The 120,945-nt window shown below is 39.3% G+C and overlaps 3 protein-coding genes and 2 long non-coding RNA genes across 15 annotated transcripts; 1 reads left to right on the plus strand and 4 right to left on the minus strand.

The window, feature by feature from the left end:
* The first annotated feature begins 205 nt into the window (after positions 1 to 205).
* Positions 206 to 77,228, plus strand: CSTF3 (cleavage stimulation factor subunit 3). Its single transcript, XM_048853467.2, has 21 exons — positions 206 to 514; positions 14,849 to 14,950; positions 15,080 to 15,175; positions 56,990 to 57,022; positions 57,515 to 57,612; positions 59,447 to 59,513; positions 59,610 to 59,644; positions 59,753 to 59,879; positions 61,289 to 61,366; positions 61,575 to 61,737; positions 62,319 to 62,428; positions 62,828 to 62,944; positions 63,298 to 63,372; positions 64,867 to 65,010; positions 65,099 to 65,201; positions 67,677 to 67,746; positions 68,879 to 69,074; positions 74,216 to 74,369; positions 74,831 to 74,925; positions 75,085 to 75,145; positions 76,542 to 77,228. The coding sequence occupies exons 1-21, from the start codon at positions 485 to 487 to the stop codon at positions 76,742 to 76,744; spliced, it is 2,157 nt and encodes a 718-aa protein (XP_048709424.1). The 5' UTR covers positions 206 to 484; the 3' UTR covers positions 76,745 to 77,228.
* Positions 46,984 to 48,811, minus strand: LOC125638142 (uncharacterized). Its single transcript, XR_007357163.2, has 3 exons — positions 48,714 to 48,811; positions 47,822 to 47,881; positions 46,984 to 47,166 (listed from the first exon to the last, which is right to left on the minus strand). It is a non-coding gene; the product is annotated as an uncharacterized LOC125638142 (long non-coding RNA).
* LOC142072513 (uncharacterized) lies at positions 70,559 to 79,225 on the minus strand. Its single transcript, XR_012668911.1, has 2 exons — positions 78,380 to 79,225; positions 70,559 to 73,784 (listed from the first exon to the last, which is right to left on the minus strand). It is a non-coding gene; the product is annotated as an uncharacterized LOC142072513 (long non-coding RNA).
* A 1,251-nt stretch (positions 79,226 to 80,476) lies between these two features.
* On the minus strand, positions 80,477 to 100,287 carry TCP11L1 (t-complex 11 like 1). 11 transcript variants are annotated; one of them, XM_048853476.2, is made up of 13 exons: positions 99,977 to 100,287; positions 99,123 to 99,194; positions 97,505 to 97,662; positions 96,586 to 96,702; positions 95,321 to 95,485; positions 90,884 to 91,016; positions 89,580 to 89,700; positions 88,766 to 88,986; positions 87,449 to 87,585; positions 86,784 to 86,977; positions 83,770 to 83,951; positions 83,004 to 83,176; positions 80,477 to 82,474 (listed from the first exon to the last, which is right to left on the minus strand). In XM_048853476.2, the coding sequence occupies exons 5-13, from the start codon at positions 95,472 to 95,474 to the stop codon at positions 82,254 to 82,256; spliced, it is 1,536 nt and encodes a 511-aa protein (XP_048709433.1). In that variant the 5' UTR covers positions 95,475 to 95,485; positions 96,586 to 96,702; positions 97,505 to 97,662; positions 99,123 to 99,194; positions 99,977 to 100,287; the 3' UTR covers positions 80,477 to 82,253. The 11 variants fall into 11 exon arrangements, with proteins under 11 accessions (XP_048709433.1, XP_048709437.1, XP_048709429.1 ...); XM_048853480.2 differs by having other exon boundaries at positions 96,586 to 96,614; positions 99,123 to 99,197; XM_048853472.2 differs by having other exon boundaries at positions 99,123 to 99,197.
* A 4,295-nt stretch (positions 100,288 to 104,582) lies between these two features.
* DEPDC7 (DEP domain containing 7) lies at positions 104,583 to 118,759 on the minus strand. The gene is made up of 9 exons (XM_048853468.2): positions 118,615 to 118,759; positions 115,467 to 115,860; positions 111,895 to 112,019; positions 110,680 to 110,869; positions 108,424 to 108,638; positions 105,676 to 105,818; positions 105,343 to 105,468; positions 105,155 to 105,233; positions 104,583 to 104,902 (listed from the first exon to the last, which is right to left on the minus strand). The coding sequence occupies exons 1-9, from the start codon at positions 118,685 to 118,687 to the stop codon at positions 104,688 to 104,690; spliced, it is 1,560 nt and encodes a 519-aa protein (XP_048709425.2). The 5' UTR covers positions 118,688 to 118,759; the 3' UTR covers positions 104,583 to 104,687.
* Positions 118,760 to 120,945: the final 2,186 nt, after the last annotated feature.

The raw sequence follows: 120,945 nt of genomic DNA on the forward strand, positions 1-120,945 counted from the left end.
CAGTTAGCGCGGGGAAGCGGAGGCTGACGCTACAGTGCACGAGCGCACCACGACCAGCTCGGGAGAGTACCAACTGCTTCCTTCGGCCCACCCACGGGAGCCTCCTTTTGCTTCTGTACACGCACCAATCACTTCCGCCTCGCTGCGGCGTGCTGAGGTCAGAGGGTGTGCGTGACACGCTCTTCCCTGCGTCTCCTCCTTTTCCGCTCGTCTCCGCGCAGCGCGGCGCCCCTCTCTACAATCTTCGCGCATACGCTCTGCTCCTTCGGCCTCCCAGCAGCCCCCGCGCGGTGCCGTTCCTCTCCCCGTGAAAGCCGATCGGGGGCGGCTGGGCGGCCATTTTGTTCCTGGCCCCTGGGTTGCTGGACTCGGCGGCGGCGGCCGTGTGGCTGGCGGGACCCGGGGAGCCGCCGCAGCGCTGGTCGCTTTTTAAAGGGTTTTAATCTGTTTTGGGGGCCGCTGCTCGGCCCTGTTTTAACCCGCCATGTCCGGAGAGGGAGCCGCTGGCGACCAGGTGAGCGGGAGCTACGAGGCCGGTCGCCTAGGGGCAGCGGCCTGGGGTGGGCAGCGCGGTACGGGGGTGGCGGTGGCGAAGGGGGTACCCGCCCCCGTGTAGGCCTTGGGTGAGTAGCTTGGCCGGGCCTTCTCTGTGGCTGGGGGAGGGGGCGGCCGAGTTGCAGGGGTCCGCTGGGCGTGTGCACGGGAGCAGGTGGGAGGAGTGGCTCTGGGAAGCGGGGAGCACAGGCGGTTTTTTCGCTCTTTAGACTTAGGGCTCCCCCGACCAACTGCAGGTCCTTACTGTAGGATGGTGGCACAATCGAAAAATGGGCCCGTTCTCGCCTTACCCCAACACATATTGTACGAAATCTTAGATTTCCATATTTAACCAAATACAGTCGGGAAACGCCTTGCATGCGACTCACGGTGGGTGCTGGCCTTTTAGACTAGTTAAACCGAAGAAACTTTTTAAAATTCGCTTTTGCCATCCATGTTGGCAAGCACGTTTTCTTTCGAGTCAACTTGGACAATAGGAAGTGTAATTTGTTTCAGTTTCTAGATGCCATGAACTACTAGTAATAACTCGGTTTCAGTCTCCAGAGGATAGTTGAAACCCAATTAAGCTGTTTAGAAACGAATATTTTATTTGCCTTTGTAAAATAAATTTAAACTTTGGGCTTATACTAAGAGATTGTGCCCTTTTAAACAAACTCTAGTGACTTTTCTAAATTTTAGAAGAGTAATGTACTATAAAATCTTTTTAAACAACTCATTTGAATGCATCCGATGAAGTGAGCTATAGCTCACGAAAGCTTGTGCTCAAATAAATTTGTTAGTCTCTAAGGTGCCACAAGTACTCCTTTTATTTTTACATTTAACAATGAAAATATTAAAACGTACTTGTTCGACAGAGGTTGTCTTTCCCCTGAACAGATTTGTAATGGAGGGAATCTCTTCCCCGTTGTTTTTGTACAGCAAATACCTCATTTTAATTACGTTTACATCAACTTCATTGTGTGTTTAATATGCTGTTGTGGGAAATAACTTTTCATTAACTTGTTTTTGTTTATTTTATAGGCAGATACAATCTGGTATTGTACATCATCCCCCTTAGAACTGGTGTTACTATGAAATGCTTTCTTCACTTTCCAGCTTTCTTTCCTTCCGTCCTTCCGGTATTGAAGAGCCTGCTCTGCCAGTCAGAGCTATATTTTAAATCCATACTCACTTTGCGGGAAAACCCAAAGTTTCTGAAGCAGGGAGGAGTGATGGAAACAAGCTCAGAGGAGATGGAGACCACATATATAGAGTACTTAAACAAGTTGATGATTCTGCTCTTCCCTTCTTAGTGAACTTTATTTTTTAATGGAGGTGTGAGTTAAGAGAAGTTTACCTGCAAATCAGCACTATCACCCCCACTTCTCGCCCAGGCTTTAGTAGTGGGGGAAGTGAGTGCCTAGGTTATAGGGAGACACTTCAAAGGAACACCGGTTCTGGGGAGGGGAAATGGGGACCTCATTATCTATTTTAAAGCTCTCAAATCTTGTCTGCCTGTAAAGTAAAATAAATTTAAAACAAGCTAAATTAAAATAGACTTCACAAAAGTATATAGCAAAATTGATCTAATACATATTCAAAATTCAGTGCTTTTCCCATTGAAACCAATACGGAAAGTTACTTACTCACAGTTACGCTGTTTACTTCTTGGCAGCCATTTTCCTTGTAAAGTTCACTGCAACAGGAATTCTGATGTTCCCATACTTGTCTACTTTTGATGTAAAATTGCAGCAGTCAAAAAAGCTGCCAGTGTTGGGAATCATTAAGAAAGGAGTCGATAATAAGACAGAAAATATCATATTGCCTCTGTCTAAATCCATGGTACGCCCACATCTTGAATACTGTGAAGATGTGGTCACCCCATCTCAAAAAAGATATATTGGAATTGGACAAGGTTCAGAAAAGGGGGGGGAAATGGTTTGAGGTATGGAACAGCTTCTGTATGAGGCAAGATTAAGAAGATTGGAACTTTTCAGCTTGGAAAAGAGACGACTAAGGGGGGATATAATAGAGGGCTATAAAATCATAACTGGTATGGAGAAAGTAAATAAGGAAGCATTATTTACTCATAACACAATAATTGTGGGTCACCAAATGAAATTAATAGGCAGCAGGTTTTAAACAAACAAAATGAAGTATTTCTTCACACAATGCGTAGCCAACCTGTGGAACTTTTTGCCAGAGGATGTTGTGAAGGCCAACACTATAACAGGGTTCAAAAAAGAACTCCATCAATGGCTATTAGCCAGGATGGGCAAGGATAGCCTCTGTTTGCCAGAAGCTGGGAATGGGTGATGGGGGATGCATCACTGGATGATTACCTGTTCTGTTCATTCCCTCTGAAGTACCTGACATTGGCCACTGTCGGAAGACAAGATACTGGGCTAGATGGATCTTTGATCTGACCCAATATGGCTGTTCTTATGTTCTAAATATTTTATAATATGCAACATTACATAGGAAAATCTTAGTGTTTCTCTTTAAACATTTAATGGAATTGTACTGATTTGGGCATTTTAAAGTTGTTTAATGAAGCGTTACCTCTTGGAAATAACTTTTAGTGTAGTTTCATGGAAATTTCAACAAGGCAAAATTACTGGGCAGTGACTTAATTGTATACCTCTTTCATCGCTGCAAAGACTATTAGAAAGCCATTTATGAAAAATTAAAAATAATGTTCTGTCCACAGTAAGGGTAAAACCATTCTAAAAGTAAGCTTCCTGGTATAATTATTCTTGTGTAGCCATCTGTTTGAGGATTTCCACAGTCAAAGAACTGTCAGGACTTGTTGGATGTGCAGCATGAGAGTGGAAGGTAGTGGTGAGGTTATCAATTTTAGTAATGTTTACATGTGAGTAAATCTTGTATAAAGGGGAAAATACTTCAGTTTAGTAGTACAGAAATGTAGGGGAAGATGTCCATGAGCTACCTACCACTGGTAAAGCTGCTGTTAGCAAGATTAATTTGTGTGATGGTAAAAATGCTAGATCCCACTGGACTGTTGTCAGCATTAGATCTCCCACCAGTTCTATCACTGGTATTATCATTTAATTACTTTTTAAATTACCTAGTGTAGACAAGGCTTTGCTATTTCCGATGAGAGTTAAGGGTGCTGAGCACCTCAGAGATCAGGCCTTTAAGCCTATGCAGTTTGAGAGTTCTGTATAGCCTGTCTAAAGCATGTAATTTCACAAGGTTTTGCAGCGTGCATGGTTTATATTAAAGGTTGCTAATATTTTCCTCACTGCTCTAACTCAGCTTCTTACTGATCCCATGATCCTTAAACTGTATCCATGCTGGTGAACCCATTTATTTCAATGGGGCTCTGTGCAGACACAGGGTTTTGACTGTGTGGATCTAATCTGAGGATCAGGGCACAGCTTCTTCAATGTACTGGGTACAATTTCCAGTAATCTAAGAGATTTAGACATCCAAATCTCTTTAGTGCTTTTGAAAATTTTAACCACAAATTAAGTATCTGTAACAGAATTTTACTAGGATGCAAGTGTAATTGGATTCTGTTTTGTTTCCTGGATCAAAGTAAAATGTCTTTGATTTCCATTTCAATGATAACAGAATACATTTTAATATTAAAAGGTTTTCAAGGTAAAAATGAAACCACAGAGAATAACATGATTAAATAAATCCTGCAACTCACTCCCCTCCTCCACTACACTGGAACTACTTTTACCAAGGTATTTCACAACCTCTTTCTGGCCAAATCTCTAGGCCTCTGTATTACATTCTCATTCTCCTTGACCTCTTTGGTTCTGCTGATACAGTAACATGTCCTTTTTGAACTCCCTTGGCTTCAGCGATACTGTCCTTGCCTTGTTTTCTACTGTCCTTGCCTTACCTCTCTTATTTCTTCAGTGACTGTTGTCAGGGTGCTCCCTCCTTTCTCAGTCCTGGATGTCTCACTGCCAATTTAAACTTAGTGAGCTCAATATCCTCTGCTGCACCTAGTTTCCACTGAGTGCAACAAAGGAGGTGTGACAACTCTTTGATTAGGGGGATATCTAGATGCCAGGTTGCCTCCCTCCAGGTTGCCACCTCAAGATAGCTTAGAGCTGTTTTAAGTACTATTTTAAGCTATGCCCTAGCTTTAGATGCCTCTGAAGGCCAACTACCAGCTGGGGATTGCTGAAGTGCATGCAGGTCTGCTTCTACTTGTTTCCCTGTACTGATGGCTGGGCAGGAGATGGTACAGCTGGCTACAGTACTGGAATCCCCAACTATCCGTCCAGGTCCATATACAGCTGAGAGGGTCTGCAGCGGGTCCAAGGACTGAATACAGCATTGTCTACCAGAGAGTTCCTTGGTTTTTTTTCCCCACAAAGCTCACCCTAATCTGTGCATTCTTTTGTCAGCCTCTGTGTCACTCAGGCTACTCAGCTGTAGGTCATCTCTGAATTCTTCCTGCACCTTGCCCCACACATCCAGCCTCTGTCTAAATTCTGTTGCTTTTTTTCTCCACATCCCTCTGATATGACCCTTCCTCTTTATCCGGACATCAGAAACTCTCATCCAGGTACTCAATGTCTCCTCTTTTGATTACTGCAACTCTAATCTGCCTGACACATAATTTTCCTCCATTTCATACAAAATGCATTGTATCCCCAAGGTCATATTTGCCTGAAAACCTGATAATGTCACCCGTATTGTTCTCTCCTTGATCTTTACATTAACTCCCCATTTTCCCCTCACTTTTTGTGACCTTCAAACCACTGCATATCTGTTCTTCTGTGCTTGTCATCTTTTGCCTTCTAGCTGTGCCTCTTATCTGCTTTGTCAATAGTGCTAACCTCGGAAAATCCATTTGTCCACTTTTCCCACAAATATCTATTTTGTCCACACTGCCTTTACATAAGCAACACTAATTTAATTGCTAATCTAATCTGTAAAGCAACAACCCAAGAGTGGATTATTTTGATAATGATTTAAATCCCGAAGCCAGAAACACTGATTTATATATTTGATTTTAGTCTTGTTTTGTATTTGTATTTTTTAGTTCTTTTCTTAAAGAGAGGTTGATTCTCATTGGTTGGTAACCATTAAAACATGTTTTTCAACTAACTATGGCCTTTAAATACACTTGGTGCTTTATCCCCCCCGTTTAGCAAATACTATGTCTGCACACATTAAGCAGTTATGTAGCATAACATATATTTATTTTGATGCTTATTTTTTTATTTTTTTTATTGTTAGAAAATGGTGACTAACACATTGATTTTTATTTTATTTTGCCAGTGATGTGTCAAACTGTATTTGGATGGAAATTGGAATTCAATTAAAAAATTGAACAAAAAACGGCATTTTAAATTTTTTTAGTTAAATAAAACAACCTTAGAAGTGCTAGAGATGCATAAGAAGAAAGTGTATCAAAATGTGTTGCATTTAAAACTAACTGATTACTTAAACAGGAACTATCATTAGTAGTTAGTGAAGTGAATTGATTTTCTGGTTACCAAGATTTTAGAAATAGTAGATCGCATCCTCTTTAGTCATAGATATGAAGAGGAAAACAAGTTTTTCTGTTTTTCAACTCCCAGTCTGTTTCTTAATTTTTAACTAAACTAGATGAATAAATTGAAAATATGCCTTCATCTGAATAAGAGGCAACTACTGTCAAAAACTGTTTAGCACTTCAACAAACCCTGGTTCCAGATGCTTAGCCACTCACTTCCACTGGTTCAGTGGTTTGACTTTACTTAAAACTTTGGCAGCAAATATGTATGGCTTGAATATTAATTGAATTTAAATTATTTTAACAGATTATAATAAGTTTAGGCCTTAGGATAGAACATAAGAACAGCCATACTGGGTCAGACCAAAGATCCATCTAGCCCAGTATCCTGTCTTCTGACAGTGGCCAATGCCAGGTGCCCCAGAGGGAATGAACAGAACAGGTAATCATCAAGTGATCCATCCCCTGTTGCTCATTCCCAGCTTCTGGCAAACAAAGGCTAGGGACATCATCTCTGCCCATCCCGGCTAATAGCCATTGATGGACTATCCTCCATAAACTTATCTAGTTCTTTTTTTTGTTTTTTAATGCTGTTATAGTCTTGGCCTTCACAACATCCTCTGGCAAGGAGTTCCACGGGTTGACTCTGTGTTGTGTGAAAAAAATACTTCCTTTGTTTTAAATGTGCTGCCTATTCATTTCATTTGGTGACTCCTAGTTTGTGTGTTATGAAAAGGAGTAAATAACACTTCCTTATTTACTTTCTCCACACCAGTCTTGATTTTATAGCCCTCTGTCACAGGGGTGGCCAACCTGAGCCTGAGAAGGAGCCAGAATTTACCAATGTACATTGTCAAAGAGCCACAGAAATATGTCAGCAGCCCTGCATCAACTCCTCCCCCTCCCCCTGCCTGCTCCCAGCGCCTCCCACCCACCAGCAGCCCCACTGATCAGCTTCTCCCCCTCCCCACACCTCCTGATCAGCTGTTTCATGGTGTGCAGAAGGCTCTTGGGGGGAGAGGGAGGAGTGAGGTCATGGCAGGCTCAAGGGAGGGGGTGGGAAGGGCTGGAGTGGGGGCAGGGCCTGTGGCAGAGCCAGGGGTTGAGCAGTGAGCATCCCCCAGCACATTGGAAACTTGGCACCAAAAGCTCCAGCCCTGCAGTTGGTGCCTATACAAGGAGCCGCATATTAACTTCTGAAGAGCTGCATGTGCCTCTGGAGCCACAGGTTGGCCTCCCCTGCTCTGTCGAATCCCCCCCTTAGTCGTCTCTTTTCCAAGATGAAAAGTCCCAATCTTATTAATCTCTCCTCATACAAAAGCCATTCTATACCCCTAATCCTTTTTCTTGCCCTTTCTGAACCTTTTCCAATTCCAATGTATCTTTTTTGCGATGGGGCGACCACATCTGCGTCATCTGCAGTATTCAAGATGTGGGCGTACCTTGAGTGGTAATAGCTAATTTAGATCCCATCATTTTATATGTATAGTTGAGGTTATGGTTTTCAGTGTGCATTACTTTGCATTTATCAACATTGAATTTCATTTGCCATTTTGTTACCCAGTCACCTATTTTCGTGAGATCTGTTTGTAGCTCTTTGCAATCTCCTTGGGACTTGAGAAGTTTTGTACCATCTTCAAATTTTGCCACCTCACTGTTTTACCCCTTTTCCAGATCATTTATGAATATGTTGAATAGGACTGGTCCTAGTACAGACCCCTGCGGGACACCACTATTTACCTCTCTCCTTTCTGAAAACTGACCATTTATTTCTACCTCTTGTTTCCTATCTTTTAAGCAGTTACAGATCCATGAGAGGACCTTCCCTCTTATCCCATGACAGCTTACTTTGCTTAAGAGCCTTTGGTGAGGGACCTTGTCAGTGGCTTTCTGAAAATCTAAATACACTGTATTCACTGGATCCCCCTTGTCCGCGTGCTTGCTGACCCCCCTCAAAGAATTCTAGTAGACTGGTGAGGCATGATTTCCCTTTACAAAAACCATGTTGATTTTTCCCCCAACAAATTGTTCATCTGTGTCTGACAATTTTGTTCTTTACTATAGTTTCAACCAGTTTGGCTGGTACTTAACAGCTTATAATTGTCGTGATCACTTCTGGGGCCCCTTTTAAAAATTGGCATCACATTAGCTATTTTCCAGTCATTTTGCACAGAAGCTGATTTAAATGATAGGTTACAAACTACAGTTAGTAGTTCTGCAATTTCACATTTGAGTTCCTTCAGAACTCTTGGGTGAATACCATCTGGTCCGAGTGACTTATTACTGTTTAGTTCATCAGTGTGTTCCAAAACCTCCTCTAACAACTTCTCAATCTGGGACAGTTCTCAGATTTGTCACCTACAAAGCATGGCTCAGGTTTGGGAATCTCACTCAGATCCTCAGCCATGATGACTGGTGCAAATAATTCATGTTGTTTTTCTGCTATGACCTTGTCGTCCTTGAGTGCTCCTTTAGCATCTTGATCATCCAGTGGCCCCACTGGTTGTTTAGCAGGCTTCCTGCTTCTGATGTACTTACAAATTTTTTTTGTTATTACTTTCTGAGTCTTTGTCTAGGTTGTTCTTCAAATTCATTTTTGGCCTTCCTAATTATGTTTTTACACTTCTCTTGCCAGAGTTTATGCTCCTTTCTATTTTTCTCATTAGGATTTAACTTCCACTTTTTAGAGGATGCCTTTGTATGTCTCACTGCTTCTTTTACTTTGTTTAGTCATGGTGGCACTCTTTTGGTTCTCTTACTATTTTTTTTTTAATTTGGGGTATGCATTTAAGTTGAGCCACTATTATGGTGTCTTTTAAAATTTTCCATGCATCTTGTAGGGATTTCACTTTTGGCACTGTACCTTTTAATTTCTGTTAACTAACGTCCTCATTTTTGGTGTGATAATTTCAAATTTTTATTTTAAAATTTTTAAAGGTTTATTTTTAAAAAGTTAAATTCATTTAACTTAAATAAAAAAATGGTTTTTATCCATCCTGGTCTGCCTTCACTTCATTCATTTGCCTCCTTGCGACCCTCTTCTGCTGTGACACCTGGGAGCAATTAGCTTACTTATGATGGCTAAATTCATCGGCAGTTGGGTATATCTGATATTAAGGAAGGGTTTTTTCAATTTAAATATTACCAAGTTGTACAGTAGTTAGCCTACATAAGTGATTCCTATTGTGTGATTTTTAGTACTGTTACACTCCTACTGCTGCCCCCTTCCTCCTTTTGTTTCACACTTCTATTGTTTTTGTAAACTCTTTGGGGACGGAGTTTCTCCTTGTGTATTTGTACAGCCTAGCCCATTGGAGCCCAAAGAGGAAGAATGGCCTTAGGGTTAAGACCCTGATTGACTTGAGGATCTGGGTTCTGTTCCCAGGTCAGCCACAAACTCTGTGAGCCTGGGCAAGTCATTTGTTTGCTTCATGGTTACTTCCCCATTTTGAGAATGAATGTGAGATGCTCAGATACAATGGCATTAAGAACCATAAAAAAGCTTATTAAGAAATCATGATTGTGACCTTTCAGCTCCACTGAAATGCAGAGATTTTTCTGCTACTTTTTTTTTTAAGAATTAGATCTCTTTCACATATACAGTCAGGGTTATACCTTAGCTGAGTTATTTTGGATACAAAAGTCAGTGGACAGAGCCCAAGTAAATGTACTACAGCAGGGATTAATCTACTTCATTTATATTGTCTCTTCTGTTTCCAGATTCTATATGCAGTGTTAAATAAAATCTTATTTAGTTTAAGTGCAACTTTAAAAATGTGTGGCAGCAGTTAAATTACAGAGAGCTGTCTAGTCTTGAGTGATGTAGCATGGGAAGTGAAATTTAACTTTGCAGTGTTGAGTGATCAGAAGGAAGAGCAGGTAGAAGTGTAGAGGTATTTAGAAGGTAAACCTCAAAGGGGAAGATACTTAGGATGGCACAAAGGGCTTGTTAACACTTACATATAAAGTGGGGGTCTTGGTTACAGTATGGCAAAACCATGGATTATTGAAGTTTTTGGCCTGCTTATGCAGACAGTTATTTCCAATCCCTGTAATCAATTTTCTGCTTGGCTTATATTTATCAATAAGCCCTAGATGTACTGGGAAGAAATTACGGAGAAAAAGTGGTCCAAATGCTGAGATCTGTGGAATAGCCGCACAAGGGGGGGATGAGGTGTAAGCTTCATTTGCTTTTTCACAATTAAGTTTCTTCAAGCTTTCAAAAAAGTAGAGTCCAAATAAACTTGTACAGTTAGAGGTTGGACTAGATGGTCAGCTTAACTGCATCGTTCATGTGTGTGGATTTTTCACATCCCTGAGCGACATAGCTGGGCTGACTTAAGTAACTACTGCGAATAAGGCACTCAAAAAAGTTAAGTGGTTTTTAAAAAGCTCAAATCCGCTGTTGTGAATGATTGTTTAAACTGATGTCCTGCCCATGTGAACCAGTTTAACCATATTTAAACCACATGAACAGGAGGAGGTTTTAAACTGCCAGACACCTTTCAGTAAATGCAATTTGAGCTCAAATATGAATGAGGTTGTTTGGGTTTTGATTCTGTTATGCACTTTTGAGTCTACTATGCTGTGGGATCAGGAAATTGAGGGTCAAACTGTTGAGTGCTCTTGATGGCAATCTAGTAATGGATATGAATGAATTTTTCCTTGAAATGACTTGCCAAAGAAAATTCAAAATAAAGTTTAGCCCTGAAATATGGCTTGTTTTTTCCCCACATTAACCAGACTCAGTGGAGCATTTGACCCATTTCGAGGTGAACTCAATTTTGAATTAACATGTTAGATCATCTTTTGAACAGGTCCTTATGAACTTCAAATTGAGTAACCTGAAAACTAAAATTAGTTGTAGGTACAACTGTTTCTATCTGTGTTTGGCTTTGCAGGATTTTCCTATTTTAAAAAAAAAATTCACCTTCACACAAATAAAAGGAGAAACTGATTAACTGAAGCTCTTACTGCAAGCAGTTATGTTTATGGTTAACTTTTCACACTTCAGTAATTCCATTTTTTAACTGGAATTACTTGTGCGTAAAGTTAAACGTGTAACTGATTGTGGCGTAGGGGCGTCATTGACTATACAGGAGAAAATGACTGTACACAATTACACTGAAGTGGGCTGCTCTTACCCAAGAATGCCTTTCCTGGGAACTGGTTACTCAGCTTGCCTCTCAGGGTAGGTGGTGGTGTCTTATTTCCAACTTTTAGGTCAAACAGCATCAAACTGAGCTCCGGCAGAATCCATGCACTGATAATGGGGAAAGCTTCTCTGCTTGAGGGAAGGATTGATTTTTTTTTTTTTGGTACCACTTGTACTTCCAGTTTCCACTCTGTTACAGTATCAAATAGGAAATAGATTTCAAATTAAGAGCGCTCCTTCAGTCAAAATATATTTAGAAATGTTACTGGCAAAGCTGAGAATTAGTTTCAGGTCTGAATAGGAAATAATAGAAGAATTTTTACCTTTAAAATATAACTTAATTTAAAAATTGTAGAGTGGGCAGGGACTTACATATTTGCAGTTAGTAGAGACCAATTTGCCCCCTTTGTTGCCTTCTGTAGCAAAATAGGGAACTACAGTACAGTAGCTACTGCTCTGAGTGAATGTTTGCCATTTTGAGGTCAAATTGACTTGACTTTTTTTTAAAGGGTTAAAACGTCAGGAGCACAATGAAGCGTGTCATTTTTCTTACCCCCAAATTTCAGTGATCCTGCACCATGCTATTTGAGTTACATAAGTCTACTGGGTCATTGTTAGGATTTGCTACTGTGGCACAGCCCATCCTCCAACCTAAAAAGGACCCTGTTTCTCTACAGACAGGTTTATAGAGACTAAATCCTCATAAAATAGCACATTTTTGTGCTTGTATAGCACAGTCAGACTAACAAATTTTACTTTGTTTAAATTAATAATAGTGTGATCTAAGCAAACAGTACTTGCCAGGAGCAAATTGTATTCCTATCATGTTGTTTCATAACTTCACTAAGGCAAAAAACAGGTGTCTGTGGCCTAAGCTTTGGTGAAGTTTGTGACTTCATTGTAAATTCCAAATACAAGAAACAAACTTTGTGTATATTTTCTCAGAAGGAGTCCATTTGGAAGTGCTGTAAAACTGAACTTTAAATTTAAAAGCACAAAGCAAGCTAATTAAGTGGTGACTTAAATAGAAACTTTATGATTCCCAGTAAATACGCAGCACTGTAAGTCAGAACTCTGAAAGAGTAGGGATGTGACAAATTAGATTTATAAACACCTCCTGTTTTCCATCACCTGTAGTCAAATAATTTTTAAAAACTATCTACTAAAATGGTTTTGCTTCATGACACTAACCATTTTAGGTATGTTTTAGTTCTGTTTTGGGCTCTTATGGTGATTGTGTCCCAGAATGAATTGCTGTGAATTTGGAGCAGGTTAATGTTGGGGAAGACTCACATTAAAGATCTGTATGTAGAGATGGCAGCACTATCTACCACTGACTTCTATCTTCTCTACTGTCCCTTCTTCCTGGTGTCAGTATGTCTTCCCTGACATTTTCTTTGTTTTTGGTACTCCATAGAGTTTTAATGAAAATCAAATTTTGCTCATATAGTAAAAGAATTTCAGACGTTATATATCGTTAATATGTAAGTGGCATTATGAAACTTGGTAGCACTGAATGAATAAAAACACTTTAAAATGCATCTTTTTGAAGCTATCATGTGGTCGTAGGAACCTTAATATATGTTTGAAATGCACAGTACAAAAAAACAAACAAACAAAAAAAATGAAACTAAAAAGCTACGGTTCCTGCACTGGCATTAACTCAGCCTTGTTGCACATATAAAGTGTGTTGTTTTTTTGGATTTCTAATTAAAACAATTTTTTTGAGAATTTTGTATTTCCTTGAGGCTTTTAAAATCTCATGCAAATTATCCTAGCAGTAGTTCTTGTTCCTTTCCAGGCCTCAGAATATGGTCTTCCAAGGGGGTCCATTATTTCACTGGATTTATATTCTTGGAATAATGAGACTTCAGTGGGGTAATGCACTCCTAAGAGGGTGTGCTTTCTAAAGCACACTAACATGTTGTGCATTAATTGGTTCATGCAGACCCTGCTGGTGTGCTTTATGGTAGTGCTGTTGAAACAATTCTAACATTAAAATGCACTAAAAAATCTTTGGTGCACACCAGCAGGGTCCACACAGACCAATCAGTGTGGTAGAGTGTCGTGTGCCTTAGAAACCACACTTCCATAGAACACATTTCCCATGATGTAGACAAGCTCTGTGACGGGGATGGAAATTGGCTGACTTACACTAAAACAACATTTAGTGTTCAATGTATTGTCAGTATTTGTGCTTCTTAGCTGCTTTGTCATCATCTGCTTTTGTAAGTTTGAATGATGGTATGAAGTGCTGATAGCTGCTGCTCTTCCGTAACCAAGTGTTATGTGTGCTACCTATTTTCTTTTCATTGTAATCCTAGGTTGTGCAGGTCTGTATTTTTTTTAAACCATCTAATGCCAAGTAAACTTCAGAATGGAAATCCCCATTTGTTCTTTCAAGTTTTTCTAGCGCTATTGTCTAGTGCCACAACTCTTAGCAAGCTAATGGTTGTCAAGTATTTAAATATACTAGTATTGTGTACTTGAGGCTGTAAAACATGTCGTTACACTTAAATTTTGAAAAAAAATAACAGAATACCAAGTTTTTAGTAATAGTTATGGTTGAAAAACAGTTTATCATAACCCCTTTTTTCCCACAGACATAACTTACTGAAACATCCAGTGCTTAGGCTGAAAGTTTCCTTATTTTGTTTCTGACTGAAATTGAACTGTTTTTGGAAAATGTGAGCAAATCACTTCACCTGTTTTGTGTTACTGAAAAGTGGTGCTGGTGAGAATCTTACCTACTGTTAAAAGAAATAACTTCTAAACACACTTGTTTGAACAAAGCAGCCTCAAAATCAGCTGAATTTGTAGTTTAACATAACAGTGGTCCTCACAGAAGTTGGTTTGTTTAATGGCTTTGACTTAACATAGGTATGACAATTTGAAAGTTTGGTACTGAACTTGCTAAGAGGAAAATTGCAGGATGTGCAGTATGACCATGTATTTTTTGCAAGGTTAATTTAATTAACTATTTTTTGGCACTTAAGTTGTATTGTAAAAATAATTAAACTTCAAATTCATGTTCTTTTGCATTTTAAGAACCATAATAAATCAGTTAAATAGAATTACAAATACAGAACATATTTTAGCAAGCTTATGGACTTAGGCTATGTCTACATTGCCACTTTTGTCACTCAGGAGTGTGAAAAAACACCCTTCTGAAGGACAAAAGTTTTTAACAACGAAAAGCGCAGGTGTGGACAGTGCATTGTTGACAGGAGCTGTGCTCCTGGCGATGAAGCTACCGCCCCTCTTTGAAGGTGGTACTCTTAGGGATAGAGTGGCTACACAGCACACCTTACAATGACACGGGTGCAGCAGCACAGCTGTACCGTTGTAAGGTGCGCAGTGTAGACATAGCCTTACACTATCATATTATTTATTTAACTTATTTCTTCTTGTTTGGGCAGTGAGCCATCAAATTTTGAAGTTTGCCATTGGGAAGTTGGGAAATACATTTTAATGTTTCTGTAGGAAAACTTGCTTTTCATTAAAATAATCATTTTACTTCAGTTGTTTCAGTGTAACAGCGGAGATCAGAAATTCCAAGATGTGAAATGCTGTATTTTCAAAAGACATTAAACTTATGCTGTAGGTAGTATTGGACTCTTCAGACTCTTACAGGCACTTATGCTCCTACTTTGTTTTTTTTTTTTCCCTAGGCTGCTGAATATGTTCCAGAAAAAGTGAAGAAGGCTGAAAAGAAATTAGAAGAGAATCCATATGACCTTGACGCTTGGAGCATTCTCATTCGAGAGGCACAGGTTTAGTGACATAGGATTACATTTCCTTATCTATGGGTCCACTCACGCTATGTGGTTCTGGAAGTCAATATAAACATTTACATAAATCATAATATTGTAAATGCTGTTTGTTGGTTTTCAATTTTTTAGAATCAACCTATAGACAAAGCACGGAAGACCTATGAACGCCTTGTTGCCCAGTTCCCCAGTTCTGGCAGATTCTGGAAACTGTACATTGAAGCAGAGGTTAATATTTTAACATTCTTTCTTATATAACACTTAATAGGAATTTACGTTTACATTCTATGATAAACATAACTGAAGTTAGGCACATAAATCCAGGTAAAGGAGGATTTTAAAGATATCTTGCCTTTATTTTGTAAAATAGGTGCAAAAGAGCAATTAAAATGAATTCTCGAGTATTTGGGTCTTTTTATGAGCTGATGATTGTTGCATTATGGAATTGCAACAACATTAAAACCGTTTCAATGGTGTTGGAGTGCTTTAGCCTTTTATTTACTTGTCGTGTCAATTTATTGCCTCCTGTGTCATTTATTTAGAGCTCATTTTTTTGCTCATATGTACAAACTGATTTGAATTACTTTCTGTGAATGTTTGAATCTTTAATATTTTTGCTTCCTAGGATATTTTGAGTGTCTCTGAAATAGTCTTTTCCAGGGAGGGTGTGGGAAGGAAGATTATTTCTGATGTGAAATGTCTTGAAAATGCATAGTTTATGCATAAATATTGACTAAACTATCAAAAGTCCAACTAACTTACATAACTATTTTTATATGTATAAATAGTAGCTGTTTTTTGTTCCACTTGGCTAAGCCCAAAGATCAATCCAAACAGTCTTTATTTCATGCCATGCCATGAAATTATTTGTATGGGTATTTTGATTATATTTTTTTTAACTTTCTGTAGGTAATTGATAGTTTATCCTGATACACATGATTTTCACTGGCATTCTTAAGCTATAAATTTTGATAAATATAGACAAGTCTTTTATTAAACTCCTCTAATGCAGGGAATTGCTGTTCCTCAGGTGATAAATGAGCTAGTTTAACCTCAGAACAAATAAATGTCTGCAGATTGGTGAGTAGGAATCTGAGTGGCAAACCACATCGCTTAATCCTTACTATTTCATATAAATTGTGTCCAGATTAGCTACGACACTAGATAAACGTTTTAAAGGTAATGCAATAAAACTAATGAGTCCGTTGTAACTGAAAATCTTGCATACTGTACTTGAATTACTGCTTATACTTACGTGTAAAATATGTAACATAAATTCCAATATTCACTCTGTTTACATATCCTATAATTGGCACTGTTTCAATCATATGTAGAAGTTAGTGAGGTATCAGCTGATAGGACATGTGTGGGTGTGTGTACTCTAATACATTCATGTGTGGGTATCTCCTATCCAGTCTTAAGGTTAGATCTTGCAACTAAGTCCATCCTCTGCAACCATGCAGATCTAAGTTGCAGGATCAAGACCATAGCCTCAGGACTTCATCATCAGAACTCTCTCTCTGGGATCATTAGTGCCTATTTAGCACTGTTATCATTCACTGGAGATGCCCCTGGCTTAAGAGATGAATGAGACCTGATCTGTGCTGCTTTTTGGGTCACCAGGAGCCATTCTTGTATTAAAGCAAGAAGCCTCAAGCCACTTCTGTATTGGATCTTCTGCAGAAGTGGCCTGACAGAAATACTCTTGCCATTTATTTAATGCCGTACCTTTTAACTAGTGAACACGTTAGTAGTGTATATATAAGCACAAATACTATTGTAGCGTAAACAATTTAGGATACAGCTACCTCTCTGGTGATATTTCAGTAACATACTATATAATAACTTGGGAGGGAATGAGTCTGCATTGAGTTAACTATAGCTATGAATATAGAGGGTTTAATTACTCTTGACCTGTAGGATAAATGGAGGATAGAATTAAGTCTTTCAAAAAGATGAAGAAAAACAAATGTGGTTTAGTATTTTGACAGAGGTGTCTTGAGCATGTTACATTTTAAGCTTGATTTCTCTTAAATCAAAGTTAATTTTTTTAAACCAAAATTTTGATTTTAAATTTGAACCTATTCTCTTCTCGTAACTTTCTCTGCACTAACCTATATAGTTAGTGATATAAGTGAAAAACCTGCATTGTTCATTTCTACCTGAACAATTCTATCTGCTAATGTGTAGACTTCAGTGTAATAAGTTAATTTGCTTCTTTTTCTTTTCCCTTCTGACTTCATTGACAAGAATCAACATACAAATTGGATTACTTGGCAATACTGCCAAAATGTTGCTTTAAACTGCATCATGTATGCTATGAACAGACAGCTTCAAAAAGTAACTGCAAAATTATACATGTTTCTAACAATGTAGTTGAACCTAAATTAACACTGACACAAACTCATTTTAAAGGTGACCTGAGATAGGGGCTAGAAGAATTGATTTGTGGATTCTTTTCTTGTTGCTTTATATTGTACAAAGAAAACCCTGAAAGGGTTTATCTGAAACCCTTTCTGCTTTGTTTATTGCTTTAGACATATCAGACATATCAAATTTAGTCTTCTTACCTTGTTGGAGGCTTTTCTTGAATGATCCAGAAATGTGAATAGGGAATTTCACAGCCCTGACCAGAAGCGGGTGGGCATGTTGAAACTTCATCAAGAGGAGTTCTTAATGAGCTGCATTCCCATGGTATTTTAAATCCTAAACCTACTAATTGTTCAGTCATCCATAACCTGCATTTTTTCTGGAAGACCAGACCTGAATTTCTAATGTGAAAACACAAACAGATTTTTTTCATCTCAAATTAAAACACGGTTTTCATTGTTATCTTTTATACATCACAGAGAAGCAAAGAGGGTAACAAATAATTTTCTCTTGCTTTCTCACTTTTAGCAGTAGTGAAAGTCTTTCTCTTAAGAGTTTGACAGAATGATATAGGAAAAAACTTAGGAACCAAATATTTAAGTGTTGTGTATTGCATAGGGAAATAAGTTAGTGTGAAGATTATACCCTCTGGGACCTGTTAGCGTTAGTGTGGAATAGCTATATTCAGCTATTTTCTTTATGAAAATTCAGCTGTCTTAAATATTAAGAATTTTTAAAGCTCCCGTTAGCTGATTTCAGGAATTGACCTTTTTTACGTCACTTTTTATACCTTTGAGTAGAAAGCAATTCAAATTAGTCTTCAGCATTGATATTTTAGTGTGATAGACAAATGTGAGACTGTGTGATTGACAAATCCTTTTCTCCCCTACTTCATTTTTCTCTGTCTTGTAATTTTTGGAGAGAGCTATAAATCCTACTAAAATATTTACCTTTATTAACTTCAATATTACATGTTTTTGCAGTGCTGTCCTGTCATTTTGTGTTCAAGTGTGTTCTCTGGTGGACTATAGTAGCATATTATATGAAGCAGTTTTCATCACTTACCTATGGTAACATTTATTGCCAGAAAATTTGAAAATAAATGTGCTGCAGTAAATTGGATACTTCACAATACCATTTTTTGGTATGTTGAACGCTGCTGTGGGCTTTTATGAAAACTACTGACTTTGTAGTGTGTGAATGAATCTGAACATAGGTTTGGACTTAATCTGAGTTGAGTACACTTCCTCTCTGATTCCCTTCACTGATGGGAGACAAAACTACTACTACACAAAAATATAAACCTTTAGCAGTGAAAACAGCCTGCTTTTCACCTTGGTTCCTATTTCTGCAGTGACTTCAAGAAACGGTTGGGTGTGGGACTGAAGGGGAGGGGCAGTTATTAGCAATAGAAGAAATAACTCCATCTGCAAAAACAGTTTATCAGGCGGTGGTGTTGAACCACTTACGGTCTGTGACCATACGGTTTTGTTTAGGGGTTTTATGTAGGCTATCCTCTACAACCTGTTTTGTAGCAAGTTGAGAAAAAGGCACTTGCTAATATATACTGTATCTTTTTTTGAAAATTATTTATATGGCACAGTAATAGCCACTGTAGTGATGAGAAATTTATCTTTTTCCAGTTGCTTAATATTAAAATAGTTGGTTATCCCCCTTGATGCCTTTTTTGGCAAAAAGGCCACTCCCACCAACCTGCTTGCATAAATCCACAAAAATGCCTCTGTTTACAGTTTTAAGGGAGCACGTTACAAGTCTCAAACATCCACATATGCTATACATCCTAAATTAATAGTTCAGTGATCTGGATTCTATTTCTGCCCAGCTGACTTGGTGTGCCATCTTGGGTAAGTTATTTAAACTCTTTCCTGCCAGTAAAGTGGGGATACCTACCTCACAGGGTTGTTGTGAGGCTTGTTTATAGAACAATGAGGTGCTATAGATGTGCAAAATATGTATGTTCTGATGAAGTACACCATGTGGGCCCATGAAACCTAATGCATAATATATATCCATGATCTCTGATTTTGATCCAGACGGCTAGATGACCCACTTATTTGTAGATCGTTATTTTTAGAATTAGTTTAATTATCTTTTTGAGACACTTGAAGAATTTACATGGTTGGCAGTATCATAAATGTTTGAACAGTACAGCAGTGAACACTTGTATGAAACGTGTAGTTACCTTTTAATTTTCAGAAATTTCCCTGCATTCCTAGTTTCCCATGGAAAAATGGATCTGCAGAAAATCCTTTTAATCAATTCGTTAGAAATAACCTATACTTACAATATTTTAGAGAAGTAGTATTACTCTCATTCTAATTCTGACACTTGAAATGGTATCTTTGAAAGATTTTAGGATCCTGTGCTATAGTCCTTGGATGCTCTGGGCAAGTTTACACCATGCTAACTTCATTCTTTCATGGGTTTATTTCAGTATCTCCTTGTTCATTCTTTCTGCTGTTGGGAGAGGTCAAAAAGTTTGCTATAACAAGATATTTAAAAATCACAACCACAATACAGTTCCGACAAACACGTAAAAAAACCCAGAAACTAATAAATGCAAAGCTAGTCCATGTGCTTGTAAGGTATTTCAGCTGTTCATGTATTTTCACTGTTATAAATTTCTCAAGTTTGAATTGCGTGTAATTGCTTGCACTAAAGAAAAAAAAAACTTTTTATAAATAGAATAGAAATATTTGTAATTTTAATATGAACATAGTTTATTTTAAATGTAGTTTAATAGCAAGAGATGTGGTACAAGAACTCTTTTTATGGGAAGATGGGAGAAGGAAGAGGGCTTGAACTATATAACAAAAGGCTAGGATTGACGCCTTTTGCATTTCCACATAAACATATACATGAGTATCTTTAACTCGTGTAATTTAGTTTGGTGTGAACACTAGTCAGAATGTATCATTTCAATATATTTGTACATTTAAAAAATGTAACTTTAATAAAATCATTTAGAAAAATGATTGGTTTTGTTTAAAATGTTTTTTCTGCTTGACAGTATTTTCTTACTCCTAATACTTTGATTTGGGGCTGGAGAGGGAAATTGTGAATACAAACTTTCAAAATCAGTGACCTGTTTGGAAAATTGAACTAATTTCTGTCAGGATGAAGCTGATGTGACCTAAAGTCAAAGTAGACTTCTCCACTACTGATATTCCTTTATTGGCAACACCTTACCTGAATTAGACATAACTACTGTTTGCTAAATTTATGTAAACACTCTTATAGTAATTGAAAAACATACCCATATAAAACTTGCTGCTCCAGTTACCTAAGCATTTTTCTTGGTCAACTTTTGTTGCTGAGAGAGTATGTTGTACAGAGTTTCTGCCCATCCTAAACGTTGGAAACTTCTGTCCTAAGCTTTTAATCTTTACAACTGTACTACTTGTGATCTTTCCTTATTCTTACGGACTTGTTCCTTTCTTGTTAATAAATGTTGTTCTATGTCTGTGTGATTATTGTAGACTTGTACTAGAAATCAAATGCAATTTGTCAGTCTCCTGTCCCTTCTGCCCAATATGTAAATATAAGGGTGTGCAATTTACAAAGTGAACAGAACATGTTTTTAGTTGTGAAGTATCAGAAATACTTTTCCACACAACCATAACTGATAAAATGTTTCTGACTTAAAATAGATACACAATATTGAAGTGGAAGACTATGTATTTATCTGCCTTCCATAAATATCAATTACTACATAACTGTTCATTGAACAAATTTTAATAATGAAAAAGGGGATAGACAATATTTCTAATATTAATGGTGAAAGGACAAGATATGATCAAAGAATATCACTATGGCTTTCTTTTGTAGTATGTTGTCATTTTCGCATGAAGAAATGGGTTATTCGCTCTTCTCTTAACCGTATTCTTTCCACTTGGTGTGGCAGTGGAAATGTTCACTTCATAAGGGTTGGCTAGCTGAACACTGTTCCTAAAGATATCTACATTCTAGATCAATTAGAACCGAACATACTACAGTAGAAATGTTACACCTGCATTAGCTTCATCTTTCTATTCTGATTTTAATAGGAAAAACATAAGCATTTAGCTTTCCTCACTGAGTACAATTTCCAAAAGCTTCTAAGACCCCCTTACAGAATTTATGTAGACAGTAAAAAGAAAAGGAGGACTTGTGGCACCTTAGAGACTAACAAATTTATTTGAGCATAAGCTTCCGTGAGCTACAGCTCACTTCATTGGATGCATCGAGCTGTAGCTCACAAAAGCTTATGCTCAAATAAATTTTGTTAGTCTCTAAGGTGCCACAAGTCCTCCTTTTCTTTTTGCAGATACAGACTAACACTGCTGCTACTCTGAAACCTGTCATTGTGTAGACAGTGAAAAGTTTAGCCATTATACTACTTTCTTGATACATCAATGTGCTAATACTACTTCTGACTTTTCTGTAGTTAGGACAAGTTAAGCCTCTTTCTGCTCCCATTTGCAACAGACTTTCAGTATAGTATAGAACTTTCTCTGCCCTGCAGTGTTTATGGGTGGGTCTGTTGACTTGAACCTGGACCAAAGGGACCACTATAGCCAGCTTTCTTCTTATTTTGTCTTTGCCCTCATTTTTGAACCTCACTCCAGTTATCAGCTGGTCAAATCTCTCTCTACTCCTTGGACTACTTCCAAAAACTTACTGTATATCATTACTATTTCTTTGCACACCTGTCGTGCTAAAAATATGTAGGTAATAGCCCCATTACATACTAGAATAGTGCAAGTTTTCTTATATCTCAAATCCTTGCGGACTGTGAATTACCTGTTGAAGGGAACACAGTGGCCTCTCTCTGCCAGTAACTTATGACCAGTCATGTGATTTACTGTATTCAGTTATGGCATTAATTGTAGGATATGACTATGCTTGTTTAAAATTGAACATCAGAATCTTTTCCCTAGCTCCAGTAAGCTTTGCCAATCTTTGTGCCACATGATGTCCCGTGTCCAGTGACCGCCAGCTTGTAAAAAGTTTGCGGTGATGTATCAGCTAGTTGATAATAAAACATTTGTTATACTATTATGAGATTAAAAACATAATGTTTGTCAGACTTCCTTTATATATATATATATATATATATATATATATATAGGCAACTCCTACATGAGAAGAAATGGCAACGTATGTGTGCAGTGAATGTGTACATATTTATATACAAAAAGCAAGCAAACATCTTTATATGTATCAACATAGTTTGTGTTTATGAAAGCTGATTATATTTTGCAAATTTCTTGCAAAATTCAGTGATCTTATCTCAATCTATTTGTAAATATTTACATTATGGTAATTGGATTGGGGCTTATAGTGCTTTTGTTTGTCTCTGATCAAATTAGCTAACTTTTGTAAGTATGGACACACTTTGAGTGCAATATGGCTGCTTGTGCCATCAGAAATTTGGTCAAGTGTATTGTCAACAAACTTATATTTGAGCACCTGCAAGCCATCTGCATTAGGCTGACAGTTTTTTATTGTGAATAATCCCAAACTGATCCTCTGAATAAATTACACATCTTAAGTGTTAAGTGTCGTGACTTGTTGAACATCTGCATTTTTTTGCTTCCCATTTGATGTAGATTCTAAGTAGCTTAAATAAGCAGTATCTCTTCACACAATGAGCTTCCTAATTTGGTGCAATTCAGTCTCTCATCAGTTCCCTCATATCTCCTATTAGTCCATGAGATGGAAAACAGGAGAATTTTAATGTGGAAATCTAGTTTATTAGAGGAACACATTTTGCTTCACTTAAAGAAAATTCCATTCATTGGTGTGGGGAGTAACTTCAGTTACAAAATGCTGGTAAATAAGGTTCTCACCTAAACCCTTAATTGTACAAAATTCATAGTAAAAGACAGTCTGAGACTTTTGACACCAGTTCATCTGTTGTAGTAATATTTTTATATATATTAAGATACATTTAAGGTACATTAGTGTGAAGGGTTAGTTTGTTAGGTTTAAGTGAGAAGCTTCATGTTGCTAACTGGTTTTGTAGTTCGTCTGTTTACTCACACTTTTATGTTTTGGACAACTTTACTCAGGTCTCTCTTCTAGAAGTACAGGATTTCAAACTCATGAAGTTCTGTCACTCTCTTCTTATTACTGTACAAAATCAACAGTTCTGTAGAATGAGACTGGGTCACTAATGGTTCCTAAAAATTGTTGGAGGATGTGTATAAGGATGTAATCCTGCCAGTACATAAATGTGTGCTTATCTTTATGCAGATGAGTAATCTCATTGAGCTCAATAGGACTACTTACATGCATAAAGTTAAGCATGTGCTTAAGTATTTGTAGGATTGGGCCCTTACTTGCTTGAAAGGGATGCTTTCAGTGACTCTCAAAATAAAATTTAGATTTTTCTTTACTACTCTTTGGTTTGGAGGAAAATAACTTTTCCCTGTTTTACCAAAGGCAAGGCACAAACACAGCTTCCTTTCTGTTTCTCCCATCTCCTTGCACATCTTCCCCTTACTTTCCTCCAAAACCAACAGACTTGTTGTAAATAAGCATTACATGGGTAGTATCTGCCAGAGTCAGTGGAGTGCACGGAATGAATTATCCTCAGCTGAGAGAGTTAGGTTTCTCCTATACAGTTGTCGACAGACTCTAGAGCAGCAGTGAAAAACGTGATTTACTTTCTTCTACACAAGGAACATGGAAGTTTTTGAGCGAACTAAATTTAAAGATGATTTGGAAAAAGTAGGGTTATGCCTTACTTAAATTTTTATTTTTCAAAAACAATTTTGCTTAATTTTTGAATAGAAAAATTAGATCTTGCCCACAGTGTCCATTTTGGAATGCACAGTGGGTGCCTGGAAAGCATATGTTTGTCAGATAAATTGTGCAAGTGAAATCTACAAGAGGAAGTAGCTTTTATTCAGGCATCTTAACTTCTGTAAATTTTGTAAATACCTATTTAACTCAAACTACTTCTAGAATAGTTATTTGCTGTTAAAGATTCAGCATCCCTGTCCTTTCAGTTAAGGGCTGTGATAGCTATTTAAGACATAGTTGAGCAAAAACACAGTGAAGAATTGACATTTCTAATACTTCTACGGTAAACAGGGTCCTCCCTATATTTCCTGAGTAGAGGGGGGTGGGGGGTGGGGATTAAGGTTGTCTTTATACCTAAAGAAGCCAATAGGAGTTGAACTTTTTTTCCCATTTTTTGTACATAATACCCAAAGTTTAGTTCAGTTTCTGGTTAAGTGGTGTGTGTGTGCATATGCTGTGGGTATGTATGGTTAAAAAATTAAAACCTTCCATTGGCCCCTACCCTGCAAAAAGAACTGCTACCTCTGTGGAGTCTTAAGGAATCTTTTTGGATTTCTGTGTTGGTAAATCCATTTACTGGATATGGAGACATATATGGATTTAAATGGACAAAATAAAAGTTTAATCCTGATTATTCTGATAACTCATCTAGATTTTTTTTTTGTTACTCTTAGTTGGATCTTACAAATGATTTGAAACAAAAAAAAATGTGAAAATATACCATGATAGGCTTTTTAGTCCCAACATTTGGAAAAGGTTTTTATGAGAACTTTCAACCAAACCTGTAACCTTAAACCTTAGATTAGTTCCATTTGTGTGTTTTTCTGGAGTGGGGGCTGGACCAAATACATCTAATCATGGCCTCTCTGGGATAAAACTTGTATATGCACTACACCATCCAGGTGGTTTTACATGTAATAAGCTTATAAAAAATTTGAGACACATTTTACATTCCTTTTTCTTTTATACACCCCAGTGGCTAAAATTAATAGTCTACTAACATGATATACAACTCAAGAGCATGTAGGGAAACGACTGAATACAAAACAAGGAATGACTGAACTAGATTGTCCTACTCTGTCATCCAGACTGCATTCTTGTAAAATGTGAATTTTCATATTTTACATGGTCACAGGCAGAGTTTGAAAAACATAAGCAACCTATGAACAGCTTTTGTTGATTTGGAGGGATGGGTCCTAGTGTACTTGAAGAGCAACACCCTCATGTTGCCTAGCCCCTACCATTAGCTGCTGAGAAAGGGGAAGGTGCCAGGATTCCTAGCCAAGGTGTAGTCCCTGGACTGTACCACAGGATTGTGAGTTTAGAGCCAGTGTTGGCACCTGAGACGCATGCCATATATTAGGATTTTGGGGGGCTGAGAAATATCAGGACTAACTTCATTTTCATTTAAAAAATAGTTCCTTGCCCTTTTCCTTTAGCAACAGATCTTCAAATCTAAACGTAGAGCCAGCACTGAAAGTTTATTTGCTGATTTTTTTTCTGTCTTCCACCCCTGTAAAGATCATGGGTTATTCAGTGTTTCCCTTTCACCACCTTACAGTTGTTCTAGCCTGGCCTTCCGTTATGGGTTTGTCAGACCCACAGGTCAATTCAGGGTTTTTCTAAGGAGCAGAAGGGGTACTGTCTAGTGGCTACTACTGTTGCTACAACTATTGCAAGTTACCTCCTTGCTGGGTGCCTCTATTATATCTGCCTTCTCTGCTGACCAGACAGTGTGATCTTTGATCACAAGAAGGTGTAAGTAAATAGCATAAAGCTACCTGGGATAGAAGACCAAATATGGGACTAAGACCACAGAACTCCTGTGTTGTGATCCTGGTTCTGAGTTTGGTTTCCTTTGTGCCTTCTATCAAGTTATTTAACTTTTCCATCTTCGCTTCTGTCTGTAAAATGGGACTGCATTATAGAGACGTGACAGAATAGTTAATGCTAGTAAATTAGTATAAGATACTAAAATTAACTGGAATGGGCACACAACGTTTAGTGAGGGATGACTTGTCCTGTTCCTTGTAAAAGTCTTGTAAACATTTGCAGCTATGCATAGTCACCAGCATAGGCACCTGGGATCCACTTCTTCAGAGAAGATTATTTTGGTGGCCCACACCAAAATACAGATGGCTGTTTGTTTGATTTAGGCAAACATACAAAAACTTATTCCTACTAATTTTTTCACTAAAATAACATAGAAACTAGCCAGATTGTAGAAGGAAGATGGTAGTAATTTTAAAATTACACGTTTAAAGTTGCATTTTTGTATGGGCATAGTATACAACTTTCCACGTGTTCTAGTCACATAACAGCATAAATGTGCTTCTTGGAATTGAGTAGGTAAGGAAAAACTGTTTTCCCATTTCTGTAACTGCATTTGTAAAAAGGTGATGCCTGCAGGTTTAAAGTCTTGTGCAAACACCTATTACAAGATCACTGATTCTTGGCAGATGTTTTGTGAAAAAGCAGAATTGGAGAAATCTGTAATAAGTGTCTTCGGAAAGCATGAATGCAACTGCTCTAACTCTGGAGTTCATGTTTCTCCCAGATTGATTTGATAAGTGGAGATTTTGCAGTTAAATCGTGTTGGAAGGCAACTTCTCTTACCAGTTCTGCTTTTGGGCAAAGAGTATCCTTCTCTGAGCACCAACGAAAAAGGCATCTATCAGTAGAGGCTACATTTTTTAACTTCATTTTTTTTCTCTGAATTTCCCTGTATGTTTTTAGTTGTTAATGTAGTGCCAAGGCTTGAAATTAAAACTCTCTGCCCCAATCCCAAGATTCAAATGTTACAGTTCTTCCACCAACTAACTTCCACTAACATGGTTCTGTTTAACATACTGCTCATTTATATCTATGCAACTTCATAGATGCTGGTGAGAGTGGTATTAGTGAGGGCAGAAGTAGGCCTATTACATATATAGGAAGATACATATTTAGCAGTATAAACAGCAGTCTAAAATACGTGCAATATGGCCCATTAACTGTTTCATAGCACATTTTGGAATTAAATTTGCCTTTACAATCGTAAGTTAGTTCTACTATACAGTCACCAGTAACCTTTCATACTGTCTGAAAGAAGCATCTGTAATTCTTAAATGATAAATTGGCAGTTCTCTTTAATATGGCATGGGGATCTTGGGATATAAAAAGTCCAACGGTTTCATTGACTCTTCTGAAGAAACCAGGTAACTAACGTCTTTTTGTTCTGTTTGCACAGTGCCGAGCACAATGGGGTTCTGGTCCATGACTAGAGCTCCTAGGTGCTAGGATAATTAAAATAAATGGATTTCTATCCAATTGAAAGTGTTGTGCACTCCTAGTAGCTTCTTAATATGGTTTAAAACTGAGCGCTACCATGAATGAATATGTATAGAGACAATTACTGTACTGATGCGTTTTCTAAGTGGGAGTTCCACATACAACTTCCCTGCTCCTGGATGTATGTTGATTGCTTTTCCTGAATTTTACATAGGTGATTCAGTAACATAATTGTTTTAAAAATGGGCAAAATACTTTTTACAAGTCTGTATACTTTGAGAATATTGACAGCTTTACATATTCCAAAAGGGAAAAGTGTTCCGAACAGATTAGATTGACAGATTTTACATTGAGGTGTAGTTTTAGGCCAGGAGTGGGAAATCCAGAACATCACTTAGCCTCTGTCTTCCCTGATAAATATTTTAGCCTTATTATGACAATTATTGGGAGACTGTTTTAAAGAACATACATTAATATTATAGTCCAAAACAGAAAAGTTTGTGTGAGCTGGCCTTTAACTGATGGGAATCTAGAGTCGAGTGTTCAGTTATTTAGGAATCTATAGGTACAAATAGTGCCTAGTGGGATTTTGAAAAGTGCTTAAGCAGGTTAGATCCTCAGCTTCTATGTTAGGCACCTAAGCAGATTAGGGGTTTTTGAAAAATCTCACTAAGTACCTAGATCTTTAAATGTCCAAGTACCTTTGAAAATAATAGTTTTGCTGAACATTGGACAATGTCAGAAGACTTTTAAGAAGGAAAAAAATTAATCATATGCTGAAAGGGGCACTACCCTATTTCTTTGAGTCAGCTTCAGAATTCAGCCTGATAATATTAAGTCTGGAGTATATGGATGGATGGAGTGGGTAGACTGAAAAGAACTGAAAATATTCCTGAATGTCTACAAGAAGAGCAGTTGTTATCAATGGAAAACAATCATTAAGTTAATATAGGGATACAACTACATAGAATGTGCTACTTACATTAAAATGTAAAACTTCATTTATGTTTTCTGCCATAAAATGTGTCTGAACACAGGATTTGACCCTAGAAGGCCATAAATTAGAATTAATGTTATGTCAATATGCCACTTTTTTTTTCAAGTCTGATATAGCACACTCGCTGATTAAAGATGAGACATCTTTACAATTCTAAATATAGTGCCTAAAATTTTTATTCTGCACAAATATTTTTGCTGTAGTGTTGGTAGATCCAGGTAAGTGAATCTTCAATAACAACCCAATCCCTCTCCTCTTTCTTTCCTGTGCTGAGGAAAGCACAGAAGACTACAGTGCATATAAGAGAGATCTCATTGTTTGTTTGAAAATAGCTTTTTGATTAACATCCGGTCATGTACTACATACTAATTCAGTGTTTTTTACGGATGTTCTTTGACTTCTACACTTAAACGGTAGTGTTTCATGTGTGTTTGGAGAAATTTTAGACTTTCCTACTTTTCCCACTTAGAAATTAATTTGTCTGCCTTTGCTCTTATGTAGATGAGATGTCATCTCTTCCTGTTGATGGCTATTGCTCTGATCAATTAAACAGTGGTCATGAATCTACCAATTACTGTTCTCTTATACAGTTAATGGTTGAGTGGAAGGTCAATCTACCTGCTGTGGTTCACTGGTCGGTCTGTGACTGCTGTAGTGCTTTGCTGTAACACTTTCTCATTGCTCTTGGAAAAGCCTGTTTGTATTGATTCACTGGGTAAGAATCTTGCTTGAGCCATAAAAAAAATAATCTGATTACTTGGCTTCATAATTAGGTCATTTATACTTCCATCTTCGCCCATATGGCTGGAGATGCTAGAAATACAAGCTTATCAAGACCCAATTTTCTGTGGTGGTTAAGCCTCTGCGTCAGTGCTATCCACTTCAGTGCAGGTCCTATCAGAGTCCTTCATAGTGATGCTTCACCATATAATGGCCAGACCTGGAAGCTGGGTGTGTTGAGAACATTTTGTGAGTGACTGTGATGGTGCTTAATGCTGTTTTAGGCTTGGAGGCACCATTTCTCTCAAAGGGCAGGCTAAGTTCTGATCTATTTGCTGTATCCTTTCAGCTAGTCTGCCCTTACTGTTGACTTGGATGTTATGAGTTTGAACACTTTGGACACTGATAGCTCAGACTCATGTTCTAGCTGCAGTTTGATCCTTTTTGTTTCATCAAAATGTTTCAGTTGTGCGCTGATGGATGTACCACATCTTCTGGCAAAGTGAGCTATTGAGCTAATGCAAGAACCTCTTTGGAGATTAAGCGGCTTGGATGTCCCGTGATCAGTGCATTGATCTAACACCTGCTGTGATAAACCTACCATCTGTCTTACCTTAGGAACCAGAACCTACTAAATGGGACAATAAGGGATGATTACACCACAGTGTTACCTAGAGGAGCCTGGCCTCGGACACACCCTACGTCTGTAGGGAAATGGCACCCTTGACAACTCAGATTGAGGAGCTTAAATATTTTTTTTAGATACTGTGCATTAGATGCCAGCAAAATTTCAGCATTGAGATTATTTAAACCTTGTGACGTTCCTTTACGTGGATAGTAATGTCAGACCACCTCATCTTCAGCTGCCTGCTAAAAATCTGTATAATACTATTGCAGTCTCCAAAATAGGTGGTATACAAGTGCTTTGCAGATCAAGAGATGCTTATGGCTTCTTCCATCCTCCTCACAGTTTGCCTATGGCTTTTGTAACAGTTTGCACAGTTAAGTGGTCGTGGAGCACAATTACAAGCATTGCAGTGTTATAGCTGGGAAGATATGCGTCTTTGAATCTAGATGTTCATGAGTGCAATAAATCCCACATGGGCAAATAGTTTAAGCTTCAGAAGGTGGTTCACCCATTTGTGCCTCAAAGAATGAATATGTGGACTTCCAAAATATTCATAGATTTAGTTTTAGAAATGTCTAGCAGTAGGTATGAGTATTACACGATGTGACAGTGGAAAAATATCCAGTAGGCACACATGGCATTAAATTTGTCCTTTCAACCAAGAGGTATAGCAATAGTAGCTGGAGGACCTTCTGTGACACCATTACTCCCTTTGGAGATAACGTGGAGGCCAGTCTCAAGAACATGGTACAGTTTGTTTCCTTCGGTCAATCTTACTTTTCCTCTTCTGAGAAAACAGCGGACAACAAGTGGCTTTAGGCTATAACCAATACAACAAGTATCCCCCAACAGCGTACTGATTTTGGCAAGGACTGAGTCTTTGTACTTGTAAAACATCTCCCACCCTTCGGGTGCTCAGCAATATGCCTTAACTTCAAAGCAGCAAAAAATTAATTTTTTTTCTCTTAAATTTCTGGATCAAATAATTAACCTGCTTCTGTATGATCTCCCTGTCAGAGGAAGATATGGGCTTTCTTCCTTCTGAGTCCCCTAATTTCATACACATGGGTCCTCAGGATTGTCAAGCAGAGTCACAATACTTTGTTTTTAAAAAAAAAAAAAAAAACCACCAAACCACAAATCCCAACAAATTGAGTCCACAGCCTCACTCCTGCAGGAATGCAGCAAATGGGCATTCTAGTAAACATAATTTTAAAATAAAACCCAACATCAAACTCCTATTACTGTGTGTCTCTGATAACTGAACAGAACTACCAATTCAGTTTTGCCTTTTGGACTGGTTGTGTGATTAGCAGTTAGAGCAGGATACTGACTGAAAATGGGAATTTGTGTTTTCCACTGCAAGATAATAGCTTAAGAATAGTATTTCTTGAAGGAATCTGAGGATTTGCCCATGTCACCAATGGGTGCTGGAATCACTGGAGCTCTTTAATATAATTAACTGACTGTTTGTCTCCTACTGAGACAATTGGAATGAGACCTTACGAACATGTCTTACCTCAGTGCCTTCTCTCTATTCCCCACAAGTCAATGAAATTGTGAACCTTGTAAGAAGAATTTGCCAAATTAAACAAGTTTCAATAAAGAACAAACTATAGATATTGGGACTAATAGCCACAGCTAGTCATTGAACCCATAGCTTATCTCCATGAGGCAATCTCAGTAGACTGAGGTTTATGTGGGTCACAGGCCACGCATGTATTCAGTTCCCTCTTCATGAAACATTTGGTAGACCTCTAGGAGCAATCTGCAATATGGCGAGCCCTTCCAAACCTATGCCATTTAAATTCTTGTAACCATATATTGATCCACTGGAAAAGGAGGGATGTTTCACAGTCAAGTCACTTAGTTTCTGCAGACCCCGATATCTCCACCTAAGTTTACTGGAAATGAAGAATGTGTACACTTCAAACTTTGAGACCTAGGTTATTTAGCTGATGTGGTATTACAACTTAATAAAAGATGGTTCTGGTTATCAATGAACATATGCTCCTTTATCATTCTGTAAGAATAAAAGTATACATCAAGCACAAAAGTACAAAATAAATGATACACACGCCTACCGAAGGTGACAGAATTATATCTACACAGTCAAACATCCTGCCAAAATATTTCTCTCAGCCTATGCCCATTCCAGGAATATATTTTTAATAGCTTAGTGTTAGGGCTTGTCTATGTGAGAAAGTTGTACCTGTTTAAGGTGTGAATTAAAACCAATTTAAACTGGTACAACCCCCTGAGTGAACATTGTCAGTTAAACTGAAATATCTGGTTTAGACTTGAGCTAAAGAGATATACGACATTTAAACTGAAGTAAAGTGTCCACTCAGGCATTTGTGCCAGTTTAAATTCACACCTTAACTTAAACAGGTACAACTTTCTCACATAGATAAGACTTCAGAGGGTGTTTGGGATCTTACCTTGAGAAGACTAAAACTCAGTCTAATTCTTTAGTATTGTGTACGTGGCCCTGCAATTCAGGACAGTGATGTGAATTGCAGTGCACACAAGCATGCTATGCTGTAACTGCCCTGTGTGGAGCCTGTGAATGTGTACAAAAAGATATCTAGTTTGCATTAACTCTACAGTTTATACCCTCATAGTCTGAACTGTAGAGCTTTGTAGGGGTAGGATCTGTTGTTTCTGTAGAGACTGGTTCAGTAGAATTTATTTGGAGTCTGTGCTTTCTCATCACTGTTTAAACTTATTACTGTTCAGTTATCTTGATTTTTTTTAAATATAACAAATATGGATTTTCTTCATTGTTGCTATAATAAAACTTTTGCCACCTTGATTGAGTGTAGACTTGCTGTGTTTTTGGTCTTCAGTTCTGTATTCTGTAGACCTGTATTGTTTAGAATAGAGAGTAACTTTGAAATCTTTTAAGGGATAGTAGACTGCAACGTCAAACTGGAAAACAGTCTCAGTGGAAATGTCACTTAAGTAGCTTTCATTAATAAAGCTCTAAGGCATGACTTATAAGAACACAGCCTATATATATGTGTGTGTGTATATATATAAAATATATTATTTCTCTTGTTTGTTACATATAATAGCTAAACAAATAAATACAGACCTAAATCAGCAACTAAGAAAATAGATTTGGATGTGAAAACAACTTCAAAAACTTCATAAAATAAGTTGTATGATCCTCATGAAGCTTGGGTTTTTAGTTTAATAGTTTTATACTCCAGAAACAGCAATAAAATATGTAGTGCAAAAGATAATTAACCCAAGTACTTCAGCTTATTCTTTTCATTCTTTTTTCCCTTGCCTCTTTATAAAATAGATGTTTGATGGGAGGAAAAAACTTTTTAAGAAGCAATTTTAGGGGAAATATTGTCTTTAGTATATTTTCTCTACAAAAAATTGTAAAAGATCATAACTTTCATGAATGCTTACCAGTACATCCAGTCCTATTTTGAGAAGTGACTTCATGTCATGTAGGTATGACTAATTACAGTTGTGACGTGTAGTAAAAACAGTGGATAGAAAACTGGATGCACTAGAGTTGCACTTAACTTGTCCCACCACTTCCAATGAATAGGCCAAAGTGTAAATGCAAAATAAACCTCGTCATGCATCCTAGAAAATAATTCCAACCCAAACTTGTTGAAAACTTAGGCAGTTTCTCTCTCCTTCCTCCTCTTAAACTCTTAAGTTTCAATATATATTGGATAAATGGAACAAATCATAGATACGTAATCCACTGAATATAGGCTTTATGCCAGTAGACTTATAGTTTCCAGGTGTTTCTCCATTAAAACATTAGGTTGTTAGTTCTGAAACAAGGGTGTATAACCCAGCAAGGTTTGTAAACTATTATTGTGGGATGCCAGTTTCTCCTGTAACTTCTATCCACCCCTTCTCATTCATATACAATATAGAATAAGAATGGTGCCTTTGGCCTGTGCCTTGGGACAAGTAACCTGTTTGAGAGCTAAAAGTCTTACCATGGGACTGATAGTGCATTAAAAAACAAATGCAGGATACTGCTTCCTGGATCCAGATCAGCTTTTGTTCTACCAGCTTGTATTCACTTTAAGTGCATTAATACTAATATTGATTATGTATTCCCACACATTAAAGTCTGGTTAAATACTAGTTTTAATACAAGTGTAATTGAATTGATGATTTTGAAGACTTTTTATGGTAAACAATATCCTTATTGTAGATACTTTGGGACACTTATGTCATCATTAATTGAATCTCTAAGTGGTTTAGCTAGTTTAGGCCCAAAATTTAGGCTCTTGGGCACTGAGAATGGATGGTTCTGCAACAACTATTAAAATTATGAATTTAAATTCAACATTTCTACTTTTTTTATTTAAAAAAACTGCTTTTTTACAATAGCTCTTTTGGATAATTTGTTTTAAAAATTAATCTAATGTAAATAAAATCTTGGGAAATAGGAACCAACTGTCTTGTGATCTGGTTCTCCAACCTTTTATGCATGAGTTATTTTACTGACATAAGTAACCTTATTAAAGCCAATGATACTCTTTACTTGAGTAAACTTTTACACGTTTCCAGGATTGAAACTTTACAGAAAAATATTAAAAAAAAAAATGGGCATTTAAAAGTACAGGAAGGTTTGTCAAAATATAAATGGTGTTGACAACTTTTTAAAATACTGATTATGTAACTTTTCCATATATTAAATGGACTGTGTGTGGATGTTTGTAAAGATAAAAGCTGCATTTCCTTACTTTAATTTTCTAATACTTATACAAATAAGTACATGCATCAGTGATTGAATTATTTTTTAGTTTTGTGAAACATCTGTGGTTTTTTAGGTTTTGTTTACAAAAATAAAAATAATCCCTCAACCTAAATTTTGGACTAAACTACTTTACAGTGCCCCTTCATTTTCCCTTTTCATGTCTGTCAATTTGAGCCTAATAAACTGTTACTCCCTCTTCCTAATGATAAGTACTGTTGTGCTCAAGTTATTAGTTTGAAAGTAACTCGTGGAGTCTATTCTCCAGCTATACATTGTGACATGTAATATAAGCATTAGTGGTATGGTACTGTGCTACTATCTGTGTTGTCAAACCATGCAAACTTCTTTTCTAGCTTGAAAAGAAGAGAACAAGCTTATTTAAAAAAAAAATAGATTACATTTACCATAATAGCCTTATTGCTTCTGACCATGTCTTTCTACTTTTTCTTCTGCTTAATTGATACTAGTATGACTTGTTCTAATTCTCAACATGGGCTGCCCTTTAAGGTTCAGTTTAACCTCCCTACACATCAGGTGGTTGTGTGTAAACAGTTGTAAATATCTTTGTCTTCCTTTTTTTTTTTCTTCCTGCTTTCAGTGGAGGAAGCAGTTCTGGACTTGAATATCCTGTAATTGAATTGTGAAGGTTTTTTCATATTTTAAATCCACCCTGAGTAGCTGCCCTATTTACAATTGCAGTGTAAATACTATTCCAGTAAATTCCAGGACAGAACTTCCGAAAGTCATGAATTCAGCCTTATGAAAGGCTTATCCAAAGTCCAGTGAAGTCAACGGAAAGACTTCTGTTGTCTTTCATGGCTTTGGATTAGACCCTGAGTATCCAACCTGCAGTATGGGAGGTGACTGATTATTGAGAAGACACTCAGCAGCAAAATTCAAAAATGATGAAAATTCGTCTGAAACCATTAATTCTCTGTTGGATGCTAGTTTTGTATTCCATAATTAACTCTACCTGTTTTTCTGTGTTTCTGAAAGACTGCAGGTGTAGAAAATTAGGTTTTCTTATGTAATTTTCAACTTCTTGAGATTAAACATGACTGTCCAATCACTAATATTGGGAAAACTTTCTGGTTAGTGTGGTGGACATCACTGGAGAAGTTCTTGGTTTTCTGATTGGCCCTTGATGGAGTTGGCTTTAGGATTCCAGAGGATACATGTGCAGAAAAAAATCACTTCATATCAGCTGAGGCTTTCTCTGTATTTACGTTGCCCCGTCACTGTAGTATCTGAACACGTCACAATCATCAACTTGTTCTCACAGCAGTCTGTGAGGTGGATTACTGTCCCTATTTCATAAATGGTTAACTGAGACAAAGAGATTAAGTGACATGCTCAGGGTTCCACAGGAAGCCCATGGCCGAGCTGGGAACCAAAGCCAGATCTGCATCCCACTGCTTTAACCACAAGGCCATCCTTTCTATAATGCAGCTCAGTATTCTTGAGTTCTGCTTTAGTTACTGTACTTTCCATGTAGTGCAGTACTACTTTTGTCATCCATGAACTTATGAGTGCAACATTATACAGTGTGTAATGAGTTAAGGCACTATCTGTATGTAAGCCCCATTCTCTAATAAGAGAAAATAATAACTCCTTGAGTTAGTCTTGGAATTCCAGATTGTGATTCCTCTTTTCCTTTTATCTGACGTCTCGCTTTTTGCTTCAAGTATTAGTGTAGCAGACCAATTTTGATGGTCAATTTTAGGAGATTGATCTTTTTAGTTGCGTTCCATCCCAGTGTTAGGAGCTGTTTGTCTTGTCTTTGGAGTATTCCTGCAGTAAACTAGAGAGGTGGTAGTTATTTGCTGTACAATGCCATCCTCCAAATGTCTCCTAAGCATTCCTTTCTTTTTGCACCATTCTTGTTTCACATTGGCTTATATGCAGTAAATGAATCTTTAAGGAACAAACCGTGGCATATTAGTAAAAGACTGTTGGTCCAATCAAGCACTTGCATACTGTGTGAAGTCAAGGAGGCTTCCTCGTTTCCACTATAGTGAGGGTGAAGAATTGTCTGGCACAACTACATCTTGGGTTGTGGTGGTTTCCTCAGTCTGGTCTGCTTGTGGCCCTTTACCAGTTAAGCCATTGCTCACTGTGGTGGCCTTTCTTTTCTTAGTGAGAAGACAGCCCTGTTGAAGTATGTGTCAGCATGTGAGGGGGTGAATGCATAGTCTTCAGATAAATTTGACACACTCTCTTTGAGATATGACAGTACTTCATAGCTCTGTCCTACCATTCATGTGTGTGGACCATTCTCCTTCCTGATTAGCTACGGTCAGCTGGGAGATGTTAAGCCCATTGTTGATGGAAGTAATTTAGTGCTTTTCTGGGTTATTTCCTGCTCTTAAATGAGTTTTGATTCAAATGTCACTTTAAAAGAAGTAAGATCTTAATTTGGTCAGATGCCAGTTGGTCTCTAACCATGCCTTTTCCTATAATCTTCCTGGTGATTCTTTGTTCTGTGTTCATTTAATCATTCAACTGTATCTTCAAACTTTTGTAACATTTGGTAACCTCATTCAACAAATATTTGTCTAGTACTAGATTAGATCTGTAAAATACCATGCAATCCTTATTTCTCAAGGCACATAGTCTGCTTATTTGGGCTTTTCTATTGATGATAATATTTGAAAGGGATACTATATGGGACTGTAGCCACAGAAGGAAAGTAGAGTGGAAAAATCCATAAGACTAAGAAAACTAAACAAGAGTATGATTTACTTACATGTAATATAATGGAAATGTACTGGAAAGGACTTCGGTAGGTCATCTTGTCCTGTCCCCTGCTCTGAGGCAAGACTGAATACCATCTAGACCATCCCTGACAGGTGGCTGTTACCTGTTCTTAAAAATCTCCAATAATTCTATATCTCCCTAGGTAATTTTGTTCCAGTGCTTAACTACCCTAACAGGAAGTTTTTCCTAATGTCTAACATAAATCTCCCTTACTGCAGTTTAAGCCCATTACTTCTTGTCCTGTCCTTAATGTTTAAGGAGAATGGTTTATCACCCTCCTCTTTAACAACTATTTAAATACATGACAACTGTTATTTGTCCCCTCAGTCTTCTCTTCCCCAGACTAAACACAATTTTTTTTCAAATTTTCTTCATAGGTCATATTTCCTAGACCTTTATTAAAATTTGGACTTCTCCAGTTTGTCCACATCTTTCTCGAAGTATAATGCCCAGAACTGGATACAGTACTCCAGCTGAGGCCTTATCAGTGCTGAGTAGAATGGAAGAATTACTTTTCGTGTCTTCCTTACAACATTCCTGCTTAATACAGCCCAGAATGAGGTTCTCTCCCCCCCCCCCTTTTTTTTTGCGCTATGGTATTACATTGACTCTTACTCATTTTTTGATCCTGTATAACTCCCAAATCCTTTTCTGCTGTACTCCTTCCTAGGCAGGCATTTCCCATATTGTATCTGTGCCATGCATTATTCCTTCCTAAGTGTAATACTTTGCATTTCTCCTCATTGAATTTTATCCTGCTTATTTCTGACTTTTTCTCCAGTTTGTCAAGAACATATTAAATACTATTTTTGTCCTCCAAAGCAGTTACAATCCCTCCCCGCTTGCTATCATTCACAAACTTTGTACGTGTACTCTGTCATCCAAAAAGAAAAGGAGTACTTATGGCACTTTAGAGACTAACCAAGTATTAACCACAAGTACTCCTTTTCTTTTTGCGAATACAGACTAACACGGCTGTTACTCTGAAATCTGTCATCCAAATAACTTAAGAAGATATTGACTAGGACCAGACCAAGGACAGATCCCTGTGGGACCCCACTCCATATGCCTTTCCAGCTTGATTGTAACCATTGATAACTACTCTAAGTATCCTATTTCAACCAGTTGTACACCCATCTTGTATTAGGTTTGTATAGGCTATACTTCTCTAATTTGTATTCTTGATATACTGTATGGGTACAAATAATTGGATCTGAAAAGATGCACTCTAGTGACATTATTAATTTTTTAAAAAGAGATCAGCTTAATCTTAACTAGATCTGCGAAGAATTGGTATTATAAACCATTATACCCCTTTGTGTTCTTTAATTCAAAAGCAAACTAGAGGATTTTTCAGTGTGCAGTCAAATCAAGGAATATATATGCAAAACCAACATAAAATACTATGGTGTGAAACTAATCTATATAATGACACTGAATTAGAGTAATTGGCACTTGGTTCTTCACCTTTCTTCCAGATATTGCTGCATAAGGTGTGTACACTTGATAGTATGTTACCTGTTGCACTAATCTGGCCCCTGCATTAGTTAGGCCCAATGAAATCAGTACAGTGTATCATCTTATTTTTTAATTTCCTTTTATGCCACAACCTTAAAATTAACTTAAAATAATATTTAGTGGTCTGACCAACGTGTAAAAGATCTTCGATCTTTAATTCATCCCATTGTACCTGGGCATGTTGAGGGAATGATTTTGCATTCCATATGTGCTATATTGATTTTTTTATTTCAATGGTAGTGTAACTTGAATCACATCCTTCTATTGACAAGTGAGCCACTACAGTGTTAGTTATGGTCGTAAAGGCATTGTGAATGTGTGTGTGAGAGAGATGCCTCCTTACAGCTGCAAAGAATACCAGTAAGTCTGTTTAATTGAATTATACTTAATATCTATGAATACTTTCATAGACCTGTAACAACTCCCATGTGTGTTTAATACTTTATAAACTATTACAATGACAGTGAAAAAGACTGAGAAATAGGGAGTGTGAAATGGGAACTACAGTAAATAGAATGAAGACCTGAAAAGTGAGCAGAGAAATGGGTGGTGGGGGGGGGAACTGTTGCAAATGGAAGCAAGCCAGTCTGTTGTAGTGAGTGTGTAATGTTTATATTCTTTGCTGTTGACCTGGAGGTGTCATATGGGTAAGCAATATAAGCTGTTGAGAAAGCTGAAAGAAAAGTTGAGGCTGGATGCGTAACATAAGTCATCTGGGATGTTGAAGACTTTTCTACCATTTTATGCAAGAGATGCTTACAGCTGAAATTAAGGAAGATTTCAAACACAAGAGGACTGAATCTGAGTAGAGAGAAGTGGAAGGTAGAAGAAAAGATTGTGTTCATAAAATGGGTTATTCCATGTGAATACATCCGGGGAGAGTGTATTATCTTGCATTATATTTGACAATGGACAAATAGAGCAAACTAGTGGTCCAAGTTGAAATGTGTAGTAACTGCACTGATCTGAAAAAGTCTTGAACGTTGTGAATCAATGAGTGGAAGATCACCATGATCAGGGTATTTGTATGGAAAAAAGAGGGATTTGATCACATAAAATAGGGATAAGGAGAACAGAGCAGTACATTGCTTCAAGAGTTTGGAAGAATGGTTGCAAAGTGTCATCCACATTAATATTGATCCAAGCAGTAAGCAGGGCAGAAGTGTCCTACAAAAGTTCAATGACTTGGGGAGCAAAACAGAGATGATTAGGTTAACTATGCTGAAGAGTGGGCAAGGCCTAGAAAACGAGAAACAGATTGTTGGATTAAAGGCTGTTGCTTGGAAAGAAGTTTGGTTTAATGAAATAGAAATTCCATGTATTGAGAGAAAGAGCTGTTACAAATAGAAAATTTTCACTTGTGTGCATGGGGAATCCGCCTCCTGGACTCAAGACTGGACAGGCTTTTGAAGACTTCTTTTAAAATGTGACAAGTGAAGTAGTAGGTACAGCTCATGTCATAAAGAACGTAGCGCAAAAAAAAAAAAAGCGGAGAAGACAAATTTTCCTAAAAAGACTATATGAACAGACTAAATGTAAAGAAATGGACAAAAGACAACAGAGAAGATAATCTTCAAAGGAAAGAAAAGTAACTGGACTAATGCAAGAAGCATGATAGACAGATAATCACCTACAAATATTAGTTGTTAAAAAAAGATTTGGTTCTGCTGACAAACAGGGGTGAGAATAAAGAAACATGTAGAGTAGATGGAACAAGGAAGTTGATAAGAAAAGAATTCTGATGGGGCCTATTGCCTCTAATCATGGTCAATGCAAAGAAAGATGTGACTTAATTATATTAGGGCTACCAGTACGTAAGACTGAACTAATGGGTTTGGGTTTTTTTTCGAGAAAGGGCTAACAACTTGTGGATTTCTGAATACCAATTTTACCCATGTAGTAAAAGAAACTTACTTGCAATAAACTGAGGAACTATTAAGAGAAGTGAAAGAGGAGGACAGAGACCCCAACTCCACTTTATATTTGACTATTTTATTTTGGGGTAAGAGGTCAACTAGTGTTCTGTTTGAAAAAGAGTAACTTGAAAAGGGTGAGAAAACTGAAAGGTGTTTAGCTGTCATATTTTTCAAACAAACTCTTGTATGTGAGCCTGCATCTGCCATTCTTACTCATATCAAGCATTCTTACTCATATCAAGCAGTATCTAACTTTGCAAGAAATATCATTTGGCTATACTGGGACTATTTTGTATTTAGGTACTGGTGAGGGAAGTAGAGATGTGCACTGGCCTAAAAGTGTGGGCTGCCTTTAAATTGGTATGTGATACTTACCTGAGATCAGAAATACATTTCTCTTCAAAATATGCACTCAGGGATGGGAGGAGGAAGAAAGGAGCTGGCCATGCTGGTGAAATAAAAAGAACAAGCAACAACTGATGTTGATGATTGGAGGAGGAAGTAGATATATAGAATTCTTCAAAAAAGGAGTGAGGAATCAAATATAAACTAGAAAGGGAGAAGAATGAACCTGAGAAACTGACGGATAATGAAAAGACAAAAGTTGAAAGAAAAAAATAAAAAGCCAACATAAATAGTGGGTAGGAGGAGAGAGTTTTCAGAGAGAAATAAATTTTTTAAGGGTAAGTTAATTAGTAATAGCAACCCACTGCCATTTCCTGTTGGTTATTTTGTTTTCTAAAATCCAGAATAGAAAATCTTTTTGTTTTTAAATTAGCTTTTCTCCATAAAGACTTAGCTTGTGTCTTGTAGACTGAGGTCACTGAACTGTATGCTAGCTTCTAAGACTATCACTCTAAAGAGTGGGCCTCTTTCTGTGAAGTGCTGAGCACCCTTAATTTTCATTCAACTTCCTCAGAAATTGGGGCTTAAAACTGCAAGCTGCTGAATGCCTTCAAACTACAACTGTGTTGTCTGAAGTCTATAGTAGAATGTGGACTGCTAAGGTGGTGACCAAGATATACACCATAGTGTGGGTGGTTAAATTCTTCCAAGAAAGCTCAACAATGAATCAGTCCTTAAGGCTTTCCTGCACTTTAAAATTAATTTGGATTAAGGTAGGCTGTGAATTTGAAGAGCAGTAACTGTTCCTGAATAACTCCTGAATAATAATCGTGAATAGCAGTTGTGGACATCCTTGTTTTGGAATGTGTTGATTTCTGTTTAAATAATCCACATTCAAAGTGGATTAAGATAAATGGGAACAATGGACTCTTGCTTCTGAAGAGCTATTTGGGATTAACCCAATGTGCAGAAAAGCCCTTCGTATTCAAAAGCATATTCTTAGCTGCTAGGGGAAGGAAATTTGTTTCAGTGAAGGTTGTTATGCCCTTCTCTCTCCCCCCGCCCTCCTTTAGGGGATGTAATTAGGAAGGTTAGCAGCCCAGGTTTCAGCTAAAGTTTGATGATTAGGGTATACCCAGATTCTGTGTGTTAGTGTTTCTCTGTCATATTTGAATGCAGACTTGATTTATATAGTTCAGGAGTTTGCATTTTAATATATGACCTTGAATTAATTCCTCCCATCTTACACTGGAGATTTAGTTAAAGCAGCATATTAGATCAAATCAGTAGATTGTCTGAGCAGAAAGAGAAACTTGTCTGCAAATTGGTTTTCGTTTATTCAGATTTTGTTGCCATTCAAATCTATGTTGCCCTACATAGGCCTTTCTTAGAAGGATTTAACTTAGCTTCCAGTGAAGCATAATATATTCAGTTTCCAACTAAGGGTTCTGATGATTAGTGTTGGATGGTGGAGACACCAATATGAAAGTCTCTCTCTCTTATTAGTCTGCTGCTTTGGCTTTACGGAAAAAGATGTATGAAGTTCATTAATCTAGATTGTGGAAACAAAGATCTCAGACAAGAAAGGGCTACTACATGCTGCCATCCGATTTGATTGTCCCCTCAGGGGGAGGGGAGTGCTGAGGCTGTAGAGGGCTGCAGGTTTCCAAGAATCCATGAGAAAAGCAAAAGACATCCTTGCATATACCAGGCCATTCCTGGAAAGGCCCTGCCCCTCTGTATTGCTATTCTTTTCCCACCTTCCCTTGGCAGGTTGGCTCCCTAAAGAGAAATGCTTCCTTTTATGTCAATCTCTCTTTCCTCCTAGAGGAATGCTTTTCTGCTACTCCAAGAAGCAGTAACTAATGAGCAAATTTCCACTGAGTTCTTTAAGTTCTCTGAAGACCAGTAGATTTCCTTTTGTCACCAGGAAGGCTGGGGTGGGGGTACTAAGTGCCATTTTCTCCTTTTCATAACATACAACAGAAGATAACATGAGGCGCATAGTTTGGAAGTAAAAAGTTGCTAATTTCGCTAAATACTCTTCAATTTCTTTATTGCTATATTTATGTGTATAGTAATTGGGTAAATTGACTATACAGAAATATAATCCTTTTATAGTTCATTTGAAACAACTTTCTCAATTCTTTGGAGAATGTTCAGAGAGAATGTGTTCATATTTAATTTCTCTTATAAATAGTTTTTATTGTGAACATGTACAAAGTGACCATTCACATTAGATTGAGAAAAATCTTCTAAATGTGGCAAAGCAAGGTCTTTCATTCATTTCAAAACCTCCATCTTACACTTTCCTTCAGGAAAATAAACTATAAAACTTAAAGGATAATTATGAGAAGAGTGACTATAGAATGGCATTTTCTTACTCAGCAGCCCAGCTTTCAATGTAGATGCAGTCTCACAGCTGCTGCTGTCTTGCATGACAAAAACCAAATTGTTCTTTTACCACTGCAGAGCCAATACAGCTAAAGAGCAAGGGGACTGATTGTGTTTTGTTCTGGTAATAGCTAAAAAGAACACAGCTTGGCTTTCAGGTGCTGATGTGATACTACAGTGCTGGATGCTTTAGAACTAAGTACATGTAATAGTAGAAATAATCCTAAATTGAACTTCCAGCACTAACAGAAGAAACTCCTTTTTACATGTAAGATGAACTAATTTGATCTGGACTCAGAAAGGGACAAGAACTTTAAAACCCAACAAAGCCATTTTAGAGTCACTTTCAGAGCAGGACTTCACTTCAAAACAAAACAATGGAAATAAAGAAGGGAAAATTTACACTAACACGATGAGACTTGTAAATATAATTTTTATTGTAATTTTAAGGAAAATATTTCTTTGATCCACTTAAAAGGGGTTTTTCTTTGTCAATCTTTACTCTTTCCTTTATCTGTTTTTTTCCACCTCTCATTTGTTAAATATTAGCTCTTAATTATCCTTCAGTATGTCTGACTGTGAAATTTCGGGTAATGGGGGGGGACAAAACTCCAACTAATATTTTGTAGTGATTTACGGTTTGATTTGCATGTAGAACTGCTGCAGAATTTGAATCTGTCATTTCAGTCTTCCATGAGTGCATTACACAAGTCCTGGTAAAAGAGCACTGCCTGCCTTTGGCTTCTAAGGCTGTAGTTAGTGTCCTGGTATTATACAGAAATTAAGGAACCTGCATTTCAAATCACTTAGTCCCTGAAAAATCTGGCACATTTGGAATCTATAAAAGTCCTTCTTAATACAACAAATTAGTTGAGAAGGTAAACATTCAAAAATCAAGAAAGCGGTTAGAGCCATCATAATCCAGCCCTCTTTTATATAGATATTTTTGATACTGTATTAGACATTTATGTTCTGTTGCCACTATAGAGCCTTTCATCTCTACATCACTTATTTGAACAGACCCTAGGTTGGTAACGACAAAGTTGTTAATGGCTGGTGGGTGTCTGGCCCACATGAAATGGGTTAGGTCATCTCAGGTGCTCAGTGAGATACTAGAATTGGCACTAGGTGGCATGTTGGCAGTCTGAGCAGACAGGAAAAAGACTGAATGTGCATAAAGAACAAACTAACATGTTACTTTACAAATGATCCCCCAGGTCAGGGATGAAGCTTACTGGTGGTCAGTGTAGGGAAGCTTATCCGTTCAGAAATGCTGGATTGGCTCTGGAGAACTGATTATCTTATTTTACCCACCAGACAGGTACAGCATAAGAAATGGCTGTACCTGCTTGTGGGTAAAATGAGAACATCAGTTCTCCAGAGCCAGTCCAGCATTTTCACAAACATAACATTCAACAAAGCCAAATATTAGTAAATATGCTATTACTACTATAATTTGTACTATTGTAGGACCTAGATATCCCAGTTAGGAAATGGGACCCTGTTGTGCTAGGCCAGCGGTTCTCAAACGTGAGGAACCCGAGGACCCCTATTTTGACTTAAATTTTTTCATGAACTCCCAAGCCCCTGCTCAGCCCCAGGCCCTGCCCGCCCTTCACCTCTTCCCCCAAAGCCCCACACCATCCCACCTCTTCCAGCCCCCCCTCCAATCCTGCCCCTCCTCTTTCCTCCCCTGAGCATGCCCCATCCTCACTCCTCCCCCACCCACCCAATGCTTCCTGCAGGCTGGGGAACAGCTGTTCAATGGCATGCAGGAGGTGCTGGGAGGAAGGGGGAGGAGTTGAGTTGATCAGTGGGGCTAGCAGACCCCCTGAAGTACCCTCGTGGATCTCCAGGGGTCCACGGACCCCAGTTTGAGAAATGCTATGCTAGGCAATATACAGTTAGGCACTAAAAAGACAATTCCTGCCCCAAAGAGCTTAGCTTTTCTCAATGAAAAATGCATGAGTTAGATGAGACCGAAAAATGTATTGAATATGTGGATGAATTCAGTGTCGCCAGGTTATTTTCTTTTGGGAATGGTAACTTTAAATCTTCTGATTTTTGTGTATTTAAATTCTCACCTATAAATTGCATGAATGTTGAGTTTTAACATGGAACTCTAATTGTTCTTGAATAAAGAAAAATTGTGACCTGCAATTACTGCTCATTCAAATAAATACTTAGTTGAAATATTCTTGTGTGTACCACATATAGAATCACATACTGAAACGTGTTGGTATGTGGTATAGTTAAAAAAAAAAAAAAAAAAAAGTGGAAGGCATTTTGTATGCAGTATGTTTTGCAGTAACTTCATTGTGCAGGAACAACATTTCTTCAGACATATTAGACATCTGTCACTGTGAACTTAGTCGATAGCAAATTTTACTTCAGGATAGTATTGCTGCTGTGGCACTATACAATATTTAAATTAGCCATTAGGAAACGAGCTGGTCCCTATATCTTTCAAGATTCTCCCCTCACCCTTATGTTAATTGGGGTACTCTTTTAGAGTGATGGGATGGTTTGTGGCCACTGGAAGACAAGGTCTGTTTGGGACTACCCCCCGCCCCCCTTTTCCATATCCACTCTGCCATTTCATCCCATAAAGCATCATGGCCCAGGAGACACCCAGCAGCGGCGCAAGCTGAGTGGGGCGGATGGTGGTGTGGGGACCAAATTTTTTTGACATGGATGTCAGAACAACCACATGCAGGGACGTGAGCTAAAGAAAGTGGAGTTGGGAGAATAAGACTTTCTGCTTGGGAAAATTTGGGGCTACCTTATACAGCAATCATGGAAGGAACAGGGGGCTAGAGAAATAGGAGAGGTCTCATAGTGGAGAGGCAGTAAGGAGGAGTTGTCATGAGTAGGGAAGAGGTGACCGGGTTGAGGAAGTTTCTTCCTTAAGGGTCAGATGCTGTACTCTTAGGCTTTGTCTACACTACACACCTTTTAGCGCCACAGCTGTGCTGCTACAGCCGTGCTGCTAAAAGGCACGCAGTGTAGCCACTGTTTGTCGGCAGGAGAGAGCTCTTCCACCGAGAAAAAACTTCCAACCCCAAAGAGCAGGGGTAGCTTTGTCAGCAGGAGAGCGCTCCTGCTGACAAACCGCTGTTTGCACTGGCGCTTTTCATTGGCCAAACCCTTGTTTGGGGATGTGTGTTTTTTTCACACCCCTGAACGACAAAAGTTTTGTCGTTCAGTTTCAAGTGTAGACAAACCTTACTGTCCTATTGTGTGGAAAATGGAACACTGAAAACCTGTTTTAAAAACAATCAAAATCCTTCATGCTTCTGTTCAGAATTGTTGACTGTTGCTAAGTCTTGAGATTTAATTCTAGAGGTAACATAATGTAAGAACTTATCCTGTGCATACTATAAATAACCTCTTTTAGAAGCCAATTAAAATCCATACACTACAGCATCGTAATATATGGGCTAAATTTTGCCATTGATTTTGTAGTAGGAGTTGCGCAAACACATATGAGGGCAAAATTTGTCCCTGTCGTAAAATGATTACTATGAGCTTCTTGTTCTTATAGTATAATACGTTTATTTTGTAACAATTCAGCTGGACAATAAGAATTACTTATGATTGGGTGTATGAAATACAGAGCTGAAATGAATCTTCTATTATAATGGATGATCTGATCACAGAAGTAAGAGCCAGGAACTCCTCTTTCTATTATTTATTATTACAGAAGCACTCCGGTGCACCAGTCAGATTGGGGTTCTGTAGTTCTGAAAACTGTAGAAATACAAAGTGACATTCCCTGTCCTGAAGAGTTTATGATCTGAATTAAGACGAGACACAACAATTGAAGGTAACGAAGGGAGGACAAGGATAAAATTTATGAACACGCATGGTAACAAAGCTGGGATTAGCTTAATTTGCAGGGTTTGTTTTTTTTAAGGATAAAAATAAAGGAAATATTATATCAGTAGTTCCTAAAATTCCAACCCTAACTTTATCATTGTCGATTCCTGTGTCCATGGTCAAATCACCTAAGTTCTTTACCTCTATTTCCCTATCAGTAAAATAGAGGTAATATGTAGTTCATAAAAGTGATGTGAGAATTAATTTTGTGAATATTTGAAAAGTGTTAAATATTAATATCCAAATATAATCTTACTTTAATAGTTTCATATAACCCACGGCATCACAGCTGCAGTAGAGGAACAGATCTCAGATTTTTAAATTTAATTTCAAACTAACCTGAGTATTATCTTGATAAAATAAGATAGTCTGCAGTGTCAGCTGCATCCAAGAACGCTTACTGTTTAAATGTTAAGGGTCAAAGTTAGAGGTGAGAGAAACTGCAATTTAAAATCTTCTGCCCTGCCTCCTTCCCAACAACTGTTGCATCAAATTAGTCTCCTATTAGAATCAGACCCCTTCTTACCCATCCCTTTGTATTTTGGTCCACTGAAGAATCTGAGAATTCAAAATAGTCTGACTTGTCCTGAGGAGTAAGAAAACAGACTGCTATTAAGAAAAGCATGAAAAAGGATGTAAGCACGTGCAAGTGAAAGTAGACTCTTCTTACTTTAATTCTTTAGGCTCTTCAGCATGTAACTTACACACCAATTCAGTCCTTTATATGGTAGCTGTGGGTATAAGTGGATTTCAGAGTTTGCCTACACATCACCTCCTAAATCTGTCTCTGAGAATTATAAATATTAGGTGTCCTTGCACATCAATCCTTGTTCAGCAAGATGGTGCCTAGATGCAAATGTCTCAAATAGTTTGGCAGTAGCTTAATTTTATGTATTTTTAAAAGATTTCTTACGTTAGCCTGGACATGAAAATAGACTCAGAACCCACTAATAGTTAATACATCCAAAGGGCCTGCTTTTTATCTCTCTGCTTTGTAAATCAGAAGTAACTCCGATGAAATTCAGTGTAGTTACACTGGTGTAATGTAGATGTGAGGTTAGAATCAGGTACTAAAAGTCTAGTTGATTTATTTTTTTTTAATTTACTATTCCTACTGAGGAAAAATCATAAGTTTTTGGTATACTCTAAAAATACTTTTTCTTCTGAATGAATTTTATCACAGTTTTAGTCGTGTTTGTCATTCTCAGTAGCACCCAGATTTAAAAAAAAAATAAATCTTGCAATACAAATAAATATTGGAGCAGTTGGATTCTCATGCTGTAAACTTGTAAACCACTGCTGCTTGAAGCAAAATGAGCTGTCTCTATCTTAAAAATATTTATAGAAGTAGAAAGCATTTTAAAGAAAGGGTTTTAGATTTGTATTGTCTGGTCCAAAATGTGACAAACTTGTCTTACCTTTATGTTGATTGTTTTTAGACTTCATGAGCATGTAAATTTTTTCACACAATAAGTTAGATCTGGATTCTCTCCTGCACCCAGTCTCCTCGAAGTATAGCCTGCGGGAAGCAATCAGAGAGTTGGTTTTGACTCCCTGACCTTGAGGTTGGTTTTATGTCATCCCTAGCTTGACAACGTTTAGGACAGCCTACATCATGCTCTAGACTGTGCCTGCTTGGGATAGCTCGAGTGAGGTGTGCTCAGGCTATATCCTGTTCTACAATCTTGACATAGCCCTGAAGCCAAGAACTGTAAGTGGGGTGTGGAACAGGCTATGGCATCTATAGTACCTGTGGCGATTGCACCATATTAGGGAAGCTCCAGGACAGATGTTGTGGCCATTCCCCCTCTATACCTTTCCAGTGGCACAAAGCAAGCTGACTGAGGCAGAAGGGGGCAGTATCTAGTGCCTGTTATGCTTTTTATAGTCAGATACAGCAATCCAGTATTAATGGTCTAATAAACTGATGACCAGTGTAATGGGGGCTGGTATTTTTTTTCCTAAGGAAAGAATTCAGTTGCAGCATCTCAATTACTTATTAAAAACAGAGTTGAGGTTTTTTTAAAAAGGGGAGTTGAAAGCCTGATCCCACTGAAATCAATGCCAAAACTCACATTGGCTTCAGTGGGGGTAGGATTCATCCAAGGACTGATTTTTTTTTTCACCATATAATCTGCATGTGTCTGAAATATGCAGGAGTAGCTTTTTTCTAAAATTGTCAGCTCTGCCGCTGTCTTCGCATTGCACTGAACTCTGAATGTTAGTCAGTCATAGGGGCAGCCTTCCTGTGACCAGCTGTAACTCATGTAGTGGAGAGCTCCCTTGGTCCTTCATACAGCAGTAACACATGCATAACAGAATAAATTTGCACTATCTAACTTTGTATTGCCTTTATCTTTTCAAAAATATTTTTAAAAGGGTGTTCAGATACTTTGGATCAAAAATTGGGCCTTTGGATTTTATTGGTCTGCTTTTGGCTGTTACCAAGCAACAGGTATAATGCCCCATAACCTGCATTAATAAGCTAGCAAAGTACAGTTGCTGAGATCAGCCCTAGGCCCACCCTCTTCATACTGAATGTAGGAGTCATGTGAATAGGGGGTTGCAGGTTGAGGCCCTTGCCTTGATCATGGCAGATACGTATGTAGACTGCCCGCACTGTTCCTTCAACTATGCCTGGTTATTCTGGTTAACAATATAAGTCACAGCTGCCCTGCAAAACAGTCTTTCCATGGTTCGCCACAGGTGGCAGAATCCAGCTGACCAGCATCTGTCTTGAACTCCCCTTGCTGCCTGTATTGTTTTGCGCATGCAGAAAATCAGGCTAGTCCTGCACTGGTGTCTATTTATGATTAGTCAGTGACCAAAGGGTGAACTATGTTAGGAATAGTTTATTTTTTTAATATACATTTCAATTTTTAGATCCCTTGTGGGATTTAGAAAAAAAAATGCTTTGGGCCCCCTTTCATGTGGGGAACAGGGCCAAAACTTTATTCATATGCTCAGCTCTAAGAATTGCCTTATTTCTGCTGATCTTGATGAAGATTCTACATTAATAAGTAGAAGTAAATAGAACCAAGGCCCCTGGGCTTCTCCTGCATTAGAAACAAGAGTCAAAAATCACTGTTAGCCCAATGGAAGAGGACAAGGGACATGAACCTGTAAGACCTCCTTGGAGATGCGGAGAGCTCGCACTGCCAATTGTCTTTAATGAGAGTTGAGGGCACTCTTCACTTCCTAGAGATGAGCAGCACTTTGTAAGATTAGACCCAAATCATAAAGATGTCCTTTTCAAGCTTCCAAGACCTTACAAACAATGGAGAATTTTAAAGCTATTGACAGTTATGCCCCTTCATCCTCAATTAAAAAAATAGGAGGGAATCAAACCCTTCATGAAAGTTTGCATCCCATGAGAGACTTTTTTGTTAAAATAATTGTAAGGTGTCATCTTAAACATTTTTAAGAGAAGTTATGCAAACATCATAATGTTCCAATTATATTAAGAAGCAGTGAGAAGTGGAAGTAGATAGGTACTCCATACCTGGAGGTATGCAAAGCTGATACCTCTTATCACAGTGTCCCGGGACAGCAGGGATGCTCTACTTTAAAATTTTCGTTTGTTAAATATTAAATTGCCTGTCAGAGCAGGAAATGCCTTCTTCTGGGGCCAGCTGCTTTTTTATTACATAGTTATTGCATGCATCATAATGCACAATCCTTTATAGAGGTGTAGAAAGGGAGATGTACTGTATATGCTGTGCTCTTTGTGTGTAAAAAACATACTCTTGTGGAACGGTAGGGTTTAATTTTCCACTAATGGGGATTTTGTGGAGTTATTTATGACTGCAAAGTGATTGTAAATACTCCTGTTCTAATGTTTACATTCACTACATAGGTATAAATGACTGCATAGGGTTCAAGGCAGTGTAGAATCAGGCCCACAGGCTTTTCTTTCTTAGATTTCCTCTGTAATATTTCTTTCATGTTTTGAATTCTCAGAGTTTAAATGACTCTTTGTTCCTGAATTTATTTCCAAATATTCAGGAATGAAGGGGCTGGAAATCAGGTCACTGGGGAATGTGGGAAGCCATCAAAGGAACAGGAATATTGCGAGACAGTATCTGTGTTAGGGTCCCTATACCAACGTGGAGGAGGAAGTATTTTAGTCCAACTTCTGCCCCTTGTCCCACTTGCAAAAGAAATTATTCCCTGCAAATGAGTGGGAAAACAAAGGCAAAGTTACCTTCTGGGTAAAGGCTGTCCCTGAAGTACTACTGGTCACTAAATATGTATAAAAATATGAATGGAACTTTTCCAAGGCTAGGGAGAATAAATGGAAACTAGGGCTCTGCTTAGAGGAGGATTCAGCAAGAGGGAGTGATTCAGATGAATTGCAAGAGGCTGCAAGGGTAAATAGAACCTCTGATGCAGCTGTTAAAAGTTTAGAACCCAAAATAATATTTCCTTCAATACTTGATCCAAAATCCATGTTTCCCTGTTTCTGGAAGCTAAAGGAATGGGCGGTAGCAGAATGTATAAATAGGAATGTTTATTTGAGGCCTTCTGCAAAGCTAGAAGGCGCTCCTTCTACAAGCTCTTTTAAAACCTATCTTCCTAGTGTTTTAAAATAATAATGAAAGTACATCTACATTGTACATCTACATGGGCTAAAACAGTACCATCTACATTGTACATCTACAAAGTACATCTACATGGGCTAAAACAGACCTTGCTCACTGTGTCCTCATGGATTCCTACCTCCTCATGGAGAATGAGAAAAGGCCAAGAGCTTTTATCCTGTGGCTCCATAGCTAAAGGGTAAAAATTTTGAAAGCACTGAAAAAACAAGAGCAATAGGATTTACCGTGCAAACTGTTTCTTTTTTCGTTAGTTTTTAAATATTCCAGCACTTTTCTCTCCTGTTACAAAATAAAAGAATGCAAATAGGATCTTTGAAAATTTTCCATTAAAGTATGAACTTATTCCATAATGTTTAATGGCTATAAATAAACAAGAGCCGTGAAGAATATATTACAAATCAAATGAGAGAGAAAGTCTGAAATATGCACTGCTATATGAGAAAGCGTTAATTAAATGAGGATATAATGATATATACATTTCATAAACCTAGATAGGCAGTGGCCTTAAAACGTCAAAGAGAATCAAGATGCTGGCTATGGCTACGCCTGAAATTCAGGAGCAGAGTACTTTACTCTTATAGCTTTTCAAGCTAAATAATTTCCATTCCTTTTGGTTTAAGGATCCTTTTTTTACTGCAAGCATATTTTTTCTAGCACAGATGGAACTTACATTTGCAGACTTTCTCCCTTCTACTTTTAGGAGTGACTGCTAATACCTTAGCATATTTATGCAAATTTAGCCCATTTGTACCTGTGTGGTTAGGTCTTCTAGTCTGTGAGCCTGAACATAGCTCAACCTACCCTGTAAATGCAGCCTTAAAATCTATTTTAATTATCCTACCACATGCTCATCAGCGTCATGAGAGGCAACACATATACTTAAAGCTGTCAGTAAAACTATATTTGCTATCCTTTATTTGTGAGCCTTCTACTTGGGTGTGTGTTTCACTGTCTTTTGGGCAGTTATTGGATGAAATAGAGTGTTATGAGACAAGTATTAAGAGTGAAATGTAAGGTCATGAGATCCATGATCAATGGGTATCTTGTAGAAAGGAAGTTCCAGAGCTGTGGGGCAGATACTGAGAAAGGCAGGTCTCCTTGCAAATCTCAGTTTCAGTAGAGTCAGCTCCAGCATCCCTGCTGCTGGTACGGTCAGGTCAAGGAAGGAGAGGCAGTACTACGATAGATGGGTTTCTGCACACTGAAATCCTGAAAATTCAAGACCTTAAGTTGGATCCAGTATTAAGCAGGGAGCAGGTGCCATGTTGAGACTGCAAAGGTGATGTGCTGTCATTGACCTGTGGCAAAATCAGGAGTAGGATATAGGGTTTATTGATCTCCTTAATATCTCTTGTTTGTTTATAGCCTTTAAAAATTAAGAAAGCAGTTCACACTTTAAGGTAAAATTGGTAAAGAAATATTACTGTTGAAATGTGTTTGTTAATATTGAAGCAACCGATTTGTTTTTTGTGTCTTTGACAAGGTGCGCATGATTCACAGGAAGTTTGCTGGAGTTGGTAACTCCTGTTAAAATAGTTTGTTTTGTTCATGGGATATGGGCAAGCTTTTGGAGTTGGCTTTAATAAAATGTTTACTTGGGTATTAGTGGATCAGTTCCACGTGTTTCTGTAAATGTTTAAATACACATGGAAATATATTGGGGCCCACCGGATGAATTCTGGAAATGGCTAATGTCCCTTCTCCTCCTTTCTTTTACGGGGAAGGTTCCTTCATAGCATTAATCCTAGAAAGATGACACTATTACTTATTAGTCATGTTTCCCTCAGTTTAATTATAGAGTTTATCTGCATATCTAATCAGACTTAGGTCCAGGGCTAAGGGCAGGCTTTCATTTCCTTTCGTAAGATATTATAATACTGTTTGTCAGTTACTGTTCATTAGCAGTCAGCTTTGTGGAATTGTGATTCTGTCCCTTGGATTTTATGGTACAGTTGCCCTTTTTCACCACAAATAAGTCAAAGATGCTGGTTAATGTATTTAGTGCTCCATCCTGCATGTGGAGATGTTTGTATAAATTAAAGGGAAAGGGCTCTCTCATCCGTCTCCTAGTTCTATGTTCCTCCTGGGATTTGTGAGATTTGTCTTTGAATGTCAGAGAAATGGTACAAACTTGGCTGATTGGCTTGGAAAATCATCCATGATTCAGAAAAAAGCTAGAGGCTGTCTTTTGTATAAATTGTCTGGTAAGCCAGGGGAAAGAGAAATATAATACTCAGTCCTGGAAGTGGTAAAAATATGGACTAGAGGCCCTCAATCTCCTAAGAAGACAAAGTACGCATTCCAGCTAGATACTTAAGGACATAAACTGAACATTCAGAAATGCATGCAGTGTGTTCCTGCAAATAAAGCTGGAAGACAGAAATGACAACTAGATATTTAACCATTTAAACAAAAGCAAAGTCACATATTCATACATTATCCCAGTTAGTTTGATAAGACTATAAAGCTAACCAGAGGCTGCAGTTCTTGGGATGGCTTCTGTAATGGGAGGGAATCTTAGCATCAAGCTGAACTTTTATATGAAGACGTTGGGATGACTTACACGCACAACTTTGTTCATTAGCCTTATGAACTTCCAGTCACAGAACTATGTGGGAACAAATGGGCTAAAAATTAGATGAGATCTTTGTCTTTTGATTTTATATTTGTAGTAATTATGGGCTAATTGTGTACAGCATAAATATAGGGCTGTAATAAACTTGAGAGGATCTGTTTGTCACAGACTGTAAGGCTGCAGTACAGTTAAGCTATAAGCAGGTCTATGAGACTTCAACTATGTATTTATTCCAGAGCCGTCAGTTATTTATAATACATACATCAACTTTTTCAAAATCCCACTAGAGGTTACAGATGGTCTCCATGTTACTAGTGAAAAGCAACTGGTGTTTCTCTGACTTCTTGGTAAAATTCTTTTCTCTCTCTCTCTTTCTTTGGGTCAGGGAACATGGTCTTTATATGTTTGGCCAGTACCTAGGAAAATAGGGCCCTGATCCTGATTGGGGCCTTTAGGAACTGCAGAAGTAATATATTTTTTCCTCCTCTGTTGTGGTTTACTTCATAAACATTGACCAGGAACATTTGTTTCCTGGCCAGTGGAATAGATGGTCCAAGGTGACACCAAAGGCTGTTAACCCAGCTGATCATTAGCAGCCTCACGTAGAGTTCACTATTATTGCTGTGCTCTGTGAAATATAAATATTTATGGGTTGAAAGCTGAACTCTGTTGGTTTGGGCTTACAGTTTTGGGAGTTTACAGTCATTTCCTCGTATTGTAAGACTGGTTCCGTAACTGATAGGAAAGCAGAATTTTGTTCTAAACTATAAAGCAAATTCCTTATTTCACATAAAACTAGTTGGCAAATTTAGCTGTTTTCCTGTTTGTGAACATTCACAAACTGATCCTTAATTTTTCTAATATATTTATTATTTGTAAATATTTGCTGAATAATGCAACCAACCAAACAAGTTTGAGCCTTTTGGTTGTTTGCAAACTGTTTACTATGACTAAGATACCGTGACTTCTGCAGCGGATGGTGCAGCTGGCTCAGGGGTTGCCTGCAGAAGTTTGGGTGTGTGGGAGGGCAGACGGTTGAACTGCGGGGCGGCACTGATCTTGGTGGGGGGGGCTTCCTGGCTTCCACCAGCATGTTCCTGCAGCTCCTAGACAGAGGAGCCAGGTGGCTCTGCGCACTGTCTGTGCCTGCAGGCGGCAGCCCCACCCCCCAGCTCCCATTGGCTGTGGTTGCCAGCCAATGGGAGCTGCAGAGCCGGTGCTTGTGGTGGGAGCAGCGCACAGAGCCCCCAGGCCCTCCACCTAGGAGCTGCAGAGACATGCTGGTTGGAGCTGGGTAGGGAGCCTGCCTGCCCCACCAACCCGTCCCCGCCCCCGCCCCCCCCCCCCACTAGCGGAGGGGTCCTGGGCCACACTCCACCCCCTCCTCCCCCCCAGCATCAGCGGGGGTCCCAGATCACGCACCACACCTGCCCCCCCACCCCGCCCCAGCCGGACCACCTCCTCCAGCACCCGTGGTGCCCCCAGACCACCCCCATAGAGAAACGCTGGCCCAAGTTTTAGTTAGGGGTATAAAGTAAAACTCATGGTCGGGTCACAGGCCATGATTTTTTGTTTACTGCCCGTGACCTGTCCATGAGTTTTACTACAAATACCCGTGACTAAAAAGTTGCCTTAACTAAGATTACTCAGAAATCAGGTTCAGTTAATGAACGATTGGTCACATAAATCCCTGAATATTTCTGCTTTCTAATTGGATGACTGAAACTTTTAACAGGAAAATAACATTCTTCTGGTATGAGTTGGGATGAATAATCGCTCTTGCTGAAATTTGTAGAAGTTGCTAACATACTTCCAAATGATAAATAATATGACTCCACAAATATGAGAGCTGAATTTACTGGGTTTACTCAAGAATACTTTGTTATTCAGCCAACTCTTTTTTGAACATTTCAGGAGGTTTATTTTAACACAAACACTTTTCAGCATGATGTAATGATGTTTGCCAGCAATACGTTAAAGAACATAATTCAAATGTTATAGTGGATTGATAAATGAAATGACCCATTTAGCTCAATATTCAAACTAGGGTGGTTCAGATGGGGTGCCCAGAATCTGGATGATCAGATGGGCACAGAGGTAACTAGTATCTGTTTTTGTGCAGTTAAGTCCACAATTTAGCACCTTAAAGTAAGTGTCCAACTTAGAAAATTTGACTTCCAATACAGAATATAAGTAAGAATGCTCATTAAGGCCGAAATTCTGGTCCTGTTGGAAGTCAATGAAGTAAACCTCCATTTGACTGCAATAGAACTAAGACTTGGCCCTAAAAACAGAAATAGCCAAGAAAAATAGAGGCTTCTTGTACAATGAATAATAATTTTGCAGAGTTACGTTGTGTTGAAATATAGGGAGGCAATGTGGCCTAGTGGCTAGAGCAGTGGACTAGAACTCATTATTACTCTAAACACAGACAAACCATTTCACCATTGCGTATACAAAATTTACTTTTAAAAATAGGATTTTTCCAATTTATTTATTCTTTTCTGCTTCCCTACAGATTAAAGCAAAAAATTATGACAAAGTAGAAAAGGTGAGTCCAATAATAAATTCTATACTTTATGTAATTTTTAAGATTTTGGTTTTTAAAACAAAAAATTCTTAGGACCTTACATATGAAATATATATATTTATAAGGAGACCAGGTATCATCTCATAAGGCTGGGGTAGTAGATTGGAAAGAACTGCAGCTTGCATTGAATATTTTATCTGAGTTATTCTTTTTTTATCCAATTTATCCAAGGATACCTTAGAAGTATGATCACTAAAGTGGGTTTTATTGCTGTCAACACACTGTAAACAGTGGGGTCAGCAGAACAATTGTCCTGCATTTTATACCTCGCCAGTTCTCACTACCTAACATGAAGATAATCTTATCAAATCAGTGGGTATTTTAGGTATTCTTTCCAATACATTTCAGCTCAGAATAACAGAGAAGGTTTTAATTGAGGCGCTCAAAGAAATAATATAAAAATGTAATTTCTGTTCTTGGATTCTTGATCATGTTTTCTCCATATATTAACAGTTGTTTCAAAGATGCCTTATGAAAGTGCTACACATAGATTTATGGAAGTGTTACCTTTCGTATGTACGTGAAACCAAGGGAAAGCTACCCAGTTACAAGTAAGTAAAAATGGTTTGTTCCAAATTCTTTAGTTTTGATGGTGGTTCTCTTTTCCTTTACGAGGCATTGAACAGGGGTTTTGTCTTGACAAACCTGGCTCTGATCATAATGGGTCTATAAGATATCGCCTGCTCTCTGTTCCAGAAACATTTTCTCTTGATTCTTTCTGGAAGGCAGTTGCCATACTCATGCTCCATATAAAATAGCAGATAAAGTTGCTTCCTTGAGACAACCAGAGAAGTTAGAGAAGTAAATTGTCCTGTCCATTTGCCTGTTAATGAGGGATTGTTCCCTATCATACATTATCTTTTGCCTAGTCTAATCTAATTTTAAACTTTCTGGTCAATGGGGGCAAATAATAAAAGCCTTCTGTAGACCAGGATTGATGGTCAAGTAATACAGCTCAAGTGTTAGCTTTAATCAAGATACAATATTCGAGGTGGGAACAGTTGAAGAACTCTAGTTTAGACAAGGCCTGGGAAGACTATTCTAGAACTTAATACATCATGGTGTTGGGAAGAATTTTTGGATGTTCATTTTAAACTTTTCTTTCCTTAATTTCATCCCATTTCTCCTGCTTATACTCCTGCGTACTGCACTAAATTCCTCTCCATCCGAAGGCCTGGCCTACACTTACAAGTTAGATCGACATAGCGGTAGCACTTAGAGGCATGAAAAATTCACACCCCCAAGCACCGAAATTAAGCTGATTTAACCCCTGATGTAGATGTGGCTAGATTACTGCGGAATACTTCTGTCGACTCTGCTACGGCTGCTTGGAGAGGTGGATTAGTGATAGCAATGGGAAAACTCCTTCTGATGCCGCGAGAAACGTCTACGCTATGGTGCTACAGCAGCATAGCTGCAGTGGCATAGCCGTGCTGCTGTAGCCCTTGTAGACATGGCCTTAATGTTTACACTTTAAGAAGCTGTAGGTTGTTGTCATGTTCTCTCCACAGTCATCACTTAGCGAAGATATACATACTCATTACTACTGCTGTTAAAAATGGTAAATAAATTTGATGAAGAAAATCAGAATTTTTAATTTAAAATTATCAATTAAAAATATGAAAAATCACATTTTGGGGGGGTATTTCTTCTCCCCTTTCCTTTGTCTTATATTCCCTAACCCTTTTTTCAGTGGCAAAATGTGTGGAGAAGGGGGTGAAAAGGCAGGTGGGAAGATGGAAAAAGGGAGAGTGAAAACAAAATTACAGTTTTTGGCAGAGACCAGGGGCGGCAAGAGGTTGATGGTGGAAAGATTTTTAAAAAAATTTCCATGAAATCTTTTGATTATTAAAAAGAAGTAATTTTTATGGAGGGAGGGGAAGAAGAGCATTTCAAAGTAAAAACCAGGTCCATTCAATTTTTTTAATTGTAAACCACTCCTTTTAATTCTTAACTGCTTTTTGTTGTTTTTCTCAGGGATTCCTAATCTCTTTCCGGTATTGCCACTAAGTAAATCAGTCAGCAAGGAATATTTATAGAGCAACTGGCCTTATCTCCTCTATTCCTGGTGCACATGGCATATGTGAGCTCCACTCATCTAAGAAGAGAGAGCCCCAGGCACACGAGAGCATTACGTACTGCCATCAGTGCACTAGGCCAGCTACAGTTTTCCTTTTAACTTCCTTGCTTGTGGTAATTGTCTGAATACAGAATGCCAGGAATTTAAGGAAACCAAACACCTATTTTACAGCACTAGTCTTTTTTACTTAAATATATATTTAGAATTGGTTGCTAAAAGAGTTTTTAAAATAAATACTATTCATTAAAATTGATAAAACCTAGTCCCAGCTCTGAATGTTTTCAATATTGTGGCATTTTTTTCAGAGAAAAAATGGCTCAGGCATATGACTTTGCTCTGGATAAAATCGGCATGGAAATCATGTCATACCAGGTATGTTTTGTTATCTAACTAGTTATTTCTGATTACTGTACTAAGTGCTTCTTAATTTAATTTTTTCTGGTTTTTTTTTTTTTTTTTTTTACGTAGATCTGGGTGGATTACATCAATTTTTTGAAAGGCGTGTAAGTACTTTTAAGTATATTTTAAAAGTTAATTCATGTAATTATAATGTTTTATATAAGTTACAGTGTTTTAATTACTGACATGTTAGTGTCTCACTTCACTATTAGAGAGGCAGTTGGATCTTATGCAGAAAACCAGAGGATAACTGCTGTTCGTAGGGTTTACCAGCGAGGTTGTGTGAACCCAATGATCAACATTGAACAACTCTGGAGAGATTATAACAAATATGAAGAGGTAACTGAGAAAATAAAATTGTTTGTGATTTTAGGTTTGTTTAGAAAATCCTGTCTTAAAAACGACTAAAAGTTGGTTGCAGAATTGTGTCCACCCTATATATGTGTGCAAACAGATAAAAGGTAGTCCAATGCATGTTTTGTATGTACAATGGTGAGCTCTTTGTGCATCCATGCGAGAATTTTACAGGGTGATAATTTGTTTCTTTGTATTTCTTCACTTACAGACTATTTGTTCGGATAAACTTTGAGAATTTTTCCCTTTTCATATAGTTTGTTGTGATGTTTTAAGTTACATAGTGTCATGCGTTTTCCGTCTGCTGTATTGGAGAGTTTTAGTAGCAATTTTTTATTTTTAATATTGATGTCCATTGTGAAGAGTCAAGAAAAACGTGAGCCTTTTGAATATCTAAGTGTGCTGGTTTTTAGGGTCTTATTTGATCTGTACTCAGTAGATGCCATATCCCCACAGAGTTCCCTTAAGGCCTGAATTCAGTAGGAGTTTATGGCATTCAACAAATTGCAGGAGAGAGTAAAATTTGCAGGATCTAGTCCAGTTCATGCCCTTAGTCCGATGTGTAAGGCATTTGAAGTAGCAAATACCAAGGGAGTTTCATTCCATTTAAATGAACAGCACGATGAGTTTAAAGAATATGATTATCTTTCTCAGAAATTTAAAATTAATAATTTTTTTAAGGGGCATGATTATAACTTGTCCTATGTGCCCACCTTGGGGAATAAGTGTGTACAAAGCCTACTCACCTACTTCAGTACCCTGATTGCCAATCTGTATTAATGGGACAGAGCAGATTTTGTGGAGCTGTTATTACTCTTAACCCCTCATAGATGAGCAAGGAGGGATGGGAGTGGCCAGTGCCTTGGCTCTGACCTCTGCAATGTGCTGGACAACAGAGCTGAGCTTCACTTGATAAAGGACAAGGGGTAATGAGGGAAGGAATTGTGACTGACTGTGGACTGATCATTGCTTCGGGCAAGACAAAATTTCAGTCTTATGTCCCATAATTTGTATGTAAAGTTTATTCTTATGTTTTAGAAGTCTTAAGTCTCTGAATCCTTCCTGCACAGTCAAACATCACTTAGGGCATAGTGTTAGAAGTAAAAAAATCAAAAATATTTTGTGATATAAATGACTAAAAAGTTTTGGGAGCAAAAAGAAATAGCCAAACACAGATTGTTCACGTCATCGCATTTGTTCCCTAACTTGGCCGCTTATCATACATTTATTTGGAGATATTTGTTGTTTTCTGATGTCCATACCTTTTAAAAGACTTCTGTTGAACATTCTTAAATTGTTTTACAGGGCCCTTCCTCTCTCTGAAATAAAATCCAGTAGTTTGTATGTTTTTGTAAAATAGTGTATTTTCAATTGCTGTTTATTTTTCTCCCTAGGGAATCAATATTCACCTAGCTAAAAAAATGATTGAAGATCGGAGTAGAGATTATATGAATGCTAGACGTGTGGCCAAGGTACAGACTCCTGTTCACTTCATTTTTACATTGTTTAATTCCATAAAAGCCAGAAAACATTAAGCCTAGTTAAGATTTTAAGCTACTTGTTTGGTAGGCTGATAGACTTGATATTTTCACAGGACAAAAATGCTAAGCATACCTGTAAGCAGTCACTTTCATGATGTCTATTTCTCTCTACAACTTAAAACATTATCTACCTCTTCAGGAATATGAGACTGTTATGAAAGGTCTGGATCGCAATGCTCCCTCCGTCCCCCCACAGAATACTCCCCAAGAGGCTCAGCAGGTTGACATGTGGAAGAAATATATCCAGTGGGAAAAGAGTAATCCACTGCGCACAGAAGACCAAACTCTCATAACAAAAAGAGGTAACATGATTAAATATCAGAATCAGACATAGATACTCTGCAACATGATTTGAATCATTGTTGAGAATTGGGAGTGACCTTCAGCTGCAGAAGTAAAGTGTTCTTAACATTGTCAATGTTAAGGTGCTATGTCTAAAGTTGGTCAAATCATTTTTTTTCTTCATTAATCCCAATTCTGGCTCTACATACAAATAACACTGTCAGTACTTCAAGCTGCCTTAACTCCCTTCAAAGGCCAGGCTGCAAATGCCCTATAGCAGGCCTGGAAAATCTGCAAATATAGGCTATTTCAGACCATGATGGGAGGTCACAGGCCCATATGCAGAAGACTTTTCCAGTCACCCCCTCTGTTATACTGAGGGGATCTTGCATCAGTATGTCCACTGACTACAACTGGGTAGTGTCCCGAAGAGAGGCAGGCTGTCCTCAAGCCACGTTGTGTATTAGTAGGATCTAATGTATTATCTGATACTTCTGTGTTTGGTACATTTGTAATTTAGTTAACCAGTGTAAGTTACTAATATAGAGTCATACAAATTCTTTTGCTAGGAATATTTATCACTTTGACTTTTTCCCCCTAGTTATGTTTGCTTATGAGCAGTGCCTGTTGGTCCTCGGGCATCATCCAGATATCTGGTACGAGGCTGCACAGTATCTTGAGCAATCCAGTAAGCTGCTAGCTGAGAAAGGGGTAAGGGAATGGATACGGCCAAAGGGGAAAACACATTTTTAGCATTTCAAACTGTGTGTAGATTTTAGAATTCTGAATAGTATTCCATAATATCAAAAATTAAAAATAATTGCACTTAAGAGACTTTGAGTTATGAAATGCAATTATAATGTTGGCATTAAATATTTTAAGTAGTTTAAATGTTAGATTTTTATGGTTGATACATATATTAGCATTCTAATGCTGACCCTTCAAACGCTTATGTACATGAGCGAATGGAGTCAATACTCCATTTGAATTCAGTAGGACTACTCGCATAAATAAAATCCATGTGCACAAGTGCCTGCCAGATCAGATCTTGATTTTGTCTTCAGTGTCATGAGTATTAAATAATGTTGTTACAATGTTTGTTTATCATAGGACATGAACAATGCTAAACTGTTCAGTGATGAGGCTGCTAATATTTATGAAAGAGCGATCAGCACTTTACTAAAGAAGAACATGCTTCTGTACTTTGCATATGCAGACTATGAAGAGGTAAGCGTAAAGATTTCAGTATTGACTCAAACTCCAGTGGGACAAGATGTCTTTTCTCCAAAATCTCATCTGCTTGAAAAGTACTGTATAAACAGAATATTAATTCTGCCAAACTTCTCAGCCTACATTGATACTTTGTAGGCTAAAGTAATATAATGGAAAAATATTTCTATATTATTAATTCCAAAAATATGTTAGAAATATTCAGCTTTCTATTTAATTATTTAATTATTATTATTTTTCAAACAAGTAGGTAGAGGCAGACAGTGGCAGAGAGAGACTTCCAGGAACTTCAGCTTCTCTAGTATTATGAAGCATGTTAGCAATTTTTTTATTTTATTTTATTTCCTCAGAGTCGAATGAAGTATGAGAAGGTGCACAGCATATATAACCGGCTCTTGGCTATTGAAGATATTGATCCTACTTTGGTAAGATGATTCTATACTATTCAGTTTTAGTTTTTACACATTTCCAGTCATATTGATCTCAGTACACCCAAAGAATGGGTAGCGTTCTCATCAGTTAATAGCTCAAGTGGATGACTAGTGGACTAAGTATTAGGTTGAGAATACGTAGACTCTTGGAAACCACAGTTTCAAATTCCAGCAGGGTTAACAACTCTGCCCTTTAGTCTTCCAAGGTAGATAAATTAGGTACCATGCACTTTACTCTCTGTGTCCTTAAAAACCTACAGCAAGCCATATCCATTCGAATGGACTTTGAAGATCCCTTGACATGCTCCATAAGAATAGGCATTTGCTTTGTTGACTTGACCAAAATTTCATTTCCTCTTGCCATAACTGCGTGCTTTGCACCCATTGATTGCCACACTCTATCCCAGTGGATGATGCAACGCAGTGGTGCTTTATGTTTAAGTTTATGAAGCACTTTGGGATGAAGTACACTGCATAAATACCCAAGATTAGTACTACGCTGACACTTTGAGGAAAAAAAGAAAGTTGTATTATTACTATTTGTATTACAAGAGTGCCCATTGTACTAGCATTGTACGAACACATAGTGAGGTAGAGTTCCTGTCCTGAAGAGCTTATATTATGAATAGACAAGACAGGGTGGGAAGGGAACAGAGGCGCAGAGAGGTAATGTGATAAGTCCAAGGTCATACAGCAGGGCAGTGGCAGAGTCAGAAATCTGGTCTCCTAACTCCAGTCCAGGTCTCTGTTTACTAGATCGCAATGCAGCTTCAAGTACAAGTGAATCTCTGTGAAACTCCCAGAGCCTGATTCTCTCTCTTTCTCTCTCTCACTCACCAGTTTTTCAGTTGAATCAATGCTGTTACTCCTAATTTAACCCAGAATAAGTGAAAGGAGACTCAAGTCCATAGAGAATACACACCACAGATCAGTTAATTAATTACCATATGCTTGCTATTTGCATGACCATACATCAAAATTACAAGTCTAATAGGACAGAATGAATAGTATTTCAGATCCCGTTACCCACTAGTAAATTTTTGAACAGACTTTTAGCATACATCTTCAGTTATGGGTCTTATGGCCTCCTGTATGTGCTCTGTTATCCCTGTAAGATACTTGCCATTTTTAGAAACAGCAAATGACTTATGTATAATTGTAATTCTCTGAAGGCAATAGCCTATGTAAATTCATACCCACCTAACCACCTCTCCTGCCTCAAGAATTTTAATATTGATTATCCTTGTAATTTTATACAGGCCTCGTGTCAAAAATAAATAGGTCGATTAAAGCTATGGTGCAGTATATATTCCATGATGCTGTCTCATAGTTGCTACCTTGTCTGAACGTGTTGTTTCTATTATGAATTATTATATTTTGTGACTGGAGCGGATTCTAGATATGCCCAAAGGATCTTTTTCATATCTTAATACTTTTATATTTTGCATACCATCTTGTGTGTTGAACAAATCATCATGTATATTTCAGGTATATATACAGTATATGAAATTTGCAAGGCGGGCAGAAGGCATCAAATCTGGAAGAATGATATTTAAGAAAGCGAGAGAGGATGCCCGGACTCGCCATCATGTCTATGTTACGGCAGCTTTGATGGAGTATTACTGTAGTAAGGTAAACTCAGACATATTCTTTGGGATTAATGAAGTGTTAATAGTTGTGCTGCTTTTTGAATCTAATAGCGCTATTTTAACATTTGCAGGACAAGTCAGTGGCCTTCAAGATTTTTGAGTTGGGACTGAAGAAATATGGAGACATTCCAGAATATGTACTGGCATACATTGACTATTTGTCTCACCTTAATGGTAAGCTTTGGGAACTGGGAGGGCTACTAATGAAACATTAACCTTCACTATCGGAGTTTGGCTTCAGTCCAAGTTGTTTGCATACTGGTTTGAATTCTTTCCTACGGGGCAATAATCTTCTTCACAAAAGCTCTGTGATTTTGTGCCATTTTCTGCACAGTGAAGATCCAGAAATGAAGTGACACTGAGATCCCATTTTGTCTCATCACTATACAGAGTGGGCTTTCCAAGTCCTTAAGTACTTTGCACTGTGGCAGTTTCATTGCATCTGTAGTTGACAATGGAAAACATATTAGGAAAATCTAACTCCTTGGGCACAAAGATTCATAGGGGGTTAAAAAGTCTGTCTGCAGACTCAACAACAGTGATGGATTGATCCTTTCCTGTTGTGACTGCGGAATTCTGACCTTTCACAAGTACAAATAAAATTCATTCCCCAACAGTTGATGGGAAAAGCAAAATTCAAATTAGTATTGTGAATTAACTGACAACTTAGAATTGGTGTTTCCTTGGCAGGGGGCTATGGCTGTCAAAGGCCATTGATAGGAGGGGCATACAGTGCTCCAAGGATACAAAGCCATACACGTGCAAGGGGAGAGGGCGTGTATGCAGTGTCAGTGTACCTGTTGTGGGGCTAGCAGCAGGGCAATGCCACTGCAGGACTCATTAGTGTGGGAGTTAATGGAATAGACAAGAAACTGGAGCTGTCTGAAGCAAAGGTGTGGGGTTGCAGGGGAGGCTGTGTGTGTAGCTGCTGTGGTGTTTCACAGATTCAGAGAAGAGTAGGGAGAGTGGCTTGTCCTAACTCCCTAGTCTCCTTCCCTGCCCAGCCATGCTTTCTAAAGATTCATCAGATCCCCAAACCGCTGAGCTCACATGGAGGGGCTTCCACAGCGGTGGGTGATGTTACTTATCCATCCACACATACTGGCCCATTTGGGCCTATGCTTGCACCACTTTCCTTTCCCTACACTGGCATTTAAATGATACAATGTAACCCTTAGTTATTATCTAATAGCTCAATTAGCACGCTTCATTTATTTTATCTCTTTAAGAGAGATTTTGAAGAGGGGGCATACTTGAAACAAAGGGATGTTTGTACAAAAATCCAGTTCCCTAACATCCCTCTGAGAAAATGGGTATTTGTGTAAATTCTCATAAGAGCAGATGTAGAGAGGGGAAAAAACAAAGGCTTTGTGACATCACATACCAGTGAACAGAGTTGGCTGGCTGAGCCTGCTCACTTAGAGATTTTTCTGAACAAAGGTAATATTAGTGCTAAAGAGCTTCACACTAAATATTTTTGAAAATAGCTCCCCCTTTTTTGTTGTTGTGACTATCTGGCTGGCATAGGGGGATTTTAGGGAAATCAGATGAATAGATAAGAATTTACTCTGCACCATTACACACAGTATCAGCTGGAACTTCACCAGCCGGACAGGATAGCATCACAGCAATAGGTGGTGGTGGGTGTCACAGTTACTGGACTATCTGCACCCCGACCCCTTGCTGGTCTCAAAGTGCACCCCGTCAGCTGTCAGGCCTTGAGTCTTTACCTCTTTCGGGGTGGAATCCCACTCTTGGCCCAGGGTCTGGGCTACAGTGCTCTGCAATCAATCATGCTTATTCCAGCAAGACCACGTGGGTTCAGTACCTGAAGTTTCTTCCCTTCAGGAGTCTGTGGCCAGTGGTGCAAACAGTGATCAGACAACCTTTTTTAAACCAAAGTATTGTTTGATTTTAACAGTAGAAATAAAGCATAGCATAAGAGAAAAAGGATTCTAAAACAGTAGGTCTATATGCATCTCTTTCTTACCTAGAGGCATGCCATCTCTACAGAGACTCTAGCCAGGCCTGAACCTCTTGGTCTGGGTGTCAGTCGTTTTCCCCGTTTGATGGGGTGTCCTTTTAAAACTAGTTTAGTTTTTTGTTCTCCTGAGTTCAGACTTGGACCTTGCTGCCCACAACCAGTTTGGGTAACTCTGCAGGCAGTCAGAGAGAGACCATCAAAGCAAAGGGCTCCTGCATTGTACCTTGCTGGGCAGATGGATGGTTATCTCAAGCCATTGTCCTGTTTCCTGCTTGTTTTTCCAACAGCCTGGTATTAAACTAAGCCAACATATTCAGACCGTGAAAAACCCAATAACCAGGTCACAATACACTATTCATATGTTACAGAACAATTCCATTTCCACCACAGTAAGTACCTATAAAATATTGAGAGGTCCATGCAGGAGACTTTTGCATTTCCTGATACCACCGCAATAGGATTGACTTGCATATTGATACAGCTGTAGCTGTGTATTTAGGTTTATTGAATCCTATTTATTGAAAATAAAATAAAGTCAGAGTATCATATCATTGGAACGAGCTTTTATTTTTCACTTTAAAGACAAATTTCTCTGAGTAGAAGCAGATTTGGAACTGGATTTAATGTTTATACTTTTTAATTGTTATATATTTTTATTTTTTTAGAGGACAATAATACAAGAGTTTTGTTTGAACGTGTTTTAACATCAGGAAGCCTCCCACCTGAGAAATCTGGGTAAGTTTGTCAAATTATTTTGTTTTTCTATCCTTGAAAACCCTCCTTTAAAGCTTAGACGTCACAAACTAACTAGAAGAATTGCTGCAGGTGTACTCTCCCTCATAATCCCACCTAAAGGAAAGGGCATAGAATTCACCCCTTGGACTACAGAAGCTGCTCAGCACAGCATTGGTGACGACATAGGACAAAAACCTCCTGCACTGTAAATATACAACACTTTCTTTAGCCAGTGGTACTGCTGATCACAATATTGTTCCCTGCCATTTTGGGAAAGGAAGGGAAAAACTGTGGGGAATAATGCAAGCCCATGAGAGAAGGTGAGATGGGAACTGGACTTTCCAAGGAGTACAAAAAGCAGAGAAATAACTACAGTGCAAAAGGATCGTAGATGAGCTTGCAGCCCTTTCCCATCTGGTCCCTAACCCTGTCAGCCATGCTCCCACCATCTCCTCTATTAAACACAGTTCTTCCAACAAGACTACAAACCCTGGTGCTCCCCACAGGGAAATGTCCACAAGCGTTACATTACAAGACCTATGCATCATAGTCAAATGTTCCACTGCTCTGCTCATTCATGCCCCAGTTTGTTGCTTCCGATCCTCTGAGAAAGAAGAATTTTTATCCACATTTCAAAGAAGGTATAGAGTTTAGAAGCCAAATTCTCCTCAAAGGTGGGTTGTGAAGCTCAAATGAAAGTTGAATTAAGCCCAGATATACGTGCTCAGATCCCTTCTTACCAAGCTGTGTGGGATTTTCTACAAAGAAATTGGGATTTACCATTGTGCAGAACACGGGGCATTGGTTGCTCGCTCTCTCTTTCTCTTGCTGCCCTCCACACTACTGCTGTGGTGTTGATTGTATATAGTTTGTAAAATGCTATAAGGTCTATTGGAGAGAAAGGTGTCATAAAAATGAGAGAGATTATTAGGAGCATAGTATTAGTGTTACCTATTATGCATGCACATAAAATAGATACTTGAAGAAATAATTTCTTCAAATGGTAATGTCCATGCTTCCAAATCCCTTTTATTGACATTTGTCATCTTGTGTATCTTTACAAGTAGGAGGGATTCAGCATAGCTTTCCCCACAAACAATCATTCATTCCCTTTATCTTTTTCCTTTCGCAGAGAAATCTGGGCCCGGTTTTTAGCTTTTGAAAGTAACATTGGTGATCTAGCTAGTATACTTAAAGTGGAAAAACGGAGGTTTACAGCCTTCAAAGAAGAATACGAGGGTAAAGAAACAGCTCTGCTGGTAGATAGGTACAAGTTCATGGATTTGTACCCTTGCTCTGCAAGTGAACTTAAAGCTCTTGGTTACAAGGTAGGTAGCTAAGAAAATTTAATTTTGCGATTAGTTCTTTTGAGATCTGGTGCAATCCTGTAACACTGTCTCACCTCATCTTAAAGTTTTCCTTGACAGACAAGAAAAAATAAAAACGGGAACATTTTTTATTAGGGTTTTACTCTTCTAATTTTTTAGCCTGATCCTGCCCCCAGTGGAAGTTTTGTCACTGAGTTTCAAATAAAGCAAGATTGGGCTGTTATTTCCATAGACTCCTTTTAATTTTTAGTTGTTTTAGCTGGGCCCAGATCTGATCTAGAATGGAGTTAAAAGCATCGGGGTCTAATTTATCCCTGATTTAACTCCAAGTTAAACCAGGAATTAATGTAGTTCACAGTCTTTTTGTTCAGTCCTTCACCTGCAAAGTTATTGGGTGGCAAAGTGAAAACTTCAAGAGGTCCCAGGCTGCTGGCTCTTTGAGTACCAGGCATTAACTATTGGGGGGAGAGAACACGACTAACAGATACAACTCTGCCTAAATTAATATTTCAGTTTTTGCCTCCCATCAATGAAAAGTTGGTGCAGTAATGCCTTTGCCCTGTAGTACCCAAATCCTCAATGCAGGCTTAATTCTGAGCTCCTTACTCAAGCAAAATTCCTGCTGAAGTCAATGGGCATTTAAAAGCAGGCATTCCTCTGCTAAAAAACTTAGAAACGACAACTATCGGAGCAATGAGCCCAATTGCTGTTCAGTCAGTAGCAAAACTCCCATTGACTTTGATGGACTGAACATGATATTAAGCAGGAGGGCTGAGAAAATCTGCCTGTCCTAGGTGGATTTGACACTTCCTTTATTTAATAACAACCATACTTCTGTTAGTGCTGAGAGCCTCAGGCATGTCAGTCACGATTTAATAGAATGTGTTAAGTGCTTATATCTGATCTGTGATACTGGCAGTTCTCACGTCTGTTAAGCTCTAGGAATGTTTTAACCACTAGTTTAGTTTTTTCTGGGTGTATTTTTTTTCTGATGTTTTAATTTTTTGCGATATGTAAAGTTTTGGGAAAACAATAATTGAGGGATAAGACTAGAAGGTTTTTGTGTTCAATGTGAAATAGGTAAACAAGTGTGAGAGCAATAAGAGCTTGTCTGCTGGAAAGGTTGTTTTGTTTCCCACTTCTGCTAAGAGGAAGGACACTGGAATCAGATCTCTCAGAAAGGGTGCTTCAGAGTCACTTGTTGTTTTCCAAAATTGTTTATAAAGAACCTGATCATGCGAGCCTGCTTCATGTGAGTACTCCTTATGAGAACTAGCTTATTGGCTTCAATCAAACTGCTCACATATGGAGGACTGGGCCTAAACAAACATTGATTACAAATAATCATGGTTGGTGGAAGCAGGGCTAGTGTTCAGGCTTTGAGTTTGTGGACTCATACTTTAAAAACAAAATTTAAAAAACCCCACACATTATTAAAACATAAAATGTTTATAAATACACACAATATATGACACAACCACATGTTTTAGATGGTGCAAGTAGCAATGCCTTTAATTAAGGTTGCTTAAAATTTTCCATTCTAGGATACTGTTTTCAGTATTCTATAATTTTGCTAAATTTCTGCTGTGCTGAAATTTCCAATGCTGGGTGCAGGCCTCATGCTGACTTTGGTTTTTGTTTTTTTGGTGAAGTTTCAGCTAAAATGGTTCAGCTCTTTCCACAAATGAGATGTTTAGGAAAGACCGAAATAAAGGTAACGGTGATGGAGTAGCATTGTATATCAATGATGAGGTAGAATGTAAAGAAATAAGAAGCAATGGAATGGATAAGACAGAGTCCGTCTGGGCAAAAATCACATTGATGAAGAAAACTATTAGAACCTCCCCTGTGATAGTGCTTGGGGTGTGCTATAGACCGCCGGGATCTAATTTGGATATGGATAGAGCCCTTTTTAATGTTTTTAATAAAGTAAATACTAATGGAAACTGCATGATCATGGGAGACTTTAACGTCCCAGATATAGACTGGAGGACGAGTGCTAGTAATAATAACAGGGCTCAGATTTTCCTAGATGTGATAGCTGATGGATTCCTTCATCAAGTAGTTGCTGAACTGACTAGAGGGGATGCTATTTTAGATTTGGTTTTGGTGAGTAGTGAGGACCTCATAGAAGAAATGGTTGTAGGGGATAATCTTGGTTCAAGTGATCATGAGCTAATTCAGTTCAAACTGAACAGAAGAAGGATTAACAAAAATAAATCTGCAACTAGGGTTTTTGATTTCAAAAGGGCTGACTTTCAAAAATTAAGAAAATTAGTTAGGGAAGTGGATTGGACTGAAGAATTTATGGATCTAAAGGTAGAGGAGGCCTGGGATTACTTTTAATCAAAGCTGCAGAAGCTATCGGAAGCCTGCATCCCAAGAAAGAGGAAAAAAATTCATAAGCAGGAGTTGTAGACCAAGCTGGATGAGCAAGCATCTCAGAGAGGTGATTAAGAAAAAGTAGAAAGCATACAGGGAGTGGAAGATGGGAGAGATCAGCAAGGAAAGCTACCTTATTGAGGTCAGAACATGTAGGGATGAAGTGAGACAGGCTAAATGTCAAGTAGAGTTGGACCTTGCAAAGGGAATTAAAACCAACAGTAAGAGGTTCTATAGCCATATAAATAAGAAGAAAACAAAGAAAGAAGAAGTGGGACTGCTAAACACTGAGGATGGAGTGAGGTTAAGGATAATCTAGGCATGGCCCAATATCTAAACAAATACTTTGCCTCGGGTTTTAATAAGGCTAAAGAGGATCTTAAGGATAATGGTAGCGTGACAAATGGGAATGGAGGTAGATGCGAAACTCAAACAGCTTAATGGGACAAAATGGGGGGCCCAGATAATCTTCATCCAAGAATATTAAGGGAATTGGCACCCGAAATTGCAAGCCCATTAGCAAGAATTTTTAATGAATCTCTAAACTCAGCAATTCTCCAATCATGCGGTACAACCCCTAACACAGTTCCTATTTTTAAGAAAGGTAAAAAAAAGTGATCTGGGTAACTACAGACCTGTTAGTTTGACATCTATATAGTATGCAAGGTCTTGGAAAAAATTTTGAAGGAGAAAGTAGTTAAGGATATTGAAGTCAATGGTAAATGGGACAAAATAGAACACGGTTTTACAAAAATGGGATCGTGCCAAACCAACCTGATCTCCTTCTTTGAGAAAGTAACAGATTTTTTAGACAAAGGAAACGCAGTGGATCTAATTTACCTAGATTTCAGTAAGGCATTTGATACCGTGCCACATGGGGAATTATTAGTTAAATTGGAAAAGATGGGGATCAATATGAAAATTGAAAGGTGGATAAGGAATTGGTTAAAGGGGAGACTACAACGGGTCCTACTGAAAGGTGAACTGTCAGGCTGGAGGGAGGTTACCAGTGGAGTTCCTCAAGGATCGGTTTTGGGACCAATCTTATTTAATCTTTTTATTACTGACCTCGGCACAAAAAGTGGGAGTGTGCTAATAAAGTTTGCGGATGATACAAAGCTGGGGTCCAATTTAGAGAAGGACCGGGATATCAGACAGGAGGATCTGGATGACTTTGTAAACTGAGGTAATAGTAATAGGATGAAATTTAATAGTGAGAAGTGTAAGGTTAGGCATTTAGGGATTAATAACAAGAATTTTAGTTGTAAGCTGGGGCCGCATCAATTAGAAGTAACGGAGGAGGAGAAGGACCTTGGAGTATTGGTTGATCATAGGATGACTATAAGCTGCCAATGTGATATGGCCATGAAAAAAGCTAATGTGGTCTTGGGATGCATCAGGAGAGGTATTTCCAGTAGAGATAAGGAGGTGTTAGTACCGTTATACAAGGCACTAGTGAGACCTCACCTGGAATACTGTGCGCAGTTCTGGTCTCCCATGTTTAAGAATGAATTCAAACCGGAACGGGTACAGAGGGGGGCTACTAGGATGATCCGAGGAATGGAAAACTTGTCTTATGAAAGCAGACTCAAGGAGCCTGGCTTGTTTAGCCTAACTAAAAGAAGGTTGAGGGGAGATATGATTGCTCTCTCTAAATATATCAGAAGGATAAATACCGGAGAGGGAGAGGAATTATTTAAGCTCAGTACCAATGTAGACACAAGAACAAATGGATATAAACTGGCCATCAGAAAGTTTAGACTTGAAATTAGACGAAGATTTCTAACCATCAGAGGAGTAAAGTTTTGGAATAGCCTTCCAAGGGAAGCAGTGGGGGCAAAAGATCTATCTGGCTTTAAGATTAAACTCGATAAGTTTATGGAGGAGATGGTATGAGGGGATAACATGATTTTGGTAATTAATTGATCTTTAAATATTCAAGGTAAATAGGCCTAATGGCCTGTGCTGGGATGGGATCTGAGTTACCCAGGAAAGAATTTTCTGTAGTATCTGGCTGGTGAATCTTGCCCATATGCTCAGGGTTCAGCTGATCGCCATATCTGGGGTCGGGAAGGAATTTTCCTCCAGCGCAGATTGGAAGAGGCTCTGGAGGTTTTTCGCCTTCCTCTGTAGCATGGGGCACGGGTCACTTGCTGGAGGATTCTCTGCTCCTTGAAGTCTTTAAACCATGATTTGAGGACTTCAATAGCTCAGACAAAGGTGAGAGGTTTTTCGCAGGAGTGGTGGGTGAGATTCTGCGGCCTGCGTTGTGCAGAAGGTCAGACTAGATGATCATAATGGTCCCTTCTGACCTTAGTATCTATGAATCTGAGAGAGAAAATGTTTTGCAGATGCAAGATGAACCATTATAAGTCAGGTTTAAACATATATAAAAGTGTGTCCACACAGTGATTATCAGTTTAACTGTTTTTAAACCCATTTAAGTTAAGCTGGTACAACTTATATTTAGACAAGCCCTAAGTCATTGTACAGTGCCTAGAACAATGGAGCCTGATCTCAGCTGGGGCCTCAAGGCACAACTATAATACATATAAGTCATAGTCTAAATATAGGATCCAGGAACCTCCGAAGGCACCCAAGTTTGAATAGATTGAACAAATGTCTTCAGAAAGCATTAGAAAAAGTGTAGCTGAGATTGTCATTCTATCATTAATTCCTACTATGATATTGTTTTGTGTAAATTAAAACATGACATTACTAAATTCCCTGGTTCAGTGCTCTCTAATTTCTGTTTTCAGGATGTCTCACGTGCCAAGTTAGCAACCATAATTCCAGACCCTGTGGTGGCTCCTTCTATTGTGCCTGTTCTAAAAGATGAAGTGGACAGAAAACCTGAATACCCAAAACCAGACACACAGCAGATGATTCCATTTCAGCCAAGACATTTAGCACGTAAGTCGAGAGTTTAGTCATGTTAAGGTTGGAGACTTCGTTCAGGGGCCTGTTACTGTCCCCCTAACTCACATCAAGCCATCCCATTGAATTTAATGGGGATACTCATGAAGGCTCCTGTTCAGAAAAGCACCGACTTAATTTTAGGCATCTGCTTAAATCCCATTGGGACTTCAAAAGAATTTACGCACATCTAAAGTTAAGTTGGTTCTTAAGTGCTTTGCTGGATTGGGATAGGCATAAGTCTTTGCTGAACAGAGGCCAGACTAAGGTAAGCATGAGAAAGGGTAGCAGAAGCCTCAGGGCTAACATGCTGTAGGTTGTTTTATAGGATTCAGATAGCTGAAGACAATGACAAAATGTACTTCTGCCAATTATTCATTTGTGTCAGATAGAAGAGCTCTAAAGCTTGAATTACTCTGCCATTCACATTTGATTTATACTGTTCTTTTCCTCAATAGCTCCAGGTTTGCATCCTGTGCCAGGTGGTGTATTTCCAGTCCCACCAGCTGCTGTAGTTTTAATGAAACTCCTCCCACCACCTGTGTGTTTTCAGGTTTGTTTCAATAATTAAATATTCCACAGGCTTCCCAACTGGTACATACACTCCAGTAGAGTGCTTTAACGAATGAATTATATATACTGTGCTACTTAATGCTTCCAGTAATGTGTAAGTATTTCCCAGTCAGTCATCTAAATTCTTCTCCAATAACAGGGCCCTTTTGTGCAAGTGGATGAACTCATGGAGATTTTTCGAAGATGCAAAATGCCAGAAAGTAAGTTTTTCTCCATTTTTATTCTGTGTCCTTGAAGTAGCAACACGGCAGTGCATGGTGAGTGTGGGGATAGCTGTATATCCTCTTACACAAGAAATCTGCCTAGCAGTCTGTACTGAGATTACGCTGCTGCGTGCTGCCCTTTGATTATTTGAGATTTCCCTGTAATAAAGAAATGAGAATTATTGGGTCAGTATATTTCTCTGATTCATTATTGTTTCTATTAGGGCTGCTGTAAAATTCTACAACTTTCCCATTATCATTTCCTGAGGTGAATGGTTCATAACTCAGCTAATAAAAGCCCCTCAGGCCTGGACCTGGGCACACACCTTTTCATTCCCCAAGTACACATTTCACAAACTTAAGAGGCATTGGCCATTTTAGAGTATGCATTAACCATTCAGAATGGGGCTGTATAATCAACAAGAGATCTGAATGGATCAAGAGTCTCTTTATGGGTCTGGTCCCCTAATGCTTATAGTAGAACATGCCACAATGGGGCTGCTGTGAGATCTAATGTGCAACTTTCTCAGTATCTTCACCCTATATTGGAGCAAGTGACCAGACCTGAAACTAAAACTTAAGTCTTGCTTGTTACAGGAGAAAGTCACCTTAGGCAAGGATACTAAAGATGTTGTTTTCCATTTTGGACATCAGTTTCCACCTGAGATGTTTTCTGAAAGTAGCATGCAGCCAAAGTGACTCAAGTGTCAAAGCAGTACATTTCACTTGACTTTTCCCTGAAGATGTTTTCCCATGCAGTATAGTTTCCAGCCCACTCATTATTTTTGTTGCAAGATTGACATCCAGTGAGATGACTTAGATTTTGAGAATTCCCTAAATGGAGAAGGTGCCTTGTTGTTTTAAAGTGAAGTAATTTTTTAAATGACAGTATCCTGGACTCTCACAAATATTTGTAAGGAGTAAAATGGCAGAATTCTTCATTGTCCAAAGTGCAGTGGATCTAATCAGTGGCTTAAATGAACGGTCTTTTTTCATGTCCTTGTTAGTTAAATTCGAGTCAAGCACCATCTTACAGAAACGTTAAGAGAGACTGAGAAACGTGGAAGGAATGCTGTGTTAGGAAGTTTCTGAAATGTAACATTTCAAAGCTAAAACGTCCTGCTTTCGCAAACTAAGCTACACCACTCAGTGTGAGTTCTATTCCCCCTTCGGCAACACACTTTAACAGCAGCATATCCTTTGTCAGAGGCAGTAGTAGGAAATCCTGACTCATGTGATGTCAAAGGGTGACACATTTCTGTTCTGTTTTTAGCAGTGCGTCTCAGTACACCTGCATAGTGTCCAGGGCAGCTTAATAACTTGCTGACTTGTTTTGCTTATCAAGGAAAACCCAGTTTGTTTCTGAAGCCAATTAATCTTTCTTCTTCCAAAGCTGTTGATGAAGCTGTAAGAATAATTACTGGAGGCCTGCCTGAATTAACTGTGGAAGGCAATGGACCTGTGGAAAATAATACCATGTTCAATAAAGCTGTCAAGAGACCAAATGAAGATTCTGATGATGAAGAGGAGAAGGGATCTGTGGTTCCTCCTGTACATGACATATACAGAGCACGACAGCAAAAGCGAATCCGATGAAACAGGTTCCAAATCGGACTGCAAAAGACTTGTATGAAGAGATTTTTTTGCCTCTTATGTCAAATGTTTAAAAAGGGACAACCGTTTTTAACAAACATCTCCACCATGAGGTTTTGTTACTGTGGTGCCTCTTTATACTGTATGGTTCTTGATGAGCAGAGTCTTAGAAAGTGCTCTAAACAAAATTAGGTTTTTCAAGAATAGCACAAAATGTCTGAACTGCATTTTGTTCCTCTTCAAGTGTGTTAACATCTACCACTTGAAGTTTTGGGGGGCTTTCAACAGTTTTATTTTAAAAACTGGATGGCTTATAATTGTGAAGCATTTTTAATTCACAGTTCCTGGAAAACAGTTGTTCTCAGTTTGCTCATGTAGTGTCCTGCCTTATTGTTTGTTTTTATTTATGGCAGAATGTATGGAATCTGTTTTGTAGTTTTAAAATGGAAAAAAACATTCCATTAAAATAAAGATATCAATAACTTCATGCCTCATTTGGATTTTATGTATACATTCTTACATCAATCAAACAAAGCAGCCTCCCAAGAGATGTTCAGCTAAACATATTGGTTGGGAGGTAAATTCCTCATGTTTTCAGAGTCCTGCTCCCTCCCCAAAATGTTGGAAGATAGTACATTTCCTCATTCCAAAGTAAGTTAAAATGAAAAAACTGATCATGCTGTGTTGTCAGTTCATCAGATGCACACTCTGTATACTGAAATTTCCAGAAGCACTGTTAGTCCTGCATTAATTTTATCCATAGTTACGGTCTTTACAGGCAAAAACAAGCTATTAAACATTAAGTGTTTTGTTTCTTTTTTTAAATCACTGCAGTCTTTTTCAAATAGTTAATGGTGCATGGTTCTTTTAGAAGCAAATTCTGGGTAATTGTACATCTTAGATTGCATTTAAAAACTTGCACCTTAATATTACACATTGCACTTCAATAATTAGAGCATTATTTTTTCTCCAGATTATACAGGCTCTTACTACATAAGACAAACTTAAATTCCAACCATTGATGTGGATAACTGTAGTTTAGGGGTGCCAGTGAGATTTGAAGAGGTGGACGTATTCAGCCAGTAAAGTGTATTCTTCACAGTGTGCAAGTTGAATTTGCAGTAGGAATTGCTTAGTAACCTGCAAAAGCATAATTTCATTTGACAGGAGAGAAGGTAAAGTGTAGAGGGGGATATTTACAGAGGTAGCCCCTGATCTGTTTGGCACAGAATCCTAGAATGGGGAACAAATGTGGTTGTGTGAAGCAGCACAAAGAAGTTGAATCAGGTTCTAGTTGCTGGCCTGAGTGCTTACATTGCCACACTTATCTGAACTTATTTTTCAGTTTAGCTTGTCATCGAACAATCAATCAGAACACCTGGGGAAAGTAACCAAAATGTGACATAGTAACATTTAAAAAAAAAGTTTAGTAGTAAGTAACAAATGCCCAAAATAAACATAACACAGCAGCAACTTACACTATCTGCAAGACTGACAAAGCCCAAACATGGAGTCACTGGTTCTTGGTTAATGCAGTACCCCCCACTCAACCAATGTGCCTGCTGCCCAGATAGCTTTTACAAAAAATGTCAATAAAGCTTTAGGAACCGAAACACAATATTGAGAAAAACGACTTACTGTACTGAGCAATGGGCAACATGCCCTGGTGTGTGTTGGGAACAGTAAGCAGGAGCTGGCACTTGTGGACATCTGGACTTTGCAGCTTTGCCTAAATGGGGGTGATGATCTCCTACATTAAGCAAGTACACATTTATCCAGACAATTTGGTATTTGACTATTGCTTATCCATACAGTGAATCACCCATCCTGACATTGTACTTATTGCAGCATTTACTCAATGGATGCTAAGCACATGCAGTCTCTGCTCAGGAGCGATTGTTTCTATAGGCTTGTTTTAGCATTAAGCTTGTGGGTGGGTTTCTAAGTAAGCAGTTATCACAGTGATAAATGTACTAAGAAAGCCAGAACAGATCCAATGTATTTTTAAACAAAGCTGGTAGGGAACCACTCTTCCACTGCAATCAAGTAGTTTTTCTGGGAGGTACTAAAGTTTAAGTCTGGAACTTTGTGCAGGATTTCCCAAACACTTAGGGTACGTCTACACTACCCATCAGATCAGCGGGTAGTGATCGATCTATCAGGGACAGATTTATCACACCTAGTGTAGACATGATAAATTGATCCCCAATTGCTCTGCCATCAACTCCTGTACTCCACCGCTGCGAGAGGCAGAGTCAACAGGGAAGCAGCAGCAGTTGACCCCGTGCCGTGAGGACACGAGGTAAGTCAACCTAAGATACACAACTTCAGCTAAGAGAATAGCATAGCTGAAGTCAACATATCTTAGGTCAATTCCCCCCCACACACAGTGTAGACCAGGCCTTCTATAGCACAACATAAATAAAGCTCACCCACAAAAGCCATATGGTGCCAGTCACCACTCATCTGCTATGCTTATTCCTCACTTAATCTTTGGTGTAGGTGTCTAAGTAGTTTTATTTTCAGGAGTGCTGAGCACACAAGAACCAGGTTTGAAAATGTTAGCCTTAATCCTCAATTTCACATCATATCAGCTCATGACCCTTACTTCTCATTTTGGCATCAGTCTCTGGCTTGTTCCTACCTTGAAATTACCCTCAAACCTTTTGAGTGATTAAGTAGCCTGAAGTTTGGGAGCTTTCACTGAACTTGAATCTATAGAACTGGGCTAGAAATTGCATTAGAAATTGTGCTGATGACCTGAGAACCAGGATGTACAGAGGAGTGTGAAAATGAAAACAAAAATTCAATTTAAAAAAACAAATCTTGAACAGTTCAGCTATGTCCCTCCTCCCTATCCCATACCACTGCACCCATATCAAACAAAAATGGATGTAGTGGTACTAGCAAAAGGTACTGATCACTTTGTGGGTTGTATCCTTTTCCCCAGCACTGTTATTTTTAAGATTGTAAATCACTGCATTTATGGACAATATGGGCACTGCTGAAATATAAACAAAGAGCAGCAATTTAGGACCTGTACACTTAGATCCCATTAACAAGAATATCACAAGCAGAGTAGTTTGTTTTCTAACCTTCATCTCTCACAGGAATTGTTCAGGTGAAAACCAAAACATAGGTTACACAAAAAGGTAATATTGGGAGCTGCAACAGCATTTGGGCTATTATAATTCAAGAGCACCAGTTGCTGTAATAGGTTTAAAGCATCCACTGCTAATACACAAAAGAGTTAAGATCACACTGACACTACGCAAAGGTATAGAGAAATGTAGTACCAAGGCTTGAGGACAAGAGCAAGAAATGCTTCTCTCTAATAGCCCTCAGTAACTTCTATATATAGAAAGTATAGAGTTTGAAGGCCAGAGTCATCTAGTCCGAATTCTTCGATATCGCAGGCAACCAATACCTGCACACTAAACCCAAAGACCGAAATTAGGCCAAAGTATTACAACACAGAGAAGACTAGACTATTATGTGCCACAGGCAGAGAACAAAGGGACTGAGGCACACCAGTGAGACAGAGAGTAGAATAGAACATAGACAATCCAAAAAATAGTGCTAGACAAACTTTTGAGCTTAAGCTACTTATTTTCAATTTACTAAAGAATGTTCAAAATATATATTTTCAGGAGTTCAGCCAAAAGAACCATCCAACAAAGAAAAATGGTTTTCTAATATTGTCATTAGTTTTGTAATCATAAAAATGAGGTAAGCTTTGTTTCAACCGAAGTTTGAGATTGATTTAATACGCTAATGTGGGGATACATCAAGCAAGTAAAGCTACTGTTAGTTTATTCCATCTTCCCCATAGAGCAGGAAACTGTTAGAGCCGTACATCTGATCTCAATTCAAGCCCTAGGAACTACTGAAATTTCAAAATGCAAAGGGAAGTGTAAGCATTAGAATAAGTACTCCAGGGTACCTCCCTTCCTATCACCATCATGTTAGACTGGTTGACTAGTCTGTCACATTCATTATTTTATTAATCAATAGTTTCAAAAGAGGCCACCTTTTAAATTCTTCATTTTAGAATACAGTAAATATTCTATTTTTGTCATAGCACGCCCACACCCCACTGCCCCAAAACTCTTAGGACATGGTACCAGCCTATCATTTATTAACATGAGCTCCTTTCATCTTATATTACCTGAGATGCTAAGAACTTTGGCAACCATTTCTTACCCAGAACCGGACGGGCTCTATCAGCTGAAGAAAGTTTCAATTTTGCTTTTAACTGTCCTAAACCTTATATTTACTTCCAAGAAAAGTTTAAATTTCAATATTTTATGAATTACTAAGATCAGAAATCCTTCAGAGTGCATTTAGAGGACAGCTTGCTAGTTATCTTCTCAATCTAAAATATTTCAAGAGTTCAAGAACATCTGTAAAAAGTGAAAAAGCATCTAAAACACTAAATAATATTTTCCCATGACTTTAAATAGTTCATTTCCTACTATACCTTTTAAAGTCACTGCTTAAAATATTAAGGAATTCTTGGTATGTTTCAATTTCAGTGATATTTCTGAAACTATGAGCATATACAATTGTCTCGTAAGCCACACAGTCTTAGGGGAAAAAAATGAGGAAATTTCCTCAAGCCTGAAATTCAATGCACAAGTCTTTATCCATCTTCTGAAAATGTTTACTTTAGTATTTCACATAAAAAGGAGTAAACTACCAGCAAATGAAAGGCAAGAAATGCCACTCTTTTCAAAACATTTCTCTTGGCCCATCTGAAAGTTTTACAGAGGTAAATTCAGCTGCAATCTTATAGACTGTCACCCTTGTAACACTGTACATAGAAGAAGAGCGTTATTTGATAACCAGAAAATTCACTACAAAATATAATTATATCATGTTTTTGGTTACTTATTTGCAGATAGAGACCAAAAATTGCCATAGAAAAAATGTGATTAGCAGAAAGACTAGTAGCCTTATATTATTACAATAAAATGCAATGTTTGGACCTGCTCTTAAGTACCATTATTCAAGTTTCTTACATCTCAAATTTTAAACTATTTCTTCAGTTGTTAAAATAGGATTTCAGAAGGCCAAATCACTCAGTATGGAACAGACCTTGGCTAATCTTCTCTAGATGAACGCACACACTAACTTCATGGTAAATTGGAGAGTTAGAATGCTACAAAAAGCCCCCCACAAAATCAGCAATTTAAAAATGCAGTCTGTTTGTACAATTGTTTAGTCTTATCTAACATCTGCTCAGTAGCAAAAACTACAGCCATAAAATTAACAAACATATCCTCAGCATGAATACTTGTGCTAAAAATGCATCTATTTACCATTTAATTCAAAGCACCTATTCCAACTTATACATAATTTTCCCCTTCAGAATCAGTGCTATTGAGTTACAGTAATAAAACTATGTTTTAATGGAATGCCATTTTCCAAAGCCAAGTTAATTGCAATTTTGTTAGCAGACAAAATTAACACTATCTAGATAACATACAAACTGGTATGATGATTCTTCTGACTACCCTAACAATTGGGATTCTTCCTTATTCAGTAGTTTGCTGAGGATCACATCATAGTAAGGGCTAAACACCATCTTGTTATAGTTGACAAGGCGAACGTACTTGACAGCAATTTCTTCCATCTCTCTTTGAATAGGCCCTAATCCCCCAGGAATAGCAGGAAATGATTTCTGATGACCAGAAGCCAGATAGCTCTCCAAAAATTCCTGAATTCGTGAATCTGGAAAAAAAAAAAACGACCAATGTACTTTTAAATACAAAACAACAATGCATGTGATCTTCCTCCATGGTGCACTACCAAAAAAAACCCAAACCCACATTAAAAAGAATTGGTGAGAACACCCTGTGTTATGTACTTCAATCCAGAGACTCCTCTGAGCATAGACTCCCAACATTATGTTTTACTGTCCAAAAAGATTGTTTAAATAATCATCACTTCAGGCAGTACACTTGGTGATGCAGGTGGTGGGGCAGCTCAGTGAAGATCCAAGTTTAGGAATAGATCACTTCTACAGTTGGAACTTGGGCAACTACATTTGAAAATTCTGACCTGATTTTCAGAGTTGTTGAGCTGCCCAAGAGGTCAAGGTAAGGCACTCAACTTTGTCTAGTGGCTCACCATACATCAGAAGCAAGTGTTATTAAATAAATCAATCAATCAATCATACAAAACAGGTTATTCAATGGGTTTACTAGTAGCAAAAGTAAAAAGCATGCTTGAGAACACTGCATATACACTCCAAGATTACCTATCAATTTGCATATAGTGTTGTCAGAATTTCCCAATGTCTGGATCTGTCCTTTAAGCACAATCTCTTTCTCAGTTGTCAATGGCATGAATCCATGTTGGGAAAGACAGCTACTAACTTCAGCACAGACCTTCTCACCAACAGTAGCCAAAGATTCACTCAGATTAAAGGAGCTAGAGAGAACACAAAGGAGTAAACCATTCCTTAAGGATTGTTGCTTAGTCATTTATTTTGACTCTTTACGATCAGTCCAATTATATTGATTTGAGCTGCCTATATATAAACAAAACACTTGTTCCTCTCACCACCACTGTCTATGGCAGTCATCCTAAACCTACAGGTGTCTGCACATATGTACAGAACAAACAATTTTGTGAAGGATGGAGGGAGACTGGTCCAAGCTATGAAGCTTGGTTAATTGCCAACATGAAGCTGTGGACTTGGTAGAAGACTTCACATGAAAGACAGTAATGACAGCAAATGAATTGTTTGCCACAGGAATGTCAGATGGGGAGGAAAGGAATAAGGTGGTTAATTTCCTTAGGAAAAACTGCTAGCTTTGTATACTTGTGTGAGCGAAAGCCCTCCATTCTAATTGCTTGTCCCTTCTATCCTCTCCTAAGTTTCTTGAAGTCAAGAGAGTAAGAGAAGCCCATGCAATCAATACTCACTAGGATCACAACAAAATTAAGCCACTGAACACCACTTCCACTATTGAACATAGCATAGGTGAGAGATGCTAGGTAGGAGTCATTCAGATACTCACGGAAGGTGCATTCCCGTCAACAACACCTTTATAATGGTTTTGATTTTGTCAGCAAACCCTGGCAGATTGGAAAGCGCTGCACCTGCTACATTGAACATGACCAGGAGGATAGCACCCGTCACGGTGAGCTGTCCCAGCTCCAGCTGCATTTCCTGAAAGCGGGTGTGGTCCATTAACAATGTCTGCAACGACAGAGTAAAATCAAAATACTGGGATAACAAAGTATAGTGAAGATGAAATTATGAGGCCAGGTAACATAATGAAGATTATTCTGAAAACTGAATTCCGTTAGTACACTGACTTCAAAATTGTATCAGTATTCCATTCATCTGAAGGGTGGGCCAATGGCACCAACGCCACACTGAGTAAAATCTGTAAGCAGCAAGTTCGGAAGCCCAGAGAGGAAACATTCTCCATTTGCTTCTCCTACAAGATTTCCCAATTTGCTCCTCAAACCAGATTCCCAGATAGCAGTATAATTCAATGGCACTGTTAATATATAGCAAAAAGATGCAATACTCAGAAAACAGTCCTCTTCAAATTAAAAGCTTTTACTATGGTTAAAGTTAGATAATTACTAGAGATTCCTCTCTCTAGGACCCTTCAAGGGATTGGTGTTGCAGTGGGATAGTGCACCAGTCTTTTATTTCCAACACCTAATTACACAATCAGTCTAGTCAAATATGGTCCATTTAATCTGATATTTTCCCTCTAATGGTGGACAGTGCAACAAATCCACAATGAACAATTATAGAATAACCTTCCTACGGGAGAAATCTTTCTACACTGGTTAGTTAGTGGCTGGTTTATGGACTGAAGATGTTTGGATCCATTATATGCTTTTTACCCTAAGGCAGACCCAAGGTTAAGTCTCAGTAAAGGTCTCATCTTAGTGCTCAGAGGACAGTTGTTTCCATCCCAAATACCACCATTTATGTTTATTAAAACTCAGCATGATAGGCAGTTTGCGCTCCAGAAGTGGAGTATCAGGGATTAGTAGGTGAGAACCAAGGTGATTTAACAGAGCTGTGTTGGTAAACTTGCACAATGCCTGGGGCTTTATCTAATGTTTTCAGTCCCGCACTTTCATGAGCACTAATTCAATTCACAAAAAGAAGAGAGTGTTTTTTAAAAATGCTGATGTTTCATCTTTGAATTACTCCGCTTCTATTACAGATGGATTTGTTTCAAGACAAACGAATAAAAATATTCTCCTTTTGAGATAAAAAGTTAAAAAACTTATTGGGTTACTACATTCAAAATAAAGCATGAGAGTTATCAATTAATGGATCACATTACACCAATCATAATTTATAGTGAACAATGTAAACTTTTGTAGATCAGTTGTGAATGTTAGTTTTCTGAAGTCTCTCACACGTCCCTCCCTCTCAAAACAGAGTTACAGGGAAATACATTAGATGGTTCATAAGATACGAGTTATAACCACCATAAAGGGGAAAGATTTTGTAGAGAGTTCATCCTGGGTGGGCAAACAGCTGTTTGATTACTTAACTCGATGTCAGTTCTTGACATGTCATATCCCTTATGCTTCTCCTCCATCAAACTGAATACAATGGTCAAAGTTAATGGAATCTCTCTCTCTAGGTTTACAGTGGTACAACAGAATCTAGCTGCACTGCTTCTACAATAACCTGAAGGTTGTCAATCTAGTTTAAATTCAGAGGTTTGGGTTCAGAATCTTCCCAGCAATGAACTAGCTGTCCAGGTCTTAAATATAAGAAGGTAAGAGACAATTGATTAAAGATATCAAGACAGAAAGACAATTCTTCTACTGCGAAATCCTAAACCTGAGATTTATGCTATGAGCCTCCTACACAAAGAGATAGTTAAACGGAGACATATTGCATGCATAAAACCAGACATTAGTAATCAAAACATCTGCTCAGTCATGCAGGAAGAACTCTTTTCAGCATCTTTTTTCTTTACAGTTGCTGCAACTCACATAACATAATGCACTTTATGAACCACTGTAGTGAGAGACCATGTGACAGTGTTTGAGAGTGATATATACATACATAACCCACAGAAAATTACAAAATCATACACAGAAAATTCATAATGGAACTCCCTAAAGGATCACCTATTAAAGAAGTAACCTGAGAAAAAGAATACATTATGATTTGTATTACAGTAGCATCAAGGTTTCCCACTGAGATTGGAACACTCCTGTGCTGGGCACTGTGCAAAGTATTAGACTATCCCGGTCCTGAAGAGTTTACAGTCTAAATAGATAAGACAGAAAAATGGTGGGAGGGAAATCAAAGGCCCAGAAAAGGAAATGACTCGTACAGTGACACAGAGCCAGGAACAGAACCAAATCTCCAGATTCCCAGTCCAGTGCTCTATACCAGAGATGGCCAACCCGTGGCTCCGGAGCCACATGCGACTCTTCAGAAGTTAATATGCGGCTCCTTGTATAGGCACTGACCCTGGGGCTGGAGCTACAGGCGCCGACTTTCCAGTGTGCCGGGGGGTGTTCACTGCTCAAACCCTGGCTCTGCCACAGGCCCTGCCCCCACTCCAGCCCTTTCCGCCCCGAGCCTGCCATGCCCTCTCTCTTCCCCCTGCCCACCTCCCAAGCCTCCTGCACGCCATGAAACAGCTAATCGGGAGGTGCAGGGAGGAGCTGATCGACAAGGCTGCCTGTGGGCAGGAGGCGCTGAGAGCGGGACTGCTGACGTATTACTGTGGCTCTTTGGCAATGTACATTGGTAAATTCTGGTTTCTTCTCAGGCTCAGGTTGGCTACCCCTCCTCTATACAGTAGATTACACTCCCTCACCTTCAGTTAAACTTCAGTTTTGAAGAAAAATAAAAAAAAATTCAGAATGTTGTTATCCTATTAAAAGAGTTGCAAGAGTTCCAGTTAAAATACTAAAAGATTTAGGATTTATGTCAAGAACAAGGTTATAGATCCAAATGATTTCTGCTTTTTCACCAAACACTGTGTAGAAAATTAAATAAAAGAAGCTACGTCTTCTCTTAAATACCTACTTCTGGGAAAGGCCTGTGCACATGATCCCACTTAAGCAGCTTTAGATAGGCCCAATTCTGTACAGCAGCAGGACACAATACAGGAACTCCACTAGCTGCAGCACCAACACCAGGGGAAGGTGGATTTTTACACCTCAAGTTGGCAAGATCATCTGATGCTTCTTGCAGCCAGTCGGTGACAAAGTCTAGAGAATCTGAAAGAAAGCAGTTTGGTAAAAATCTTACTTTCAGGAGTTATCTTTTTTCCCCCCCATGAATAGTTTTCAAATAATACCACTACTAGGCTCTCCTAATACCCACGGTGCTAGTTACTGAGATGCATTTTATTTACTTTATGATTCAGAACTTCTGGAGGACACCAACGCAGATTGAACACAGAGAACCTTGTGGATGGAAACCACAAATTAATCTGGCAGTACTACAGACTAGCATGTTGATGCTGATTTATAGTGCCATATATTACATGGATATCCCGGGTCTGGGTTTGTTTTAAATGCAGAATTGTTGTACCGGTAAATTTCTTGAATTGAAGCCTACGGACCAGAGGTATCTCTATTTGCATCATGGAGCAATGTAACAAAATACTTATTTTGGTGGATCGTTTTGTGTTTGTGACACCAACATGCAAAGGCACATAATTCAGAAGAGGGGAAAAAAAGTCATACTTGGCTGTTTCTCAAAAATCCTCTGAAACTTCTCTCTTTCGTATTCAACAGATTGTTGCATTAAATGCGGCCTAATGCTACTGACAGCAAAGTTAGCCATGTCCATTTTCATTAAGTTTAATACAGAGAAAATTGCTCTGAAAAAAAAAAAAAGAAAAGAAAGATGTCATTTTTTCAAGCAGGGTTGCACATGTTTAAAACGTACAGTTTGTAAGATTTACTTAGCATAGATTGTCCAAGGAAATGAGCTATTAAGAACACTAAAAAAGCATGATAAGTATTGACGTGGAGCTTGAAGTGTTGGGAGAGATTGCCAGGGTAACGAAGCTTGTTCGCCTGTAAAGAAACTTCTAAGAATGTACTAGAGTCCTTTTCACAGATCAGTTCTCTTGGGACATGTGTCACCACATGCTGAATTTAGGAAAGACTTAGTTCTCAGCCTAACACAAGGCTTATCGCTATACATGTGCATACTCGGACCTCTGTCAACCTGTGCATGTATACTCTGCGAGGGAGCTAAATAAAAGTGAAAAGGTCATGGAAGAAATTAACTCCAATGTCTACTTAGGTGTAAACATTTCCATTTAAAAAAAGAAAAAAAAGATGTTCTCCTCTAAGGAAATCCTTACTATTGGAGACTACAAAGTTAGGAAATGCCTTAGTCAGGCAAGACACACAAATGGCTCAATACGCTACTGATGACAGTTAACAAAATTCCCTAAAACTGTTGATAACTTGCACAATTTATTTAAATGAGATAGTAACAAAACAGAAAATGGCATCTGACATATCCAGGCCCTATATGCTTTCCACTTTTAAACACCTGTAATACATTCTTTTATTACATATGAGAAAGGAGGTGGACGGGGAGAGATGAGGGAGGAATTGGCTGAAGAAGACCGTAAAGCTGAGTGAACGTTATTTTCTAATTTATTTAATGTATCAGCAGAAAGGAAAGTGAACAAGGAATTCATGCTTTTTCTTAAGACGGTCTCCCAGTATCCAGGGAAAGATCCTCTCACCTAAATATGGCATTTCAGAAAATGATTGTTTCCAATTACACAAAGGTACAAACAAATACCTTCAGTCCACCAGAACCAAAAGGGTCCTTGCTAATAGCTGCTGGAATTTTCTTCTTTATAATTTCCCCCCTCTGCTTGCTTTATATTTTTCCAGAAAGAAATTTTTGCTAGCAGACTGTATATGCTACCAGCATGCACAGATAAAATTTGGATCTTTAACAAGGATCTACAAGCAAATTTGAAATAAGTGACCCACAGTCTGATTCCTTGCAATTCCTTAACGTCATTCCAGTACCTGAATAGTGGGACTATTTCATGAATGTCTTTCAGTTTCTTAATTTCCTCATCTCTAACTGGAGCACAAAGGGTCCCCATCATTCCAATGATGAATTGTGCCAGCTTAGAAATATCCAGGGCCCCATTCACTGCCTCCTGCTTTATCAGATCCAGATCCAGAACTTCAGTAATCTGATTTCTTAATCTAGTATGACCAGGCAATAAGAAAGATAGAAGAGTCTGAAAGAAAACATTTTCATTTTGTTAGTTTTTCACAACAAACATTATTGTTTCACCATCTTCAAAGGAACTGAATAATGGTCTGAATTAACAACCAAATTCATACTGGATTTCTATGGCAGATGACATCTTAATAGTTGTTCAAAACATAGGGTCACAAAAATTACACAATATATTTTTTATATCATAGTTTTCCTGCATTCTATACAGTATTAGTGTTATTCAGATTGTAAACTCTTTGGAACAGGGAGGGTTTTTTCAGTGGTGGGAGGAAGGGCACACATGTATGCAGCGCAAAACCTAGCCTCTGATTATTTGTGCTTCATTAGCACCTGTCACATTTTGCTACTGCAATCTCAGAATTATTAAAGTAACATAACCTGCAACCTTCCCTTCATCTAACATGACTCGGCATTTCTTGCTTTCACATTGGATTACTTTTCCCCCCATATATGCATGCAGCTATAGATAAAGTTATTGTCTAGACTTCTACAGAGCACTTTACACACAGTTGTTATATAGCGATGGCATACAGTTTGTATATTTGTGCCATGTAATCTCTGTAAATTACTTCTGATATCACACATTCTTACCTCTTTAATCTCCCCCACAAGTTTAATTGAATGATCGTATGTTGGCGGATCTTCGCTTAACTGGGCTTCCAGACAATCCCAAAAAGCTTTGTGTACAATCTCTTTTACGGTTTTCTCCAGGCTGTTGGTAAACACAACAATATCAAAAGATGACAGTTAGTATCTTACATGTAATGAATTAGAGAGTTTAGAGGAGAAAACTGCCATTTTAATCAGGCACAAGAGTATAAAAACTGGAATGATTTGGAATGGCTGACTTCACAGCTGAAAAGATACATGCAGAGTAGGCGAAAAACAAAAAACAAAAACAAGACCCTTAAAAGTATCCAGAAAATGACACTTCTAAAAGTAATCTATAAAGAGAAGACAAATCACAAAATCATAATTTATTTTGTCTACACACGAACAACATCTGTGTTTCTTAGCAATACGTAACCCATTTAACTTCCTAGAAGCAGTGCAAGTCCTCTGGGTAAAATTTTGAAAAGTGAAACCAGAATGTGATAGCAGTGAGGTACTTCCTTCATCACTGAGCACAACTCACCGTTTGTCAAAATACATGGGCATTAAGATATTTTTTACTAAATTGGATGGCCAAATTCAGACTTAGTGTAGATAATCCCATTACTTCAACAACAAGTTACAAGTTCAAATGTTCTGATTTAATTGTGCAACTTTACTAAAGCCGCATATGTTCATACCAGATCTGAATGTGGCCTTGATCCTTTTTTGAAGATGCCTGGGGCTACCTTGGAATTCTTACTCCATTAACCACTGAAGTTCAGGCAGATCCTGAAAGCAGTAACCATTTGTTCCGAGAGCAACCTAAGGGTATGTCTACACTTCAAACGCTACATAGCTTCAGTCCAGACACTACCTGTGCCGACAGGAGGGGTTCTCCCATTGGTGTAATGGCAATTCACCTCCCTGAGAGTCAGTAGCTGGGTTGACAGAAGAATTATTCTGTCAACCTAGCGCTATCTAAATGGGGACTTATGTTGGCTCAGGATTTTTCACACACCCAACCCACATAGTTAATTTGACCAAATTTTCTAGTGTAGACCAGGCCCAAGAGTCAACCTTAGAGAGTTACTACAAAGGAAGAGGATGTTAAAGAATACAGAAGAGTAAAATAGTGGTGCTAGAATGAAGAAGTGGTGAAAAGCTAAGAAACGTTACAAAGCTAAGAAAACACATTACAATTCTTTCCATGGAATTTTTCCCCAAACGTATCTTCATATTCCACTCTTACATCCAAAGGATTGATATAAACTGCTATTTATTTCTATCAGTAACCATCTTACCTGCCTTCTGGTAATTCAGCTGGTTTAATCTGGAAGCCTCCATTGACTACAATTTCATGTGCTAATGCCATATTAGAAACTCCTTTCGCTGTTTCCATCAGCTCTTCCATCGACACAAGCCGAGGGGAACTAGCTGTAACATTAACAAATATATGACATTTCATTATTCTTTCAAAAGCTGGAGGTAAGATCCTCCTCCACCGTTCCGCCAGTCGGCCAGTACAAAGGAGATGAGAGCCAGTAGACAAACCCAGCTGAGGATGCCCTCGACGCTGTAGATCTGATGAGGCTGTTTTCTCTCCCACCCCAAAGGGACTCGTCAACAGCATTGTTGTGCTCCAATCAGCCATCAACTAGGCCCCAACATGCCTGTGACCTCTGCTGCATCAAGTCCCTCCTTAAAACACACATCTTTTAGGGCTATAGAATGAAGTCCTTCCCACAGTGAAGGGGGCAAACCATTTCTACAAAATATGCAAACAACATTGTGGGGCCAACAAGCTTCATATGCAACCTCACCATTCAGTCCTGGAGATTTCCGCTGCATTTATCATGTGCCCACTGCCATTTGGATTATACGTTTTTCAAGGCAGGGAGGGAATCTCATCTTCCAAAGTATCTGTAAAGCACTTACACCACCACCACCACGCAAGAAAACAGCTAGTTTCCCCTTCTCTACTTTCAGTGGAACCAGCAACCTCTTTGCCCCGTTTCCTGAAACCAGGGTCTTGCTATTCCTAACTTGCTAATGATTTCAAGGCCTAGCCTGTGTGCTGATGCCACAGCTTTTCTCCTTCCATTCATCTCTGTATACTCAACGGGACATGGGCTGCGCCACATCCTAGAGCACAGCAAGTAGCCGGAGACTGGGGTTTGGAGTGGCATGAGCATTAGAAAGTGCACACAGGAATGGGAGGCAGCAGTGCAGCAGGACACCACACAGAGCAGGTCCAGCTTTCATTAGGTAGTAAAGGAAAGAGGTCACTAGCTATAGAAAATTGGGAGGTGGAAGGTCACTGGGTAGTAAAGCCAAGCCTTGAAAACAGCACCAGCTGTCCGTGCTCAAATTTGTCCTGACTTATATACACACCAGTGGGCCAGAGCGGATATTGCTGTGATACAGAATGTGCCACTGCATTAGCAGCATGTAGCAATAAGTGTGGCAAAGATGATAACGATGCTGATATAACAGATGCTGATTAAGGGAGTAAAGTTGCACCCCCTAAAATCAACTGGAGCTTTGCTGTTGACCTTCTTAGGAGACGGTCACCCCCCCCCCCCCCCGCTAGTAGCAGTGCCTATGTCAGTGCTAAGCAGCACAGAGACAGAGCAGGCCTCAACGAGCTATTCCGAGTAATAAAGCATGTGCCTTCCAAAAACTGAGAAGAAAAAGGAAGAGAGCTCTTCTCCGGTCCAATCATCTGTGAGAAGAGACTATATCATTAGCGCCATCAGATGAAGAGAGGGCTGGCCAGACTTCTCCCCAGCTGGACAGAAGGAAAAGTGAGAAAGAGGAAGATAAAGAACAACAGAAAGCAAGGACTGGTTGCTGTGTCACCCTGTGATTGTGATAATTCTGTCGCTTCAATTCCAATTTTGGCAAAAACATTACATATATAGATTACACACACCCCACACTGAAATAAAACTCCCTGAGCCATACTAATCACACACTGGGTTAATTTGGAATAGATTTTTTTTTTTTAGATCGACGAACAGGTTTATATGATTGGGTTTATGTGGGTAAAAACCTTCTACATGGAAGAGGCCCTTCATTAAGGGGCCTTTCCCCAACTGTCTGCTACACAAAGTGTCATTTATTTAATAAAGAATTACCTGTGCTACTTTGTCATAAACAGCTCTTCACCCAGCACTCTAGACACTTGTATGTTACTGCCTAGGGTTTGATCCTGCACAATGCCTGTGGGGAGTATTGCAAAGTCTGAAGTCATGAGCAGACAGGCAGTGCACTCACTCTGCATTTAAATCAAAGTGCTCTTGCCTGATAGGCAGGAATAATTTGGCAAACAGCAGAAGTAAAGACTAAAAAGGGAACCTATAGTTAAGCACCTCATTTGTATGCTGAAAAATGCACTTAAGCACATCTCTTGACCTTAGCCCCTTCTTTACCCAGCACTCATGACTTGATACCTCTCACTGCAGAGGACTATGCCTAACACTTGACTTTTGCGTTTGTTCACACATGCACTGCAGCACGCTGGACTCTCTGAAGGGCATCTTGCAATATCAGGGCTTAGAGCATAAATCCCATAGGGAATGGCTCCTGTGTTTGATACAGCTCCAAACACCATCATGCTCAACAAATAATTAGCACCGTTTTCAAAAACAAAAACACAAATAATAAAATGCATTGTATTCAACGGCTCAAGACATAATTGTTGCCAGGCTTTTGCAAATATCATCTGGGGTAATTCTGCTTCTTTAGCCATAAGCAGAAATCATACCCAGGGAAATTCCCATTTGCTTTTTCATTTGTTTTACCTATAGGGACTTGCAAGTCATACCAGACTTGTCAGAGTCAATAGTAATATCATAACCAGCTCCTACATTAAAAACAAAAACACCAAACCAGAAAGACCATACTCTGGCAATAAATTTTAACACGTGATGATCTGGCAAGAATGTTTGTCACTGCCCTGTAGCATTGGGACTGAAAATGTTTCCAGCCCCATTAAAGCTTCATTAATTTTCAGACTTAAGGTACACTTCACTGACTGGCAGAACCAAAAGCTGACACACCCTTAGATTTGACCTCTTTTGGGGGGTAAGGGCCATTTGAAGGTTCCTCCCACTTAAGGAAACAACTATTAAAACTATAAACCAAAGGCTACAACCCTCCAGAAAACTAAGCAGATGGATTGGATGATGTAACAAGAAAATGAGTATACTATATTGGGGCCAGATCCTGTAAATACTTTTAGACACTCAAATATTCCCACTGAAGTCAGATGACTCACAAGAGTTCTCAAATTGGGGGTTGTGACCCCTTATGTGGGGGTCACAAGCAGTCAGCCGCCACCCCCAAACCCCGCTTCGCCTCCAGTTTTTATAATAGTGTTAAATGTTTTTTTTAAATGTGGTTTTAATTCATAAAGGGGGAGCACTCAAAGGCTTGCGGTGTGAAAGGGATCATCAATACAAAAGTCTGAGAAGCACTGAGTTACTCAGATGCATAGGTATTTGCAGGTGCAGGCCCTTGGTTAGGATCACAGACACAGGCATGTACATGACATATGTAGAATACACCACTCTACTGATTCTGGCTCACAGTAATGTTAGGTGCAAAGGGCTGAAGTTTATTAATACCTGTGCTTTCCTTCCCCCCCTCCCTTATGGGTATCTCTAGATACAAACAGGACCTCTATTATTTGCCTGTGGGCTTTCAGCAACAATAGGGTTTAAAGTAGATGTAGATTTCACATAGTAGTGGAGGGTGTAAGAGACACTATTTCAAATGTTCATGGGAGCCTCCATTTCCACAGGGTGCTCTACAATAGCACTCATATTCTCCCCCAACAAAACACAGCACCTGGAGAATGACTACAAGAAACCTGATTGCGGCTCCTTGCTAGAAATTGCTAGAGGAGACCACACAGAGGCTGCCTAGGACGTGTAGTGTGCCTCTGACACCCTGCTAGTTTGGGACCTAAATTTGGATCCCTGTACTTTGCAAAATCGACCTGATACAAAAGCACAAAACAATTATTTAGAAAATGACAAATGGCCAAATTCTGAAGCTCTTATTCATGCAAAATTCCTATTTATTTAAATAAGAGTTTTGCTAACGTAAGGATTTGGCCAATAATTGCAAAAAGTGAACTGAAGGAACAACTCTTCTCTAGGAGGATGTGGGTGGTGATTTTACGATGGAAGGACAGCCAGGCAGGGTGGCAATCCCACAATGTTGATGAGCGCCTTCCACCCACGTTGACTTTAATAAGGATGGAGGGCATTTGCACCTTTAGAATCAAGCCCTAACCAACCAAGGCCAGTAAAATTATGAGTTGATGACAACGGAATTCCAGGACTTCTTCCAGTGACAGCTTTAACTTCTTGAATTTACTTCCTATAACTAACTGGAATGAATTCCTAACCTACTTTGGGGAAGAAACACATTTGTTGGTTTTTATTCTGGTACTGTGGCCTGATCAGGAGTGCTTGAGGGGTGCATTAACTTATGGCAGTCTTACCCAGCATGCCTATAGGCTGTTTCAAAGGACAGAAAAGCCAACCACATTAAAGAAAAAAAATGTTTGCTTCTCCTTTTTAAATGGTTAATGATTGATACAATATTTAATTAATTACACAATAGTTAATTGCATAGTAACTAATGAGCCTTTTAAAGGAATCTAAACTTTTATCTTCGCAACAAGAAAAAAATGTATTTTTGTACTTTATTTTAACAGATTTGCTTACATTGAGCTGTGTTGCACCTGTGTGGACTTGAGGAACTTTGTCGTATCCTCGCTCTCATAGACTGATCTGGGTTGTTCAAGCTGTCCTCTTTGATACCCTCTGAATCGCCTAATTTTTCTTCACTTGTATGTGGAATATCAGGTTCCTGAGACATTTTCAACGTTTCTTTTTTTAGGGAAGAGAAAAAAAAAACAAACAGAATGGAACTGAATGGATATATACTCTTCCTGCCCTTGCAAAAAAAAAGCAAAATCAGAAAAATTCCCTGTATAGGTATAGATATATCAGAGATCCCCCCTCTTAATTTTTTTTAAAAGGTTTAAAATAAGGAGATCCTTTCAATGCGATTATCATTTACTCAATATTTTTGTTCACAAGCCCTCAAAAATCTGAAACGGTTTCCTTCCCATAATGTACATGATAGAGACAAAATATCTGGTTTGTTTTTTTAAGATTGCTAATGAGTGCTTGACTTTTTAAAATATATATTAAAAGACAAGAGACCCCGAAGCATTTTATGCACATATGTTACTTGGATTTTGAAGTTAGATAAAGGATAAAGGAATTAGATAGAGGAAAAGTAGATTACATTTTTAACCTACCATTTTAGAAATTATCCCTACTAAGGAGTGTAATAAAATGTTTTGCTCATATGTTCCAGAACTGTAGCCAAATTCTGCACTGACTTATTATCAGAACTCAGTGTAATCCACCTGAAGACAATGGGATCCACCTGCAGATAGTGAGGTAAATCAATGCAGAATCTAGCTCCTAAATTTTAATTCCATACAAGAGGCATGATTTATCCACACCAGGAAGTTAGGAGGATTTATTAAAAACCATAAAAAACCCTGATTTAAACAAACAGTAGTTGTGGAGATTACAATGTTGGATTTTCTAGCATAATATCACATCACATACACTTTAGAATACTTCCTTGGTACACTGCAAAAGTGGCATTTGTAAAATATTTTACTCAATTCAATAACTTTACTTCAACTATTTCACGTTCACTTTTTCCCCTGAAGTATGTAATTTGCATGTCTTCATTTTAAAGAGTACCTACTATATATTAAGTTTCCATTCACTGGTCATGGCTTCAGGTAATAATAATTATAATACCTAGCTCTTAAATGGAAAGCTAAAAATATTAAAAAAATATATCATTGCTCTGAAATCAAATATCCAGCATCTCCTATTTCACAGAATATCCTCTGCATGGGGGGGATGGGGGGGGAATAAAAAACAAAAAACCCACCACTTACTTTTTCACTTAATATCTGTGGACCACAGGCTGCAAAAGATGAAAGAGTCAGGCTGTCAGCAAGATAAACCATCCCAGGATCACCTCAAGGCTACTAAAGGAAAACTGGAGCATAGGCCTATACGGATGAGAAGGTAGCAGGAAGTAATACAGAAAAAAGACAAGAAGCTGCTCTGAGTTTTTTATACAATAATTAAAAGACTGAACCTGGTGCATCCTACCTCCCCCATCTTAGAGGAGGTAACAGGAAAACTCAATGAGTTCTTGAATTATTTTGTATTACGTAGTGACTAAAGGGCCCAATTGTGCGAGGTGCTACATACATTCACGTAGTAAGAGACGGTCCTCTGTCCCAAACAACTTACAATCTAAATTGCCAAGACAGATAAAGGGTACGAGGCAGGAAGTATTATTATTCCCATTTTACAAATGGAAAAGTGAGACAAAGAGTTTAACTTGTGTAAGGTCACACAGGAAGCCTATGGCAGAACCAGTAACTGAACCCAGATCACTTGTGTTCCAGTCCAGCATTTTAGCCACAAGACCAGCCATGCCCCAATCTGTAAATTGCGCCCTAGAGAGGAAAAGCTACAGCATGCATTCCTCGCTGCGTGACTGAACCAGCACCGGAATCACTGACCATCTCTACATCACATTTCTAATCACTTGAGCCATCCAACCTCCACGTACAGGACTCCATCCAGTGCAAACAGACCAATGAGCAGAGAGCACTGAGACAAGAAATAGGTCCCATCCTTGAAACATGGTTCTGTAACCCACATGGATCTGCCGCCAACCTCCTTGCCCCATGGCATGCAAGGGATAACCTGAGCTCTTTCTGATAGTACAACAGCAGCCCCAACCAAGTTCCAGAGCCACCACGTCCCCAGTATACGAGAAAGGTAAGGATGGCAAGGTACCAGGATGTTCCATGAGCAGAAAGGGTAGAGCAAAGGGTCTCAGGCCTGGAGAATGATGGGTCACAGCTACAGTGAACAATGCAGCAATTAGGAGGAGGAGGTCTGATGACAAAAAGGCATCTAGAAGATGAGTACAATGATGGATGCTGTAGAAAAAACTAAGATGGATAAGGTAGATCTTGTTAAACAAATGGAAGACAAAAATTTAAAACAATTTGTATTTACTTTTTCTTGGAAAATAGTGCTGACACAAAATTTTCCCAAATATATCAAACAGATTAGATTGTTACTATCTATCCATTCACATAATGTGGTTTCCCCTACAGCCCCAATCTGCCGCTTCCTTTGAAAAATGGCTTCCAGAAATTCTGAATCTGAAGTGCAAGCATGGCTGTATTACAATCTCTCTCTCTTTATGCACCACCACAATATCTGAGTGTGTCACAAGCATTAATGATTTAAACCACACAACAACCCTGAGATATAGGGAAGTATTATCTTTATGTTACAGATGAAGAAATTGAGGCATGGAGTGGAATAAGTGATTTACTCAAGTTCATACAGCAGATCGCTGGCAGAGCCAAAAACACAGACTAGGATTTGGCAGACATGGGCTATCTCCCAACCTACTAGAACATCCTTCTTATGCTACAGGCTGCACTCTAATCGGTCAGTCTCCACAAAATAAAAGACCAACAGTTATACTCTCCAGGCTACACAGTTTCACATGTAAAATAAAAATTATTCTCCACATTTCATCTGTGCAGTGTCGCTTTGAAGAACTTCTATGCCATCTGATCAAAGACCTTTTATGCATTTGAGGCAGTATTTGTTAGGTTAGTGTCTAATTTTCAATAGTCTATTTTCACTAGATTGTTACTATTGTCTATTAGAACGTATCTAGAACAACTCCCGTTTGCACTGGTCAAATAAGCTTAACAATGTTTCTTCTGAATCAGCTAGCTGCATCTTTTGTAAAGAGATTGGAGTCCATTCAATTAAAATGAAAGGAGTCTGTTTCACTGGACTTCTCTTCACCTTCTTTTGACTAGAGAGAGAAATATAACAAATTTAAAATATTAAATTTCTTTTAAACTTAAAAATAATAATTTGCATGGACATGGCTCATTTCATTCAAGCACCTCAAACTGTCCTGCAAATATTGACAATGTTAAATAAATGTCGCAAAGCCCCTGTGAAGTATTATTTCCAGTTTTACAGATGGGGATTCTAAACCGCAAAGATGTTTAGGTCCCAATGCTGAAATGAGCTCCATGCGAGCTCTGGGATTTGTTCGTGTGTAGCTCATTGCGACAACAGTATCAAAATCACAAATCAAGTCACCATCCAGGCTGAGCACCTTGACTTCCCAGCTAGACAGATGATACTCACCCTTTAATAAGTGTCTCATCCAAAACCCACTGACTTCAATGGGAGTCTTTTGATTTCCATGGCCTTTGCATCAGGCCCTATCCACCTCGTGACAACCCGATTTACAACTTCATAAAGTAACAGTAGTAGTGAGCACTATTGCTCTCCTCTTTAGTAAACAAGCCAGGGAATCATGGGCTCTAGACTGCCAAGGCAAAATAAGCATGCAGAAATTGTTAACATTTACCTTGCTTTATTAATCCTTCCACGAAGTGCTGTAATATGATGCCCTGGGACACACTATGCTGCTGGAGCTGACCTACTGAATTAAGGCAAGTTCTAGAATTATTTGTTTTGCCTATAGTACTGTATGATTTTGCTAATGGTTCCTTACAGAATCATAGAAGATTAGGGTTGGAAAGGACCTCAGGAGGTCATCTAGTCCAATTCCCTGCTCAAAGCAGGACCAACACCAACTAAATCATCCCAGCCAGGCATTAAAAACCTCTAAGGATGGAGGTTCCACCACTTCCCTAGATAACCCATTCCATTGCTTCACCACCCTCCTAGTGAAATATTATCACTCCTTTTGGGCTACAGAATATTAGGAATGAAGGAGTCAAGCCAAACACGCACAGTAGGATGGCAGGAATAATAGGCTTTACCCACACCCCCACTGCATACCGCAGTTATCAACCCCCACACACCATGCTTTCCACTCCACATGTAGGGCCAGAACTTCAACCCCAAGCAAAACAACAGGAACCAGACAGAAAGCGAGGCCTACCCTCCGCGCCCTGACTCAGCACTGCAGCAGGGACACGGGGGCCTTTCCGCAGACAGGGAGCCGAGCCCGCCAGCCACAAGCCAACGCGCGGGCTTCCCTGGGGGCTGCTCCCCCAGCAGGGATGCGGGACGGAGCTGGCCTCCTCTTCCCCCCCAGGCACCGCCTTGCACACACTGGCAGCGAGCGGGCGGGCGGGCGGGCAGCCCCAGCCCCTAGCGGGGGGGGTGAGGTGTCTCTCCAGCCCCCGTGGGGACAGGGGCGCGGGTGCTGGCGCAGGACCAGAGCATGGGCCAGGCTCCGCGCCCCTCGCTTACCTGGGCGGCGGGCTGGGGAATCCCTTGGCGCCGGCAGCCCCAGTGACTCTAAGCAGCGGCAGCGAGGCGCAGGCAGAGGGAGTGGGCGAGCGCCCGCAGCTCTCCCCCCGCACGCCGGGCCCCGCTGCTCGCTCCGGTGCCGGCCTACGGTGTGTGGGGGCTTCGCAAAAGGCCGGGAGCGGCCAGCCTTGCGCAGGGCGGCGTCATGGCTCTGAGCCGGGAAACAGGAGTCGCCGCAGCAGCAGCAGCAGGGCCGGGAGGATGCTGCGGAGCTGCAGCCAGCCAAGGCCCGGGGGCGGCGCTGGCTGCACCAGCCGCTGGAGGGGGCTGCGGGCAGGAGCGAGCCAGCTAAGGAGGGGAGAGTGTCTTGGAAAGGGAGCATGCCAAAGACACAGAAGAGGAGGGCGAGAGAGTAGGGAAGTTTTCTTTACAAAAGAAAAAAAGCCAGATGTCTGACATGCTATGAATAAAGACTATATATATATATATAGACCAGGAAATGTATTTCGTCTCTTTAAAAAATTGATCCCTTAATTCTTTAAAGTGCATAATTTTCCTTGCAACTAAGCTGTGGTTATTTTGATTCAGTTAAGGTCTTATATAATGGAAGACTAAAAGCCCTTAGGGTAGATGGCTTGTAAAACTGATTGTGATAGGGTAGGTTATCTTTTTACACACACACGATCAGGATAGAAAAGAAATTTTAACAGTGACAAAAGTTAGACTTATTACGGCATTCAAATTATAAAGCTGTTGTCGGGTGAATGCAGAGTACTTACCACTGTCTATCTCCCTGTGGCTGCGTGGCACGGCCGGCTTTCCTCATCTAGCAGTACCACCAGCTCCGGCCCTGGTGCCGTCTGCCTCTTCTCCTGAAAAGGCCCTGCAATCAGGTCATCATAGCATGTTCCCCTCAGTCTGGGGTAACAGAGTCCAAACAAGAATCAGACATCTTTAAATTGGATCTTCATCCCCTGACTCTGGGCTCCGTGGTCCTTAGAGTCCCCTCTTACAGCTTTCAAGAGTCCCTATCCCCTTATATCAGGGGGCTTCAAACCACATTCCCTTATGGCTGGTAGGGGAACCCAGGCAGCCCTCCTCCTCTGGATTCTAGCCCAGGGACTCTGTAGTGAGTAGGCAAGAGCAGTCAATTCAGACCTACTTCCAGCTACCTCCCTGGACTTTGCTATGTCAGGCTAGTAGCAGGGTACCTACCGTCCCTTCCTAGGCCCACCATGTACCTGTATTCTTCTCAGGTACCACAGCCTCTCAAGATTCACCCTTCTTTCCTGGCAGGGCTTAACCAGGCTCCTCTTTAGCATCCTCCAACAAATCCCAACTGAAAAATATAAACTGACAATAACTTCTGTCCTCCTAGGGCTTGGCTTTTCATCCTTCTTTAAGTTTTCTCCTACTCCAATGAGAATGCTTCCCAGAAGTCTGCCCTTTTAAATCAGGGCTCATCACCAGAGCTTACTCCGGGTCTCTCTTGACCCTTTGCCAGAGTGTCAGTGCAGGAGAGGAACCAGGCCTCCTCTGCCCCAAGAAACCTTTTGGCCTGCAGCCCCACCATAGTAGCCAGCCAGCTCCTCCCCAGCTGGGTTTCATCCCACATTTGTCCTGGCCCAGCCTGCACCTGCAAACAGTGCACTAAGTGAGCTCCCTTTAACTGTTTCAGTGCCAGTAGGGGGGTTTACACTCCATCACAATGTAGTCTGGTTTTTGGAAAGAAAAGGTAAATAATTTTTTCTAATGGAATTCTGGACCATTGTTATGGATTTCCCCACTTTATTTACTACTATTTCTGCCTTTTCCAATAATCAGATATTTGAATAAGGGCTCTAAATCAGAGGTCTCCAAACTGTGGGGTGGGATGTACAGGAATGTTCAGGAGGTGGGGAGCCCAGGCCAGCCCCCATGGGGGGCAGGGAGGGAGCACCACCCAGTTCCGCCCCCACCTATGACCCCAGCTGCCAGCCTCTAACCCCTGTCCGTATCTCCACTGGATAGGAGTAAGGGAGGGTGCGATTTAGGGAGCACTGCTTTAGATTAAGTTCCTGAATTTAAAAAAAGGGGGGGGGGAGGGGGAGGTATCAGTGCAGTATATACAGTTACATATTCTCCAAAAATCTATAGCCAAATAAAGAAAAGGAATGTACTTAAGCCTGGATAGTCTTTGAAAGTCATTATGTTCTAGACAATATCTTCCCTCTCAAGAACTAAAGTATTATTGGGTTTTTCCTTACACGCAACCCCAGATTACTCAATATCAGCTGTTCTTTATGTGAAAATACTCTAAAGTATGTGTAAAATTAGTTGAGACACTCAGACTGACAGTTGTCTACACATGGTATTTCTTGCCCTATTACATCAACTATTAAGGCAGTTTGAAGAGAGGAAGCTCTTAGAACAAATTTGGTACAAATGGGCACAAACAGTTCCCACAGAGCTAGGATAGTAATAGCAGGTTAAAACCGGCGTGTTAAAAGTGTAGCAATATTGCTTGACAAAAATAAGCCTTGTCACTTGCTACCAAAGCTTTTTCAAAATGGATAACTACCTCTTTGTAACTCTTGCTTTTTATGTCACCTTCTAGAAAGGAGAGGAAACAATTATTCTTTGCCTCAAATAGGTGTGAGGAAGAGGGACTAGAAAATTTAAAGAGGGACTAGGAAGGGGGAGGGAAGGGGAGGGAGTCTTGAATCCTACTACCTCACACCTAGTTTGTTTTTCCCCAGAATGCAATAAAGGTGGTTTCAGCACTCAATCAATTCACTTAAAAAAATAATCCACCAGAACAGAAGCAAAAATACAGATCAGCATAGACTGAGCAGCCATTTGTTGCACAGAAAATTATATATTGAATTAATAGGGATCACTGCCTATGCACAATACTTATCTTGACTTCTGCAGTATATGAAATTCTACGGTTTCATGGAGGGGAGAGTGGAGCTGTCATATTATAGAAAAGATTATGTAATATTTGCATAGAGGTGTTGTATGTGCTCATTGCTGTTCTTACTGGAGTACTAGGTAATGTGCATTTTGTAATAAGTCTATACTCCTACCCTTCAAGATGAGGCACTTTATGGACATCTTCAGAAACAGGCTTGGATTTAGGCAGCTCAATGATTCATTTCACAATACTCACTCTGATCTTGAGCCAGTGCAAAGACCATTTCAATGATCTGCCATATGTCATGAATTCTCAGATTTACAGCTGTTAGGCACAGTTCAATCTCCATCTTGAATGTAGTTAAAAATAACCTAATAAGAAAAATATAGCAAGAGCCTATCTCGCTTTAGCTACACTGAATCAACACTGTGTCTGAAAGTCAATTGACTTCAGACCCATTAAGTAGCATCAACTATTGTTGATCTTTCTTCAGGATAATTCACATTTAGGAGCCAAGGAGCAGAGCGTCATTGGGAGTTGGAGGAACAGCCATCTAGTTTTTTTGCCCCTGTAGTTCAGCAACCCTAAACGGCAGTGGCTATTTGCATTATAGCACACTAATTAACCATCCTTACTCTCCCAAATTAAATAGTAGATTGTTCCGCACCAATGAAGGCAGACAGCAATAATGCAATTTAGAGTTCCTGTACAGCAAGGGACATACATAACGAAGGGAAACTGTTTTTACTGGCACCAACAGCTTGGCGAAACCCTCTCAACTCCAAGTAAGGACAAAGATGGCTCCACGTCATTGAAGAGACTGATGACTACGCTCCCACTAATCTTTAAGAGTGCAATAGGAAGATACATCGCAGCCTCCAGGGTTTCACTGTGGATTTATGTGGACAAATCACATGTCCACATTGTAGAATTCAAAATCTCTGTGTTTGTTCCAAAATCACTAACTGTAGCTAGAAGGTTCATACTAAGAGCACTCCATCACTGATCATTACTTTGCAGTAACCAAGATTCATTAAAGCACTCAGACTGGCTTTTCTGCTAAACCAGTTGATATCCAGCTACAACTGAATATTATCTTTTCTACAGCAACTCTAAAGCCATTAAAGTCAATGGGAGTTGAGGGTACACAGCAGGATCAGGCCCTTAATGATCAAGTCATTCCCCCATTAAGCTTAAATTGGCACAATTAGTCATCTTAACATGATGAGAGTTCAATTAGTTTGATACAGGTTGTGGAATACCAAACAAGTGTTTACACAATTTTCTAGACTACTGTGGTACTGCATTGGTTAAAAAAAAGGAAAGATAGGTTACCTTGAACTATGTCTTACAAGGGCAGTTAGATTAGACAGATTCAAGACCAAAAAAATTGCTGGAGGAGGGGAAATAACCCCCTCCCACTCCCCCCCGCCAAAAACCAGTCCCAGGCAGCCAGAAGTAAATACTTTTGCTAAGTGACTCACTTTCCATTGTCACAGAACTTTACTTCCGTGTTTGAAGAAAGTAATATTAAAAATAATACAGGGGTTGGGATTCTTCGTTTCAGATTTCACTGCCATTGTTTTGGCAATTCAGCAACAAAAATTTAAAATGAGCACTCAGACTGTTTCATAAATATCAGCTGCTTTATAAAAGCAACTGAAGACCAAGTTTATAGTTTATAATTTGATTAATTACTTGTAAATTCCATTCATCTTCAAAATAATTTTATTATGTGGATGAATACAAAATCTTTAAAAAAGACATTAGTGTTTTGAAAACTACTGTACAGATTACAATTTCTTTAATTTTAAATTACACACACATATTAGTAACTCTGTCACCAAAGTATTGCATGAAAATAGTTGGATTGCTACTATGAAATTGACCTAGCAGCTTCTTTCTCTCCTTGGCAGAGATTTTTGTATCTTCATCAATAGTTTTTAGCAAAGATAACAGCTCAGCTTTTGTGGTCTTCTGAACACTGTAGTGATATTCACTTTGATCAAGTTTCTGGCAGAAGGTGTAGCCTAAAGACATGTGAAAGACAGTCAGATAATTTACAAGCAATAGGACAGAATTAGCCATCCTGTAGATTTTACAGGCATGTTTGCCTTTAAGATGGTTTTGTACCTTTCATGACACACCCAGTTTTAAAAAGGATCCTTTGATGCAGTCTTAGGCTGCAGTTTTAGTGAGATTACATATTTGTCCAGATTACAAAGAGAGTGACTTTTAAAACACATTATGTATAGTCTAAAAGGCAATTTTAAGACACTTACCTGTATCCTTATTAGGATCTTGTCCTTGTTGTACAGCCATCAGCTTATCACTAACCATTTTATGTAATGTTGCTGGGATCTTGAACAAGAGAGTAGAAAATATAAACATTTTCTATGGTTAATGTTTTAGGTAGATTTGAGGTGTAGTTTAGTTCAATTGTCTAAGGTGGCTGCTTTCTCAGCCTTACCTTTAAAACGTCTTTTTGCTGGTCCACCAAGAACAAAATGAGGAGGTCAGTTTTTCCTTTGGATAAAGTTTTATTGTTGACAATAGCTTTAGAGAATGTTCTTTTTACAACCATCCTGTTGTCACTCTACAAAATAGAGTGACAATAGTCAGAGGGTAGCGCTATAGTTTTCTTATTTACTAAGTATGGTTAACAAGAAAGCATTACTTTTTTAGTGTACGGTCTTTCAACATTAAATTATATGAAGACACAGAGGTAACCCCCCCCCCCCACAGATATTACAAGTCTGCTGGAAGTTATAAAAGTGCTAGAAATCTTGGACATTAAATTTACCTCTTTCTGCAACTTGAACTCAGAATGATGTGCTGCAATAGCCATGAAGTACAACAGCCTCCTAAACTCCTCTCTAGTTTGACTATCCAAAAGCTTCAAGTAGAGTTGAATTGCTTCTAAAGCTGGTTCTGTCTTTCCATTCACTGGGACAAAACACAAAGTTGAATAGGTTCATGCTCCTATTATATATCTTTTTTGAAAGATCAAAGTCCAGGAACATTAATTTTTAGTAAATTAACCAACAAAAACCGATAAAGTTATCCATTAAACTAGACATATCTAAGCAGAGACTAAGGGCAAGTCTACATTACCAAATTGAGTTGACCAAAGTTACACTGACACAGAGCCACCACAGTAATCAAATGACTTTTGTATGTCCACACTACACTCCTTGCGTCAGCGGTGTGCATCCTTGCCAGGAGCGCTTGCACCGATTTAACCGTCAGTGTGGGGCATTGTGCAATGGCTTCCGAAAAGCAACAACAGTTGCCATAAGCAACACAAGTGTCTGCACTGACACTGCGTTGACCATAGCGCTACGCCTCTCACAGAGGTGGAGTTAAGTCAGCATAGTGCACGAGTTACATCAGCGGGAGCTATGTTTCAGTGTAGATGCTTACAGAATTAGGTCTACGTAGGCTGCCTTACGTCAGCCTAACTCTGTAGCATAGACCAGGCCTAAGCATATCCACAGTGCGAACAGCAAGTTTCTCTTTCACTCTGCTCCTGTTTTAGAAAGGTAATTGATTCTTGTATTAAAATTTAGGAGTAATCTGTCTCTATGCAAGCAAACAAATTTTTTCCATTAGATTATGCAGCCGTAAATAGATTTATACAGATTTGAGGTTTATAATGGAAAATATTTCTCTATCAATTGATTTAAAAATATTTAAATTATATACCAGCTTTGAACCTGTAAGGCAACAGGATGCATACTAACAGAGACAAAGAGATAAACACAAAACTAAACAAACCACCCAACTGAAATAATTTCATTTTTGCATTTGTGTTACTTCTGGCAGTTTCTATAGAATTCTATGCACTGAATGATTTCACAGGCCACTTTGCCTTAATTTCTTCAGTATTCTTAAATGACACATGATCATTGCCCCCGATCAGGCTGCATTTATGCTCAAACAATCTTTAGCAATTCCGCCCCCGGACCCTCGGATTACAGGTGTTTTCCACCTGTACCATGATAATCAGCATTGACAAGTCTGGTGACAGGTCTGTTTGGCTTGCCATTGTAGAACATTCCACACCTGAACTCTCTACACTCATATTTAAGAGATCTCACTTTGTCAACTTCAATTAGCAATTTACATTCCACAAAATAAGATTGAATTGTAAAGTCAACATTACAACCAACTTTGGCAACTTTACAAAAAATAGCTAATATATCAGCATGACCTCCAGTTGTGCCAGACATTGCATTGTGTAGAGTCTTCAAAGGGAATTACTTCTGAAGTTCTTGCTGGCACCAATTGAACTTAATATTTAAAAGTTAATTTACACAAGACTAAGATAATCTCCTCCAGTAACTCTCTGAATAGCAAGTGGCACACTTCAGAAGAGGATTGGTAAAGAGAGATGGGGCTCTGTGTTTTCAGTATGCTGATGACTCCCCGCTGTATGCCTCGATCTTGTCTGATTCAGATGATGCACTTCAGGTAAAGTCTAGTCAAGTTAGGGGCATGGATGAGAATGAGCTGGCTCAAGCTAAACCTAGAAAAGACTAAAGGCAGCGATGGTGGAAGCAGCTGGACGAGATGGCAGAGATAATCATAAGAATGGCCATACTGGGTTAGACCAAAAGGTCCATCTAGCCCAGTATCCTGTCTGCCAACAGTGGCCAATGCCAGGTGCTCCAGAGAGAATGAACAGAACAGGTAATCATCAAGTGACTCATTCCCTGTTGCTCATTCCCAGCTTCTGGCAAACAGAGGCTAGGGACACCATCCCTGCCCATCCTGGCTAATAGCCATATTTAAAGTGAATCATATTAGGTTATTCACCTCTGAAGTATTTTTAAATGAAATATATTATCCACAGTGTGGGGTGGGGGGAGCCACTAGTGAGCTATACACATATCTACCTAACGAAAACCAAACTAGGCTTAAAAGAACACTTGGTAAATTCTAATGAACGAATACAGATATGACAAAATGAAGTTGTATGGAAGTAGATATGGTAACTTAGGCCTGATTCTCTACTGCTTTACATCTTGCGTAATCATTTACACCTGTATAAAATACAGTCACATCAAAAAGTTAGAGTTTCATGCCCACTTTGCACAGGTGTAGACAATCTGGCCTTGAGGCTCCTAAGTTAGAGTTCTCTTACTCAAAATTTAGGCCACAGATGCACCGCTGCTTAAGTACAGCTGCATGGCTGCATCACATGTGGAGAAGATACTCTGACAGGAGAGAGCTCTCCCATTGGCATAAAAATATATATATATTTTTTTATATTTATCCATCCACCCACGCAAGCAGCATAAGCTATGTCAGCAGGAGAAGCTCTCCTGCTGACATAGCACTGTGCACATGAATACTTATGTCGCTCGGGGGGTGGAATATTCACACCCCTGAGCAACTAAGTTTTGCCGACATAGGCTTAATTTTTAGGACTAGAGTTTATACCTTTGTAGCACAGCAGTCAAACCTGAAACCTGACAGCTATGTACCCAGTCCTGCTGTCCACTCACCAGATGAGCCTGGGATCTCAGCTTCATTTCATTTCACTTACCCAACAGCTCTGTAATTCCTGTGTGGATGTCAGACGCATGGCTTAACAGTGGCTCCTTCTTTTGGCTGTAGTATCTACCAATGGTATCAAACAGCAGTAGTTTCCATGCGTCTGCTTTATCAGGTTGACTAGGCAAATTTCTGCTTATATCCACCACCATTTGATCTGGAAGATACTCCAAGCAATCTATTGCTGCAGAGAGCCACTCATCAGTCCTAGAAAGAAAGACCATTATCCAAAGATCAAGAAATAATTCTATGAAGATACAGACATGAAACAGTCAGCCAGCTGAATTTTGACTCCAGAGGACAAAAGACTCTGCAAATACATTCATGTAAATGTTCAAACAAGTAAATGAAAATATGTTTGGTGCTCAGATGCTATAGTAACGGGCAAAGCCTAAGAACCTAGACTGAGAGTTTAGGATCAAAGTTAAGGGTTTAAACGTCTGTTCCTCCATTATTTGCTTTTCAAGATCGGAGTTTAGGATTCCTTCTGCTTGAAGTACTTGTAATCTCATTTAGCTGGACAAGGTCAAAGTGGCATTCTATGTATGAGGTGTAATTACCAGACCTGATCAGAGATTCCTCAACTTTGATCTGATCTTAACAGATAAGGACAGGTTTCAATACATATTTTTAATAGCAGACTATACAATTTCAGGCTAAGACTTTTTAAACTAATGATTAAGGATTTGAAATCTCTTAAGTACACTGAAGAGATTTTTAGTCTGCTCACTCACGGTTGATTAAGAGTTTCCAGAATCCAAAAGAAGGAATTATACAGTCATACTTAGTTTTAGGTTCTTTTTTTGTTGTGCAGTATGGTTAAAGAAAACATTTTATGTTACCTATCCTCACTGTCATCTCCTCTAATCAGGTGCTTTTCTTTTTTTGTCTAATTAATTTCTCCCCACTCAGAAATAATTTACCAGCACCTATTCTGATCAGAAGTGTTAACCCTTAAAAACTACATTTAATAAATTTCAAGGCAGATGATGTTGGCTTACTGCATACCTCAGCATGCTTTTATATTTGCATACTTCAGGTGTGAGAAGTTTAATTCCATGCTGAACAATGCTAACCTTTTGAAACCTCAGGGAGTTGACACAGCAGTAATACACAATTACGACCAAGCCCTTCATTAAAAATAAACTACATTACAAGATTACACTGTTAATACTTTAATATTAAAAAGGAGAGTGCACTTAATTATTTTCCAGCTGATTTTCCACTATTTGCTGTAATTCCAACGACATATCTATCTGGAATACTCAGCAGAAGAGGATAAGTTATAACTCTAATTCCCCATAGACAAGTGGTGTCCAAACTTTTCCTATTGCACCCCCCTTTACCAGTAATGGAATCTGTCCACACACATCCCCCTCCATTACCGCACAGTTGGTTCAGCAGGGAATCTTGGGTTGGGGTCTAGCCAGCCAGAGGGCCCTCCCCATCTCCTGCGGGGGCTGGCCCAGGCCCAGCTATGCACTCCCTGAACATTCTTCCATGCCCTCCTTGTGGGGCATGCCCCACAGTTTGGGGACCACTGCTATAGACTCAACTTAAAAGTTTCCTATCAAACCAGAGTTCCTAACACCTCACACTAAAAGGATGATTGGCTAAAAGAAAGTCAATTCACCATGTGTAGAAACCCCTTTACTTAGAATAAAATAGACCATAATTGAAGGTGGCTGATGGACAAGCTTATCTCTCTGTCCTGGAGAAATCATTAAACACAGTCCCAGGTCTAGTCTCCATTTCTGTCCAACAGCTTCTTGACTTGTGTTGCATGTTGCTCACAATCTACAAGTGTTGGAAAATTAAACCCTATTTTGAGTGTTTACATCTCCATGTAATAAGGTAGCCCTTACTGGAGAATTCACCAACTTTGCTAAGTCAAATGAAAAAACAGTGGTATTTTGCTGCCATTTTAAAAGTTTATTTTAAGACATTTGGGCACTTTTGTTCCTTACTTAACTATCAGTGCTTTCAGAGACCTTCCAGGGATCAGCAGTAATGGTCTGTGTTGAATCTGATGTTAGCAAACTATATCACTATTCAACCCAGTCAATAGATACCATCCATGCCTGTTGTCTTTCATGCAATAAAGGAGGCTGATTTTATTATGCTTATTACAGTCATGCCTATGGATGAATCAACAACAGGCCCATTTGTGCTAGGTTTCTATGTGACTTAGGAAGAGAACAGTCCAGAAATGCTTCCTGCTCTCACAGTTAAATAAGTTTCTACTTACTGAGAGTCACTGAAAGCCTTGAGAATTTCTCTGTCTATGTAGTTGCTTGTGATGATGCATCCCGCCTCCTTCTTGGGTTGGGGAAGCTTGGACCTAACCCCTTGATGTTCAAGTAAAGAGTCAAGAAGTGGAAGGTCCACAAGCTGCAGCAGACGAGCAATTGTTTGTTCTTGCCATACTTCATTAATAACTGGGAGGGGTTGGAGCATGTAAAGACAGTGAGATCCTGCTAGTGAAGTGAAGAGTCAAGAAAGTTACAATATTTTTCTTTCCTCTAACAGACTTCAGTGTTCTCTTAGCACCCGGTTCCAGTAACAAGGAGCGGGTTTCTTATCAACTTTAAGGGCATTTTATCACAGCAAGAGAAAAGAATTTGTTTAGTTAGCTGTTAGAGTAGGAGAATTACCTTTGTATAAGTCTGAAATGCTTTACATTTTTTGTACTCTAACTTGCAAGCAATCTTTGTCATAGATAAGGAATCAAGTCAGGTAATTCATACTCACAGGGCCTTCTGAAGAAAGAAAGGTTTGTTGAAGATTTTAAAGCTCAAACAATGACTCTTAGCTGAAGATCCCTACCACTTTTAGGGCTTCCATAACTGAAAACTAAAAGACCTGTCTACTGTAGTTTCCAGGAAGTATATTTGAATCAAGCCAAGAGAAGGAAACATCTAGCAATAATCCAAAAATCTAAATTTTACCAACAGTTTAAACTGAGTGAGAAAACACGAACTGTCAGCCACCATTTTAAGCCCTCTCATATAAAGCAATTAAGGGGGAAGTTTGGAGACTGGGTAGAGCATATGCACATTTTGCGGGATAGGAAAAGGGTTCGAACCAACAATGAGTTAGGTCTATGATGAAGTCAGGTATGACTGTATCTTAAAATGTTAACGGACAAACAGGGAAGATTTCTGACTCCAGTTTGAATCTGTGCCAGCCAGTGACAGTAGCATGTTCTCCCTCAGAAATTTCTACACTGATGTATTGTTTAAACTGGAGATAACGGATCTCTGTTAAAATCTAAGCTAAAACAAAACTTCAGTGCACAATGTTCTCCTTGTGTTTTGAACTTTGAGTTTCATAACAAACACTGAAGAGAGTCTAGCTTAACATCTTTCCTCCAATTTAAGACTGGAAAGGTGTATGCCTGTTGTGTTAGTATTAGTCCTTCCTCTTTGCCCCACAAGTTGTTGGGACATCTTATTTGGCTTACCTTGACGAGACAAACGTGCAGAGAGGTTTACTTCAGGAGCATTAGCAGGTTTTAGACTCAAGTTTTCCCAGAGATCTTCTAAGCTTTCTGATTTGACTGGAGGATTAAATGCCATTTTCTCAAGTCTGAGACAAAGAGAAAGGGTGATCCAATATCAGGACTTCAGAAATAAGGGCCCATTTACTTATTAAAAATCAAATCTATACACATGAAACCGTGACTACCCTTGGTGCCAATTAATAAAGAGCTTTATTTTTAAAAATCTTATTGAATGCTTCTACAGAATAACGGCAGGGGAGGGGCAGGCGGAAGAGAGCACAAAACTCCTAAAGACTGACGAAAGTAGAGTAAAAGTGCCTCTGAGCTTCTTGTTAAAATTCCCTTTGCTCTCATTGCTCTGCTCCAGTTTGAACTATGCAAGGGAAACTGACATTCATTTCACTTCCTTACTACTTGTTCATGGAGTAAAACAGAGCAGCACCAAGTGACAAAGCTGCACAGAGTGCTATAGAGGAGGGAAGAAAGCAAGTCACCAATATCCCTAGCTCACTGCCACGACTCTCCATCCTAGGCTGCACAGATATCACGGAGCACAAAAGCAGTGCACTGTTTGGAAAGCTTTTCTGCCTTCACTGTAGCCACAGGCAGCACATATAGACGCAGCCACTTATCAGGACCCAGCTAAGAGCCATGAGCGCGTGTACTGGTTCACTATTGCCTCCCCTTTCAGGCCTGGAATTGGCAGGTCCCTCTGAAGCAGCAGGGAGTTCTCTTCCAAAATGACCCCTGAAAAATGGAAGAAATAAAACAGGAGAACGGGATGTTCCAGACACAGCACACACCCCCGATGAAGGATTTGTTGGGATTAGGATATAGTTTGTGAAGCAATAAGAGGTGGGAACACATCATTGCTAAGGCAGTACGGAAACAGCCTGTGAGACAAACTTAACATGAACACAAATGTTTGTAAAAAGAAAAGGAGTACTTGTGGCACCTTAAAGACTAACCAATTTATTTGAGCATGAGCTTTCGTGAGCTACAGCTCACTTCATCAGATGTTTACCGTGGAAACTGCAGCAGACTTTATATACACACAGAAATCATGAAACAATACCTCCTCCCACCCCACTGTCCTGCTGGTAATAGCTTATCTAAAGTGATCAACAGGTGGGCCATTTCCAGCACAAATCCAGGTTTTCTCACCCTCCACCCCCCCACACAAATTCACTCTCCTGCTGGTGCTAGCCCATCCAAAGTGACAACTCTTTACATAATCAAGTCGGGCTATTTCCTGCATAGATCCAGGTTCTCTCACATCCCCCCCACCCCCATACACACACAAACTCACTCTCCTGCTGGTAATAGCTCATCTAAACTGACCACTCTCCAGGTTTAAATCCAAGTTAAACCAGAACATCTGGGGGGGGGGGGGGTGGTAGGAAAAAACAAGAGGAAACAGGCTACCTTGCATAATGACTTAGCCACTCCCAGTCTCTATTTAAGCCTAAATTAATAGTATCCAATTTGCAAATGAATTCCAATTCAGCAGTTTCTCGCTGGAGTCTGGATTTGAAGTTTTTTTGTTTTAAGATAGCGACCTTCATGTCTGTGATTGCGTGACCAGAGAGATTGAAGTGTTCTCCGACTGGTTTATGAATGTTATAATTCTTGACATCTGATTTGTGTCCATTTATTCTTTTACGTAGAGACTGTCCAGTTTGACCAATGTACATGGCAGAGGGGCATTGCTGGCACATGATGGCATATATCACATTGGTGGATGTGCAGGTGAACGAGCCTCTGATAGTGTGGCTGATGTTATTAGGCCCTGTGATGGTGTCCCCTGAATAGATATGTGGGCACAATTGGCAACGGGCTTTGTTGCAAGGATAAGTTCCTGGGTTAGTGGTTCTGTTGTGTGGTATGTGGTTGTTGGTGAGTATTTGCTTCAGGTTGCGGGGCTGTCTGTAGGCAAGGACTGGCCTGTCTCCCAAGGTAGCCTGTTTCCTCTTGTTTTTTCCTACCCCCCCCCCCCCCGATGTTCTGGTTTAACTTGGATTTAAACCTGGAGAGTGGTCAGTTTAGATGAGCTATTACCAGCAGGAGAGTGAGTTTGTGTGTGTATGGGGGTGGGGGGGATGTGAGAAAACCTGGATCTATGCAGGAAATAGCCCGACTTGATTATGTAAAGAGTTGTCACTTTGGATGGGCTAGCACCAGCAGGAGAGTGAATTTGTGTGGGGGGGTGGAGGGTGAGAAAACCTGGATTTGTGCTGGAAATGGCCCACCTGTTGATCACTTTAGATAAGCTATTACCAGCAGGACAGTGGGGTGGGAGGAGGTATTGTTTCATGATTTCTGTGTGTATATAAAGTCTGCTGCAGTTTCCACGGTAAACATCTGATGAAGTGAGCTGTAGCTCACGAAAGCTCATGCTCAAATAAATTGGTTAGTCTTTAAGGTGCCACAAGTACTCCTTTTCTTTTTGCGAATACAGACTAACACGGCTGTTCCTCTGAAACGTGACAAATGTTTGTAGGCTGTTAGCCCTTCTGTCCCTGCTCCCTCTCCACCCACCTCCATATTTTACTCGATTCCAGTCATGGCCTACTGGATCTAAGTGTCTTTCCTTCTTTTCAGCTATCCACCACATGATGGGAGAAATACCATAGCAACTCCAGCTGGCCACTCATTTCTGCTTTAAGCAGCTAGAAATAGGAAGTAAAGGACTGCTTTATAGAAGTATAAAGATAATGGGCCAAATTCATCCCAAAAATAAAGGCAGTGCAATTATGCCAGGGATGAATTTGGCCCAACAACTTTTATATAGCAAATTTCTTCAAACATTCATCAACATAGGAATATGTATAATGTTTTAAAATGGTAATAATTTTTTTCCATTTATCTAACTCTGGACAGCAAGACTAACCGGATTAGTCTCGCTTTCTGATTGCATGTGCAAACTTTGCAGAACTGTGGGCCATAAGTGCAGCTACTCAGAAGACAGACCTCTGTATACATAAAAGTAGTTGTTTTCGGGGTTTAAAACAGTAAATTTGGGGCCTAATTTACACAAATCTTTTTAACAGCTAGGGACTTCCAAAAGTGGCAAGACAGTAATAATTTTGCAGTTTTTCTTGGGGACTACATGGCTCAGTCAATTGGTAATGAGACAACCTCTGGATTACTAGCCTAAATCCATACCAGAATTGCAGTGACTGAACATTATTCCATGTGATTAGTGATCAGATACCTCCATTAGATGAGACTGATGGTCTCAATCCACTTAGTGGATAAACATCCCATCTCCTCCTCCCCACAACTAGCTCCTTGATTTCAGTCCTTGTGACTTCTTGGACAGAGATGGCAAGGGCTGAACCGACATAGAGACTGAACTTTCTCATTTGAAGATATGGTTCCAACAGGTAACAACCACCCATGCTGTACTGGTTTTGTGGATGGAAGGGATTAGCTGGATGCCTTTCAAGAAAAACTAAATACACAAACCACAAAAAATAGCATTATTTCCCCACTGCAAAGCATCTTATCTTTGCATATCATTGAGTACTAACCTTTGATGGGTACAATGCACATATTCTCTCTCAAATAGACTGTCTTCTGGGCTAGGTACATTTGTCAATCTATAGAGGCTGCAGCTACTATCTTCGAACATGGACCGTTTGTCTTTTCCAAAGACTCTAGTTGAAACTGCCTCAAACACTTTGTAATCCATCAGTGCTTGACACACTCGCACTACTTTAGCACGGGAAATATCGACATCCCCAAAATATTTGTTCTGGAGGAGATGAGCAAAGATGACATCCACTGCATCAGAGCCAATAAAACAGTTATTAAAGTATTTCAGGTTCTGTCGCCGCTTTTTCACTTCCACTTGAGTCTGAAGAGCATTGATGATGCTGCTCCATACATATGTTGCTCCAAATGGCTTTTGTGCTAAGCTGAAACCTAATGGCGGAAGGACAGGGAAAGCATTAGTAACGGCATTTACTGTGATTTGCCGATAGCTTGCTCTGCAGTTTTTCAGAATTATATACTCTCTTCAGAGCAGACTATCACTCAGCCAAGAAAAAAAAAAAGGCAAATGTAGTACACTGGTTTCATGCATGCTCTTTCCCCCAGCACCTCAGCCTGCTACTTATTCACAGCTAAAGTTCTCCTGCCCCTTAACTGGTAGCATCCTGTGATTTTCCACTCAAAGTACCTTGTTCAAGACACCACTGACAACCAACATGAGATATATATAGGGGACCACTTACACAGACATTTATCTTCTACAGAATTTAAAACCACCAGCAAGTTAAAAAACTATGGACCCTATAATCCCAGCAGTTGCATGTTTGGAACTCCCTGGCTTCTCTGCTATGGTTGCCAACAGGATATGTTAACCATGTTAATTTTCATACAGATTTCTGATAGAAAGCCCACCAATACAGGAAAGGAACACATCCTCGCAAGTATACACATGCGCCCCAAACCTATGTAGCGTTTACACATACTAACTTCCACAAGCAGCCAAACGGATCATATAGCATCTCCCCTTTTATTAAATATATGGCCCTGTTTCACTTGTGGAAGCAAAATTCAGGAGTTAAGAAAGTACTGTCAACATTCACTGGGTCAGTCATGGCTATCCAGCAGCACATACCCTGGTAGCAGCAATATTCATTGACTGATAAACTCAAAATTCAGCTCAAAGTTAACAATAATAAATGGGCCATCTTGATTATCACTACAAAAGTTTTTGTCTCCTGCTGATAATAGCTCAACTAATTAGCCTCTCACAGTTTGTATGGTAACTTCCAATTTATCTGTATGTGTATATAGATATATCTATTTTTACTATATTTCCACTTTATGCATCCGATGAAGTGAGCTGTAGCTCACGAAAGCTTATGCTCTAATAAATTTGTTAGTCTCTAAAATGCCACAAGTACTCCTGTTCTTTTTGTGGATACACACTAACATGGCTGCTACTCTGAATCTAATAAAGCGGACATTTGAAAAAATAACTCTGCTCAGTAGAAAGCTCCTGATGTCAATTTATGTTTCAGGACCCTCTGGTACGAAGGAGATGGGAGCAGAGAGGCATCACATTCATAATCCTGGTCAACAAATCAGGTTAATGTTAATTTCAAGAAGTCTTGGAATGCTGGGGAAGTTCCAGAAGACTGGGGGATGGGGGGGGAGGGAAGTGGGGAAAAGAATCTAATGCTGTGCCAACATTTAAAAAAGGATAAACCAGATGTCCTAGGTGATTATAGGCCTGTCAGTCTGACACTGATCCTGGGAAAGATAACAGAGCAGCTGATACAGGACTCAGTTAAGAATTAAAAGAGGGTATTATTATTAATGCCAATGATACGGGCTTATGGAAAACAGATCCCATCTAACTTGATTTTTTTTTTTAAATGAGATTACAAGTTACAAATCAGCACTGATAATGTTTGTGGATGACACAAAAATTGGGGGAGTGGTAAATAATAAAAACAGGTCACTGACACGAAGGGATACGAATTGCTTGGTAAACTGGGCACAAGCAAACAGTGTGTGTTTTAATATGGCTAAATGAAAACCATAAGCATCTAGGAACAAATAACGCAGGCCACCTTTACAGGACTATCCTGAGAAGCAGTGACTCTGAAAAAGATTTAGGAGCTGTGGTGGATAATCAGCTCAACAGGAGCTCCCAAGGTGATGGTCTGGCCAAAAGGGCTAATGCAATTCTTGGACATGTAAACCGAGGAATCCAGAATAGGAGTGAGAGGGTTCAGAGAAGAGCTGCAAGAATAATTAAAGGATTAGCAAACTAGTCTTACAGTGACAGACTTGAGCAGCTGAATCAATTTAGCTTAACAAAGAGCAGGTTAAGGGATGACTTGATTGCAGTCTGTAAGTACCTATGAATCTATACAAGTTACTAGAGACAAAACTAGAGTCTCAATTTGCAGCTTGTGCAGCTGTGGAATATAACCCAGAGATGCTTAGCCTCTTATGCAGAAACACTTTTCTCCAGAAGTTTGGGACTCAGGAAACTCCAGGCAAGTTCTGAAATACTGTCAATAGGACAAGGAGTCAGCCAGTTGCATATCCTACCCAGCGAGGGAGCAGTGCTGCTAGGGTCAGGTACATCTCAGATACCAGGATAAAAAACAGTGACACCACAGTATGCTGTGCCAGGGTCAGAGTACACAACTCCCCTTCGCCCCCACAGGATGGAGTTGACTGTTACTTGCTCATACCCACACTAGATCCCCTCATCGCCCCTCCCTCACAATGCCAGGCTCTGGGCAAAGGGAAAAGGGTAACTTCTAGGGTCGTTGGGGACAGAGAGATTTCCCCCCGGGCAGAGACACCTCCACAGAGAATGGGTTTGGGGCACCGAAGACACACCTGCGTGAGCCCCACCCTTGCAGGCCTGGGGAAAGCGCCCTCAGACCAGACTGCTGGGGGGGGGGGGGGGAAGAGCCTCAGGCAGGCAGCGCCTCCACAGGTTCAAGGACACGTTCCCCCCACCCCCGCTGCTCCCTCTGCGCAGACACATCCCCGCTCCCAGCAGCTTTTCACGCGGGTGCGTGCGGAGACGGGACCGCGGGGCTGAGCGAGGGCAGCGTGCGGGTCACGCCTCGGCTCGGCTCCCCCCGCGGTGTTTCCCACTCACCCCGTCCCCCCCTCGGCCCCGGCCCCGGCCCCGGCCCGTACCCGGGGGCTTGTTAGCCGGGCTGTACACAGCGCAGAGATTCAAAGCTGCCGCCTTCTCCCGCACGCCGGCCATGTCCGGCCGCTCCCAGCGCCGCGAGCCGACTGCGCCCGCAGCCGCCGGCCCAGCTGGGATCTAGCCGAGGACGTGGGCGGAGCCTTCCTGAGCAGCGCCCCCCTCCCCATTGGCTTATCTAGGCCCCGCTCCGTCCTCAATGTATCCGCCCCGCATGCCAGACCCCGCGAGCACGTGAGGTACAGCAGCGTGGGCGGGGCAGGGCCGTGTCCGCACCCCAGTGCCTGGGGGAATGAGCCCCCGCTTCTCGTGTCCACCTGCTCCGCCCCCAGTGCCGGTTTTAGTGTCTCCCTTGTTTCCACCGCCCCAGCTGAAGGATAACGGGAAACATAATTTAAAACGGGACAGCCAGTTATAATAAAATCAAAACCAGGCGCTCAGGGAAACGGCTCCCTGCCCATGTAAGGACTTTTAGCACCTAAGGAAGGCACGCGGACTTGTCTTCAGGTTGCAGTGGTGGATTTGGGGGGGGGGGGGGGGAAGAGAGCTGACATGTTACTGCAAGGCAGTTCGCATACATTCAAAATTTCTCCAAAGTCCTGGGCCCGCCTCTGTCAGTATTTTAAAAATATATAATGTTTAACTGTTGGCTCGTGTATGTGTTTCAGTTTTTGTAAGTAGCAAGGGGATCATCAGCAAAAATTATTTTTTGTTCATGAAAAGGTTAGTATTTCTACTTCTTACACTATTTTTTGTGATAAAAAATGCTCTTTATTTAATTATATGTTTTTGTGATTTTAGCAAAATGCTAAATGCTGTTTATTTAATTATAGTTTTAGCTGGATAAAATTACAACCTGTTAAAAAACAGCAGTAGAGAGCTGTAATATTTCAAATGCCTCTCAACCGCAATAAAATCTTCATCTTATACTCCTAACAGGAGAATATATAACCCTGTCACAACACAAGCATAATCAGGTTAGCCCATTTACTCTGTAAGAATGTTTTAGATTAACAAAATAATAAAAGGGGACAGACTCAACAAACAAAGAGCAAGGTCTCACATAATTCCAAACTGGCCAACCACAACATGAAAGCAAACTCCTAGTAAATCTTGCAAGTGATTTTAGATGAACACGTGATAAACAGATAGAAGAGCATTTTTTATTGTTTAAGAGACATCAAGTATTTACTAATCTATCCAAAACTGTATGTCACTCGCATTTCACTGATTTTTCAGTGCATCTTACAAAGTCTTTTTATTTGGTGTGAAAGAACCATAGTTTGTTGACCAGGGCTGCAAGGAAAGGTCTGCCTACTTCCACAGGCTTTTGCCTTGAGGGGGAAGAGGTGAACTTTGCTTTTGGTAGGGATAGCGAAGTTGTTGAATCTTTTGTCTGACACTTTTTCAGTATGTTGTATTAGCTTCCCTCTTGCATTATGGCCTTCAACAGAACTTCCACCATTGAAGTAGAAGCAGCCGCAGCGCCTTAAATTGCATTTTAATTACATACATACACTAAGACGATGTAAGTTTATTTTAGAAATAAAGAGACTAAATTATAGAGATTTTAAAAGTGAAAAATAAAGCTATTAAACTTCTGATTCTAGATTATTAAAAATATTGCGCCCAATCCTGCCTAAGTTTACACATGTGCAAAACTTTACTTAACGCAGATCGCAATTTGCTCAAGGCTGGCAGCTCTTGAGTGGAGATTTTCATCTGCCCAGTAGAGCCTTGAAGATTTTGGGCAAACCTCAAGATGCTGGCAGATACAGGCTCCAGATACCTTTAATTTACACTTAGGTGTCAATGAAATGCAGATGTATTACAGCAGAATGGATTTATTTAGGTCCTGTATAAACAATGGCTCTAGTTTAAAGCTGGAAATTTCAAAGGGGCCTAAGGAAATTAGACATCCAGCTCCCTTTAAATTTCAATTGCAGTTGGGTGCCTTAGGCTCTTTTGAAAACTGCAGCCTAAGCCCTGGTCTACACTAGGACTTTAGGTCGAATTTAGCAGCATTAAATCGATGTAAACCTGCACCCGTCCACACGATGAAGCCCTTTATTTCGACTTAAAGGGCTCTTAAAATCGATTTCCTTACTCCACCCCTGACAAGTGGATTAGCGCTTAAATCGGCCTTGCCGGCTCGAATTTGGGGTACTGTGGACACAATTTGACGGTATTGGCCTCCGGGAGCTATCCCAGAGTGCTCCATTGTGACCGCTCTGGACAGCACTCTCAACTCAGATGCACTGGCCAGGTAGACAGGAAAAGAACTGCGAACTTTTGAATCTCATTTCCTGTTTGGCCAG

This window comes from Caretta caretta, chromosome 6 (genome assembly GCF_965140235.1).
Source record: "Caretta caretta isolate rCarCar2 chromosome 6, rCarCar1.hap1, whole genome shotgun sequence".
Classification (NCBI taxonomy): Eukaryota; Metazoa; Chordata; order Testudines; family Cheloniidae; genus Caretta; species Caretta caretta.

Bases quoted from the DNA above. Each gene is read 5' to 3' on its own strand.
- CSTF3 (XM_048853467.2), top strand. From the start codon at position 485: ATGTCCGGAGAGGGAGCCGCTGGCGACCAG. The intron at 61,367-61,574 runs GTACAGACTCCT...CTACCTCTTCAG, and splicing joins ATGCTAGACGTGTGGCCAAG to GAATATGAGACTGTTATGAA. The intron at 69,075-74,215 runs GTAGGTAGCTAA...TTCTGTTTTCAG, and splicing joins TTAAAGCTCTTGGTTACAAG to GATGTCTCACGTGCCAAGTT.
- TCP11L1 (XM_048853478.2), bottom strand. From the start codon at position 95,474: ATGTCTCAGGAACCTGATATTCCACATACAAGTGAAGAAAAATTAGGC. The intron at 86,978-87,448 runs GTATGACTTTTT...GCTTTCTTTCAG, and splicing joins GATTTTTGAGAAACAGCCAA to ATTCTCTAGACTTTGTCACC. The intron at 83,952-86,783 runs GTAGGTATTTAA...CTGTCGTTGCAG, and splicing joins TGCACAGGCCTTTCCCAGAA to ACATTGTTAATGGACCACAC.
- DEPDC7 (XM_048853468.2), bottom strand. From the start codon at position 118,687: ATGGCCGGCGTGCGGGAGAAGGCGGCAGCTTTGAATCTCTGCGCTGTG. The intron at 115,861-118,614 runs GTACGGGCCGGG...TTCCGCCATTAG, and splicing joins CCCGGCTAACAAGCCCCCGG to GTTTCAGCTTAGCACAAAAG. The intron at 105,234-105,342 runs GTAAGGCTGAGA...CTCTTGTTCAAG, and splicing joins AGCAAAAAGACGTTTTAAAG to ATCCCAGCAACATTACATAA.